Here is a 144,179-nt window from a genome sequence, read left to right as displayed (position 1 = left end):
TGAAAGCGTATAATTATATCGCTATTTTCGCCTCCTTCTCAGCAATGTGTGTTTCAAGGAAATAGCTTTAATATTGTTAGAGGGCAAAAGCTAACAAAGGACACCAGCCCAGGGATTCTTCCTGAATTTTCCTTTACAAATGCATTAACCAAATGTATCAGGAGGAGGAAAGAATTGCATCACTCCTCATGAACAATTTAGTACTGAAAGTTCTCTGCTGGAACCAACCTTCTATAAGCCAGCTCCCGGTCTGTTTATATCTGTGTCCCCCTCCCCCACCCCCAGAGATCCTAGGGTGTATGTTCTAACATGAAGGACTCAGGAAATGCTCCTAGAATAAAGCAGAAGGACTTTGAGAATGTCTCCTGCCTATCAGTTACTGCTCTTAAATAACAATGGATCATAGATATTTCGACATTTGTTTCCCAGCCTTTCCGATTATTTTTTCAATTCTTTCACTTCTTACATACAAGTACCTTTAGCCAATCTTTTCTTAAATACACACAATGCATAAAGATAACATTTGTTATATATCATTTTTTAATGCTAAAAATCTCTTCTGCTCTATATTTAATGTACAATCATTTGGCAGCTCTCATGTAAGACATAGGAGAGATAATCACCCTTAGTTTGGGGAGTTTTGATGTTACCTTAACCTCTATCTCTTCTATCTGGCCATCAAAACTAGAAGAGAGCAGGATTCAGAAGACTACCATCACCCACCTACTACCAATATCATCCCAGGTATTTTCCAACCTGACCTTTAGAAGCAGGGGTAAGTCTAGAGGGCCCCTGGAGGCAGCCAGAAATACCTTCACAGCTTTTCTAATATGAAAACCTTTTAAATTAAACATGGGGAGGCACTGATGCTGAATGATACAGGCTCTTAATATTTAATTCAAGAAATATATTTTAGTACAAGATCCACCCTTCTTGTACACAGGTGTCTTTCCAAAGCATCTTTTTAGCAAAATAATAATGATGAGGATGATGACAATAAGGAGGAGGAGGAGGAGGAGGAGGAGGAGGAGGAGGAGGAGGAGGAGAAGTCATCTATGCTGTTATACCTTTAGAGAAAAAAAAGAAAGAAAGAAAGAAAAAATGTCATGCCATGCAAGATGCCAGACCCCTTTGGAAGAATTCCAAAGGACAGAAAAAGGGTGAATTCCTTCCCCTAGACACCGACTGACAGTTTTAGAAATATTTTCTTTTCATTGGAGTCTAGAGATCTGTCTTTGGACACCAGCTTTTCACTTCTGCTTAGAGATCCATTGCCCAAAATGAGATTGCCAAGTTGGTTACATTTATTACAGAAACTCTGAAAAGGACCAGCACCAATGTCTTTTCCACTTGGGTCCAAAGGAGCCCCTGATATTTTCTTTTTACAGAATATGGATCCAGTGATCTTTTGCAAGTGGCTGGTACCATTTTTTTTTTAATTAATCCAAGGGCTGAGTTCCCCAACTAGTCTTTTTATTCCCACTTGGACTCCAGCAAACCTCAAAAGTTTCCTGGGAGATAAAGATTCAAGACCCTTCCTTTGACGTGTAGTTAACAGGCCCTTCTGTCCCTTGCAGCCCCATCTCTCTCACAGGAAAGACAACTGCCCTTATTTATCACTAGAAGCTTCCTCCAGGCACATGTAGCCTCAAGAGACAAGGGGAGACTCCAGGGCTGCAGGCAGAATAGAAAAACCAACATTGATCCGGAGAGAGTCTGGGGACTCCTGCTCTGCCCCAAACCACAGGTTTTCCCGCCTTCCCCGGGAATCACCCAAATCTTTCCACTCTTCCTTAGAGCTGGCCAGGGAGATTCCGGTATCCAGAGACAAGGAGTGATCCGAGGGGTCCCAGCACCTCCGCCGAGACTGCAAATCTGGAGTTCAAGGCCGCGCGCGCTGATCCTCGCCCCGCCCCGGTCCCAATCCAGGCTCATTCATTCCGGCTGGCCCCCACCTTCCAGCCCCCGTCGCGCTCTCCAGTGGCGTTCGTCCGCTGCCTGTCCAGCCAGTGTCTGCTCACACCGCGGCCGACCACTCATTGTTTTTAAATCTCAAAAGTAACCCCAAGAGAATTTTTTCTTCTTACTTTTTCACACCTCCATCATATCTTATCCCTTTTAATTAAAACCACCCTCTGTCCCCGGCTTCCTCAAAGCGTTAAACAGCAAGCTCCACGAAAGAAAATCAACCCCCTCCCCATCATCCCACCTACAGCCAAGCCACGGCTCAGCCACCATCTCAGAGGCCCGGCGCTGATATCTCTCGGTCCCCATCCCTGATAGGGGGGCACCACCCCGCGAGCGGCTCCCACTTCCCTTCCAGGATAGAGAAAGGCCCTCTCACCCTTCAGTGGATGCCATGGTCTGGGGAACGCCCCCTCCTCTTCAGCACAGTCCGGCAGCAGCTAGCGAGGGAGCGAGCCGGCGCTGGGGTGAGCGCGTGTGTGCGGGGGAGCGGTATTTAAGGGGGAGCCTCTCTCCGCCCTTCCACCCCCCTCCCGGGTAAGCCCTTTAGCGCCTCGACGCGCGCTGGAGGCTCCTGCGGGCGCTAATCCACGTCCTAGCTCTCCACTGCGCGCGTCCCGCGCTCCCCTACGCAGGTTGCAGTAGCGCTTGGCTGGGCGCTGGGGGGTTTGGAGGGTTCGGAGAATGGTTTCCCAAAGACAGCGCTGTCCCGGGGGCTACAGGAGAGCGCGCAACAACGCTGCGCCCCCGCCGCCGCCGCTACCACCTGTGCTTTGCTGCGGGGCAGGCTGGCGTGCCGAGTGGCGGGCACGGAGAGTGGTGGCAGGGGGGAGGACAGAGAATGTCTGTACGGGGGAGTGTGTGCGTGCGTGTGCGCGTGTGCCGGTGTGTGCGCGCCGGGGGAGGTGGTAGAGGCCTCGGCGCCCTGGCTCGGCGCCTGCCGGGGAGGGATTGCAAGGTTTAGCCCCGCCGGAGCTGAGGATTTACAGGCGATCCCTCTCTATTTTCGTCGAAAGCTGACATCACCGCGCCGCAGCCTGGAGCGACTCCTTTAACCGCCACCCCCAGCCCCCATCTCGAGACGCGGTCCCTCCTCTGCCATCCCGCCCCTTAGCCTCTCGCCATAAATTAGCCAAATAAGAAAAGAAGCCCGCCGGTCATCCGGAAGGCTTGGGCAGCCCGTGGCAGGAGCCCAGAATCTAAGGAGTAGCTATTGTTTCCCCTCAAGTCCTCGTGGCCCCAAGTCACCCCAAGCTGGGCGAAGCGCAGGCGGCAGCACAGAGACCCGGGATGCCCCTCCGTCCCCAATTCCTGGAGCAGCCTCGACGCTCACCCTCACTCGCTGATACATCTCTGTTCCAGCTCACACTCAACCCCAAATCACCCTCCACCGGCGAGCACACCCACCCTCATCCTCCCACGTCTGCGGTATGGAGCCTCACAGAACTCCAACTGCCCAAACACGCACGCTGCGCGACCGAAACACTGCCCCGCTTCGCGCCTTCCCCGGCTGGGGCCCGCATAAATCTCTGGGCTTTAATTATTCATCAAGATTAATATTAATGCAGCTCCCTGGGGGCGAAGGGCGGGGTGAAGGGAAAGCTATAGTTTTGTTGTTGTTGTTGTTTGTTTGTTTGTTTTAACCGAAAGAGGTCGGCCTGGGGCGGGGGGGGGGGGGGCGCAGGCTAGAAAGGCGCGGAGAGATTGTCGTGGCTAGCTGCTGGGGACGTGCCTCCACCCCCTCGACTCTGCACTCAGTCGGCTTCTGAGCCCGGGGGAGGCGCGCAGAGACAGATGGGCTCGCTCAAGGGAGGGTCCAAGCCTCCTGGCCGGCTTTGCATAATAATGAGGAGACCCGTGCAGCTTTTATTATCTCTGGGACAGGGACACAGCACATGTCTACAGCTCTGCCACCTGCGGACCCCGTGACCGGCGGGAAGGCAAAGGCTCAATTTCCTCAACTGGACAATGGGACTCAAAATAACCCCTTTTGCAGGGCCGCGGTGAGAATTAAACAGACTGTGAAAAGGAGATTTGCAACGTGTAAACGGGTTTGGAAGATGTGAGCGGAGTAAGCCTGTCGCTTGGGACCTGCCAGGCTCCTCCAGAAGAGACCTCAAAACTCTACCGCCCTGGTGGCGGTCCTCTGCACCCGTCGCTTTTAATCTTCTTGCCGAGAGGAGGAACTCCTTGGTGCCCCATTGTGCTGAACCGATTATAAAATGGACTGCCGAGGACCACGTGGAAACTTGCAGAGCGGGCCCTGGAGATGGTGTTTGGGAAGACAGGGTCCCCCGCACTACCGTTTGGTGGTTAACTGTCAGGCGCTGGTATCTGAGAGCTTGAGTTCTTCACCATCTCCCAGTAATCTTCATCTTCCCCCAGTAATCTGGGAAAAAATTCCTTGATCTCACTTCTGCCTTTCTGCAAAATAGGGAGATCATCCCCAGCCTAGCAGTGAGCAGGAGAACTAACTAAATGAAATGTAGGCGACACGAAAATCTCTTTAAACTAGAACCTGGCGCCCAGTAAACGTCAAAAAAAAAAAATGTTCAGTGAATTCTAAGGGTCCTTGGAGAATCATTTTCTTGGGCAAAACATCCAAGGATGAATAGAGAAGTGGGGGAAATAACAAGAAAAGGAGGGGGAGAAGCTTTACAGAAGTTAAAAATAAATATATCTCTCCATGTACCTCTTTTCTTCACCTCCCTTCCCATAATCTGGGTCCCAAAATCTTCCTCCATCTTTCCTCCCCTCTTCTCTTTTCTTTCTGCATCACATTCAGTCTCGGACTTTTCAGAATTCTTCGAACTCTGCATTGTCTTTCAAGGGGGAAAAGAGTGCTTTAACCACGTCTTTATCCTTGAGCATTTAATTTTGGGTACTTTCCTCTCCCAAAGAATTTAGGTATTGTTTAGTCAATGTGTTTCTTAAAAATAATTTGTAAATGAAAAGGGCTTCTTGCACCTTGGTTATTATGCTTGACAGTTGCCTTCCCATAAAGTCTATAGATGTGTGACTTTGTATCTGAAGTTGTCACGTGTACAACCTGTCATTCTCCCTTCACCATTTAGGGATTTTCCTTCCCTTTCTGCTGAGGTGGCAGCTGGAGAACAAAGCCATGAGGATCTCTCCCAGGAGGCCTAGATATTAATGACCCCAGCAGCACTACTCTGTTACCAGCACCCCCTTTAAATTGAGCCGTGTAATCCTTCAGTTTCTGCATCAGCAAAGGGCAGAGCGGTGCCATTCATTAGTACTCCCTGCCCACAGCAAGGCTCCTAAGGCCACGTAAACCCCAGGTAAGGAAAAGGACAGAAAAGGAAGATGTTGGAGCTGTTTTCAATTTTTAAAACATCCCGTTGAAACCCACTCAATTACATTTTCCATGTTTGAGGGAATTCAGATATAGATGGGAGTAGAAATATCAGTTTGCCACCTTCTCTATAAATGACAGTGTTTGGGAACCCTGACATCACCTCCTACATGGAAGAGACATTTGCATTCAGCTGCCCTGGGGGACCTGGTTTATTAAATCATATGGACTGCACGCCACAAACAACTCTGTCTAAGAAGAAATTCTTTCTTGGTCCCAGGGGGCTCCTGCCCTCGATGGTTCACACCAGCTCATTTTTAACGCAGAATGGAGCAATGATTTCCAAAACTGGCTGCCCATTAAAATATTCTGAGAGAGTTTTTTAGATATGTAACAAGGCTAAGGCCTTCTGCTAGAGATTTCTACACCATCGGAGGGATTCCGGCTTGGGTGTTTTTTTTTAAAATATCCCCAGGTGATTAATTCTATGATGCAGCTAAAGTCAGGAATGGTTAGACTAGAAGCACTTCAGTAAGTTGGAGAAGAGTCCAGAAATAGGACTCCAAAAAAAAAAATAGTTGGAGCAAGTTGGTATTTAGCCTTTGAAAAGAGAAAACTTAGAAAGATATGCTACCAAGCTGAACCTCTTGTCTTCATATACAAGCTGTTAAAAATCTTTTCAGTCCAACACTTGTGTGTTATTCTAGACAACTAATATGCAAAGCTATAAAAACACAGCCCTTTCTTCTTATGAGCCCACGGAACATGAAGTGTAAGCCGCTGGGTAAGACTCAGCTCTGGGTTAGACAGACCTGCCTTAAATCACCCCCTGCCATGGATTAGACTCTGTGTCACATTAGTCTGGACATTTCAGATTCTCAGCTTCCTCATTCTGAAACTGGAGAAGATAACAATTGTTGTCATGAGGATTTAACAGAATAACATGGGAAATGTTGAGCTAATATATTGCCTGGCATGACATGAGTGCTCAATGAAGGCCACCGTGGACACATGGGCACTGCAGCATGCACCCAACTTATCTACCACTTATCTAGCCACTAGCCTTCCTACCTGAAGTATGACCCCGCTGTCTCCTTCCAATCCTCACAATAAACTTTGAGTCTCCCAGGCAGCAGTAAGTGGATGTGACAACAGTAAGAGGCCACCTTTGTGCTTTTGAGCTTTCTAGCCTCTCTTAGTCTCCTCTAGGAACACTTATGGCAAAAGCGGAAGAGGTAAGGTATTCTGACATTTGCATGCAGATTTACCTAAATCTAGCTCACTGGTTCTCAAACATCAGCTTGAATTAGAACTACTCCACAGGACTGAATACCAAAAAGTCAATATACTATAATCTGATAGGATTTTTAAAATGAATTTGACCTTAGGGAACTTTTTTCTTTTTTGTCTTATTGATTGTCGACTTAACACCCAACCCAAGTTAAAAGTTCTAAGGAATGGTGCATGCCTATAATCCCAGCAGCTTGGGAGGCTGAGGCAGGAGGATCATAAGATCAAAGCCACCCTCAGCAAGTTAGTGAAGCCCCAAGCAACTTAGTGATGAGACCCTGTCTCAAAATAAACCATAAAAAGGGCTGAGGATGTGGCCCAGTGGTTATGCACCTCTGAATTCAATCTCTGAAGAAGGAGAAGGAGAAGAAGAAAGAGGTGGGGGTGTAGGAAGAGAGGAGGAGGAGGAAGTTCTATAGAGCCAAAGTAGTGTTTAAGCAACTTTGTGGATTTGTAGTATTACCATAACATTCACTGAATGCTCCCTATGTGTACAATGAACCTTATATACTTCACCCTGTTTGACTCTTAGAACAAACTTATTATTCCAGTTTACAGAGGAGAAAACTGAGGCTAAGGGAGATTAAGAAATTTGATCAAGGCCACACAAATAGTGGTTTATCAATCAGGTCTATTCAATTGTGATAAATGTAATAAAGTGACCATTTAGAAGAATATGAAAAAGATGTGGGGAAACCCTAAGGGATAGGGCAGACTTCCTGATTTGTTAACAGTGAGCCCCAGTACCCAGCCTGGACCTGAAGGGAAGTTATAGGAACCCAGAGGGGGTCCTGTATGCAGAATTCTTATAACATGAGCTGAGACCTTTATGGCCAAAGCAACCCAGTGGAAGGGAACCCGCAAGTACCATAATCCCAGTTCCCTCCTGCTCTTTGCCCTCCAGGGTTCCCTACTGGTCAAACCCAGCTGGAGGCTGAAGGACTGAAAACCCACTGAAACAATCCACAGGCGGCCCTTGCAACTCCCCTTACTGGAAATACACCAGGATGGGAAACAGTGGGGAAGGGGACTCCAGGGCCTATAGCAGAGACCAGGGTTCAAGTGCAGGCCACCTTCCTGCAGGACCTTGCTTTTAACCTTTCCACTGTGTAACCTACAGAGATACTAATGTCGTCAATATTGGAAGACGTTGGCCCCATAACATGCAGGAACCTCTCCACCATGGGGTGCTCTGGCAGAGAAACAGACTTGGTCAGGACACTTACCAGAGATCAGAAAAGGGTTTATTTAGACCACAGAAGAAGTGACTAGGTGGTGTCTGAAGTTCCAGTTCTAAATTCTGTAATTCTCAGTATTCTTCTCCAATTATTATGGGAACCTAGTTAAACCAAAGAGGAGACAAAATCTCTCTCTTCTTCCATTGTTTCAAATCCATGCCCTGCCTTGGTTCTCCCTCAGATGGCTTGAGATAGGGGAAGGAGTTGGGGGACTCCTAATATAGCAAGGGGGAAAAGCCCTACACTGCTTTCCCATAAAAGGCTGCTAAAAAAGACCATTTCCCTCCTTGTGATGACAACAGAGGAGAAATGTTTCAATGTTCAAAATTTATCAGAAGAAAATGACCTAGAGAGAGAAGTTAACGGCCAAGTGACCCCAGGGTTACCCGCTCAGAAGGGACTGTCATTTGTAATGTCTGAGAAATACAAATTTGACTTTTCCCTCTAGATGCAATTACTGTTTCATCTGCCTTGCTCTTCAAGATGACAGTCATTCTCCAGAACTCAGTAATGAGAAAATCATCCACCATCAGCTCATTAGTTAAGACATCCATGTTTGTGGTTCTTCTTTGCAAAGTCAGAACCATCCAGGGAGCAAATTAAGTCTTTTCCCAGTTTCCATCCCAGCAGGTGTCCTGGAAAGCAAGCCTGGGCTTTGGAGTCTAAGCAGTTCAATATTGAATCCCAACTCCTGCACAAGTGATATTGAATGGATCACCAAATTCCATTGATCCTAAACTCCCTCCTCTGTAAAATGGAAATAATTCTTATAGCTTTGAAACTTACATCTGTAAAGCAGACATCACGGAACCTAACATATAGTTTGGGCATACTAAAGATCTGTGCTCTGGCCTTCCCAAAGAATTGAGAATCTATAAGCTCTGTGTCTGGATCTGTCTTTAAAACTTTGACCCAGTCACCTGGTCACCTGGACTACAAGACTAGACACCTTCCCCCACCCCAACAGAGGGAACTGCAGGAGCCCTTTCATAAGACAATTGACGTAAGTGTGCTAATTTTAAAATATCTGAAATCATTTTGGGATGTATGAAATACATGAATGAAAATTATAGTACAGTGTTGCTGTTTTAGAGGAAAGATACTGAACTATTCTCAGATAGCATTAGCTCTGAAGCCAAGAGCATGCAAGAGAGAATCTGGATATGCCTGAAATTAAGCTGAAAGTGAAAAGAATTTAGAAAGAGAAAAGAGTTCAGAATGATAATGAGTAGGAGAATTTTAAGTGGTGACACCATCATCATCATATTCAGGATGCTCAGGTGGACACAGAAGTTATAATATGATTTTCAGAATTAGTCCACCCTGAGAACAACCAGCTTAACCATGTGTGGAACAATGAGATTCAAGCTGACTTCATCATTCTCTCTTTCCATTTTGCAGGACCTTGAATAAGTCATTTGATCCTCTGGGCATCCGTGAGTACAGTAATGACCCTGTCCACTGGGATCCTAAAAGAACTAAATAAGGCAATGTCACCCAAGGCATTTAGCATAGTTCCTGGTACATGTGATACTTACCACCACCTTCACTATGTCAGCTTTCTGGTTGCCACCACCCTCTCTCAGATGACTGGTGGCACTGCTTTGCTCACAACCACACAGTACAGCTAGGCATTAGCCAGCCTGTACCCATTTGTCTGCTTGTGGTCACTGAATAGGAATAAAGGAAATCATCCATGTCATGTGTGTTTGGAGCTTTAAGATATAAGGTGAGTTCATTCACTCTTGTTAAGATGCATTAGCAAAAGAAAAGTAAGGATGTTCTATTTTTACCCCACTCTCTAAGTGATGAAAAAAAAGAGATGTTACTTCATAGAAATCTCAATTCAGACTGAGAACTGGGTCTAAATATAATCTCTTCAGGCAGAAACCATCTCATTAAGCAGAGAGCTCCAGAACGTTGAAACATTCGATTGTTACGCTTAGTGGCTGATTAATTCTAATAGAGTGTGGATTCGTTTCATTTACTCGGTTTAGATGAGGGAGGAGAGGAGACAATGGGAAAAGATGAATTGTGAGTTCTCAGCCGATCATTCCATCCGTCAGCATTTCTAGTACAAGATGGCTTGAGGTTTGAAGTCAGGGTTAACGCAAATTCTTTAAGCCGGCCATAAAAAAACCACAGCATTTTGAATTAGAGTGTCTCTTTTACAGTAGCTTAATTCTTATATAATGTGGGATGAGAGTGGTTGCTGACATTTTAATAAGTACCCCTATTTCCTCCTCATCATAGCAACCATTATTAGCTAAGCATCCTTCCTTCCTCTTCCCTTTGTCCCATCGGAACATCACAATATTTGTTAGTGACATCCTCATGATGAACAAAAGGGTGGATGGTTTATCTTCGGGGTGGGGGGGGATTCCTTTGCTTGACATCAGCTCACTGTTAAATGCTAGGATATTTGGATAGAAGACTGAATCAAGGACCCAAACCAGGCTCTGGTGACCTCAGAAAAACCAATGACATGATCCTTGTTCTTTCTCTGTTCACTTCTTTATAAGATGACTTGGTGATATCCAGAGAGATTATGTATCCAATCCCAAAAGGATCATCCTTATATAGTTATTTTCTTTAATAAGAAACAGAGGGAGAAGCCAGTCAATTTAGTTCTGAATTGAGATTATAGAATCAGAGATTCTTTTTCAATCAAAGGCTGAAGAATTGAAGCTTGTATTTACATAACTACAGTAAATAGTTATGTAAATATGAATTTATCCCAGTAAGTAGGAACTTATCCCAATTCACTTCAAAGTATCATTTATTAGCCCCTGAACAGTAGTTTATTTGTAATGCTCTGACTCCCTTTCCACTAAAAATAAACAGCTTTTCCTGAACTGGGCATATTTAAAGATTAATAGCATTCTTTCTCTTTTGTTTGAAATCACCTGGTTCTAGAAGCCCTAAGTGCAGGAATATAACAGCAGTTTTTGTGTCCCCCACAATTCAGTCTTTCATTTTATTCTTCACCTGAGAAGCTGTTCCCTAATTTTATCTACTGATTCCTTTTTTTTTTTTTTAATTGACAAAGGTCTCCATCAAACCTAGCCCACGCAACTGGATAAACACTGATTGAATGGGGATACAAACGTGAAGTGAGCCCTAAAAACTTAGCCATTGAGACAGTCTTCTTAAAATGCTGGGCCTCCGCTGCACATCCGGGCAGAGCCCTGCCAGGGAAAGCAAGCCCTGCTGCCAAGAAAAGCAAAGAGAGACCACAAATTGCTACCAAACCACTCCAAAATGTTCTCATCTTTCCAACAGCCCTGAAAAGATAAACTTCCCCAAGCCCTAGGGATTCAAAGTATTTCACTCAAAATTTTCACAGGATCCTAAAGGAGAAAAAAAAATGCAGGCAGGAGTGAAGATAAGTGTCTTACTTTGCATCTGACATTGACCATTGGCTTTCATCCTGTCTCTCCTCTCTGCTTCATTTAAGATAATTCCCTGTTAGAACAACATGCATTTGGGTCGATGCAAGGAGTCTTGGTGGTCTTCATTCATGTTCCAGGTTAGACAACAGCAAAACCCAAGGTCAAAGCCAAGGGCTATCCTTGGTGACTTGATGGCCTCACTAATAATTCCTAGTGACATTCTAGGAATTCATAGGGTTTGATATGCACAGTGTAGTCCTAGTAGTGCCTTCTCATTTGGTTTTCCCAGCTTCTAACCTGGCTCTTCACCAGTGGCTCCATCTCCAACCTCAGTCCACTGAGGAGATCACATTTTACCCCACAGCCTTACTAGTTTTCTTTCTTTCTTTTTTTTAATATTTAGTTTTTAGTTGTAGTTGGACACAATACCTTTGTTTTATTTATTTATTTATTCATTTATTCATTTATTTATTTATTTATTTTTATGTGGTGCTGAGGATTGAACCCAGGGCTTCACACACGCTAGGCAAGTGCTCTACTGCTGAGCCACAACCCCAGCCCTGCCATACTGGTTTTCTAGATGATCCTCAGACATGCCAGGAGCCCTCCTTCTCAAGATCTTTGCACATGCTCTTCCCTCTGTCTGGAATGTTCTTCCTCACTTCACACCCTTGCTCTAGTAGTTAACTCCCCAACTCAGCCATCACCTCTTCAGGGAACAAACCATGTGCATTCCCTTCAGATTAAGTCAGTTCCCCTGGGATACATTCTTTAGGCATACTCTACTTTTCTCCCCAGTACTTACCATGCTTTCTAACTCCGAACTAAATCTGGAATTCTGTGACTGATTGCAAGCACCTGCTTATGTTGTTGGCCACCTTCAACGTCCCCAGTCCTTGGTGCACAGACAGCACTCAATTTTTGTTGATGAGTGAATGACAAGCAGGTGGAAAGTCAATGAAATCACAATTCTTGGTTAAATTCAGGATGGGAGAAATTTTTATCAACTAACTTTCTGATACACAAAGTCAATGTGGAAGGTCATTAAGTTTTGAGCAGATGATGAATTTGACAATATGGAAATCCTTAAATCCCAAAGGACTGGAAGATTCATATTCAAAACCTAAACTCACAACTCCATGGTATAATGGATACTGCACTATGAGGAAGGATTAAAGGCTGCAAATATCCTACTTGTGCAGCTGAGCCTGGTCCTTTTTGATAAGTTCAACCTGTACCACCCTTGCCCCATCCCACTCAAGTGCAGATAGGAAAAATATATTTTAAAAGTCACATAGGCCCTGTCTCTTTGTCTCAGAAATGTTTCCAGATGACTCTCACACAATCCCATTGCTCCTTGCTCTTAATGTTCTTGGTTTTTTTAACCCTTGGTCCCCATTTTTCTGTGCCCATCCTTTCCTATGGCTAACTGCACTCCAAACTTATTTCTATAGGCTTGGACCTGAACAACATTCTAGAACTCTCTTTTCTCTCCCTACTCCTCATAACATTTCTTATAACTGGCTCTTGATCTCTTGTCTTCCCCTCCTGGAGAACAACAGGAGAGCACCACACACAGCAGCCAGCAGAGTGTGTGGGCCAGGTACTGCTCACAGGCTTGGCTATCAGGTGCATGGTCCTGCTGGAGCGTCACATCATTGCACTCCATTTGCAGATGAGGACCAACTGTGGGATAGACACGGTGGGGTAGTGACAGAGCAGAGACTTGAGCTCAGGTTGGGTTTTCTGACTGCTGCCATATGTCCAATACAGTCCTCCTGAACTCCTTTTAGAATTCCATTTCCATTTTTTCATTGTCCTGACAACATGAGCTGAATGTTCACAAATGAGCACTAAGAAGCCACGTTATTAATCCTAGCTTGTGAGATCCACTACCAATGGCCTCCCACTTTGACGGGCCTTGCCTTGACTGACAGGCCTGACCTGTCGCTGTGATGAAGGTTTCATGGTGCAGAATGATTAGTCCCTTTCCAACACAGCCCCCTTTATGCTTAATTTCCCAAGTTCTATCCTTACTTACACTACCTTCCTGTCTGCCACTCCAGAGATTTGAAGTTTTAACTGTACTGTCTTCGGGAGACGCTGCAAATAAAAAGTGGACTAAAGATTCTGTCTTCTTAGTCCCTTCCTCTTGATTCTGTTGTCATTTATGAATACAGTGCGAGTTGGTTCCTCTACTACCCATTAAAGATAAAGACCACCTCAGTTATAAAACCTATCCGTTCCCAAGGAAAGTGAAGGTCTTGCTTAAATTGTAGTTTATCTAAATTTTAGGTGTTATTTAAATTGGATCATATGGTACACAAAATATAAGTAAAATCTACATGATTTAGGGAGGACATTTATGTACATATATATGTAAACAGCCTCCATCCAAAGACCACTAGAAACCCCTGTGGTTGAATGAGCTTCTCCGTCCGTACAGTGAGGGACAGTGTGCATCATAGAGAACTGAGAGGGAGCTCATCAAAAGTATCTTGGAAAGAACTTGCAGGATTTTGACTTCTAAATGATTTGGGTGAGGTTCGAAAGTAGGGATACTTCTAGAATTGGCCATCTTAATAGAAGACTGAGACCAAAGCTGTAATTGACAGAGAAGGAGCAGTGACTCATGTTAACTCCCTGGAAAGGGACAGAATTGGTATTCGTGAAGTTTGCATCGTGGTTACACAATATATGAAAGTGGTATTCTTTGTGTCTTGATCAATTCCAGTCACAGAATGACCCAGAGGGATATTGGCATGAATGAATGTTTGCAAATGAATACTAATATCTGTGAAAGTATTTACCTTCAAGAGGAGAACACCACAGCCTAACTAGGCCTACCATGGACACCTAAACACCAGAGCCTAGCTGATAGAATGTCACTTGTCAGGGGCCACAAGTGTACCTATGCAAACAAAACAACCACCAGAGGAATTATAAACAAACTCTTTTGATGAAGCAGGAGCAGCTAGACCCTGGTATTTTCCTGTTGTGTCACCTGATGGCACCTATTCAGAGTCTCTGAATCTCCCCAAAAGGCCTCCTCAGTGGACAGGCACATTCCCAGCACTTGCAATGATTTCTTCCATGTCAACTTAGAACCCAATATGGTTCTGGATTAGGGGGTGGGGAGACAAGAAAAAACTCTCGTGATATTTGGAATGGAAAGTGAAATAACAGCTCTTTTCACACTCTGGAAGTTGGTAGAGCTCATCCGACACCATGGCAGTTCATACACAACGTCACTCCATGTCACGCCCTCTGCTGGGATGGGACAGCAACAAAACCCACAGCTTTTCCAGCATCCTGTTCTGGCTTTTCTGAATTTGAATCAGGTGAGCATTCGGCCACATGCTAAGGGTACCAACTTCTCCTGCAGGTCACTCACACCAATGAGGTTGGGGGCAGCAAGAGACACACATGGGTTTCTGTTTGTCCTCACGGGTTCTAGTTTGTCCTTGCTCTGTCAAGTTCACATCCAGTTTTCATTCCCAACTGCTGGCCTGGTTGATTCAGGTCCAACCTGGAGCAAAGTCCTCTCCACAAGTGCCTAGTGTTATGTGGTGAGTATAATCCCTTACTCTCTGTGACTCTTAAGAGTTCTGGTTGTCTGACAGACCTCTGGCTGATGTACCCACCAGATTTCCAGCTGTGAGTCCAATCCTAGAATGCAGGGTGGATTTATAAAGAGAGATGGAGAACATTCCAACAGCATCCAGATACAGCCAAGGGACTGGCCCATTATCTGATTCTTTTGTTCTGACTTGTGTCTTATGAGATACAATACTCATGGCTGGGGTAGGAAGATCTAGGGGTGGTGGCAAATGGCTTTGGGGCTATTAACCTCATTCCCAGGATATGGGGCCAGATGAAGCATCTAAGAACATCCAAGTCATGGCAGAGATGACAGTCATGCGAACCAGAACTGAGTGGTAAGGCAAGAATGGAAAAATGATGCTATGCAAGTGAAGAAGGTGTCAAAAAAAAGTGGGGAGCATGATGGTTAGGTGGGGAGTCAGAACAGTCAGGCAGGAGAATGTGAGAATGGACCCCCATGTGTGCAGTTCCCATGGAGGCAGATGTGAAGGCTTTGGAGTGCTGTGCTCAGCTGGATAACCCAGGACCTTGCAGTATTGTGGGCACCCAACCACATGCCATGTGTGTTAATCAGTTTTCCATCATTCTGACAAAATACCTGAGATAGATGGCCCCTAAGGAGGAAAGATTTATTTTGGCTCCTGTTTCAGAGGTTTTAGTCATGATCAGTTGGCCCTGTATAATTTTATTATTATTATATGTATTATTATAATATATTATATTATATTAATAATAATAATTACTATTACCATGCTTTGGTCATGACAGCATGGCACATCATGGCATAAGCACATGGCAGAGAAAGCTGCTCACTTTATAGTGGTATGAAAGCTGGGGAAACAGAGAGAGGAGAGGAGGAGCCAGGATTCTAATATTGCCTTCAATGACCTAACGTCCTCCCACACCACCTCCCAACAGTGCCGTAGGCTGGTGGCCAAGCATTTAACATGTGAGCCAATGGACTCACCCATGTATGAGTCCATTGGTTTCTACAGTATCTCCTTATCTTGCAGCTACCAAGATAAAATCCCAGGACCTCATCATACCAATTTAACACCTGCTGAAGGGGAGGGAGTGAGGCTTAAGCAATTTGCCCAAGATCACTGAGAAAAAAAAAATGTTGAAAGACAGGAATTTGAATTCAGATCTCTTTGATTCAACTTCCATTACACCTTTTAAGGTCTAAGTCTTGGGCTGGGGATGTGGCTCAAGCAGTAGCGCGCCCGTCTGGCATGCGTGCGGCCCGGGTTCGATCCTCAGCACCACATACAAACAAAGATGTTGTGTCTGCCGAAAACTAAAAAAAAAAATTAAAAAATATTAAAATTCTCTCTCTCTCTCTCTCTCTCTCTCTCTCTCTCTCTCTCTCTCCTCACTCTCTCTTTAAAAAAAAAATAAGGTCCAAGTCTTCTAGGCTTAGAACAAAGTCTTTGGGTGACCTGATAAATATCCGTAGAATCAAATCTTCCGGCCTCAATCAAACCTCAGATCAAGCCTCTAATTCCACCAAAACTGTGAGAGAATAAATATGTATTGTTTTAAGCCATTAAGTATTGGGTAATTTGTACTCAACAATAGATAATGTATTGCTCTTACATAAAGCCGTCAGGATGGAGGTGGGGGTGGTGAAAGGAAGAGAGTGTGACTCAGAGAAAGCCCTAGGGACACCAACCAAAAGACAAAGTAGAAGTAACTCCCTTCTGACTGAAGGGGTTATGTAAAAACAAAGATAGGGAGGCAGTTTGGGAGGCAAATATGTCCTCTATTCCAACCTTGGGGCTAAAGTCCTTGAGGCTGAAGTTCTCTGAGACAAGTTGAAAGAACAGTAAAGTTCAGGCAGAGACCATCTCCTCAGATGCCCTGTAACAGGTCTGGGTTCCCCATTCTCATGTGGTACAGAAAAGACTGAGAAGTTCCCACAAGCCCCCCAAGGGAGGAAGAAAGGGTCACTAGGAGTCTAGCTGGGCAATCACCATAGAAATCATCACTGTGGCCATGAGGCCGAGTAATCCAAGCCAGGGTCAAATAGGAATCACCACCAGATCTCAGGAGTGCCAGTCCCCACAGAGCTGAGGAGGAGCCAATCATCAGAACCTCTGAGCCTCCGTGGAAGCAGGAGAACAGAGCACAAGTTAAGCTAGTTATAGATCCTAGCACTAAATATCAACAAAATACCCAGGATGGGAAACACATGCCACATGCATCCAGGAACCAGCAGGAACTCAGGAGTCCCCTCAATGGTCCCAATGCTCAAAGGCATTTGAGCTTCCAAGTCACCATCTTGTAGAAGAGAAAACTGGCAAGGAGGAGTGTGCTAGTTAGCTTTCTGTTGCTGTGACAAAAAATCCTGAGGAAATTAGCTTAAAGAGGAAAAATGTATTTGGTTCTGGTTTTCAGTCCATAGTCAGCTGACTCAATGGCTATGGGCCTGTGGTGAAGCAGAATATCATGGTGGAATGACATTGTGGAGTAAAATTGTGTACCTTATGGTAGCCAGAAGGAGATAGGGGAGGAAGGGGCCAGGAACAAAATAAACCCTTCAAAGTCATGACCCCAGTGACCTGTTTTCTCCAACTAGACCCCAAATCCAAACATTATTGCCTCCTTCCAGTCCATCACCCATGGGGGACCAAGCCTTTAACACATGAGCCTTTGAGGAGACATTTAAGATCCAAATCATAACAAGGAGAAAAGATAAAAGAGTAAGTCACCCCAAAAAGAAGGATGTTAATGGGAAGATCACATAAAGAATTTACAGGGTCACCCCAATTGGAGTAGGGGCAGAGCAGAGCCGCCGCTCACGCCCGCAAGGTAGGCAGACCTGCGACCGACCGGAAGAACAGGCCCAGCAGCCCGTCAGCGTGGTAGACAGATCACCCCAATTGGAGGAGGAGCACAGCCGCCGCCCACCCCTACAAGGGAGACTTTTCAACTATACAAGAGCAATATAAATATATAGGAGGAAAATTCCAAAAACACAATAGTTTCACCAAGCAGAAAGAAACGCGAGCAGTATGAAAAGACAAGGAAAGAAAGGGCCACAAGCAATGCAGGTCAACTCAACTTTAGAAGAGGTAATAGCTGCAGCAGATGGAATGTCAGATAAAGAATTCAGGATATACATGCTTCAGATGATCTGGAGTCTCAAGGAAGACATTAGACAGCAAAATCAAACAATGAAAGATCACTTCGACAATGAATTACATAAACAAATCCAAGAAGCAAAAGATCAACTATACAGGGAGATAGAGGTTATAAAAAACAAACAAACAGAAATCCTAGAAATGCAGGAAGCAATAAACCAACTTAAAAACTCAATTGAGAATACTACCAGAAGAGTAGAACACTTAGAAGATAGAACATCAGACAATGAAGACAAAGTATTTCAACTTGAAAAGAACATAGACAGCTCAGCAAGACTGTTAAGAAACCATGAGCAGAATATCCAAGAAATATGGGATAACATAAAGAGACCAAACTTAAGAGTCATTGGGATACAGGAAGGTATAGAGGTCCAAACCAAAGGAATGAGCAATCTATTCAATGAAATAATAGGAGAAAACTTCCCAGACTTGAAGAATGAGACAGAATCCCAAATTCTAGAAGCCTACAGGACGCCGAATGTGCAAAATCATAAGAGATCCACACCTAGACACATTATAATGAAGATGCCCAACATACAGAATAAGGAGAGAATTTTAAAAGCTACAAGAGAAAGGAAGCAGATTACATTTAGGGGTAAACCAATCAGGATAACAGCTGATCTTTCAACACAGACTCTGAAAGCTAGAAGATCCTGGAATAACATATTTCAAACACTGAAAGAAAATGGGTTCCAACCAAGAATTGTGTATCCAGCGAAATTAAGCTTCAGGATGGAAGATGAAATTAAAACCTTCCACGATAAACAAAAGTTCAAAGAATTTGCAGCTAGAAAACCATCTCTTCAAAACATCCTCGGCAAAACATTACAGGAAGAGGAAATGGAAAATAACAATGAAAACCAACAGTGGGAGGTAGGACAGTAAAGGGGGGAAAATAATCAAAGAGGAAAACAAACCATGTTTAGTAACATAAATAAACAAATATGGCTGGAAGAACAACCCATATCTCAATAATAACCCTAAATGTTAATGGCTTAAACTCACCAATTAAGAGACACAGGCTAGTAGAATGGATCACAAAACAAGACCCAACAATATGCTGCCTACAGGAGACACATTTGATAGGAAAAGACATACATAGACTGAAGGTGAAAGGTTGGGAAAAATCATATCACTCATATGGACTTCGGAAACAAGCAGGAGTGTCCATACTCATATCAAATAAAATAGATTTCAAGCCAAAGTTATCAAAAGGGATAAAGAGGGACACTACATACTGCTCAAGGGAACCATACACCAACAAGACATAACAATCATAAATATATATGCCCCAAACAATGGTGCAGCTATGTTCATCAAACAAACTCTTCTCAAGTTCAAGAGTCTAATAGAGCACCATATAATAATCATGGGAGACTTCAACACACCTCTCTCGCCACTGGACAGATCTTCCAAACAAAAGTTGAATAAGGAAACTATAGAACTCAATAACACAATTAATAACCTAGACTTAATTGACATATATAGAATATACCACCCAACATCAAGCAGTTACACTTTTTTCTCAGCAGCACATGGATCCTTCTCAAAAATAGATCATATATTATGTTACAGGGCAACTCTTAGACAATATAAAGGAGTAGAGATAATACCATGCATCTTATCTGATCATAATGGAATGAAACTGAAAATCAACGAAAAAAGAAGGAAGGAAAAATCATGCATCACTTGGAGAATGAACAATAGGTTACTGAATGATCAATGGGTTATAGAAGACATCAAGGAGGAAATTAAAAAATTCTTAGAGATAAATGAAAACACAGACACAACATATCGGAATCTATGGGACACATTGAAAGCAGTTCTAAGAGGAAAATTCATTGCTTGGAGTTCATTCCTTAAAAAAAGAAAAAACCAACAAATAAATGATCTCATACTTCATCTCAAAATCCTAGAAAAAGAAGAGCAAAACAACAGCAAAAGAAGTAGAAGGCAAGAAATAATTAAAATCAGAGCTGAAATTAATGAAATCGAAACAAAAGAAACAATTGAAAAAATTGACAAAACTAAAAGTTGGTTCTTTGAAAAAATAAATAAAATCGACAGACCCTTAGCCATGCTAGCGAAGAGAAGAAGAGAGAGAACTCAAATTACTAGCATACGAGATGAAAAAGGCAATATCACAACAGACACTTCAGAAATACAGAAGATAATCAGAAATTATTTTGAATCCTTATACTCCAATAAATTAGAAGATAGTGAAGGCATCGATAAATTTCTTAAGTCATATGATCTGCCCAGATTGAGTCAGGAGGATATAGACAACCTAAACAGACCAATATCATTTGAGGAAATAGAAGAAACCATCAAAAGACTACCAACTAAGAAAAGCCCAGGACCGGATGGGTATACAGCAGAGTTTTACAAAACCTTTAAAGAGGAACTAATACCAATACTTTTCAAGCTATTTCAGGAAATAGAAAAAGAGGGAGAACTTCCAAATTCATTCTACGAGGCCAACATCACCCTGATTCCTAAACCAGATAAAGACACTTCAAAGAAAGAAAACTACAGACCAATATCTATAATGAACCTAGATGCAAAAATCCTCAATAAAATTCTGGCGAATCGGATACAAAAACATATCAAAAAAATTGTGCACCATGATCAAGTAGGATTCATCCCTGGGATGCAAGGCTGGTTCAATATACGGAAATCAATAAATGTTATTCACCACATCAATAGACTTAAAAATAAGAACCATATGATCATCTCGATAGATGCGGAAAAAGCATTCGACAAAGTACAGCATCCCTTTATGTTCAAAACTCTAGAAAAACTAGGGATAACAGGAACATACCTCAATATTGTAAAAGCAATCTATGCTAAGCCTCAGGCTAGCATCATTCTGAATGGAGAAAAATTGAAGGCATTCCCTCTAAAATCTGGAACAAGACATGGATGCCCTCTCTCTCCACTTCTGTTCAACATAGTTCTCGAAACACTGGCCAGAGCAATTAGACAGACGAAAGAAATTAAAGGCATAAAAATCGGAAAAGAAGAACTTAAATTATCACTATTTGCAAATGACATGATTCTATACCTAGCAGACCCAAAAGGGTCTACAAAGAAACTATTAGAGCTAATAAATGAATTCAGCAAAGTGGCAGGATATAAAATCAACACGCATAAATCAAAGACATTCCTGTGTATCAGCGACAAATCCTCTGAAATGGAAATGAGGACAACCACTCCATTCACAATATCCTCAAAAAAAAAAAAAAATACTTGGGAATCAACCTAACAAAAGAGGTGAAAGACTTATACAATGAAAACTACAGAACCCTAAAGAGAGAAATAGAAGAAGATCTTAGAAGATGGAAAAATATATCCTGTTCATGGATAGGCAGAACTAACATCATCAAAATGGCGATATTACCAAAAGTTCTCTATAGGTTTAATGCAATGCCAATCAAAATCCCAAAGGCATTTCTTGCAGAAATAGAGAAAGCCATCATGAAATTCATATGGAAAAATTAAAGACCCAGAATAGCAAAAACAATGCTAAGCAGGAAGTGTGAATCAGGCAGTATAGCGATACCAGACTTCAAACTATACTACAGAGCAATAGTAACAAAAACAGCATGGTACTGGTACCAAAACAGGCGGGTGGACCAATGGTACAGAATAGAGGACACAGAAACCAATCCACAAAACTACAACTATCTTATATTTGATAAAGGGGCTAAAAGCATGCAATGGAGGAAGGATAGCATCTTCAACAAATGGTGCTGGGAAAACTGGAAATCCATATGCAACAAAATGAAACTGAATCCCTTTCTCTCGCCATGCACAAAAGTGAATTCAAAATGGATCAAGGAGCTTGATATCAAATCAGAGACACGCCGTCTGATAGAAGAAAAAGTTGGCTACGATCTACATACTGTGGGGTCGGGCTCCAAATTCCTCAATAGGACACCCATAGCACAAAAGTTAATAACTAGAATCAACAAATGGGACTTACTCAAACTAAAAAGTTTTTTCTCAGCAAAAGAAACAATAAGAGAGGTAAATAGGGAGCCTACATCCTGGGAACAAATCTTTACTCCTCACACTTCAGATAGAGCCCTAATATCCAGAGTATACAAAGAACTCAAAAAATTAGACAATAAGATAACAAATAACCCAATCAACAAATGGGCCAAGGACCTGAACAGACACTTCTCAGAGGAGGACATACAATCAATCAACAAGTACATGAAAAAATGCTCACCATCTCTAGCAGTCAGAGAAATGCAAATCAAAACCACCCTAAGATACCATCTCACTCCAGTAAGATTGGCAGCCATTATGAAGTCAAACAACAGCAAGTGCTGGCGAGGATGTGGGGAAAAGGGTACACTTGTACATTGCTGGTGGGACTGCAAATTGGTGCGGCCAATTTGGAAAGCAGTATGGAGATTTCTTGGAAAGCTGGGAATGGAACCACCATTTGACCCAGCTATTCCCCTTCTCGGTCTATTCCCTAAAGACCTAAAAAGAGCATGCTACAGGGACACTGCTACATTGATGTTCATAGCAGCACAATTCACAATAGCAAGACTGTGGAACCAACCTAGATGCCCTTCAATAGACGAATGGATAAAAAAAAAAATGTGGCATTTATACACAATGGAGTATTACTCTGCATTAAAAAATGACAAAATCATAGAATTTGCAGGGAAATGGATGGCATTAGAGCAGATTATGCTAAGTGAAGCTAGCCAATCCCTAAAAAACAAATGCCAAATGTCTTCTTTGATATAAGGAGAGTAACTAAGAACAGAGTAGGGACGAAGAGCATGAGAAGAAGATTAACATTAAACAGGGATGAGAGGTGGGAGGGAAAGGGAGAGAGAAGGGAAATTGCATGGAAATGGAAGGAGACCCTCAGGGTTATACAAAATTACATACAAGAGGAAGTGAGGGGAAAGGGAAAAATAATACAAGGGGAAGAAATGAATGCCAGTAGAGGGGGTAGAGAGAGAAGATGGGAGGGGAGTGGAGGGAAGGGGGGATAGTAGAGGATAGGAAAGGCAGCAGAATGCAACAGACACTAGTATGGCAATATGTAAATCAATGGATGTGTAACTGATGTGATTCTGCAATCTGTATACGGGGTAAAAATAGGAGTTCATAACCCACTTGAATCAAAGTGTGAAATATGATATATCAAGAACTATGTAATGTTTTGAACAACCAACAACAAAAATTTAAAAAAAAAGAATTATAATGCAAAAAAACAACAACAAAGTACATGTATAAAGGCATCAATTGGTGTGAATATCCTTTATATACAGAAATATGAAAAATTGTGCTCTGTATTTGTAATAAGAATTGTAATGCATTCCACTGCTGTCATGTATTTAAAAAAAAATAAAATCAATAAAAAATTTAAAAAAAGAATTTACAGGATTGAATTCATCTTTTTCCTTCCTTATCCAGTGGGAAGCAGGTCTGGGGCTTAGGAGGAAACACCCATGTATTATGGAAAACAAGGAGGCTACAGGTCCTTGGCATACCTAAATCTGATGTAAGCGAACATGTGGCTTCAATCCAACTGCTCTAAAACATACTACAAAGATTTATTTTATTTACAAAGAAGGGTTTTAGACTGGATCTAGAACATGAGAACCAAGGGCACATGTAAATCAGCTAGTCCCTGGTATTTTCCTGTTTGTGTCACCTGATGGCACCTCTGTCTTTTTTCTCCTAATCGATGACTCACCAAGCTCCAAGAGTTGGTCTTGAAAAGACAGCATGGTCTTTGGCACACACATTATTTAGTACCCTTAGTTCTATATTAAAGGACTACAGGGAGACATGGCTCTGATACATGTAGCCCAGAGACACAGTACGCAGGAATGAGAACAGAGCACACCTGTTTTGTAGGTCAGTAGCCAACCCTTGTTTTATTGAAATGTGTACAGGAGATTGGAAAAGAAAAGGACCAGACTGCACTGTGGCAAGGGACAAAGCATGTGCCACATCCTACCTCAACCGTGCCAGACGTCCTGCAGGCAGCTCTTTGGAACTTGGTTTGGCTGCAGCCTCCACAGAGGCTTTGTGAAGCCCAGAACTCCTGAGGTCAACCCTCAACCAGAGGTGACCATGACATCCACCTCACTGAAAGGTGGGGAAGGCCACCAGGCCAGTCAAACAGGAAGGTGTTCTTTGAAGAAACTCAGGTCTTGAAAGCTCTAGGATCTTCCCAGTGGTTTCCAAGCAGGCGGGAAGAAGGCAGTGGCTACCAGAAACTGAGTTCTACTCGCCCCCCACTGAGTTGTGTCCATGAAATCAGAAGCCCTGGCAGAGCCAAGTTCATGGGCAAAATCCACACTTCAGATCCACACTGCGTCCTGTAGCCCAGGTGCAGACAGGTGCATGGAAAAGCTCCCCGACAGGCCTGCAGCTGGCTCACTTCATGTTCCTCTCGATCCAGTCTTTGAAAGGCAGCACCTTGGTAAACGCTGTGGAGAGGCTATGACTACAAGATTTGTCATAGCTCCAGCTGACCAGCCCCACCAGATGCCATCGTGGCTCAGGTGATGCCCGGCCAGGGAAGGACATAGCTGCAATGCCCCCTGTCTCTGCCGTGCAGATGTCCGAAGGGGCACTGGAGTCCTGGCTGGCACAGAACATGTTGTCGGTGACACTCACGGGGATGCCACGGTCTTCATGCTGCTCCTCACACAGCAGTGAGTCCACCACCCTGACCACCCCAGAGCGCAGCGTGTCGTTCTTGAAGCCAGGGCTCCTCACATCTGCCAGGATGTTCCAGCCAGCCACAGTGAGGTGGGACTCCTGGAAGGAGATGCTGAGGTCCCTAGTGGCAGCGAGGCAGATGGGCTGGACACGGGTGCTGATGCGGGCCTTGTCCAGGAGCTTCAAGATGGCGATGTCAGCGTCCAGCAGTATGGGGTCGTAGTTGGGATGCAGAATGATGGCAGAAATCTACCAATACAAGGAATGGACAGCAATGGTGAGCATCCATGGCAGACAAGGACAGTCAAGTTTGGGGGCTAAATTATTGGGAGAAATTGTTCAAAAACCAGGTACCATTATTTGACATACTTTGCTCAAGAAATCTTAGAAAGGAATTGCTCTGTTTCCAGGACTGCAAATTGAAATGACTACTGGAGTCTGGTAGATGACCAGAACATAAATAAAATAAGTGGAGTATTCAGGTGAAGCTACAGAGAATTCAGGAGGCTGAGGCAGGAGGATTGCAAATTCAAGGTCAGCCTCAGCCACTTAGCAAGACCTGTCTCCAAATAAAAAATTGAAAGGACTTAGAATGTATTTGGGTGGTAAAATATCACTGGGTTCAATCCCCAATATAAATAAATAAATAAATAATAAAATAGGGCTGGGGTTATGGCTCAGCAGTAGAGCACTCGCCTAGTACATAAGAGGCCCTGGGTTCGATCCTCAGCACCATAAATTCAATAAAATAAAGGTATTGTGTTCACCTACAACTAAAAAAAAATTAAATAAATAAATAAAATAAGTGGGCAGAGGCCACTTCATTCCAGCTGATCACTGCCGTACAGAAATGGGCCAGCATTTTAAATTTGCCAGAGCATGGACTCCAGATCTTTAATTGAAACATCTTAATTTTTTAATGGTGGTAAGTAACTAATGAAGAAAACATACATCAGCATCATCAACACATAAAGCCCAAAAGCTACCTCTGTAACATTTCATGTGCCTACATGCCAGCAAGATAGAGCCATGTTTTGTAACAACATCCCATAATACTTTCCCCATAAGAACATTCTCAGAATATATCATAGACTTTTTCACACTCTTCCCTGATGTTCCCCAGTCTTGCTGATCACCCACTTTGACAGAGCCCTCTAAGAGCTCCCATCTGTGATACCTTATAATTTTTAATGTTTATGTTCTGTTACTGGAACTGTGTTTGAGCACATTTCCTTGAGGTTTCTTTTATGTCACACTCATCATGATATATGGGTCTCTCTCCCGCTAGCCTGGACTCTTCAGAGTGAAAACCACTCTTTGTTATTTTTTGTATCTAGTTTCAGTGAAAGGCACATTGTGGTATCCCCCAAATAGATGGATGGACAGATAGAAGGATAGGACGAGAGATGGATGGATTGATAGACAGATGGGTAGGTGGATAGATGGATGGATGGATGGATGGACAGAGAGATGGGTGAATTGAAGGCAGGGAGGGACGCAGGAAAGAGCAAAGCATTCTGTAAATTGATGAGGAATGTCTTGGATAGGATTTGTCTATCCTCAAAGCCTACCAGGATAGCGCCCAAATGTATTAGGTGAAACCCAGATTGTGATCACAAACTATTTGTTAATGTACTTTGAACCTGGCTCTGTGCTAGGCTGTGAGGGTCTGGTGACATAGAATGCTTATGGAGTAGATGGTTTTAGGCCAAGCCAGGTATTAAACAAATAATTTCACTAACTTTTAATTTGTTACGAGCTACTAGACAAATTATATGTGTATTTTACTTGGAGGTACTTAAATTCTTTTTTTTTTTTTTTTTTTAATTTTTTATTGTTGGCTGTTCAAAACATTACATAGTTCTTGATATATCATATTTCACAATTTGATTCAAGTGGGTTATGAGCTCCCATTTTTACCCCATATACAGATTGCAGAATCACATCAGTTACACATCCATTTTAAATTCTTTTTTAAATATTTATTTTTTTAGTTGTAGTTGGACACAATACCTTTATTTATTTATTTATTTTTATGTGGTGCTGAGGATTGAACTCAGGGCCTCACACGTGGTAGGTGAATGCTCTGCCAGTGAGCCATATCCCCAGCCCGGTAATTGACTTTTGATAACCATGATGATAGATGGAGCTTGTCTCTTACTTTTAAAAGAAGCAAATCGGGGAAGGACAGGATGGCCTTTCTAAATGCCCCTTTCCAGTACCTGTCGATATGTAACACCAAGCCCCTGGCATGTGCCAGGCCTGGGACTGGTACTGACATGCCAAGTTGACAGGGCTGACATGGTCCTGCTCTCCTGTGCTTAGAACTAGTTGAGCCAAAGCCCCGGTTTCCAAGTTGAGCCCTCCTCTCTCACCCGTAAGCTCTGGATGGTCTTCTCATCCCGGTCGTCATCCCGGTAAAACTTCCCCAAGACGATTTTGAGATCTGCTGTCTTGATGACGGTGACCTTCCCCAGGTCAGTAACACAGTGGGCGGCCACCACCACGGTGCGCTCGTTCACCAGGGCGCCGCTGCAGACCAGAAACCATGCGCCCTTGTGCAGGCCACCATCGTGCACCCCACTGGTCCTCCTGTAGATGGCTGCTTGCCATGGCCAGCGCGTCCCTTGGGTCTTCAGAGAAGTGACGTTCTCGATTTTCCCACAGACTATGGAGAAAGCACCAGTTCAGTAATACCAACTTAGATATTTCCATCCAAAGGGGAATGCGTCTCTCTACCAGGAGAGCACCAACAGGAAAGGTGGTCCCATGGGTCCAATGACCACTAAGCCATCTCACCTGGTTTTCTTCTTCCTTTAAATATTAATCTAGACGCAATTGGTTATAAAGTCGAAGGTTAAAATTGGAGATTTTATAGTAAAATGAAACCCAAATTGTGATCCCAGGCACTTACTATCAACAGGACTTTGGTCAAGTGACCTAATCTTTTAGAGCCTCAGTTTCCTCACCTGTAAAATGGATAGAGCAATAATAATGGTCTCATAGGGTTCCAGAAGACTGAATGAGATGATGTATACAGACCCTCAAAAATATCATGACCGTCATGATAAATGTGACCGCCATGAACTAAACCACGCTGTTCTGCTTTCACAAGGGGAGAATGGAGAAAGGAGCTGGGTCCTGTTCTAGACACTTCCATATATTATCTCAGTAATCACCATCTTAACAGAGGAGGTAATTAATATTTAATTAATTAATAACAATTACCTAATTAAAATCACTGCAGGGTGGCTGTGAAATGGAGCTTAGGGTAGCCAAGATGACGTAACTAGAGGGGGCCTAGCACCTCTAACCCCTCCCCACTTTCTGTTTAGTTCCTGCTCTCTTCCTCTTCTCCCAGTAAACATGATAGAGTTATCCACAGAAAGTATGCCCCTAGGAGTTCATGACTCCGCTTTTCCTGGGAAGTAAGTTCAAACCAAAGGAAGACACTTCTAACCAAGGAGTTCCGGGTATCACCAAACTAGGGAAAGCCATGCAAGACCATTCCTTTGGACAATGGGACTCTCCCCAGACATCTTCATCAAGGTGAATGGCTTTACACAGGGCGCTTTGGAAACTGGAAGATACTGCCACTCGAAGATGAGCCTTGACTCACTAGGGATGCAGGATGGGGCCCGCCCACTCCACTTCCCGGTCCTCAGACACGTCCTCCGGCTGCTGCCCAGGCGGCGGTAGAAGGGTGAGAAGCACTCATACTGGAGCTGGGTGTGTAGGTGCTGGTACCCAGGGGGCAGGTCTCCAAAGGGAAGGGCTGGCTTCTTGGTAGGGACACCCTGCATCTTCTCCTTGCTGAAGGCTGATGAATACAGCTGGTGTAATGGCGTCTCCCTGGGTCAGAGCACATGGGGCCAGAGAAAGGGAAGGGCAAGAGACGGTCACCGTGGTCCTTTTAGCACCCATGCCAGGTCCCATGTAGATATGTGGTTACAGAAGAAGAGGAAAATGTCCTGTCTCTGTCTCTATATCTCTGTTCTTTCGCTTCCTTTCTCTTCTCTCCCTCTCTCTCTCTCTCTCTCTCTCTCTCTCTCTCTCTCTCTCTCTCTCATACACACACACACACACACACACTGTACCCTTCACCTCTACCACTGAGCAAATTCTCTTGTACGCCTCAATCTTTTCATTCCTCCACTTCCATTTCTGGCATGCTTCCAACTGCCTCGGATTTTAACCAAAGAGAACTATATCTGACATAATAGCTGCTATGCAAAGACACTACACACGCACACACACAAATTTAACTGCGAAACTAAACAGAAAAGGGAGTTAATTTGAATGAGAGAATGCAGGCGTACTTTTTTTTCCCCCTCCAAACATTATCATAATGGGGCAATATTAGGAATTGACTTGAACTAAACTGTGTTGATACAGTAGCTTGATTTAGCAATTAGCAGATGTAATTAGTTCACCTCGGAGAATAGAAATTTCTCTCAGGGCACATTGATTGGGAGAAATATGAACTGTTGTGTGTAAATGTGGAAAGGGATATTAAATGATCCCTGAAGGTGAAGGCCCCAGAGACCACTCCGGGGTTCTTGGGGGAGATATACACACATTGTTCTGCTTTGTGTTTGTTCTATATTGGTGCCCACTGAGTGACAAGCTGAAATCCCCTTAGGAATCAATGTCTTCATTCCCATTTGATGAATGGAGAAGGGAAGCTCAGAGAGGTAAGTGAGAGTGCTCATGGGCACACAGGAAAGGAAGATGGTTCTTGAGACCACCGTGCTTAGCCGTCGTGACTTCCACGTGGTGTCGCTACCACATCAATTTGATATCACTGTAAGAAATTATTTCATGCATCTCTACAGAACTTGGATCAGAGCAAATATTCCATCTATATTGATTTCACTCAACAAATATTCCTATCATGGTTCTAACCAGGTCTGTAATTCTGGGAGCTTCTGCACTTGCAAACAAGCTTATCTCTAGGCCACTGAAGGTTCACACTGCCTTTAGGGGCTCCCCAGGTGAGCCTGGCTGTTGAAGATAGGCAGAACCCCCACCCCCCACCTCAGCAGCCTGCCTTCCAGAAAGATACTGAAAAACCAAATTTCAGGTTTGCTTCTCATTTACATGAGACAGCAGGCACTTTGCCACCTAACCTCCCATTAAAATTGTCTTAAAAACTGTGTTCTTTTTGAGAGGGTTTCCTCCTCAGGAGGTCTCTTTGGGAAGAACAGGTGGATTCCACTTATTGGAGAGTCCAGCCCAGGGAATCACAGAGACCTGAAGACAGGGCCGAGTTTGAATTCCATTGCCACCATTCCAAAGGAAATGTCTTCCCTAAAAGGAAAAGACTTGAGAGAGAAAGAGGAAGGGTCAGAGGCTGACGGGCATCCTCACCAAGGAACACTCCAGGGCGAGCCTGGTCACTGGAACTCATTATCACTAACCCTAACAATAGCTGCCTTTAACAGGTGCTTGTATGTGCAAGGTGCTTTGCTAAGAGTTAGTCTAGTGCATAAGGGAGCAGACCCTGGAGCCAGATGCTGAATTTATATCCTGGTTTTGCCACTTCTAGCAGTGTGACCTGGGACAAGTTACTGTACTTCTCTGAGCCTCAGTTTACCCATCTATAATAAAAACGGTAATAAAAAATCTGTAATAAAAAGAATAATGCCTTCCTCAGAGGCTATAGTGAGAATTCAATGAGCCAAGACATGTAAAGTACTCAAAAGAGCAGCTGTACATAGAAAACATGCAATAAGCGTTAGCTATTCGTGTTGGATTTAATCCTTACAACAATTCCCAGAGACTGCTATGATTATTCCTGCATTTCAAGAGAATGAAAAAAAATAAAAGGCTCAGCAAGTTTAGGAACTTTCCTAGGCATACCTAGAACTAAACAGGGGCAGAACCAGGTCAGGAACCCTTGACTGTCAGTCACTCCAATGTATTCATTCAGTAAATATTTATTGAGTGTCTTCCACATGGTAGGCACTGTCTCAGGCACTAGAACAAAGCAGATAATGCTCCTGTGCTTGTAACTTCTGTATTTGGAATGGGGAGACAGAAATTGAACACGTAAACCAAGACAACTGGTAGAGAGGGAGCTGAGATGAACAAGGCCAGAGAACACCAGGTAAAGGAGTCGGTGGGCAGTCGGGGGGAAGAAAGCTTGGCTAGTTTTAAAAGGACAGTCAAGGGAGGCCTCTCTGTCAGGTGAAAACTGAGCAGAGAACTGAAAGAAGGGAGGCAGTGAGCCTCGATGGGATCCTGTGGAAGAAGTTTCCAGACCAAAGGAGGCACAAGAATAAAGTCGTACAGCAGAACTGTGCTTGGGGAGAGAGAGAGGAAGCCTTCCTTATTGGAGCAGACACAGTGAAAAAGAGATGAATAGAACTGGGCCTACTGCCCCGCCCCCCAAGGTGGTCTTCACCTCTGTCTTCCAGAGCTCACATCCCTGATGGCGACTGGCCATGCATCTCTAGTTTCTGGACTCCACCATCCCCTCTCTCCATGACAAGAACCTCTGACTGCCAGCTGGGGTTTAGGAAGGTGTTCTTCCTGATGCTAGCACCTAGAAGCTGCCACAATGCATACACAGTAATTTAGGGAAGACTCACATATGACAACCCAGTTCCTCAAAGACCATCTGAGTGTCTTGCTTCTCACCAATCATCTACTTTCCCACGATCCAATAAAATTTGTCCATCTTCCAACCATTGCTACCTCTTGGCCAAAGGCAGCTGGCTAATGAGCTTCCAGGGAACAAGCCCTATTCTTTCATGACCATTTAGCACTAAATGTCCCTAAGAAACCCCAACACAAAGTAGAGAAAGGGAATGGGAGAGGAAATCTCCATTACCCTTCCTAACAGAGTGCAGGTATTTCAGTCTCACCTTGACTGGACCTGCATTGGAAGAACTCTCCTTCTCACCAGGTCTGAGACCTTTGGCTCTCGGCAGGCTGGAAAAAAAAAAAAAACAGACAGGGTCGCATCATCTGTTTTCAGACTCACTGTTCACATGGCTCAGTTCAGACCCATCCCTAACCCCCTTTCTGGATACCAAGTACTCATTCCCCAGACTCAGAAGCAAGACATGTCAGCCAAGCTTGAATAGTTCGTTTAGCAAAAAAGCATGCTGCCTTTCTCCTAAATTGACAGCTTTCTCTGAAGAACTCTGATGCCTCTGAAAAACTCCTCCACCTAGGTGATTTGGGGCCTTGACGATTAATAGATAGGACTATCTGCTTATGCATCTAGCATTAGCACACTTGATCAGAATGGAATAAAATTCAAATGGAGTCCTAATATACAGCCCATACTGGGAATTAGAAGGTTCTCATTTAAAACCAGGCAGCAATGTCAATCATAGATAAGTCTTGTGTAATTGATTTTTTTCCATGTCCTTTCTCGCTATTAAGGACCCCAAAAAATCTCTAGGAGACAACTCAAAACTCAGTTTAATTTTTCTGAAGTCTCCTTTTTTTTTTTTTTCCACAAGTGAAAAGGAGTCCTTCCCATCTCACTTTCCCAATCAAGAGCAGCCAACACTTGTCTAATTAGCGACTTAGAGTACTTTAGTTGTATTAATTTGTAAGAGAAGAGTTGACAAAAATCTCCAAGGACATATGTAACGCCGTTCCCATACTTAATGAAATAAAACATCAGAAATCTATGCTGGTGGGGATGAAAGTCGTTTCTGGCTAAAGTCTAAAGTGATTTATTCCTTTCACAAATCATTCCCTTTCATTCCTTTTCCCATGATTCAGGTTGTTGACAAACACCCAGAAGGGAAAGTAGAGGACTGAGGCAATTATCTGGATAATCTAGGACAAGAACACGCTTTTCTTCCCAGTAAACAGCCAGATCATTGTGACTGTCCCCCAAAACAGAGGTGCCGCTAACCAGAATCAGCTGGAAACTATGCACCCCTACTGCAACAGAAATGGTTCCAACCGCTCTCTATAACATTTCATTTCTCTGGCTCCAACTTACATTTTGCAGTTTACTGCCTGGGTTGCCTCCCTTTGCATTTACCAATGCCTGGTAAGTTACACCTCTGTAATTTCCCTCTGTCTTCCATCTGAAATGTCATCCCGACTCCTCTTCACATCTACAAATCCTCCCCAGCTTTCCAGACAGGCACCAATTCTACCTGCTTCATGCAATTATCTCTATTTCAAGAAATTCCCTCTCTCCTTTTCCTGAACTATCCATTTAGTTCCTACAGCTGTCTGTTGAATGTTCAAAGATCTACTATGTTTGTCTTGAAACATCTTAACTGGTCTCACGGATCCCAACATAGGCAGCCAGGGAAGATGAGTCCATTCAGTTTTGACCTTGAATCTGCATATATAAACCTCAGCCCTATTGTTTTTTCCTGAACTGTTCTGATAACTATATCACTCTCCTCCATCAACTCAAGATGCTGTGATTACAGTAAGCAGGTCTTCCCTAAGTCCAGAAAAATGAAGCAAATATTTTTAGGGATGGTTTCCAATCTAATAGATAATGTGGTTCCGGAGAAAACTTAAGAGAGAAAGGGACCCCCCACCCTCCAACACACACACACACACAGGGGCTTAAAATAATGCATTAAAGCTATCAAAAAGCACAGTAACTCCATCTACCCCTATAGGATCCTGAAACACCCATAAGTTACCTTTTATGCAGATGGGCTGTTTCCCTGACCACTCTCCATTCTGTTGGCAAGTTCTTTTCTCATTCCCACTAAGAACATAGGAGTTATTACAAAAGAATGACACCACAGTGCCGATTTTTACATATCGCCCATTGAGCAGTCCAGGACCTCCTGTTATTTTCTTGTACCCATTGACTGGTCCCCCAAGATCTGAGCAGTTTCTTTCTTCAAGGACTAAAAGTGAAAAACAAGAGAAAAGAAGAACTGTTAAAAGTCTGAGTCATTTAACTTTGGAATAGAATCTTTTCATTATTTCATTGAATTTAAAAATACAGTGATAACAAGCCTACTAACAGTGTGCGCAAAAGAATTACCAAGAGAAATCTCATAATAGCAAATGCATGTATTAGACACGTCTTTCCTTGTTTTAATGATTTATTCTTAGATGGAGAAATATTTCATTCTAAATGTAAACAACTTTGACACAAATCTGACTCTTATGATCTTCTTCTTTTTTTTTTTTTCAAATTATAGGAGCTGGGCAAGACTGGACAAGAAAAATATTTCACCTAGATTTTATGATCAGGATACAGGAATTATTAGTTTTCAGTGTTGTATTATCTCCCTCATTTCCTATTGCTTGAGCAATTAAATTAGACTGTTCAGTTTCCTATTTATGTTGTATACAAAAAAGTAGAACTGCTTAACAACAAAAATACATATATGAAATAAATTTAGATCTTGTATTTCATATCAAGAAAAAAGTGTTTCAAGTTTTAGTTAAAACTACTAGAGGACAATATCATTGCAAAAATATTACAAATTCCCCCTGATGCCCAAATGTAACTTTTTATCTGTATACTTAATATTCTTAATATTCTTAATGACTTAAAGTAAAAAGGCATCCCCAGCCATTCTGAGCACTGAACAGGATTTAGGTTTAATCTGCAAAAATTCTAACAGATAGGTAACATATTTTTCTCATACAGATAATGGCACAATACTGAATATGACCTGTCTAAGGAAAGAGAGTGAGTCCTCCAAAGAATTCAACTGAATTGGGGCACTAATCTATCATCTTCCCTGGTTTCTTTTTAATAATTTCTTCTAAGACACAGGCTCATTCCTATAAAACAGTTCTCGTGTAATGCAGTTATGCATTTGATGTACTTTCCTTCCCATAACTGTCCCAATTATCTTCCAAGCAACTTACTTGCTTGCCTCCAGGCAAGAAAAGAATCTTCTTTCAAATAGCGCTTTTAAAACATTCAAGAATTAAAAATAAACAACTTTACCAGGTGCAACTTGGCAAGATTGCTGCAATTAGCCAACTGACTGGTTTGTCTCCTCTAGGATTATCCATAGCCCATGTGGCAGATGATCAATAACACTCTGTGTGCTTTGGGGATTATGTAATATGAGTGATTTCCCTGGTGGGTGAATCCAAAACTCTTATTTTAAGTGTTTAAAAAAAAAGGGACCTCACTGAGTGAGACTGTTTAAAATACTAAAATGGTATAAAGAGGGCAATGTGGCTTTTTTATGCTTCAAGTGGTCTCAGAAAACCCTAGTGCTTGTATTTTCAGGAATCCCTCTCTGATGGGAGGGGGAGGGAGAGGAAGCAGTACATGTCACCTCCGTGATGGCGCCAGCTTCTTTTAGTAGATGCATTCAGTCTGAACATATATCCCAGAGGGTGACCACTGGGGCTCAGAGACCACAATAAAAAACGTAGTGTATCCTGCCTGTACGTTTAAAATAATGGAACTAGTTGCCAACATAAAACTTGGGAGAATTCACACAAAAATAGGTCTCACTGGGTTCTCACACAATTCAGATCTTCAGTCTCCCAGCCTGCCTCCCCCAGAGCGACAATCATCTGGAGCTGAGAAATGGCTCTCTGTTCACCTGGGAGCCGCGCTGCCTGGCTCTGGCAAGTGTTTGAATCTATGGCCAGTTGCCTATCGAGAGGCTATGATTTATGCAGTTCAAGTGTAGGTCCTTGTTTATTTGTTTTGAGCTTTACTACAGCTCGTGGTCAAAAAAGATTGGGTGATATTTAAGGCCATTGCTGGAATACTGGGAGAAAATGAATGAGACTGCAGCTACATCAGCTTCAGCAAAAGATGAATCTTTTCTACTGATGGTTTTGATAGGTGAGCCTGATAGTGGGGTTGTCTTCCCCTTGAAAGGAAGCTCTTCCATGGTTTGCTAGTCTCCCATGCCCTGGGCTGCCACAGCAGGGTTCTCATGGAACACACACACACACAGTATTTAATGTGGGCTTAAATACTAGGAACTTTGGAAAGTTCTTGAGCCCTTGGAGATAAAGATTTAGGACAATCCAGGTCCTTTGTTTCTCTCACTCAGGAGGCTATAAAAGAAGTCTTAAAGAGAAATTAACTTGGAATACACAAATACCTCTGTTCAAGGGTAAAGGATGTCACTAAACATCTGCAGTTCTTAAATGCATACAATTTTATAACTTGACATTTTTGAAATCAGGTCATAAGTGTAGTTTTCACACCGAGATTTCTGTACAACTTAAATTCAATATCTTAGAATGGAGAACTATGACAACTATTATTTGGTTTTAAGTTATTGCTTGTGGAATGTCATCATTAGGATAGAGCAAGTAATGCTTCTATGTTAGGATCCAATGGAGTGTTCAGGGGACTGAATGCTTGTTTCCCCCTCAAATTCATATGTCGAAATCCTAAGCCCCAATATCATGGTATTAGGGAGAGGGAGTCTTTGGAAAGTCATCAGATCATGAGGATGGAGCCCTGGTGTGTGAGATTTTTGCCCTTATTGAAGGCAACTCAGAGAGTTCTCTCTCCCTCCTCCTCCATGTGAGGATACAGCAAGAAGACAGCCATCTATGAACCAGAAAGCAGCCCTCACCAGACAGTGAATCTTCCAGCGCCTTGATCTTGGACTTCCCAGCCTCCAGAACTGTGAGAAATAAATGTTTGTTGTTTAAATCACTCAGTCTACGGTATTGTCTTGTAGCAGCCCCAACTGACAAAGACAGAAGGCAAGACTACAGCTGAAAATCAAGGGAAATATAGACAACAGAATCAGATTTATAAAGGGTCCAGCAAAGTGGTCATCTGACACTACTTAAGAATATACTTTGTATACAACCAGGAATATGAAAAATGGTGCTCTATATGTGTAATAAGAATGGTAACGCATTTCACTGTCATATATAAATGAAAAAATGAATTAAAAAATGCAAAAAATAAATAACTCCACTGAATACATTCCAGAAATAAAAGACAAGATTGAGAACTTCAGCAGAAAACCAGAAATGCTGGAAAAAAATAACCTAAGAAAAAAATCAAAAACTGAAAAATTTAGTAGCAGAACTCAGTGGATGGATTTAATAGCAAACTAAATAGAACTGAAAGACAGCTTATAAGAAAACTTTCAGAATGAAGTTGAAAGAGACAAGAAGGTGAAAATGTACTCGAAAATCTAAGAGGTTCATAGGACACAGTGAGAATCTAAAGAAATACATAATTACCATTCCAGGAAAGGAGACAGAGGGGAGAGGGAGGTGGGGGGGAGAGGGAGGTGGGGGGGAGAGGGAGGGAGGGAGAGCAGGAGGGAGGAAGAAGAAGAAGAAGAAGAAGAAGAAGAAGAAGAGGAGGAGGAGAAGGAGAAGAAGGGGAAGAGGAAGAAGAAGATGGAGGAGGAGGAAGAGAGATGACAATGGTCAGAAACAATGTGCTAGGAGATAATAGATGAAAACTTTCCTGTACTCATGGAAGAATTTGACCTACAGATTCATAAAGCCCCAAACCAGACAAAAATGAAAAAATAGATACATGGGAATGTTTTAAAGCAACCAAAGTGGAGACAGACCAAGGGATTTGAAAACCATACTTTCCAATACTTGCAGTCATTGCTGGGCATGATGGCACACACGAGTAATCCCAGAGACTCAGAAGGCTGAGGCAGGAGGATCATTGGCTCAGCAACTTAGTGAGGCCCAAACTAATTTAGCAAGATCCTGTCTCAAAATTTTTAAAAAGGGAAGGGCGGGGGGTGGCTAGCAATGTAGCTCAGTGGTAAAGCACCCCTAGGTTAAATCTCTAGTCCCCAAAAAAGTGAAAATTAAAATAAAATAACAATTGTAGTCATTATCTTTACTGATAACATTAAGAATGATTTTGCTTCTTTATACTTTTTTCAAGTTTTACAATCATAAAGTAAAATCATAAAAGTTTGTTTTTATTATTTTTGTTGTTGTTTCTGTTTTTATTATTTTTTAAATATTTTGTTTTTTAGTTATAGTTGGACAAAATACCTTTATTTTATTTATTTATTTATTTATTTGTTTGTTTTTATGTGGTGTGGAGGATCGAACCCAGGACCTCACACATACTAGGCAAGCGCTCTACCGCTGAGCCACAACCCAAGCCCCGGTTATTATTGTTTTAAAAAATCAAACAAAATATTTTTGAGTGCTGTCCATTAAACATCTAAATCTAGCATACAGTGTTTTATGCCTTGTTTTTTGGTCCAACTGTCTCTCTGTCCATGCAAATCTCTTTAATATTTTGTATAATCACATTATACAATTTTGCATGAAATCTCTTAAATAAGTCTTGTAACTAGACTGTGGTAGAAAAAATACTGGCCTCTAGGATCAGATAGATATGAGTTCAAATATTCATCTGGTTCCCCAGAGTCTACAACAGCAGGCACTTAATAAATATTTGTTAGGGGTAGAAGGAACAAAGAGTGAAAGTTTTTCAATCTTGTACTTAAGAAACTAAGAGCTGGGAACCATTAAACCTCCCCAACCATTGCTTTTCTTAACTATAAAACAAAATAATGACACTTACCTGGCTGGGCTGGTTTTGAGGAGTCACAGAAATAACACAAAGTTTCCTTTTCCCTCATTTGCCTTTGTTTACAAAGCACTCAATGCCTTTAAAAGCCAGTTCCCCAAATTTAATACACCTTAAAGAGCACTCCAGAGAGAAATCTTAATAGCTCATTATTAGACCTATTCAAGCACAACACAGCCTTCCGCTCTATTTCCTGGGCTTTTGGTAATGTTTACCCGTGATGAACTTCCAAAACTGTGTTGATTCAGACTTCTGGGTACCAACCAGGGTGTCTGTTCATTTATTTTGTTTAATCTTACACAATAAAGCCTTAAAATTATATTCCTATATCAAACAGCCCCTGAGTGTTATTCTTTCTCTTTCATTTTCTGTACTTTCCAAAGCTTGCATACTCCCTTGTGATGTTTTTTGAAGAGAATTCTAAAACTTTCTCCATCCTTCCTTCTCTCTCCCAGTTGACATCTACCTGGTGGGTACATAGACTATCTGCATCTCATCAGAGCTCCTCCCTGCGGTTAGGTTTCAAAATGATTTTTCCCCCCTATGTGTTCTCTTTTTAGAAACCTTTGTATCTCCCCATTGAACAGATTCATGATTCTTTCTGTTTGATTTTTCAAGGACTTTAGGTTTCATTTCTCCTCAGCGGGATGGATATTTTCAGGCAAAGCCAATTGAGAATTTAAAATATCTGCATCCCTGGCCTGAAGGAGCACCAAACTCCTGCTTTGTTAAATAAAAGATTGCATGATTAGTAATAAATAGCACATTGCCCTGTTACTTTTGGAACTCAGCCTGGGGACATTAACACACTAAGTTTAGCATGCCCCCACATGCCACTGCATGAACAACAGCAGTCATCAGAGGTACATTTCTCTGGGGTCTTGTTTCAAGTAAGCATTTCAAGAAAGCCTTCTCTCTCCCTGTTTTCTTTCCCAGGGCCACGGAATGAGGGAGTTCGCTGTGAGTTCACTTCCCATGTGATTTCACACCTGACTGCTCACGTGAAGGTTTTGTGATGGCTCTTGTCATGACCATCACTGGTGTCCCAGCCACGTCCCCTCATACTCACAAGTCACCCATCCCTCACCTTTGACATGTGACAGCTGGGGCCTGCAGCCTTCAGAGGGTGCCCTTGGGCATGGCCATCCGCTTATCCAGATGGAGGGCTAAAAACATACCTAGAGTTCTGTCTTCCTCCCATGCCCACCCCAGGCTCACCTGTAGCCAATATGTGGAAATAGAAGAACCCAATCCCTGTTCTTTGAGGTTTGATTTACATTCCCAGAACTCCCAAGGGGGATGGGCTGAGTAGAAGATTACTTGAAAATATTCTTGCTTGATGTCTTCCTCTTTCTTATCTTGATTCTTCAACTCCTTGCTGGTTAATCACAGGAGTAATCCCTTTAGTGAATCGCCTGGGCCCACAGGCTGGACTCAGGTTCTGTTTGGGGGAGAAACTAACCCAGCAAAGCTCTGTCGGTTTCTTAGCTGGACATCAGGGCCTCTCAGGTTTCTTCTCCATGGCACTGGTGTCTGTGATGAGGCCCCAGAGAGGCAGTGGGCTCAGCCCGGATGTGGTGCCTACATGCCTTTCAGCATTCCTGGGTGCTGACGAAGCCTTAAAAAGGCTGTTGGGCCAGGCAGCTAGAGGCTGGTCCTTAAGACTGCACTCAGCCTCCATGCTTGCTCCTGGGCTCCAGCCCAGCCCCACAGCAGCCAATTTGCTGTACCTGAAGGGAACAGGTGATCTGAGGCAATGAGATTCCTCAGAGCAAACAGTGCAGACCAGAATCTACCATCAGAGGAGTCTCCTTGAGGATTTGGCATGGTCCATGTACAAGACTCTTTTCACAACCCTGGGGTACCAAAGAGGACTCAACAATGATTGAAATTGAATTTCTCTTGATTCCCTGAATTATGGGGCTTAGAGTTGGAGTTAAGATGATTTAAAGCAAATAAAATGTTATCCTTTTCTCCGCTGAATGGAACAGTGACAGCAAGACCTGTTACAAAGGCACCAAGTGGAGATGGCTAGGTCCAGAGGTCTGCGAGCAGGGGACATGGCGATGGAGACCTCAGAAACCCTGTCAGATCAACACGCAGATGTCTTCAGGAAAAGTGGTTCTTCAGGGCACACTAATAATTTAGCTTCTCTGTTCCCTCTAGTCAGAAAAGTAATATTGAATGTGACAAAAGGAAGTCCACATTCTTCATCCCTAACCCAGGGAGTGGACCCACCTTCTGGCTGTGGAAAGACAATAGACGTCTTTTTCCATGATATCTCTGTTCACCAGTATATTCCCGTCCATAAAAGTGATACATTTTCCTAAATGAATCTAAAATCTTAATATGATACACTAGCCCCGCCCCATGCATATTTGTTTTCTCCTTTTACTTAGGTCTGCAAGCTGTAAGATCATATTTGGAGACAGGAGCTGTTTATAACCCCTTAGGAACTAAAGAATCCAGTTGCTGCTTTGCCTTTTGGAAGCCAGCATGTCCACCTTTCAGAGAAGGACTGGGGAGGTGCTGCTGCCTATTGATTTGACTGATCCCTTTGCCTTCACATGAAATGTTTAATGAATACCTCCTCTATTCCCAGCAGAACAGGACATGGGAAGAGGTTTTTCTTTATCTTGAACATAGGACTTTTTCATTTAAACCCAGAAATATAAGTGACATCAGTCCAGGATGATTACACTAAAGTACTTTAGATATCTCAAGGCTTTCCTTGGCCTCCTGTAGGCAGTTATAGACAAAAATGGTTGGATACTTTCCTTCCAGCAACTTATTCCTCAGATCAGAATCTTACCAGACAATCTTTCTCAATCAGCCAGATATGGTGGTGACACCTGTAATCCCAGCAGCTCAGGAGGCTGAGGCAGGAGGATCACAAATTCAAAGTCAGCTTCAGCAACTTAGTGAGGCCCTAAGCAACTTAGTGAGACCTTGTCTTAAAATAAAAAGATAAAACAGGCTGGGGATGTGGCTCAGTGGTTGAGCACCCTGGGTTCAATCCCTGGTCCAAAAAATAAATCTTAATCAAATAAATTCCTCATCGTTTAATTAGAATTTTAAGGAATGTTATTACAAGAAATCCAGTTTTATTTCCTCAGGCTGACTCAACTCACTCTGACACACCCAAAAAAAGAGAGAACCCACAGGGTGGGGGTGGGGAATGTACATAATGTTTTTCATTAGCATTAATTTATCCTAACTAGTGCCTTTCTTACCTGTGCTTCTAAAAGTACATCAGAAGATAGGACCCTAACCAAGGAATAAAATAAAGGTGATCACAGGGTCCTTAAATAAATTAAAATAGGGTAAGGGGGGGGGTCTCAGCAAATACTAGTCAAGTGTGAAATTTGACTGTGACCTTGGTTGCAATGAAGATGTCCCTGGGTGTGATTGATTGAACTGTCGGAGCCTGCTGTGTTGTGTGACAGAAAACCACTTATCTATAGATAGGAAGCCGGGTGAAGTGGAACCAGGTTCGAATCTTGACGCTTCTGCTGAGATCAACCACAGGGGCCTTGTTGGAATTGGAGTTCCCAGTTTTATCACATTTTTGTTCTCCCTCAGTCACTAGACAGAGATCACCACTCAACCAGGGCACATGGTGAAGCTATGGCAGTGTGGCCAGTACATCAGGGCATAAAGCCAAAGATGAGACAATTAGAAGAGAGATGCTTCTTCGTGATGAAAGCAGCCATGCTCCAATTGCTGTCTAAATGGGCTAAATGAGCATTCAAACAGATCTTTATTATTGGCTCTCTCCTAACATCACTGGTATCTCCACTCACTCCCTGACCCTCGAGAAGAGGTGTGTGTGTGGAGGGGGAGGGGTGTATACAGATTATAAATTCCAACATTTCCCCAGTATTCACCCTTAGACACAGGAGAGTAAAGGAGAGGTCAGAATAAAATTATATAAATTATATGAATTATATAAATTCCTGAGTCTAATACTGTTTTTTTTAATCAGCAATGCAGATGATTCATATTTTGAGAAACCTTCAGATAAGGCTAACCCCTAAAATTTATGTTATTCATCACTGATCAAAGATTTATCTAAAACTTTAGAGAAGCCACCAAATAGCGATTTAGCTGAATGTGATCGCTGATCTTCTGGGAGAACATGACTAGATTCTGGGCTCCCCAACACCTGCCTCAGCATTATATCTGGACATGTCTCCCAAGGTGTTTCCAGAAGAGACCAGTGTTTGAACTGGTATAATGAGTACAGGGCTTACCCTCTCCAATGTGGGTAGGCAGCATGCAATTCACTGAGGGCCTGAATAGAACAAAGGGATGAGATGGAGGAAGGGAACATTGTGTTCTCTGCTTGGCTGGCTGAGCAGGATATCCACACTCGGTCCTCAGGACTCCTGATTCCCAGGCCTTCATGCCTGAACTGGAATCTACACCACTGACGCTCTACATTAGAGCCTTCAAATTACTAGCTCTCCTGCGTCTCAGTTATGGGGGTTCTCAGCCTCCATAGTCAGGTGAGCCTATACATAGATGAATCTCCTATTGGTTCTACTTCTCTGGAGAACCAGGGCTAACATAGCTCTCTAGGCTCTACTAAGTTAGCTCTTCAAGAAATACACTTTCAGAGAGGTGTTTGAGGTTAAGTTCCCCCAGCAGTAGCACGTGAGACTAGGTTTTGAGTGGAAGCAGTTTATCTTGGTGGCAATCCCAGGAAGGGCCAACAGTGGACTAGGGAAAATAAAGACCGTGAATTTCTTAAGTTATCATGCAAGTTATCACTGGGGGGAAACTGAGAATCAGTGCCATTTAGCAACTCTGGGAAACAATGGGACATGCCTCATTGTTATCCCACTCAAGGAGCAAGATACCAGTTCTCACCTGTGGAGCACCATCAATCCTTTGTTGAAGGATGATGGGATAAGTACTAACTCTACATGCCTCCGGGATGCCCATAGGCCAGAGGGTCTTCACAGCTGGAGAAGGTCTCAGACAGGGTTGAAGGAACATGAGGGCAGGAGTCAGTTGAGTTGGCACACACTGGAATAGTGCAAGCGTAAACAAGACCAGTCACTTTTTTTTTTTTGTATGAGAAGGGGAAGGATCTAGTTTTTAGAAATATCTAGTAACAAAGCATATTAATATTTTTATAATTTACAAAAAAGAAATGTTCAACATTTCCCCAGTACTCACCCTTAGACACAGGAGAGCAAGGGAGAGTTCAGAATAAAATTAACAATCTTTGCAACTCTAAAGGGGCCTGTGTTTGCTTTCTTTCAATCTCTATTCCATCTGCTGGTCTTCTCTTTGGGATTGTCCTATTTCTGCTTCTAAATAATTTTAACCTAGTTATGATTGCTTATGTCCTCTTGGATTTTGGAGATGGTTTGCAGCGATTTACGAAACTGTGAGTAAAAAGCATACATTTCTGTTGGCAAATTGTATGTTAATGAAATATTCATGTCAGCCTGATAACCAGCTGAGCGGAAAAAGTAAGCCAGGATCCTATTCTGCCTTTTTAGAAAGAGCTGAGTTTCGGAGCTGTAAGATTATCTGAGAATTAGCAAGGGAAACAGGGCCAAAGTCAACAGAGCCCATCACCCCATGATGGAGCTGGTGGCAGGGGCCGGGGAAGGAGGGACATTCGTCTCTATTCTTAGCATACTCTTGGGATCTACTCATTCTCACTCATCACCACAATCAAGGGAACCACTTGTGACAGAATTTTGGTTCTGTTTGGAAAAGGCATTAACTTTCTCATTGGGGCTTTGTCCTCTCTGGAAACCTGATTGAACATGAGGCCAGTGCTCAGAGACAACCTTCAGATGGCCTTTTAACTCTTCCTCACTTTCTCCTGTTCAAACTATATTTGAGTTCAAATTGTATCTAGACAAAACCAAATACTTTTTTACTCACAAGAAGGTCTTCACCAACGAGGAATAATGACACCCACTGATGATGTCATCTGCACTGAAATCTCTTTTCATCCCTTTCCAGCCAATGGCATTCTGCCTCTGTGTTGCTTTCCAGCCCTCCGCGGGTGTGAATGAGACACTACCCATGTGAAATTATGCTTGGATTGCACACACTGCTATTTATTCATCCGGCAGCAATTTGGAGGCTGAGGCTTACAATTAGCTATTTGATCTTAATCAGTATTGTCTTGGGCCTCTGGTACACTGTGTCTTTCGACCACTACTTTTCCGGTGTTTGGATGGCCTATTTAATTGGATAGCTAACACTGCCTGTGCCTAAGAGATAGGTCAACTTTGACGACTTTTTAGAAAGCTCTAGTCATTTAATTCCTTGGTCCCAGTCAACCTGGCACATCCCTGTTTGATAGAGTGAATGGGTAGGATAGGTAACATACCTAAGTGGTTCTCTACCTACTATATCTGCTATGGTAATAATAGTGTTCCTGGGGTTTCTTCAAATCTCAGAAGGTTTCTGAGTCAGCTCCAGGGTAGAGGGCAACTCTGAAAGGTAGAGGGCAACTACCGGAAGAAATGTCCCCCTGTGGTAATCATAGTTAACTTTTTGAAATATAAGAAATGTTCGCTATGGAAATGGTTGTGGCTCAGTGATAGGGCGCTTGCCTGGCACAGGTAAGGCTCTGGGTTCAATCCTCAGCACCACATAAAAATAAATAAATAAATAAAGGCATTGTGTCCTACTACAACTAAAAAAAAAAGAAAAAAAAATGGCCTGAGCTACACAACTCTATTTCAATTTGAGGTTCCTCGGCTGCTGGGCACATCCAAGTCCTTTGAGGAGATTCTTCCCAATGTCTGGCATAAAAGATGCACTCAGTAATCCTCACCGCCCCAGTTGCCACCACCAAAGGCCTTCACTGCAGGAAGTTGTAGCCAGAAACTATGCAACATGTGACCCTTTCCTCTACTAAAAATGGGCTAAGATTAGGCTTGTTCTATGGCTTTGCCCAAAGGCAGAGAAAATATAGGCCATGCAGCTCTGCCATGTTTCCCCAGTGCCTGGTACACTTCATGGACACTCAGAAGTGTTTGGCTGGATGCATCTGTACAGTGGAGATGACAGAAGTACCTACCATGCAGGAAGTTGACAAACTAAGGGGGCAATGTCCCATGAAGCACGGACGGAGCCTGGTCTATATTAGGAATGGAGAGAAAAATGACTATTGCTGTTCTTCGTACATGGATACCAGCAAGAACGTCCTGTTCTTAAAGAAGAGGAAGCTTTCGCCTTCTGGAGCAAGAGAGAGAGAAGTAGTGACGGATCCAGGAGGCAGGAGCCTTTAAGGAAAACTGGGGGATCCCTAGCCTCTGTCAAAGGGCTGGGGTTCATCTCAGGGCCAGTGATGACTGGGATGTGTTATGGTTTGGGTGTGAGGTGTCCCCCAAAAGCTCATGTGTGAGAGGAATTAAAGAAGGTTCAAAGGAGAGATGATTGGGTCGTGAGAGTCATAACCCAATCCATGAATTAATCACCTGATGGGATTAACTGAGCAGTGACTGAAGGCAGGTGGGGTGTGGCTGGAGGAGGTGGGGTATTTGGGACTTGGCTTTGGGGTATATATTTGTATTGGCAAATGGCGATCTCTCTCTCTCTCTCTCTCTCTCTCTCCCCCTCCCCTTTCTGGTCATCATGTGAGCTGCTTCCTTCCACCACACTCTTCCACCGTGTTGTTCCACCTCACCTCAAGCCTGTAGAAATGGAGCTAGCTGTCTATGGACTGAGACTTCTGAAATTGTGAGCCCCCAAATAAACTTCTTCTCTTCTACAATTGAGCTGGCTGGGTCTTATAGTCCCAGTGGCAAAAAAATAACTAAAGCAGGATATTTGTTTCCATCAGAAATTAATTCTGCAATGCTCTCATCCTTCATCTATAACTTGTGCCCTCTTCCCAGCCTGCGGTGGGCACACAGCCCCTCCCAGCTCTAATGGATTACCTCTTAGCCTGGGACCCAAATAAAATCGGCCTCCTCCATTAAGCTCTGCCTCAGTGACCTCATCTGCTAAAGCAAAGCCAAGAGGGCCTTGACCAGGAACAGCTGATGAACACAAAAACTGAGTAGAATTATGGAGGCTCTGGCCCTTCCATGCTCCAGGGGGCTCCCTCCCATGCTCTGAGAGGCATGCAGGCTAGAGAACAGTTTACATGGCCTCTCCTGCCTTCTTGTTATTTGGGAGAAATGCTGCTATGCTACAGTGATAGCCAAATGCACCCTTGACAAGACAACCCCAAGCACCTTACCCTGCATTCAACAGCAATGCTTTGGTTAAGAGGCCACAGAGTCTCTGCAGCCCAGGAGAGTTCATAACTTAGATGTCACTTGGTCTGTGTAGACTTAGGAACAAGCATTGATCCAAAAAAAGGAAAACTTTCCCTCTGAGCTACACACACACACACACACACACACCTTGACAATTGTTAAAGGGCAGCTTCTACTGTGTTCAGTAACAGTTCTTATGTTTTGGATCTAAATCCAAATGGATGGTGTCCCTCTGAATATACCAAGAGGAGTTCAGAGGTTCATTGCCTTGTCAGGAAGAATGAGTGGGTGGGAGCCCCAGGTACTGTGTATGAAGTCAGCAGTCTATCAGCTAATAGTCTTCCTGGGGCTCCTCCAGTCTGAAGGCTTTGGATCATTAAGTGCTTGTGAATAATAACTATGGATCCCTGAGACTCTTCTCCATGGAATTACACTCATAACTCTTATACCCTCTTACATCAGGTTATTCATTTCCTTTTTCTTCCCCATCCCTCTAACGAGATACAAAACTGATGCTCTAAAACCCAGGTCTCCAAAATAACCACCAGGGACAGGCACACATCCCACCGTGTGTTAAATGAGTGACTACCAAAACCCCATGAGAGAACAGAGGCTGGTCAGATAACACAATGCTTTGGGTGACCTTGCCCGGAGTATCCAAATCCAGTTCCTTCATGACATTATTGCATTTATCATGTCTGAAAACCCCCTCTCCAGGCTGTCCTGGTGGCAAAGGCTCCCCAGTCATCACACTCAATGGGCATATCTTCCCCTGGGACCCAGGATTTCTTATGACAATAACACCAGCAACATCTACTTGTCCTTTTAAAACCAGGTCTTTCTTGCCTGTGGGCTGATGCAGTGGTAGCAATATTTAGGGTCCAGCAATGACCCGTGAATGTCAACTCAAGAGGAAACTCAGAAAGTCTTAAGGGAATTTTCTTAAACCATGGAACCCTGAAAAAGTCATAATCATCATCTTGTAGAAACTAGTGTTGTTGTCATAATGCCTTATCTGGAGAATCCTCTGCTTTCTGCCAGACTTTCAAACAACTTTAAGACAGGGCCAGAAGCAGTCATAAGATTCATAGCTCTTATTCCTCAACTCTGCCTTTTGTGGGTCCCACAAACACCCTAATAGGTATTTGGTATTATTTTGCTAAACTTTGTAAATGGGGGAAATTGAGGCTCATGGAAGTTAAATGACTTGTTTAAGACCATCTGGCTGGTCAATTTCAGATTCGGTGTCAATCCAAGATCTTTCTGACTACACATTCCAAGCACCATCTTGCAGAAGTCAGAGATGCACCTGTCTTCCAGATACTGAGGCTAAGAGAGGTCTTTGGACCTGAGATAAAGGCAGTTTTTCAATACCATATTGGAAAAATGTCAGAACCGTCTGCATTAATCCAGTGAGCACACAGTACCTTATTTACCTGTCAGTCGTGGGAGAGATGATTGCTACCCACTAGGGGTCTCCAAACAATCTCACTTGCATCAGCATTAATGTTTCCATGAAAATCTCAAAGTTCCTAAACACTTATTCCGATGAGAAATGCGGGGCACCTCTTTGAAGCACAAGGAGACAGTGTGCTTCTCATCCTGGGCTCCTTTCTTCTCAGTCCTTGGGACAGGCCAGTGGGAAACCTTCTGGGTCTCCAAAACCCAAATGAATCCAGATTCACCATTTTCCCTTAATTGGTGGAGCCCGGTTTGTTTTGTTCAAAGGCGCGTCAGAGCCTGCAGTGTGAGCATTGTGCCCCCAAGATTTAGCCCGTTTCATCGTCCTTCATTAGGATGCACAGGGGAAAGCCCGGCCTCGTCAACTGGGCCAGAGGAACAAAGACAACATGGAAACTGGAGCAGGCGATGAATCCCTTGCTCTCCACTTTTTCAAAACAAGACTCTGACCATTTTCTTGAGGACTTATTTTGTCGTTGTGTTCCATACAAAGAAACAGGAAACTTCAGAGGAAAGAAGGGGTCTCAGTTTCTTACATGGTGGCCCAGGGAGGCTGGAGGTCACTGAGGGTGTTGGCAGGGGATGAGTCTGGCCTCAAGGCTGAGGAAGGGCCACTCCCCTTGTCAGGGTTCTGAGGAGGTCACTCAAGAGCAGAGGAAAGTTTTACCTCCTTGGAAAACATTTTAGGCAAGCTGAAGTTGGGGGGTGGGGGTGTAGTAGCCCTTGATGAGTGTCCCAGGCCTTTCACACCCTCTTGACCACTGGGACGAGGCCAAACCTTGCTGATTGTTTCTCCTTTAATCCACCACTTCCCAAAGTCTGAACAAGAACTCTCTCTCCTCAGACCAGTGGAACCTCCTGAAAACACACCCATTTCCATTTTGACAAGAGCAGACCTTTGTTTCTGAAATGCAGATCCCAATTCTTATTTCTAGGTCTGGTGCTTATAATGAATGGCTCATCTCGTAGATTGGTAAAGCCTTTACATGACCTTCTTGGCAATCATTCTCAAATCTTTAAATACATGTACCCCCACTCATACATTGCTGATGGGACTGCAAATTGGTAAAACCACTCTGGAAAGCAGTATGGAGATTCTCAGAAAGCCTGGAATGGAACCACCATTCGACCCAGTTATACCACTCCTCGGCATATACCTAAAGGACTTAAAGGAAGCATACTATAATGATGCAGCCACAACAATGTTTATAGCAGCTCAATTCACAATAGCCAAGCTACGGAACCAACCTAGGTGCCCTTCACCAGATGAATGGATAAAGAAAGTGTGGTTTATGTACACAATGAAATATTATTCAACCATAAAGAAGAATGAAATTATGGCATTTGCGGTAAATGGATGGAACTGAAAACTATCATGCTAAGTGAAATAGGCCAAACCCCCAAAACCAAAGTCCAAAATGTTTACTCTGATAGGCAGATGCTAACACATAATAAGGCGGGTGGAAGGGGAGAATAGAAGTTTATAGGATTAGACAAAGGGGAATGGAGGAAGGAAGAGGAAATGAGAATTGGAAAGAAAGTAGAACGAATCAGACATAACTTTCCCATGTTCATATTCGAACACATGACCAGTGTAACTCCATATTATGTACAACCACAAGAATGGAAAATTGTACTTCATGTATGTATAATATGTCAAAATACATTCTATTGTCAAGTGTATCTAAAAAGAACAAATAATTAAATAAATACATGTACCCTTTGAACCAACAGTTCAACATCTAGAAATTTATCTTACAAAAATATGTCTACATATGAACAAAATAATATGATAGGATATCCATTGCAGTTCTCATCATAATAGCAAAAAATATTTTAAACAATATCAAATCCATCTTGAGGATGTGATGAATTTATGATAGCGCATTCATGCATACAATGAAATACTCAGGAATCATTTCATGGACCCATCTGGAAAAAATATCCATGACATGGGTATTGAAAATGAGTTGAATGATTGTATGTATACTTGAATCCACTTTGGTAAAACTCTTGACCTTGGCACCACTGGCTCTGGGCTAGATAACTGTGGTGGGGCTGTCCTGCCCCTTGTAGGATGTTTAGCAGCATCCTGGTCTCCATGTATTAGAGGCCAGAATTGCCCCATTCACCCACAGTTATAACCACCAGCATTGATTAAGGCATTGCCAAGTGCCACCCAGGGGTGGAGAGGAAAGGCAAAATTACCCCCAGCTCAAAGCCACTGGCTTAAAATAAGGATATATGAAATCATGACTTAGGTTGGAGCAACATAGAAAGAAGTCCACAGTTTTCTACCAGTGGTTCCCCTGGAAACCAGGACTGGTCAGGGAAAATAGTATTCTCTTTTTAATTTCACACACCTCTGTATTATTTGATTTTTGGTTTCTTCTGCAAGGAAGTAGAAAATCTATTTCTATTGGACCCTACTTAGGGACATGCGCATGTATAAAGTTAGCTTGTATCAAGGACTTTCCTGAGAATAGAGAGACTGATGAGCCATATCAGGAAGGAAAGACCTTTGAAAGGACTTGATCATGGGACACAGTGGTCACCAGAGCTCACCACTCAATCACCCGGAGTCCTACCAAGCCACGCTGCAAGAGCCACCGTGAGACATGGTGAGCTACATGGGAAATGTGCAGTTCTCACTTCTGGCTTTGGATCTGATGAGGAATGGCATTTTTCATCCTCTGCTTTGAATCTTTCATATGCAAAAAGGAGCATCTAATTTTCCACAAAGACTTGAGTGCAGCATCTAGAAGTGGTTTCCTTTTATAATCAAATTTGATATCACATAAATCAAAGACAGAAATCTTGTGCATCCTGAGCTCGGTGCTCTTAAAACTAATTTTTAAAAATAATTGCCCATTTCAATTTGGGCATTTGAGAGTTTGGGGGAAGCTGAGAGTGCTTGGGTTTCTTCTTCATTTTGAAAGAATTCCTTCTAGAGAAATTGTTCCAGTACGTTGATATCCTCATGAGGAAAACGGAATTAATATTTTTTTCTCTTTTCTGCTTTTCTAACTGACAGATTGCTCTGTAAAAAAAAATGACGAAGATCTGTTCAAAAATCATAAGGTAAACTGCCACAGCTAATTTTTGTGATATTTCCCCCACGGAGTGCATTAGAACTCATGCCAAACTTCCTAACAGGAAAAAAATAAACCTGCATCTTATAGAAAATAATAAACATTCAGACCCCCATAAGGATGCTAGCAAATGACATATCAGATTTCCACCGCGAATATCTTCACCCAGCTGTAACTGCACGGTACTGAGGAATTATGGTTTTTGAACTATATATATATAAACTGGCAGGGGAGAATTCTCTTGCCCATCTATGCTGGTGTTTTAAAGTGATTTCAGATACTGTATGAATCAAGTTACAAATCAGTACAAAAATGCCTTATTTTACATTCATTTTTCATGATGTTTATTTTTTCTTGGTGGAATAATCATGCTGAGAAATCCATATTTGATTCACACGCTATCCATGCACATTTTAGTCATAACTTTGGGAAGGATTATTTTCCTCTCCTGATTTAAAACAGCTTCTTAAAGGCATCTGGTCTTATTTGGTGATGTTTCACTTCTTTGCAATTTTACCTGTTTATCAAAGCCCTCATATTGTACAGTCAGTCCTTGAGTTCATTAAACATTCCCTTTAAGCTACTATAGCTGCCACCATGTCCCTTTGAATCTAAAGGGTCAAGGTCCAGAACTGCCGTGAGAAGAATCACACCACATACAATTTCTTGATGCAAAGAGAAAGCCATGGTTCCTTGATTTGCCTGTACACAACACTGCAGACTCAAATGAGGCGGGGACCACAGAGCATCATTTTCTAAGCCTCTCCCAGAGTCCCACTCAAACCAGCCGTGCCACTCCAGAGCAAGAGATGCTTTCAGCGGAACTCAGTGGCATAGTCAGGGACACCTCCCCATTCTGCAATATTGTCTGCACCTGCTACTTTCAGAGAACTGCCCACGGGGATGAGAACCACATTATCCACCTGCACAGAAAGCCAGCATGCCCAGTTCATGTCCCCTAGTTCCACGTGGAATTTAGCCAATGACTCACTGTCATATGGATAGGACAGCCCAGTCCCCTAGCCTGCACTTCCTTTATATTCCAGATCTCACTACCACTCAACACTGGGGCTGGGATTTCACCTGAAACCTCACACTTACTTAGCTTCATTCCCTTCCTGATTCCTTGTCCCCCTCCCTTATGAGCTTCTCTAGGGAGCTTGACCTTGAAGCCTCACTTGTACACTCATTCCCGTCTCAGGATCTGCTTGGAGGAACCCTGCCCAGGGTATAAACTGTACTCCTTCAGCTCTCCCCCAAATTTTGACTTTTCTTGTTCTGCACCTCTCATCCCAGGGTGATGGTTTCAGTGCATGACACCGATTTTGGGTCTCAAACTTCTATTAGCACACAGGACAGACACATGGTTTTAGTTATCAGATACCCCGACCAATTATTTCTGGTTACTGGGTTAAAATTCCTCTTTGCCAATGTCACAGTCCTTGGCACCACACAGAGGGGCTGGACGTTCATGGTGCCACCATGTGCAGCCGTCAGCATAACGCTTCCTAAGGACAAGGATTAGATCTGTCAGAGGCTTGTTCACATGCAGCACATTCAAGTCTCTCTTCTCTCTTCTTGGGTCTAATAGTGGAGGAAAATCACATGCTGCTTTCCTGTTTTTGGAGTGAATTATTTGCTTGAGTTGGTTTCTGCTATTTGGATGACTGAGGGTTATGATTGCACAGCTATAAGACTAGAGAACTTGAGTGGTTCAATGTTACAGTCATGACATGACTCAGGGGCTGGGAGTATAGCTCAGTGGTAAATTGCATCCTTAGCATGCAGGAGACCCCAGGTTTGATCCTAAAACAAAAGGGAAGGGAGGGGAAGGGGAAGGAGAAGGGGAAGGAATGAGTTTGGCTCAGGCAGAAGGTTAGGCCAGGGCTTGAATGGTTGAGAACAAGGAGAGCTGTCCTGGAGATGACCAGCTGGATCCTCCTCTCTTATGTCCCACCCCCTGCACCCCGTTTCATTCCAGGCCTGCCCAAGAACTACTAAAGGAGGATGAAATGGGTCTCACCAACTCTGGGGAAGCTGCTTCAGAGAAAGACAAGGCGTCCTCTTTCCCTGCATCTCCACACTCCCAATGCACAGCAGTCCTTCAGAAAACGTTAGCTTGTGCCTCAACAAACCTCATCTCATCCTTATAGGATACCCATGTTATTTGCCACCCAATTCAGGAAGCTTTGAGTGTGAGTGAGGATGTTATTATATTTAGACAAAATGCAAACACTGAGACTGTCCCCAGAAAACTGGGGCTTGTGGTCACCTTACATATTGACCATGCTCCATGTAGGGTTTCAGACTATCCCACACCACATCGGTGCCCTGGAGGACAACTCCAAACTTCAGACCTTAGGATGGACAGGGAGCTCAAACTCTGAACCACAGGAGAGCTGACAACGGTGGCTTTCTACAGCTGACTGTTTCCTCGGTGTTCTTGAGCTCTGAATATTATGTGAGACTGCTGTGTCTTTTTTGAGGGGTATTTGAAATAGTTTTGGGCTAGAAATGTCAAGGGGCAAACATTGGTAGTTCCAGCAGCCCTGCCCTTCTGAAACCACTCAGTTGTATCCACACCCTGCGCCATCTTGGACAGAGAGTCCTAGACACCAAGAAACAGCAACCCCGAGAGCCCCAAAGCCCTCCCAGGCCCACGCGCGAGGCTCCTCAGCTCCACCCAGGAGGCATACTCACGGTTTTCACAGCGCTGCCCGGTATAGCCTGCCAGGCAGGCACACTTATAAGATCCAGCTTTGTCAGGGAGGCAGGTGCCGTCATGGAAACAAGGGGACGAGGAGCAGGCTGGAAGAGAAAAGGCATCCCTAAGTGCCACTGTGCCTCCCTAAGTGCCTCCTCTCCAGGCCTGGAGGCTTCTTGACTTCTTGGTGGTTTTCTATTCCTTTTACGGAATTCATGTTACCCTAAAACAGGCAGGTACTTGTTACATGTCGGAGGTTGCTGATATTATTCGATCTTTCTGAGGCCCCCAGAAGGCAATGCTAGTCTGAGGTACATAAGCCAAAAAATAAACAGGAACACTGGGTTCTGTGGTGCAAGCCCAGTGACTAAGGAGGCTGAGACAGGAGGATCCCCAAGTTCAAAGCCAGCCTCAGCAACTTAACAAGACCCTGTCTCAAGATAAAATACAAAAGGGGCTGCGGATGGGGCTCAGTGGTTAAGCACTCTTGGGTTCAATACCTGGTACCAAAAAAATAAACTGGAGCATTAAATAGATGAAACCAGAATCATGCTTGCATCTCTTGGATGGGTAAGCATCCTTGGGTAGCTTTAGATCACCCTTAAAAAAAAAAAAAGAGAGACAGTCACTGGAAGATAATCTTTATGACACCACTAAAGGTGTACTTGAGAATCTCCAAACATATGTTCTGTAGCCATTAGTCCTTGTGATGTTGATATAAGTTCAACTCAATAATGGTTCTGGCCTCAGATGTACTGGGGAACTGCTCCTGGCATTAATGGTAATTAACCAAACTGCTTTGCTGTAGAACCTCTCAGTTTAACGCCCTATGCATTATGAAGTTCTGAGAATGCATATAACATTCAGTCTTCCCCAAGCTTCTCTGACCTCATAACCTGCTCTTTACAGAGCATCTTAAGGACCATATTTTCTACAAACAGACATCACCATTCCTACGTTCATGGAAGAAATGCATCCCTCGATTCAGTGGAACAAATCTGTACTGAGAACTTGCTCTGTGAAAGGTACCAGAGAGACACAAAGAGAAATAGGAGATTCTATTTACCAGGTCAAGGTGATGTAGAGAAAAATATACAACTGTAACCCAAAGCACGGTGCAGTTAGTGTATTATCAAAAAAGAAGAGAAAGTGCTACAGAGCGGTCACAAAAGGGCAAAGTCACAGCTCACTGGAGCAAGAGAAAGGGTTTAGCCAAGGATGGACAAGGTGATAGGGATTCTGAAGCATGGGTTGTGATATGCAGGTTTGAGACAGGTGACCCTAGCCAGAGGCAATAATGGATAGAAACTGACGAATGGGGTGTGTGAGGAGCAGAAATGGTGCTGGCTCTTTGCCAGGGCAGGCTAGTGTTTCCTAGATTCTCAGGGGAGCGGGGAGTCGAGGAGCCCATTTCATAAGAGGGAGACCCTCCCTCCATCACAGGCACACAGGTCGGTGAGCCACCACTGTCCCCAACCAGCCTCCCTGACAGCTGGTTCTGCCTGACAGACCACCCCACAGGGGACCAGCAGGGTGTCATCAGGGACAAGGACTGACCACCCACGGCAGCAAAGCATCTGGAACTCCCAGGCCCTGCACAGCCCCATGGGGCCCAGCGTGGACTGGAGACAGGGACAACTGCTGAGAGCTACTGTGGGCATCCTGCTAAGGGACAAGCAGAGGAATGGAGGGGACTGCAGAAACCCTGACTCTACCACCACTACCACTACCCCCCACCCCCCCACCCCACCCCACCCCACCCCCCTCCACCCCCCACTACCCCACCCCACCCCACCCCCTTCCACCCCCCCCACTACCCCACCCCACCCCACCCCCCTCCACCCCCCACCCCCCCACCCTACCCCACCCCCCCCACCCTACCCCACCCCCCCCCACCCCCCACTACCCCACCCCACCCCACCCCCTTCCACCCCCCCACTACCCCACCCCACCCCACCCCCTTCCACCCCCCCCACTACCCTACCCCACCCCACCCCACCTCCGCTTTCCTAAGACTCACATCAGACCTTCCTCCTAAGGGAGCCATGATGAGGAGAAGGCCATTGCTAGTTTGTTTTTATTATTATTCAGTATTTTTAAAAACTTGACCTTTGAACCTGAGCTTATTTTGTGAAACCTGCTGCAATCCGACCTCAGAACAATGAGAACCAGGCTGATTCCTTAGGACTGAGTACTGCATCTTGGCCAAATCCTACTTCCAAATACTCCAAAGAGAGCAGGATTTAAAGTCAGGCTTGAGTTCCTCATCAAGTGCATGACATTTGCCAATGTAGTTTAAGGCTTTCGAGACCTATTTTACAGATGGCTAATGGAGGCCAAGGGTACACTTGGGTTGGCAGCTACTGAGTGCTTACTGTGCATTACCCTGTGCAAACCACTTCCTCTATTCTAGAGTCTTCTTAAGGACCAGCATCTATTATCATCTCCTTAACAATAATTAGGAAACAGAGGCCCAGAAAGAGAGAGAAGAATTTTCCCAAAGTCACACGACTGGATCTGCCAAGGATCCAGGGACAATACTCTTTACCATAGTGGCCCCCCCTGTAAGCTCTAGTGTACGCAAACTGCTTGCGTACAAATTGCTGATTGCACCATTATAGCTGTGTGACCTGGAAATATTATACAGCCTCTCTGTGCTCTACCCATCTTATTTATATGAAGAAGATAAAAATTTCTAGGTCTGGTTCTGAAATACGCCTTGCCATTTCTCTCTCTCCCTTTTTTTTCTCAGTGTGTAGGTTGCTTCCAAGAATGCAACATGCTAGGTTTTAATAAGTCTGTGCAGGGAGAAAGGACTTACCCAGAGCAGATTTTACTGGAGCAAACCATAAAACGCTACAGTTGTCTCTGTGGTCTTTACCTGTGATCTCCTCGAAGATGGCATGGAAGCCATCGAAATTCTTGGAGCCATCTGAATGGAAGAGGATATGGAGCGAGGAGCCCATGCTCCTGATGGGAGCCGGCCGCTCGTTGCCACAGAAACGCTTGATGATGGGGCTGTCGCGGCTGTCTCCATCACGGACCTCGACATAGTCGTACTGGCACATGTAGTCAAACTCCAGGCTCAACATGACAAACCTGTGGGTGGAGAGGGTGACAGAAGAAACAGGTGGGCCCTGGGCAGTGCTAAGATCCTGGGGCCTCTTCAAGACCTGCCTTTATGGAGATGGATCTCTGCTTTGGAAGACAGACAATAAGCAATGAGAGAGGAGAAAAAACAAACAAACAAAAAAGGCAAATCCAGTGAATGCTAAGAGCCATGAATACAATGAACCAGATAAGAGCATGAAGTGAGAGTCTCGTCTCTGACACTGTGGTCAAGGAAAACCTTTCCAAGGAACTTAGTAGACCCTAGTAGAGATGAAGAAATGCGATGAAGCTAGACCTGTAAATGTCCTGCCTAAGAGTGGTCCAGCAGGGGAATCTGTGAGTGCACTTGGCATGAGGGACTGAAGGAGAATCCAGGATACCGCCAGGGGACAGACATCCTTGAGTGAAGGGGACAGTAGCGTGCTGGCTGGTGAGGGGTTCAGATTTGATTCCAAGCTCAACAGGAAGCCGCTAGAAGGTTTCAACATGAAGGTGCTGTTGGGATGTAGGACCTTAAATGACCACTCTAGCCACTCTGAGAGGAGGAGAAGGTAGAGCAGGCATAAGCAGAAGCAGGAACCCCAGTCAGGAGCCTGGACAGAATCCCAGTGAGACACATGGTCTGAGTAGAAGGGGGGCTCTGGGGACAGAGGGACATGGGTGGCCTTGAGATCATTTTACAGGCAAGAAAATAGATTTTGTGGTAGCCTGGCAGGTGACAGAAAGGGAATGACTGATGAGCTTTTAAGTTAAATATTGTGTATATGCTTCCAAGTGTTTTCATGACTATCATTACTTGGGACCAGAAGGCCCAACTTTAAATATGGAAAGAAATCAGGCCTCTTTCCTGGGCTGGTAATGTGCTTCTTAATCCTTCACCATTTTATTTTGGGGGCTATTTCTTTTTGGATCTTCTCCTGGATCTTAGAGAAGCTTTTTGGAGTCTCTGAGAGAACATCTATCTTGGTCCCTCAGCTGCTGAAATGTTAATATGCAGCATTTAACACCTGCCTTAGCATCCTGGAGACCCAGTCCTGAGTGCATTAAGCAGAAGACTGTGACCCTCTAAGTTTCTCCTAGAACCAGCCCTCCCCTGAGAAAGCCCAATTAATCAGCCTCACTTCCAACCCCAGGTCCTCACGGTGTGGGACACCAGCTACCAAGGCCTGCTTTGATAAGGATGGAGAAGGTTTTACTGGATCCTTCCAATTCAGGGTACCATGTTGCTCCTCCTGGAGGGCAGAGCTGGCCTCTGGGAACCTCAGGGTATATTCATCCCCCCAGAAAATGTTTGTTGAAAGTTGTACCCTACAGAATCAGGAATCTCAATCACCTCTGGCCTCACCACAGCTAGAAAAGGGAAAAACTCAGTGGAAATCTTAGGGGTGATGCAGCCACTCTGCTACCCTGGAAGAAAAGAGGGAGGTATTTTTCAGGGGTGAAGAGTAAAGTGTTAATGGTGAACTTGGTCCATGCCACTGTGGTCTCCTTGATGCTCCTCAATTCTGACCCCAACCCTTACCTCAGTTGGATGATAAACCCGGGTTTGGCATGAATGGTCCACTCGCAGTGAGCATTTAAGGGGTAACTCTCCAACAAAATCTGACCCTTTGGGACTCGAAGAACCTGGCCACATCCTGAGAAGAGAAAAAGGATTGGGGTGGGGAGATTGGGGTCAACACAAAAGAGATGGGAGAAGGAGTCTTCAAACTCATCCCACACCCCTTAGAACAGAACGAAGAGGGAGAAGGGAGAAGGAAACCAATATTTTTTTATGCATCTATCCATGTATGAGGCCGTTAGCATAAATCAATTCATTTAATCCACCCAACAGCTTGGGAAGGGAAGTGCTATCATCATTATTACTCAGCAATAAAAGAGAATAAAATCATGGCATTTGCAGGTAAATGAATGGAGTTGGAGAAGATCATCAGAGAGTTAAATCAATCACTAATCTAGTCTGTAGGTGACAGAGTAGAAACTCAACTCTAATTGAATATAAAGTCCAAGTCACTATATGGTCCCACCTCTCCAAGACTAGCCCGACCTACCGCCTAGCTGCCTCCGCTTCAAAAAGTAGACTCTCCCTCTACTCCTCTCCCTTGCCCCCTGCCATCCAGTTAGAAAATCTCTGTGAACCTCTCCTATGACCATTTATGTAACAAGTGCCTCTGTAATGGATGTGTGGAGGGAGAGATGATCTGCAACCACTTGGACAGGATTGATGGTTTTCAGGCTGGTTTTTCTCGCTCCCAAGTACTTTTGCTCAAACTCTTCTGAAGAACACCAATTTTAAAAATGAACATTGAAAACATGGATCAAAGAAGGGCTCCTGGCTTAAGAAGAAGCGGGGTCCCTAGGCCCTCCACCCTCACCTCCTCTAGTCTTCTGAATTACCTCCAAAGGAATCCTTAAGATTTGAAAAATATTGATTTTCAAACATTATTTTCTGTATTCAGATAAGCACAAATATGGATGATGCACTCTATTTTTACAAAAGAGTGGGGGAAATGTCTTCAAGTGATTTTATAGGAAAAAATTATTTGGGTCATGCACGTAAATTGTATTCCTTACCTGAGGTTGGCAAACTGTGAGGGGTCAAATCTGGCCTACTGCCTGTTTTTGTAATAATGTTTTATAAATAAAGTTTTATTGGAATACAGAATATCCATTCATTCATGTATTGCTTATGGCGGCTTTTGCTTTACAGCAGCAGAGCTGAGTACTTGTGTCAAAAGGAAGGAGGCCCACAAAAATACTCTTTTTTTTATCTAGACAATTACCAAAAACAGTTTATCTACCCCGGGTCTATATAGAAATCCAGACCGATATCATAAAATAGAGATGTGCAGTTATATCCCCACCCTTCCTCAAAAAGGTATAAAATCTCATAGTTAAAAAGAAGACTGTTAATATCAGTGGACATTGCTCCATGACAAGATGACAGAAGAAACATGCCCACAGTGTCAGGCAGAGAGCACACTCCACTTTTGGTAAGTTGAAGCCCTGAGGCTTGGGACTTCTGCGAAAACTTCCACTAGGTTGCATAATATAATAGCTAAACTGTGGAACCAACCTAGATGCCCTTCAATAGATGAATGGATTTAAAAAATGTGGCATATATCCACGATGGAATTTTACTCAGCAATAAAAGAGAATAAAATCATGGCATTTTCAGGTAAATGAATGGAGTTGGAGAAGATAATGCTAAGTGAAGTTAGCCAATCCCCCCAAACCAAATGTTGAATGTTTTCTCTGATATAAGGAGGCTAATTCATGGTGGGGTAGGGAGGGGGAGCATGGGAGCAATAGACAAACTCCTAGATAGGACAGAGGGGTGGGAGGGAAGGGAAGGGGTATGGGGTTAGAAATGATGATGGAATGTGATGGACATTATTATCCAAAGTACATGTATGAAGACAGGAATTGGTGTGAACATACTTGGTATACAACCAGAGATAGGAAAAAATGTGCTCTATATGTGTAATAAGAATTGTAATGCATTCTGCCTGTCATATATAAATAAAAAAAATTAATTAAAATTAAAAAAATAATTTAAAAAAATCTGAAACCAAAGTGTGCATTTAGACAAGTGTGGTTTCACTACTCTCTTCTGGCTCTAGCCTGCCCATCTATCCCTATAATCCTGATCTCCTGGCATCAATCCTTGCCCCCCAATTCTATTCCCTACATAGCTGCAAAAGCTGCATGTAAGATAATTAAATGAATCAGGTGGCATCATGCTCTCTTGATCCAAGTTCTCCAAACGACTTCCCACACTATCCACTGCCCTGCCCCACGGGCTACCCAGACCCACGCTGGGCTCAGTCCTGTCTACTACCCACTTACTTGCTCTGCTCCCATCACGCCAGCCTTCTTTCTGGTCCCAGTCTCAGGCCTTGAACTTGCTCTTCCCTTAAACTAGAAGACTCATGCTCTTCCACCTCCCCTCCCTCTGGGAATTAAACTCACTGCCACTTCTTCAATGAGACCTTCCTTGCACTTCCAGCTGAGGTAGGTCCTCCAGGTTCTACAGTCGCCCTCCTGACCCCTTGTGTTTTCTTTTCAACACACATCACTAGCCGAAATTATTTGAGACTATTTTCTTACATCCTTTGGTAGAGCTGAGACATGTTCTAGCTTGTATACCTAGCCTGGTACCTGGCATATAACAGGTGTTCAATAAATATTTATTGAATGAATGAGTGATGATCTCATTATAAGCCATTCACTGGCTAAAATCTTTACCAACGTCATTTCATTTAATCCTCCTTAGAAACCTGGGAAAACAACATTCGTCTCCCCATTTCCCAGGTGCAGAACACTAAGGACAGAGAAGTTAGGGGACTTCCCCAAATTCAGATGGCCAAGAAGTCAGAAGATTCTATAAATTGCTGCTACTCGTTGTAAAGTGAAGAACAGAATCTTTGGAGTCTATCTGTTATGGTTTACATATAAGGTGTCTGTCCCCCGAAAGCTCACGTGTGAGACAATGCAAGAAAGTTTAGTGGTGAAATGTTGGATTCTGAGAGCCTTAACCTAATCAATGAATTAATCCCCTGATAGAGATTAACTGCATTGTGACTATAGGTGGTAGGGTGTAGTTGGAGGAGGTGGTCATGGGGGACATGCCTTTGGGATATATATTTTGTGAGCTTAGACTTTCTCTCTCTGCTTCATGATGGCCACGTCCTAAGCCACTTTCCTCCACCTCCCAATATCTTCCGCCATGATATTCAGCTTCATCTCAAGTCCCGAGGAATCAAGTCAGCCATTTTTGGACTGTGACCTCTGAAATCATGAGTTCCCCAATAAACCTTTCCTCCTCTAATTGTTCTTGTCAGTTCCTTTTGGTCCCAGCAGCAACAAAGCTTATTAAAACACCACCCTCGGTGTGAAGCCCAGCTTTCTCTCCACTAGCTGTGCAGCCTTAGGCAAATTATTCTACCTCTCAGAATCTCACCTGAGTCACATGTGAATTGAAGTGGCACCTACTTTCACATGATTTGCAAGGCTTGAATCAGAATATGCATGAAAAACCCATTATAGAAAAATCAGTAAATGTTAGCTTTTGCTACAGGGTGCAGAGCAGGGGGCTGAGCCTTGCTCTGCCTGGTCCTGATGCTGGGTCTTGGCTGGTACAATGAGCTGTCTCAGGGACTTGCTGACCAGCCCTGTCCCTCTCCACTGGGAAGCAGGAAGATTTTTCCTCCTCTTTCTAAAAGAGACACATGAAATCTTCACCCTCCCGGCTTCTGCTTCTTCCTGCACACCTCACGCGTTTCGTCGCCCACATCTGCCCATCTGCTGCAGGGCTACGGAAGTGCTACGCTGGGTGTGAGAGACGAAAAAAGAAGTCCTCCCGCACAGCCCCCGCCCCTCCAGGACTGGCAGCTTCCCTGGCGGCAAGGTGTTAAATTCCAGCCCCCACCCCAAGCAAACCTCCTGCTGAGAACCCCAAGTTAGAACCAGCAGCCAGTGCTGCCAGTCTGCTTCCGGTTTCTTCCCTCCATATGGGAGCTGGAATCAGTTAGCCATGTCCCTGGGTCCCTCCCCAAATCTAAGAGAAGCCGGTGGCCATCCCATTCAGGTCTCCTTGGCAAGTCCATTGGGCTCGGTTCCAGGGTTCTGTGCCGTCTCTGGAGGGCTCAGAGCCCCCAGCCCCACCTGGGAGCCGGCCAAGTGAAAGGCTGGACCACTTGTCCTTGCAAGCACAGAGGTTGTCCTTCAGAAGCAGCCGGGATTCTAGAACACAGGCTGCACCTCGGTGCTTCATCATATCGTTTCTTCTCAGTCTGAAGAGGAGGGCCGAGTTGGCCCTGAGATGGGGAACGGCTTCCAACCAACCGGGGACAAAGAGGCCACTTCTTGGAAATGGGCTTGGAGGAAGGGGTATTGGGCCCAAAGACAGAGGAGGAGGCAGCCCCCTGTTCCCCACATCAAGGAACTCCTTAAGACTCCCCTCCCCTCCACTCCTGCCTCTACTGGGGGAATTGGCGGGCCTGGGTGCAGAGAAGGCTCACTGCACCTCTCTGTCCAGGGCAGAACAGTGAACACAGCCCAATGTCCCTGCCAAGGAAATGCTGCTGGCCAACCAAGCAGGTGGTCCTGAGCAGGCAAAGGGCCCAGAAGACGTGCTTGGATTCCCCAAAACAGTCTTGCTACAGGGAAAGGGGTGTGTGTGTGTGTGTGTGTGTCCACGCGCACACACGTGCATGCACAAGGGGATCTCTGTCCATCAACCCAGACCATCCCCTGGGGTCCTCAAGTCCAGGACTCATCTCCTATTCTTTTGCTACAGGACCAAACAGGAGGGCTAGCTAGATGAAGCCTGCTTCTACAGAGTTGAAAGGAAATCTTCATAATCTTCATTAATTTCTAAACTAATAAGAGAGCTGGAAGGTTCCCAAGAAAAATGAAGCCACCCCCTCCTCCGCCTTCACACACAAATCCTGTTATCTCCAGCATCAGGGGTTGGGAGGGGATGGCAGGAGAGAGGCACCCCATGCTTCTGAGAAGTGGTTTGGGTTTGTTTTTCTTTAATCTCTCTTAGAAAGAAAAGAAGGACTTTAAAAAGCCATTCAAAGGGAGAGCCATTTGCATTTTCTTTCCTCTTTCAAAGATGACTCAGGAAGCACATTCAGTCTATGAAGCCAGACAGGGGCTGAACCTCAGGCCGTTGTTTCCTAGCTGTGTGACCCTAAATGAGTTCACTGGGATCTTTTTTTTTTTTTTTTTTTTGAGCCAAGGTGTTTCATTTGGAAATGAGAATAACAGTAGGTCTCTGCCACGTGGCCTTATTTGCTTGTCTTAAGGATTAAAGAAGATGCTCTATTTAAAGCACCTCCCACTGAATGCTCAATAAAGGACAACAAATATTGTTATTTTTCTTGAGTCTTGATCGGAGACTCGAACGATTTTGGCACAGGAATCAAAGGGGATGGTCACTGCCCAGGCCTCTTCAGAGCTGCACCTCATCTCTGGCTGGAGGCCTAAACCCATCTGGCCCCACCGCCCAGACAGTGCTGGTGAAGCCAAGGCCCGGACGATGACGTGGGATTGTCCCCTGCACAGGGCCAGGAGCAGGATGGAAGCCTGCCCTTCCACATGGTTTGGCTCGTCCTCCCATGACCTGCCAGCCCTGAGACAGGCACTCCAAGTGACCTAGGGGTGGTCCCACTGGCAGGGCAGAGAGGAGCCAGGGCTCAGCCTCTAAATGAACACCTCAGCCCTGATGCTTACAAGCTGTGTGACAGCAGGAATGTCACTCAGCCCCAGTGTCACAGTGTCACCATTGTTAACAGGCTCTGATGGGGGCTGCAGGGAGGGTTAACTGAGTCAGTAGGGAAGGTACGTGAACCATGCTCAGTTCCCAGCGAGTGCCAAGTGACAGCTCTTACCAGTTCCTTGCAGGGAACTAGCAGAGGTCCCGGAGTGACACAGTAAAAGGCTCACTCAAGGCTTGGCCTGAACCTCAATCAGTTGATTCTTTATAGTGACTGATTATTAAATTGTTTACCTCCCCCATGACACAGTTCTTGTGAGATCAGGGACATTGTCTTGTTCAAATATATGTATGCATTAAGCTATTGTTTCAATTGTTGATTGAATGAATAACTGTACCAAATAAAGATCTCCCTGCAATCAAACCTTTTTTTTTTAACTGAACCCAGAAGCACTTTACCACTGAGCTACACCCCAGCCCTTATTATTATTTTTTTTTTATTTTACTTTGAGACAGGGTCTCACCAAGTGGCAGAGGCTGGCCTTAAATTTGCAGTCCTCCTGCCTCAGCCTCTCAGGTCGCTACCAAGTGAACCATTTTTAAAGCCCCTCTTCCCTATGTCAAATGATCCATCCATTCAATTGAAACAAATGTCCACCAAGAATAGTGTCTACCACTCTGCTGCAGAAAGTATTTACTCCCCTAAGTGTCTTCGCACATACACACACACACACACACACACACACACACACACACACACACATGCACACTAAGACAGCTCTGCTAATCCAGCTCAAAAGACAGGGTCTAGGCAAAGGTGGTACAAAATGTCTAGTCTGCTGACTACTTGCAGTCTCTTTGCTAGGCTTTAACTTGGCTGATTTCTATTACCCTGTCTTTAGTTTTCTGATCCTTTCTTCTTTGGTAACCAATAGGTTCTTAATCCTTTCCTTTTTTTTTTATAATCTCAGATCATATATTTATCAGTTCTAGGATTTCCATTTGGTTCTTTATAATACTTTCCAAATCTCTCCTGAAATTCATTGTGCCTTCATTCATTATATTCCTCTTTTCCTAGAGATTCTTTCGTATATTTAGTTATCTAAAAGCTTTGGTCTGAAAATTCCAACATTTGGTCACAGAGGGTCTATTTCTTTGGACTGTTTTCTGGGCTGTGGATTATATTGTCTTGCTTCTTCACAGTAAAAAAATGCATCTCTGACTTTCAACTTCTCCTCTCTGCAACTTCCTGCACTCCAGGACTACAGGACTTGGAAATGGCGAGCTTTTGCAACTACAGAACTGTGGGGCCACAAGTTCTTGAAGCTGCAAGATAGTCTTTATGCCAAACCCAAGACTTTCTTTCTAGTCTTGCCCCCACCTCTGCTTGCTCAGAAAGATCCCATTTCAGAAAGTACTTGGTAGAAAGGATGGCTTTGCTGTGGGTTTCCTCTAGATTTCAGTTTAACAGACCAGGCCAGAGGGGCAGCAAAAGTCCACTGGCTTCTCTGCCGGGAGGTGCCCTCCTTCCCCTGTCCTGCTGCTGCTGAACCGCAGCAACTAAGCAGGGAGGAACCATCTTGCTCCCTCACTCACCTAGGAAGGACACACACCCCTGGATTTTAGATTCTTTCTGATTCCATATTCACAGATTTTTGATGGTTTTAAAGAAAATTGTGGTTTTCTTTGGTTTATGTAGTGATTTCTTACTATTGGAGCAGGAGGGGTCTGTCATGCCTCTATACCCTCCCCAGAAACTGGGTTTTGACCCAGGAATTCTTTGATAACATAAAATCTACAAAGGTCCAAACATTAAGTCCCTGGAGTCAAAGAGTTTCTCAGACAGAAAACAAGGTATCACTTACCATATAATACTTGTCCTGGGAAGACTACCTCATCATGTTCATATTTATTTTTTCTCCCTTAGGTAGTTGTCTTTTCCTATCTTTCCTGTCCAGCCCTATATTAATTTTTCCACCCCCCCCCCCCTTGAGATAAAACTCACACCAGCAACAACAAAAGAGCAGCTCTGTTTTGGTAATAAGAACAGAATTCACCATTTGTTCAGCCTATTTAATAGGTAGTCTCACTCCACACCACACCCCCTACTGGGAGACTTACAGACAGCACTTCTTCTAGACCTCACAGAAACCCTCTGTGGGGGCCACTATGATCATCCCCATCCTTCAAAGGAGGAAATTGAGACTGACAAAGACTTAGTAAGTTCGTCCAAAGTCACAGAAGGCATAGAGATTCAAATGCAGGCCCTATGATTCCACGCCCAGGCAGCCAATGACCACATATTATCATCCTCAATTTGGACCCAACTCTGTATTATTCTTTTCCTAGAAATCGGGTCACAAAAGGCTGGAGTGACATGAACCGGTCTGCCTGACTTCACCCAAGTGGTTCCTCAGTCTCCCTGGAGGACAGCCCCTTAGGTCTGGGACACACCACTCCCTGAGCCTTTAGCCCTCCCTCCCCTTCTCAAATTGGCTCTTCATCCTTCCCCAGGTGGCAGCTGGCACAAATCATCTTCTCTGATATTCTAACGACACAAACATTTGGGGGTTTGGCTTACAGCCAATTCCTCTTGCTCCTCTGCCTCTGTCCAAAATATGACTAAGAAGATAAACGTATTAAGGGCCCTGTAATCTCTCCCCCTAAATCCCTTCTCATCTGGGTTGCTTTCCTAACCTTCTTAGGTCCCCAACATCCTTCAGGGACTGAACGATTGGGACCACAGGATGCAAGCTGTGAGTGCAGCATCCTGGGTGGCCCTGGGCCCTCACCCTGCCCATCTCTTCTGTGGCTAAGGAACTCAGCCTGAAGGCCAAGTTAAATAAACACCCCTCCAGGGGTCAGCAGTGGAGGTCAGCAGAGGGGTTCACTTAAGAACTCAACTTTCCAGCTTAGGAAGCACTAAGAAGAAGCCTTGGTTTTGACTTCAGAGACTGGTATCTCTAACGGCCACATCTGGATCACAGACTCAGGAGCCCAGATTTCATGGGGAAATGGCTGGGAACTTTCCCAGAAGCTGGGAAACAGGGGCAAAGATGAACTTGCATTTCCAGGGAACAAGAAAACAGGGATGTGCTCAAAGAATGATGTGGTTGAGCCGACTTGGAGGGTCTTCACTGGCCAAATCTGGGACAATTTGAACATCAAGACAAAATCATGATAACATGACGAAACGTAGAAAAATGTGGTATAATAAAAAAGAAAACCATACCTTGAAAACATGATAATCATACATGAATCCAGATAGAGTATATGGATGTATACCTTCCTGGAATCTCTTTGTAGATAGGAAATTTTTCAAATGAAAAAATTTGGAAAGGAAAGAAAAAACAGTTCTTTCTTGTAATAATAAAATATCTCCAGCTCCTGGGTGTTTTGAGATCACTCAACCCACCTTTGCTGGGTGAGAAGATGTGAATGGTCTTCTGCTGGGCTCTGGCCTCAGGAACTCTGCCCATTTCCTTGAATAATACAAGCTCCCCGGGGTTTACCAGAACATGAGTTAAGACTGTCGGGGAGGTAGGCTAATACTGTCATAAACATCGTCAAGACAGTGAGCAAACTACCACATCTGTTCCATGCCACAGGCTCTGAAACTCCAGTATAACCTGTGATCCTATCTGGCTCTTGTCTGTCGCTCCTCCTTCCTAGTAAGTGAGGCTCTAAATGGTACTCAGGGGACAAAATGTCAGAGCCCTACAGGTAGACCTCAGCAAGGAGCCCACCTCCTTGTTACCGGGAAATAGAATTGACCAAATTATGTTGTGTGCCTTTATGATTATGTCACAACATATCCCACTGCTATGTATAATTAAAATGCACCAATTAAAAAATATTTTTAAAAATTAAACAAAAATAAATCTTCCTCCTTCAGGTTAAAGAGAGGCTTGAAAGGATTGCTTGGGCGCCATCTACTGGTCAAATGCTTGTATTGCCATGTGATCCTCACTGTGACTGAGCCATGAGTCACCCACGTGCTCAGTTGTCTTTAACACAGAAGGCACCACAATGACCAGCCCCAGGCAGACATTCAACAAATAGTGAAATGAATAACATCTTCCTATGAATTCTCATACTTATGCAGTGCCCGTAAGAACCTCATAACCTTATCACACTGATGTCTTCTTGGGGTCGACCTTCTTAGGTTTCCATGGATGGATTATACATTCCTTAAGAGCTCATCATATTACTTGGTGACCATCCCAGTGCTTCATGGAAATGTTCCATAAGCACTGTGACTGTGGCTTTTTATCTCCCATCTCTACCTTATTATTTTTAAAGTTGCTTTTTAATTTTTTTTTAAGATATGGATCTTTATTTTATTCATTTATTTATATGTGATGCTGAGAATTGAACCCAGCGCCTCGCACATGCTAGGCAAGCGCTCTACCACTGAGCCACGACCCCAGCCCCTTATTTTAAAAGTTTTAAAAAACGATTGTAAAACTTATTTAAAACCTCTGGCCTACATTTCCTCCCCTTCCCAAGTCGCTCCTGGTAAGGTCCCCAGTCACCTGCCAGCTGTCAAATACAAAAACCTCTTTCCTATCCATGTCCTGCTCTCCTTCTGTCTTATTTGGAAACTCTTCTCCCAGCTTCCAAAACACGGCTCCCTCTTGCTTCTCCCACCTTTCTGGCTGTTCACCTCTTCTTATTTCCCTGCTGTTCATCTCTCTTTCCTCTGTCAATGGCTCTCTGCTGTCTGAGGCTCCAGGCTCCCTGGGGGATCTCAGCTAACTCCCATGAGTGTGTCCTCACCCTCCACAGTTCTCTTAAGCTCCAGAAACCTGTTTCCAAGTGCCTGTGGGGTCTCTTACAGATGCTCAGATTCCCACTGATCTCAAGTGGGACTCCCCTTCTCTCCCCCACACACCTCTTCTCCTCTATTACCCACTCAACAGCAACCACTTCTACAGAGTTGCTCAGACTAGGAAACTCATGTCCCATCGAGGTGCCCCACTCCTCTCTCAGTGTGTCAGTGAGTCCTGTTACTTCTTCCTTTAAGCTTCTCTCACATCTTGCCCCCCCCAACACCCCATGTCCAGAACTACTGAAATAGCACTGCTAACCACCACCTTTGACATGCTCTTGACTCCACCCCATGAACCCACCATGTGCTCCAATGTCACTTCCAGGTCAAACCATTCAATGCACACCACCCGCCATCCTCACAATGAGCTCCGAGGTCTGCATCCAGCATCCTATGCCCTTTGCATCTGGTCTCACCTACCTTGCCAGTCTCACTTCCCACCACTCCCTCATACTGCCACACAGATCTAGGCACACCTGACGTCACACACTTCCCTGAAGACTCATTTCCACACCCTGACCATGCAGCTCCCTCTGTCTGCAGTGTTGTCCCTTCTGCCAGCCCCTGGGCAAAGGCATAGCCCAGAGCTTTCCCCGCCCCTCACTGCCTGTGGTTAATTGTTCTCTTATTTTTTCAGAGCCCGTAATTCAAGCCTCCTTCACACCTCTTCCTAGGCTTCCAACTGCATCTGAACAACATTTAAATTCTTTACCTAACTTTTGTCCCTACAAGGCCATGTATGATTGGACCCCTGCTGATCACCTCAGCTCCTTCCCATCCTCCTACCCCATTCATGCACAAAGACAAAGAGCAGTCTTCTATGGGATCCAAAGCAAGGAAAGTCCTGAAGTTCTTATAGACTCCAAAGATCAACAGAAAATCAAAAGCCATGCACTATAACTCTTTCTTAAACTCCTTTTGAAAGTATTTTTATTTTAGACCTCCTATTAACTCAATAACTAAGGAGCATATGGAAAATAATGATAAGTACATTGTATTCATGGAGTTTTTCCTATTGCTAGGAAGACAACTAATGTTTCACATGCATCTGTCTCATTGAATCCTTCAACCAGCCCTATTAATTCCCATTTTTAGAGAGGACATTGCTATTAGCAAGGTTAAATGACTTGCCAAGGCCACTTAGTATAGGCAAGGCTACTACTTAAGCCCAGGTCTGTGTCATTCAGATCTTGGGCTCTGATGGATGTTCTACGTACACACCCAGAGCAGCTGGCAGAGGAAGACCAGGGTTAAATCTCACAGCTAACCTACCTGGAAGATAGTCTACCAACTCCAAAATCAAGTTTCCTAAAACCACCTAAAATGGCTTCTAAGTTTTAAACCTGCACCTGAGATTAAATAGCACTTTGGTTTGGGGTTTTGTTTTGTTTTGTTTTTGTTTTTTTTCAGAATTTCACTTTTTTAAATTAATTTTTTTATGTTTTTATTTGTGCACTATAATTATGCAAAATAGTGGGGTTCATTGTGACATTCACATATGCTGGTCCTTAGCTTCCCTTGGAAGTCTCAATTCTGTTGTATGGACTGAGAGACCAGCACTTCAAAAGTTACCCATATTCTGGAATTCCCAAATTCACCCTGACATTCTGACCAAGCCCTTTTCTTCTGACTGTGATTGAATTTTTCAGCCACAGACGGCATACTTCAACCTTTGCCCTAGACACTTGAAACACATAGTATCCTACTATAGGTGGGATCGGGCAAAGAATATCAATCCCACTCCAACCAGCATTTCTATAAACAGGGAATATAAGTCCTAGAAGTAAAACTACTCAAAAGGTAAGACCATCCTAACTGCTTCTGATTCAAATAGGTAGCACAAAAAACAGGCTCAATGGAAGTAATGTGCACATTGTTCCAGATACAGACTCTTAGAGGGACGTTCAGCTAAGAGCACCACAGAGGGAATTTTAGACAGAGAGAGAGGCTAGATTTCCAATCTATTTTCAAAGAATTATTGAAACTCAGAGGGAACTCTAATAAATATTAAGTAATTCTTTGAGATCAAGTCGCTTCCAGAAAGAATCCCTTTCTTAGGACAAATATTATACTGGCAATTTGTTGGTATATTTCAGGAATTTAGCTTGGGATTCAAAAAATTTACTAACGGAGAGACATATAGCCATCCCTCTTCTCAGTCTATACTCAAAGGACTTAAAAACATCGTACTACAGGGACACAGCCACATCAATGTTTATAGCAGCACAATTCACAATAGCTAAAGTGAGGAACCAACCTAGATGCCCTTCAGTAGATGAATGGATTTTTTAAAAATATGGCATATATACACAATGGAATATTACTCAGTGATAAAAGAGAATAAAATCATGGCATTTGCAAGTAAATGGATGGCATTGGAGAAAATAATGCTAACTGAAGTTAGCCAATCCCAAAAAAACCAAATGCCAAATGTTCTCTCTGATATAAGGAGGCTGATTCATGATGGGGTAGGGAGGGGGAGTGTGGGAGCAACAGACGAACTCTAGATAGGACAGAGGAATGGGAGGGGAAGGGAGGGGGCAGGGGGTTAGCAAGGATGGTAGAATGTGATGGACATCATTATCCAAAGTACACGTATGAAGACACAAATTAGTGTGAACATACTTTATATACAATCAGAGAAATGAAAAATTGTGTTGTATGTGTGTAATAAAAATTGTAATGCATTCAGCTGCCATTTATTTTTAAAAAATCAACTTAATAAAATAAAATAAAACGCATTACAGTCAGACAAAATGGTGCATGCCTGTAATCCCAGCAGCTTGGGAGGCTGAAGCAGGAGGATCACAAATTCAAAGCCAGCCTCAGCAAAAGCCAGGTTCTAAGCAACTCCGTAAGCTCTTGACTCTAAATAAAATACAAAATAGGGCTGGATGTGGCTCAGAGGTTGAGAGCCCATGAGTTCGATCCCCCCCCCAAAAAAATAAAATGCATTACAGATAACATTTTTTTTTTTTTTTTTTGGTACCAGGGATTGAACGCAAGGGCACTGAGCCACATCTCCAGCCCTTTGAGACAGGGTCTCGCTAGTTGCTGAGGGCCTTGCATAGTTGCTGAGGCTGGCTTTGAACTCACAATCCTCCTGCCTCAGCCTCCCAAGCCATTGGGATTACAGGCGTGCACCACCGCACCCAGCAAACACAACATTTTTGAAGGCTTATTCACATTTGCTGGCCATTGCCACCACCACTGCCTCTGGAAGGGACATGGGTCACGCTGTGTGTGGATGACCTGGGCTTCATCCAGGAGAGAGGCGAGCTCAAAGGGCGGATAGAAACCTCCCGGGGCCAACAATCCGGAATGAACAGATGTCCACAACCCAGCAGATGGAAACATAGCTTTGCTTTATAGTCTTGCCTAGAAAGCCCGCTGGCCCCACACCTTCCAAAACTCAGATTCCAACAAGATGAACTTTAGTCCCTTGTACAGTGAAACTGTAAAACCGTGTGCATTAGTGACAGAACTGGTTCCGGGTCTACTTACGCATGCAGTCTCCTCCATACCAGCCGGCTCTGCATTCTGCACAGTAGAAGCCCTTCACGTAGAAGTCGTCCAGGGTGCCCCCCCACGAGCCATTCCGGCAGCTCTTGCAGTTTTCAAAAATGGTACAACCTGAAACATTTCCAAGAAGATTCTCAGTCTCCATGCTTGCAGGTTCTGATGGTCCGCATGAGAGATACACCTGCACCTGGCTCTAGTGGGGCATCAGGACAGAGAAAAGTAGCACAGTCCTTAGGAAAAACTGGAAAATGCCAGGTTTATCAGGATTTAACTAGAGAGTTTAGGAGTGATCCGAACCATCTTCCCAGTTAGTGGCTGATGTTTAAAGTAACATGAAATCGCTTAGAGTAAAAGAGAATCAATCAATATAGTGTTATTTTTTGTCCTTATATAAATATTTCACGTTTACTGTGAAATATTTAGAAAATTATGATAAGCAAAAAGAATTCAATACTAATAATAAAAAAAAAAACCTTAAAATCCTAACATCTAGCCAGGTGCAATGGCACATGTCTATAATCCCAACAACTCAGGAGGCTGAGGCAGGAGGATCACAAGTTCAAGGCTAACCTCAGCAATTTAGTGTGACTCAGGGAGCCAGGCATGGTGGCAGCATATGCTTATAATCCCAGCTGCTCCAGAGGCTGAGGCAGGAAGATGGCGAGTTCAAAACCTCTAAATAAAAGTCTCTAAATAAAATATTTTTTAAAAGAACTGGGGATGTTGCTCAGGGGTTAAACACACCTGGGTTCAATCCCCAGTCCAAAAAAATAAAAATAAAAATTACTAAGAGAGCTGATGGATATAGCTTAGTGGCAAAGTGCCTCTTGGTTTAATCCCAACAAAACACCCACATCCACACACACACACACACACACACACACACACACACACACACAAATATCCTGTGACTTAGAGAATTCTACCGCTAATACTTTCTCTGCATGCATACACATACATCATTTTAAAAGCTAGACTTGTAACTACATACTGTCCATTCTCTTTTTATAACTCCCTTTTAATTGAATAACAGATAGTAAATGTCTTCTTGTGCCATTAGACACTCTTTCTTCTATCTTTCTATACCCAGAGTTTGCCCCTGGAAACACCCCAAGGCCTGACATAATTCTTACCCTCAAAAGTGCCAGGCAGCCCCACCAGCAAGCCGCAGCTCAGGGGCTGAGCAATTCCCAGGCATAAATCTTTCAAAATTATGGCCTCTTGAGTGGCTAGGGATAATGAGGAAAGGTATAAATAATTCCTACCCATTTATCAAAAACAGAGCTAATTTCTGAGTCTGCCATTGTCCAGTTTGGGGTTCTGGAGCCAATTCTTTAAGGTCCTCAGGCCTTAGAGCCCTCATCTGTCAAACTGGGATTAAAAACTGTATCTGCCTCTTAGAATTGTTTAAAAGTAAATGAGCACAGGTAAAGTGCCTGGCATACAGTAAGAACTCTCGAGGTGAGACTGTTACTATTCTGCTTCCCAGTGACCCCACCTGGCTTATCCCTGTTATGGCCCATGTCAGGCTTAATTTTCTCTTCCTGTGACCCGTCTTCCTATAACAGACTCAAGTCAAGATCATATCTTGCTCAAAATCATATCCTCAGCACCTAATACAGTGCTGGCACCTAGCAAGTGCTCAATAAATATTACTTGAGTGGCTGAGTGAACAAATGAATGTCTCATGAACTGCTCCTGATAGCCAGCAAGTCTTTCAGCATCCGTGAGCTTCTTTGCTGTCAACTGAAATTAGGTTTTTATTGACCTTAATGTGTGTGTGTGTGTGCGTGTGTTCCACAGAAGAGACTTGTAGCCCTCTTTCTACACTATGCTGAGTTTCCTTTCCCTCCTTCTGGAGAAGACGAATTGCTAATATGATTCATCAAATTCCAGTAAGTCATATGGCACATGACGGAGTCCCATGGGTATCACTGTGCCTTCCAAAAGCCAACCCCCATCACGTGCCAAGCTCCTCTTTAAATCCCTATTCACCATGCTACAGAGGAGGTAAATGGACTCAGAACCTCCCTCCCTCAGTGGCCCTGCCAAGTCTATTTCTTGGCACAGCAAGTCAAGGTCCTTAAGATACAAGCCCCAAAAACCAATCTAGTGATTAACATGAACAAGGCCATGATCAAAGACAGGAGGTAGCACACAGATTGCCACAGGACCCGCTGCAGGGCTGCCCAGCCTAGAACTACATCGGCCCACTGAGGACCATGGTGCTGCTAGATGCTGCTGGATGTCACACTGCCATCCCTGTCATTGGTGTCCCTTGACCTTTATGGTCCTGAACCACCACCAGCAGCAGAGAGATGCTCACTGTCTACCATAACGGTAGAAATGCCAACTAAAGCCACACTGGATTCCGTGTTCCACCTATGAGACTGGCAAAAGTCCAAAATGACACATTTTGTTGTAAGGCTTTGGAAAAAAAAAAAAAAAAAACAGCACCCTCATACACTGCTGGAGTGAAGGCCAAATGTACAGAAAACTATTGGGCAAAGGCCAGAAAATGACATATGCACTCCCAAGGGACCCACTGACCCCTCTGCTAGCATCATACCTCCAAGATACACTTACAAAATACTAACTGATGTGTGCGAAGTGTATTCACTGCCCATACAGTGACCATCCCTAATCTGAAACTGAGGTCCAAGCTGCACTAAAATCCAAAATGTTTATGCTTTGACATGACACCACAAGCAGAAAATTCCACATCTGACCTCCTGTGACAGGCAGCAGCCAAAATGTGGGCATACTGAAAATATTTTGTAACATTACCTTCAGGCTGGGTAAAGGGTGTATACAAAACATAAATGAATTTCATGTTCAAATTTATTTTTTTTATTATTATTAGTTGTTCAAAACATTACAAAGCTCTTGACATATCATATTTCATACATTTGATTCAAGCAGATTATGAACTCCCATTTTTACCCCGTATACATATTGCAGATTCACATCGGTTCCACATCCACTTTTTTACATACTGCCATACTAGTGTCTGTTGTATTCTGCTGCCTCATGTTCAAATTTAAATCATGTTCAAGATATCTCATCATGTAGACCCAAGCATTACAAAATCAAAACAAATCGAAAATACTTCTGGTCCCAAGGGTTTTGGAGAAGGGATATACAACTTATAATAACAAAAGGTTAGGAACAACCCAAAAGTTCATAAATGATGGTCACCCATACAACGCAGTTATAGCAACTGTGAAAAAAAAAGAAAAAGAAAGAAAGAAAAGAAAAGTGAAGATGGCTTTATATTGATATGGAGTAATCTCTAGCTTTTCATGAGAAAAGGAAGATAGCATTGTTTATGGTAAAATATCTTTTGTGTGAAATGGGGAAAGATATAGATAGATAGATAGATAGATAGATAGATAGATAGATAGATAGATATAGATACACACACACACACACTATATATATATATATATATTCACACAATTGCTTGTTTTTTCAAACATGGAAAACAGTAAGCCACTCTATACATCAAATAGGTGGTGGTACTAGGGATTGAACCCAGGACAGCTTCAGGCATGCTAGGCTAAGGCTCTACCACTGAGCTACACCCTGAGCCCCTTTTTTATTTTATGGGACAGGGTCTTGCTAAGTTGCCCAGGCTGGCTTCAAACTTGTGATTGTCTTTTCTCTGCCTCCCAAGTAGCTGGGAATACAGGCACGCCCCACCACGCCTAGCCACATCAATTGATTTTGATTGGGAGGGCATCTAGAGATTGAACCCAGGGCCTCGGACATGCTAGGCAAGCACCACCAAGCTACAATCCCAAACCCAACATAGATTTTTAAATGTAGTATTTTCACAGCACATACCTCATGGGACATAGTCTAAGGTCAATAGTAACCATAAAGAAATCATAATTTCATTCGGCGGTCCTATTGTTAGTATTAATAGTGCTATTGTTAACTTTGCACAATTCTATTATCATAAGATAAAGCCAATAAGTAATTAGGTTAGTATCAATAAGAAATAAGTCTTAAGATGAGAAAAAAAATTAAAGACATAAATAATCTTGAATATCACAGATTCATTTATTTATTTATTTTTTAGTTTTAGGTGGACACAATATTTTTATGTGGCGCTGAGGATCAAACTCAGTGCTTCACATGTGCTGGATAAACACTCTACCACTGAACCACAGCCCTAGCCCCTCACATAGATCGATTTTTTAAAAAACATATTTGTCAGGGCTGGGGTTGTGGCTCACTGGTAACACGCTTGCCTAGTATGCATGACACACTGGGTTCGATTCTCAGCACCACATACAAATAAATAAATAAATAAATAAAAAGGTCCATCAACAACTAAAAAATATTAAAAAAAAAAAAAAAGCAGATTTGTTAGCTCCATCCACTGGGGGAAAAAAAACCCACCTATTAACAATGACAATCCAATTATCAGAAACACTCCTGAGGTCCCAGACTGTGGTCTCGGGTCAGAGTTCCTTGAAGAAATGACTAATTCCAGACCTGGGCAGAAAATGTACAAGTCTGAAATGCCTTGTCTTGGGAGAATCAAAGAAGCCTACAACAAGTGTGGTCATGTCAGAAGCACACAGAAGGACATGAGGGAGCGCCCAGTATCCTAAGACTGGAGGTGCATGGGTTAAAATGGATACTGACTGACAATGATTCAATTGCACATATAAATAAAAATGGAGACTTTCTTAATGACCCACAGAGAATCCCCTTTCATCAATGGTGACTGCTGAGGGCATCCACACTCACTCTTCTATAATTTAGTTTTAAAAGACGGCCTTTCTTCTTTATCTTGCCTTTCCTTTCAGGGTAACCAAATAGTTAATTTGGATAGTCTTTCATTGGTTAGAACCAGTGATCAGTCCCAGCGTCATGGTTGCAGATTTGGGTGCCTCCTACATGATGGGTCAGGAGCCCCCCTGCACCATCTATGCGGTTCTCTTGCCTATCAGACGGCTGACCTCAGGTCATCTTGTAACAGCAGAGTCTGTGCTAGTGGTTAGCCAATAGTAACCACAAGGATTTTGAAAATACTGAAAATTGTTCAAAGACTCCCATATCACTGCCAAGGACACCTAGTAGAAAGACCCAGGCTTTACTCTCAAATTTTCCAAGAAAATTGGAAGGCATTACTCAACCATTTCCCTGCAAACCACACTCACCCATCAGGAAATTGGGGCAGTGGATTTCTTTTCTGGAAACAAATATACAAAAGTTATGCTGAAGTCACTCCTAATTTAAAGCCCAGCATGACTCTCTTCCAAGGAGAAAGGACTTAGAAGGATCATTTGCAGACTTGAGCCCCATTTTCTTTCCTCTTTCATAGCTTTGCATAAAACAAAGTCCCTGGCAGAAATGGGCATCATTCTCTGTTTTTGAAAGAAGTGGAAAAGAGAGAAATGAGAGAAATTCCCAAAGCCCATTTTTTTTTTTTATCCTTGCATTCATCAGCCTTTGGAAAGCTCATTTGAAAATCTCAATGTCCAAGTTGGGGTGTGGCTCAGTGGTAGAGCGCTTGCCCAGCATGTGTGAGGCACTGGGTTCCATCCCCAGCACCACATAAAAATAAAAACAAATAAAGGTATTGTGTCCATCTACAACTAAAATTAAAAAAAAATAGAAAAGAAAAATCTCAATGTCCTTCTTCTGACCTGGCCTAAACAGGGAAAGGTGAGACTCTGGGAGGTGTCAGAAGCATAAGGCAGCAATACTTCCTTGCTTTTCAAGCATCGGGAAAATGCTCAATGAGTTGCCAATCACATCAGAAACATTATGCACTATGACTTTCAGTCCACCTTGGCCCCTACCCAGCTGAGAACTTCAATGCAGTTATCAAATCTACAACCGTTAAAAAGAACATCACACAGCCATAAAGAAAACTAAAATTATGGCATTTGCCAGTAAATGGATGGAACTGGAGACGATCATGCTAAGTAAAATAAGCCAATCCCGCCCCCCCCCCAAAAAAAAAAAACAAAGACCAAAGACCAAATGTTCTCTCTGATACTACGGATGCTAACACCCAATAAGAGAAGCGGGAAATAGAAGCTCATTGGAATAAAAATTCAAGGGGAATGAAGAGAAGGGAGGGGAAAGGAATAGGAAAGACAGCAGAATGAATCTGACATAACTTTTCTATGTTCACATATGAATACACGACCAGTGAAACTCCATCATGTACTGCCACAAGATTGGGAAGTCATACTCCATGTACGGATATGTCAAAGTACACTCTACTGTCGGGTACATCTAAATAGAACAAACAAAAAAAAGAGCATTAAGTCCCCTCTATGGTGGGGGCAGGAGAGTGGTGGTACAAAAGTCAGGTTCAGCTTTATATAAAGGCAAAAAATGGGGGGGTGGTACAGAAGGGCCTGGGAAGGTCCCATCCCACCCAAAGACACTCTCCTGTGACTGGACCACTTCCAAGCTGTCCCACTCAGAGCTAAGAGCATCCTCCTTGACTTCTGCTCTTTCCTTCCCCTCTCTCCTTCTCTACCCAGCCAACCCAGGATGACCCAAATCCCTCCACCTCTCTCTACCCATCCGACTTTTACCTTTGTTAAGGTCCTCTTATTTCTCTCCTGCCTCAAGTCATATCCCACCTCTTCTTTAAAAGATCTCCAAGGCTGGTCAGGAGCAGTGGTGCAAGCCTATAATCCCAGAGACTTAGGGAGCTGAGTCAGGAGGATCATGAGTTTGAGGCCAACCTCAGCAACTTAGTGAAGACCCATCTCAAAATTTTTAAAATGTTCTCTTTTCTTATTATTAATATTATTTGTGGCTGTAGCTTAGTGGTAAAGCACCCCAGGTTCAATCCCTGGCATCCCCCAACACACACACACACACACACACACACACACACACACACACTTAGCAAAATATCTTCAGGATTTAGCCTAAAATTCATAGCATGGCTTGCAAAACCCTTCTGGATTTGGCCCCCCATTTCTTCCTTCAGATTGCTTTCTCCTCTTGTTGTCTGTCTCTCTCCCTCTCTCCACATCTCTCATCACACATGGTTTCTCCTGGCTGTCGGAGCTAATTGCAATTCCTAAAACCTCATGCTTGCTCTTGCCCCAGGGCCTTGGCACATGCTCTACCCAATCCCCTAGGCCCTTTGCATTTTGTCACTTCCATCCTCAGCGTACTCATCATTTCCTCTAATAAGTCTTCCCTGATCTTCCCTCTAGAAAGGGACATGCTGCCACAGTCCCCTGGGCATCTCTATCATGGCACTTGTGTGGCACTTACACAGCACAGTAATGTAGCTGCCTGTCCTCCATCTCCCCCATCTGAGTTCTGGAAATGCTAGAACACATCTTTTCTGTTTTTAATCTCTATTTCCGGTAACTGACCTGGTAGATAGAGTGGAGGATGCGTTCACAGATGCACAACGCTAACACTGAGAAGAGTACACACCCCTCTACTCCCTTGCCCGTAGTGAGAACGGGCTGACTTGTGTCCCTTTTAATAATCCTGGCACCACCGAGGGCCACCTGCAGGACCCCGAAGGCCACCTGAGCTCTGGCCGGGCGCTCACCTGGGTGGATGAGGCAGGAGTCACACTCGTTCTCCTCGTTCCTGCAGCAGGGGATGGTGTAGCCCACGACCTCCTTCTTCCCGGGGCAGACGCACTCGATCTGGTCGTATTCGCAGCACTCGCGACACATGATGTTCCACTCGGCTCCAGGGCAGGCTTCGTTGATGACCGTGTATTCTGAAATGGAAAACCAACGGGCGACCGTGGGTCCTGGCAGGAAGGGACAGACCTGGGAACACTCGGCTGTCAGGAGGCCACCGTGTCCTGTGTGCGAGAAGACCGTGGGATTCTTCCGGGCCAGAGTCTTGGAAGTGAGACCACCTGCCCCAGGGGTGTTCAGAGCCATGCACTCAACACAGAGGAAACTTGCTATAACTGCTAATCAACTGTTCTGATAGAATGGGGGCGGGGAACAGGGTACTGGGGATTGAACTCAGGGAGACTCAAACACTGAGCCGCATCCCCAGCCCTTTTTTTTATTTTATTCAAAGACAGGGTCTCACTGAGTTGCTAAGGCTGGCTTTGAACTTGTGATCCTCCTGCCTCAGCCTCCCCATCTGCGGGGATTATAGGTGTGGACCACTGTGCCTGGTTATTTTTCTAGAATTTTTGTTTCAAGAAATCATGTTCAGCAATATATAATCTAAATATATTGACAGTAGGACATGCATGCAATTTACAAAAACATACACATTTCTTAGGTGTCTGTGTTCATTTTATTTATTTATTTATTTTGTCAGTGCTGGGGATGGAACCCCGGGGCCTCATGCATGCTGGGCAAGCTCTCTACCCACTGAGCTACACCTCGTTTCTATTTTTGTTGGAGTATTTTTATGGTTGCATAGATTGTGCACTGAACAACTCCAGGGGAAATCATTCAACTGCAGAACTATAGGATGCAGCGCAGTCATGGTGCCATCAAAAAAAGTTCAGGGACTACTTTGTAGATGAGGCCGTTCAAGTGCAAGGCTGATGGCCAAGTACAGACTATGTTATTGCTTCCAAACTTGGCTCTTCCATTTTGCAGCATGCCAAGTTTGTAGTATCTTCAAAGCTAAAACCAACAGAAAAGACAAAAGTACCTTAATTAGTATGTTTGGGAGAATTTCAATGTTTTACAAGGGTGAACTCATTAACCCAACTTCATTCAATTCCCCGAGTACAACTGAGCATTCTTTCCCGTGAGAAAGCAATGTTCTCTTTTGGGGTAGGATTTTTTTTTTCCTTTTTTGTTTTTTATTTTCTTTTTTGATATTTATATACCTTAAGTAAAAAAGAAAACCATCTGGAAAAATCTTTCAGAGGAATCGGTTGGACGTTGTGCAGAGGAAGTCAGACAAAAACTTCTAGCTTTGATTTGCTTTGTTCCCCACTCTCCATTTCTAAAAAAAAAAAAAAAAATCCTCGCACAAAGATGATGATTAAAGCAGAAATGGATCAGATATTTGGGGAAGATAGTGAATATGGGCAAGGTTCTGTGAAGCCTTCCACAGAAGGATCAGGCAGAGATCCCCGAGATGCTTCACAGGCCCATAAAAACAAACCCTAGTGTCTGTGGGGACCTCTAAACCCTTGACTCCATAGTTTAGTTTTCTATTTTCCTCCCCTAAACTTGGAATTCTGACACAAGGTTGATCACTCCTAAGTCTGCCAAGTGCAACTGCTTAAAGAAACTATCACCATCTATCCTCAGTCTCGGGTCATAAGAAGTTTCTAATAGCATGAAAAGGAACCACCCAGATGATGGACAGTTTCTTAAATTGGATAAATCTAGTTTTATGAAAAATTTACTTTCTTTCATCATTTTGGACAAATATCATTGAACCAGCAATGACCCTCACCCTGGCTTTAGATTGGCACAGGTCACCATAGCCTGGTCACTGTTGAGGTTTTACTTCCTTCTCCATTCCATGAGCAACTTCAGAGAGTCCCCTGTGACTTACTAGCTAGCTTACAGGCTTTGTTACCTGCCAAAGTGGCTGACCTCTAAAATCTAGACAAGAACTGAATGTTTAAAAAAGAGAAAACAGAATAAAAGCATAGATGTGAGTACCCATGAGTCGAGATTTGTCAATGGGTTTTTGGAAATGACACAGAAAGCATGAACAACAACAAAAAAAAATAGATAAATTCAACTTCATCAAAATTAAAACCCCTTTAGCATCAAAGACATTACCGAGAAAGTGAAAAGACTGACCACAGAACGAGAGAAAATATTTGCAGATCATTTATACGATAAGTTTAGCATTCAGAACATTGCAAAAACAATTTTTACAACTCAGCCACAAAGAGGCCAATTTAAAAATGGACAAGTGGCTTGAACAGAGATACAAGGGGTAAACCAGCCCAGAAGAAGATGTTCAAACTTAACAGGTCATTTAGGAAATGCAAATCAATGCCACAATGAGATAGTACTTACTGTGATGGCCATAATCCAAAAAAAATTTTTTAAAGTGTTGGCAAAGACATAGAGATACTGAAACTCTCCTATATTGCTGATAGAAATGTCAATGATCCGATTGCTGCGGAAAACAATGTAGTGGTTCCGTTAAAAGTTAAATCACTACATGACCCAGCAATTCTACTGCAAGGTATTTATCTAAAACAGTGAAAACAGGGACTCAAATATACTAGCATGCTGATATTTATTCACAACAGTCAAAAGGTAAAAACAACCCAAGGGTTCACCAAGAAATGAATGGAGAAACAAAATGAGGTACATGTAGCCAATGGACTATTATTCAGCCACAAAAAAGGAATGCAGTATGTACACACTGCAACATAGAAGAACTTGAAAACATTCAGCCAAGTGAAAGAAGCCACACACAAAAGGCCAAATATTGTCTGATTCTATTTATATGAAATATTTATAATAAGCAAATTCAAAGAGACAAAGTATATTAGAGGGGGATTAGATTGGGGGGGGCAGGGGGGAAAGGGAGAATTATTGTTTAATAGAGAGTTTCTACTTGGGGTGATGGAAACATTTTGGAAATAGGTGTGATGTTTGTACAATAGCATGAATATAATTAATGCAACTGAATCACACACTTAAAATGGATAAGGTGGCACCATGTGTGTGTGTGTGTGTGTGTGTGTGTGTGTTTGCAGAGCCTGCTCCCTCCCCTCTGCTCCATCTTTCTCTTGGCCACTGTTTCCCACTTTCTATCAGCTTCTCAACCCACCAAGCTTTTGCCTGCCCGAGGCAAAAGCATTTGCTTAGCCACAGCCTCTGTCCCAGCTGTTGGGCCCTCAGCATAAATAATACCTGTTCAGAGAGGGCCTCCCTGGCCTTCTCTTCTGAAATGCACACCGCACACCCCCGACCCGTGGTCTCTGTTATAACATCCTATTCACAGTCTTGTCACCTTATCATAACGGACCATCATTTTCTGTGTTCCTTGACTATCATCCTCCACACCCACAAGGCCCTGCATCCTCCATCAACTTCAGATTAAAAATAGTTTTTATACTGTGCTTGTCCTGTTTCTCATGATTTCCTAAACAGCACGGCAACCATTTACATTGTATTAGGTATTGTAAGTTATTTAGAGATCAATTAGATGCGTGGGGGTTGTTTGCAAATATTATACCACTTTACATCAGGGGTTTGAACCTAGGCAGATTGTCATATCTGCAGAAGGTCCCGGGACCCCTCGACTTCTGATACTGAGGGGCTGACGTACTTGCTCATTGTCTGTCTCTCTTGTGTGACCACAAATCAGTAGGAACCACCACTAAACCACAGAGGCAGGTACAGGGCCAGGCACATAAGAGATGCTGAAGAAAATTCCTTGTTGGATGAATCTGGTCTTAACTCTAGAGCTACCCTCCCTTTGAGAGTCAAATATTCCATCCCTTGGACCCAGTAGGGAGCTAGGAGGCGGGAGAGCTGGCTTTGCCCTTGATTTGCTGATGTCAGAAGGAGGGCACTTTCTTCCCTTTGTGAAGTGCTTGGAACTGTTGGGGGTCCAGGCTGCCTGCAGGGAACCCATATTCCTCCCCTCCAGCCCCTGCCTTGCCCCACAGTATGCTTCCTCCACTCTCCAAATAGCAAATACACCCAGGGGGTGTGGCTCAGGCCTTCCCTTCTCCCTTTATTCATTTGGAGGCAAACACTATATCCTTCTAGGTTTTCTAGGAATTTATAAATATTAATAACTTCTTGAAGGGGCTCACTACAGAATAAAACTCATTTGCAACTTTTATTAAACATTTAACCTCAGCATGGAAGGCCAAGTAAGTGTGCTCTGCTGGAGCAACTGAAGTCTAGTCCCCACCCCCGCCCTCCCCCAGAAGCAGATTTGTTCACCCCCAGCCCGTCTGCACAATACCCACAGCCTGTCTTTTACCCAAGAATCAACCTCCCTAAAATACTTTTATTGATAGGTCTCTTTACTTCAATGAGCAAGACCACCTCTGCCCTCTTGAGACTATGCTATTAACTTTCTAGTTAGGATCCATCTCAGCCTAAGGAAATGAGCCCAAGAACGCCTGTCAGAAGGGACTTTGCACACGGGACTGATTGAAGACTCTTGAGACGGGAGGAATTACACTGTATTACCCAGGATGGGAAGACCAACCTTCATGACGAAGACCCTTATAAGAGAGGGCTGGAGTTAGGGAAGGAGATGTCAAGACAGAAGCAGAGTTTGGAGTGATGTGCTTTGAAGACAGAGGCAGGGATCATGACCCAGGGTATGTGCGCAGTCTCCAGAAGCTTGAAAAGACCAGGAAACATGCTCCCCTCGGTCCCAGGAAGGAATGCAGCCCTGCCAACCCCTTGATTCTGGCCTAGTAGAACTCATATCCGACTTCTGACCTCTAGAACTAGAAGAACTAGAAGGGAATCAATGTATGCTCTTAAGTCACTACATTTGTGGTCAACTTGTTACAGCATCAATAAGATACTAACACTAACTGTGTTCTCAAAAGAAAGACTGACCCACAGAAGCCATCTAGCCATTCTGTTCCTCATTTCCTCCACTGAACACAGCTCCAAAAGTGTGGGTGAACCGAGTATTTACTATCCACTGTGTCCCAGGTAGGAGGCTGGACGCTGGAATACAATGGAGAGGCAAACACCAATCCTGACCTCCTGGAGTTCACAGCTTAGTAGAGGAACAGACATTTGTTAAATGGCCCCACAAATACAAAATCACAAACTGAAGTAGGGAAAGTGTAGGATGCTGTGAGAATGATGAATAGTCATAAAGGATATTAGCATCGAATCTTCTGACATCACAGGGTTGGAGAGGTTTAAATAAAAATTGCAGGAAGAAATTGATCCATTGGCAAAAATAAGACCACTTCCAGGAATGTGGTGATGATGGGGAAGGATGATGGTTTTGATGATTTTTTGACTTGGCCTTTTCCCCTCTGGTCTGACAAGCCCATCACCCTTCCTACTCCCCCAGCTTGAACTTGACAGGAAAGTGTCCCCAAAACGGACGTGTAAGAAATAAATAGACACATAAAATACCCCATGAGAAATGTTTCAAATTGACAAGCTAAAGAGATTTTAAAATGCAATAAGCAGACAAGAGCAACATTCTGGACTTTTTTCCCCCACCATTTATTAGAATTACATTTGTGGAAAGGGCACGTTGGCCATTTGGCTTCAGCTGTACAAATTTCAGGGAATTTCAATATAGTGCTAAGGGCCAGTTCCAGAAACTAAGACCGAGAGAAACAACAACAGCTGTAAAAGTTATGGAATGTTTTCTGAAACTTATGCTAAAGCACTTTAATGTTTCAGTAGAGAAAGTACTTTGTATTCTTTGTGCAATTTCATTTTCAAAATGATCCAATGAGGTTGGTAATACATTTTCTTCCCCATTAAAAGCATTTACTCCGACCCCTTCACTTTACCAGTGAGGAAAAGAGCTAAGTAGGAAAGAGCTGGACTTTTTTTTTTTTTTTTTTTTTTTTTTTAGTGGAGGCAAAGAGAAATGCCAATCTTTTTGAGGGAATTAATTCTGAGGGAAAAAAAAAAAGTGGTCCCCAGAATTCCAGGGATGTGGGGAGGTGAACAAGCTTGCTCCTGGCAGAGAAGAGGCTAGACCAGCCTCCAGTTCTGCCAGCCACAGGAGCCAAGCAAACTTGCTTTGCTTTCCACATTTAAAAACAGCCTTACAGACTGAAACACAGCATACTACAGGGACACAGCCACATCAATGTTTATAGCAGCACAATTCACAATAGCTAAACTGTGGAACCAACCCAGATGCCCTTCAGTAGAATAATGGATAAAGAAAATGTGGCATATATACACAATGGAATATTACTCAGCAATAAAAGAGAATAAAATCATGGCATTTTCAGGTAAATGGATGGAGTTGGAGAAGATAATGTTAAGTGAAGTTAACCAATCCCAAAAAAACAAATGCTGAATGTTCTCTCTGATGTAAGGAGGCTGATTCATAGTGGGGTAGGGATGGGGAGTATGGGAGGAATAGACAAACTCTAGATAGGAAAGAGGGGTGGGAGAAGAAGAGAAGGGGTATGGGGTGAAATGATGGTGGAATGTGATGGATATCATTATCCAAAGTACATGTATGAAGACACGAATTGGTGTGAACATACTATATATACAAGCAGATATGAAAAATTGTGCTGTATATGTGTAATAAGAATTGTAATGCATTCTGATGTCATGTATTTAAAAAATAGAATCAATTAAAAAATAAAAATAAAACAGCCTTACAAAAGCTGCTGGTGAGCCTTCTACTGTCAGTGCTTCCAGTAAAACGAGCATAAATGAAACACAAAAGCCCATGAACCTCACCCTAGGATAAACTGAGGCACTGGGCGATGGAGCACAGGCTGTGATCATGTAGCAAAATCAAGCTTACGGAGGGAGTGCTGGGTGCCGCACAGTCGACTCCTTGCCGACTTCTCCATTGGATAAAATATGTATTTCTTCTTTATCAAACACTCTAAGACCTCACTAGCAGAGCCATTTTAGGTTTGTAACAAAATTAAGTGGAAGGCAGAGAGACTTCCAATACACGCTCTGTCCCCATCCATGGGCAACCTCCTCCGTTACCAACAGCCCCCTCCACAGTGGTGTGATTGTTACCATTGATGAACCTGGAGCCACACAGAGTTTTCACCCCAAGGTCACAGCTATTAGGCTTCAACCCCAGAGGTGCACATTCTGTGGGATTGGACACGGGTATGTGGCACGTGTCCACCATTACAGTATCACACAGAGTACATTCACTGCCTCAGAAATGCTCTGCGTTCTGCCTGTGCCTCTTACCCAACCAAAGCAATGCACTTTTTGAGGAGGAGGAGGAGGAAAAGCGAGAGATAAAGGAGGAGGAGGAGGAGGTGAATAAAGAATTTTAAAAAAAGAGTTCTTTGTGAAAGCTTTGGAAAATGAAGAAAAGCATAAATAAGGGAATAAAAAGTATTCACAAAAATAGCATTTTGGCATCTAACCTCAAGTGGACATAATATTTATCTGTGAGTATCAATGGATGTGTCAACCCAGAGTCTTCCAGCCTCTCAAAATTGGTAACATGTTTTGTTTTAGAAATTGTGCTTTTCTTCCCCCTTCACTTGCATCATAGGTTATTTTCTCTTGAATTGGAAAGGTTTTCAAAAGTCTTTTTTTTTTTTTTTTTTTTTTTGCAGAGAGGAGTGGGTACCAGGGATTGAACTCAGGGGCACTCAGCCACTGAGCCACATCCCCAGCCCTATTTTGTATTTTATTTAGAAACAGGGTCTCACAGAGTTGCTTAGCACCTCACTTTTGCTGAGGCTGGCTTTGAACTCGAGATCCTCCTGTCTCCGCCTCCCGAGCCACTGGGATTACAGGTGTGCACTATTGTGCCCGGCAAAAGTCAGTCATTCTAAATTGCTATATAATTACCCTGTACATGCGAGGGCTCCCCTAAACTCCCCTCTCCCACTTATTTTATTTTTTAAATCAGGGTAAGCAAATAATCAAGAGCATTTGGGGCACCATAAGCTTCACCCAAGCCCTGACTTCCATGCTCAGGAGCAGCCATCCTGGTATCTCTCTATCCAGAACTGGGAATCCAGTTACATCAGTCCAGTCCTGGTTCTTCCAGAATTCACTTTGAAAAAAAATGTAAATCACTTAACCTCTTAGCCCAGTCTTATCAATGAGAATACCAAGTCAAGGAGACATGCCAATGAATGGGCACGGGTTTCATGTACTTGAAGAATGAATGAACGAGGGAGAGAAAGAAGGTTGACTGTCGTATTTGCTGTCACTGTCATTATTTTGCACATAGTTTAACCACCCAGGGACATGCAGGCAGTTCACTTCAAGGCTCTCTGGCCCTGGTCTGTTTCAATTGTTCAGAGGATGGAGGGACAGTGCCTCCAACAGGGGGCTCACTGAGGCAGGGGCAGGAGGTGCCTCTGTGCCCCTTAGCATGGTCTCCAAGCCCAAGGTCTTCAATATTATATATTAAGAAACATACTGCCGTGATGGCCAGTAGTGTCCAGCTGGAAGACTCGGGATTCTCTATGAGAACAAGGGGCAGCCTGTTCCATACCTGATCGACACATCACTTGCCAGAGCAAAGGCCCAAGTCAAGACCACCCCAGAAGGTAGCAAAGAAGGGCCCTTGTATCATGTACCAGATCCTCTTCCTTGATGTTAGACTCTGCTTTTGAATCCACCCAAAATCCCACAGCCCTCCCACTTAACCTCATTTAATTAGAATTTCTACTGAGGGATTTTTTTTCTTTTTTAAACTATCTTGCATTTTATAAGTCTTCTGAGACCAGAGGGAGAGAAAAAAAAAAGAGGCAAGAATCAGAGGGATATATAATTAGGCAGCTTGAGCTCCTCACTCATCCCTGCTCCCCCCGCCCCTCCTCCTGAGCCATCTGAACTCACTGTATTGATGTCCAACAGCACACAGCGGTCCTCACTGCTGGAGGGTCTGACCACCAGCTCGAAGGACTGATGAACACACAAAGCCGAGGACACACAAAAAAAGACTTGAGTCAGAGGTGATGGCATGCTTACTGGGGGCCCATCCTCCATCCTCCCCACTGAGCCTTTGAGAGCCATCCTGTCACCAAGAGACCCTCAGCCCTAGCCTGGCTGTTCTCACCCCTGGGTGATCTCAGTCCTGCCAATTATTATTTTAGCAAAATAATGACAACTAGAAAGCAAAGACCTTGTCACCCCACTTTAGACACCAGGACTGTCATTGGATTCCTTAAATATCTGGTGTTAAACATCCTGTACAAAGAGGATGGCGAGGGGAACAAAAATAGATTTGTGACTTCCTTTCTCCTTCCTCCTTTACCAAGCACACTGCGCGGGGTGACTCTGCGTCACGCGCCTCTGCTCCCTGATCCCACCTCCGTCTCCGAGGGCCGTCTCTGAGTCCTAACCGTATTGGTGTCCAGCTCATTGGATCCTCACAACCAGTTGGAAGTGGGTTATTATTTTCTTCATTTAATTAATGAGGAAACAGAGTAAAACAAATGAATCCAGGTCACACAGCTTTCGGGTAAAAGAAGAAAGATCAGAACCCAGCTCTTACTGGGGCAAAAGCCTTGTTCTTACCAATGCAAGGAAGGGCACTTGTATCATGTACCAGAGTTCACACTTCCGACTTGTAAGAAGAAAGTGGCACCCACGAAATAAAAATATTTGAGCATCAGATTCCCTGAATTTGAACCCTGGCTCCAGCAGTGACCATGTGACTTTGGATGAGCCACCGAATTTCTTTGTCTCAGGTTCCTCATTTGGGAAATGTGGGCACTGATGGTACTTCTCTAGAGTTGTACTTCTCCATGGAACCCAAGAGCTTACAATGATCTGATAGTATAGGGACAATTCCTGCCTCTATTTTATAGATGAGGAAACTGAGGTACAGAGAGGGTAAGGAATATGCCCAAGACTGCACAGGTAGTAAATTGTAGAGACAGGAATCAAATTGAGGCCATCTGTTTCCACAATCAGAGCATTAACCATCATCCTGGCCTTGTTCTCAGGAATATCATTGGTAATTCTAATTGGCAACAACATCCATAAACACCCTGGGAGCTTGCTCTGAGTGGCACCACGCCGAGTGTTTCCCATCCGTTCCAACGTGGTGGTGGTGGTGGTGGTGTTTTAATTCACAATGGCATTAGGAATGTGCATTCTGTAACTGAGGCACAGAAAGGTCAATATCTTGATCAATTTGCACAGTAAGTGGTCGAGCTGAAACTGTGTACATCAGAAGCCCATGTTCTCCTCTAGATCACCACCTGCATGGAAACCACCTGAGATGCTTGTTAATGAGCCTATTCCCTTAGAATCCCTGCTGCTGGAGGCTAAGTCTCTGCCTTCTGAGCAAGCATCCTCCTTTGAGGAGCACAGTCCTGTCCTGCAGCTTAAGTCAGCCGCCCTCCCGGCCCTGGGAAGCTGGGCTTTGCTTGGTTCTCCCTTCCCACTTAATAACTCACTGCCCTCTTAGCGGCTCTGAAAGGTACTCTGACCTTCTGGGCTATACTCTGGACCCACATGGGAATCCATCCCTCTCTGATGCTTCCAGAGAACCATAGACAAGACACCTTGACACGGTATTTCCCCAAAACCTCAAGAGGAAGGAGACACAGTGATGAGATCATTGCTGCTGCTGCATTTGAAGATGACAATAACCATAAAGGTCTTTGGAAGAAAGACTCCCTGTTTGTCAGGCATTATTTTCAGCAGAGACCATTATTCTCATCAGATTTTTTTTTCTTTTAAATCACATCTTTGGCTAAGATGCAGATGGCTAAAAAAAAAGGGGGTGGGGGGGATGAGCAATAATGTGTCCTCAGTGGCCCATATATCCAGAGAATTTTCAGGTAGGCTGTTTGTGTTGCTATGGTGAAATTCTGGGTTCTTCCCATTTGTTCTTCGGGGTTCTAATTTCTTTTCTTTAATCCATCCTATCTTAGTCTGTTTACTGTTGCTATAACAAAATACCTGAGACCAGGTAATTTATAAAGAATGGATACTTATTGAGCTCCTGGTTCTAGAGGCTGCGAAGTTCAAGAGCAAGCTTTTGGTGCTCAGTATCTGAGCCTTCTTGCTGCATGATGTGGTGGAGGGCATCACGAGGTAGGACAGAATAAGTGTGCCAAAGAGAACTCACCTTTAAAACAAAGTTGCTCTCTCCATACCCCATCAATCAATTAATCCATGAATAGATCAATACATTCATGAGGGCAGAGCCAATCACCTTCCAAAGTCCCACTGCCACCTGACTATGCATTTGGGGATTAAATTTCCAACCCTTAAAATTGGGGGAAGGGGGGCTCAAACCATAGCACTTCCTCTTCTGACACCATTTAGTAGGACATACCTCACCTCCTGCTGCTTCTCTTCAGAAATAGACACACCACATCAGTAGCCAAGGGGAACAAAACTCAAACTCTAGTGTCATGGAGGAGCCCCCAGTTGCTATTTTCTTTGACAGCTGTGGCACTGAAAATCCTTGAAGAACAGCTGTTTGTGAGTTATTTCAAATACGAGAACATGAACTTAATAGATCTTATTTTTACCAGCACTAGCTGCTGAGAAAATAATTGAATAATGCATCTCCACGTACGTGACAAGAGAACCCAGCAAACATTGCACCAAACAAAGAATGGTTACACTTAAAATAAGACCACTCTTAACATTAAACACCCAACCTAGATGTTCTCAGGCCCAGGCAGTCTGCAGATCATCCCACATGTTCCCAGTCTTCCACACTCGAATGTCCTCTGAGTCAGAGTACATAAGGCTTCACTGGGGCCTGAGTCTACCAGAGACGACTTCTGCCAAGAGCTTCCAGAGTCAGCACCACTTTCACATCCAGATCCACTGATGCCAAGCAGAAACCAGATTCTCCTTCTCCTGAAGGCAGCTGGCCACAACAGATGTCAAGTGTGAAGGAATGCTCAGCAAGGGCTATGCACTTGCAATGGTATGTCCGTTGGGTCCCTAATCCCTGGACTGGTGGCATCTTAGGGCAGGCGAGTCTTCCCCACTATTACCTCCCCCAGCTCTGCAGGCTAGGTCAGGATGAAGGGGAACTTCCTTTCACAAAGATTTCTGCTGGCTCCACCCTTGAAGCACAAGGGCACCATCATTAACAACATTCTCCTCTGCAGGCTTTTAAGGGGGCCTCAGTGTTCAGGCTGCAACTTCACTGTCCCAGATCACCTCCACTGTCCCACGGGAGCCTGCAAAAGCCTGCCACCGGCCCTATCTCAAACACAGAAGGTGGAAAGCATTTCCTCTAAGGCTGGAAGGCGGATGAATGACGTAACCAAGGGAAGGGAGTGAGCCTTGAGGGATAAGCACAAGGTGAATCTTGAGGGTTGTCGATAGGATGGGACCCTGGACTGATGAAGTAAGCCTCAAGGTCAAGTCCATTCTCCTGTGGATGAAACTCACAGTAATGCTGCTGCTCAAATTCCTCGTGAAACGAGCTCGTAGGAAAAAACAGAAGAAGGAAGGAGAGTAGGAGACTTTAATTTCCTGAATACTCCCTTTCCATCAAACTAAGTATTCTAAATGAATTGCCTCATTTAGTGCCTTCAATAAACCTGTGATGTAAACATGAATCGACTCAGCCTGCAGATTGGAATGTGATAAGGCTACATTAGAGAGGTCAATCAATTTGCCAGAGAAAACTCTCCATAAAAGACAGGTAGGATTCAAACCCTGGCCTGTCCCAGTCCTCTATACCCCATGCACACACACATTCATACATATGCCCAATATGTACACGTTCGAATGTGCACCTGTATTCTCCTGCACATGTAAACACGATTACATCCATACCAAGAGATCACATCCAAGACAGATCCCACACATAGGGAAAGTAGGGCTGAATCTTTGCAGAGAAGATCTTGGGTTCCCATATTCTACATAGTCAGAACGTCCTTCATAGAAACTGCTGGTTTTATTCTTCACTCACGGTCACTGTACTCATTCTATCTGAAATAAGACTGGACAGAGACACAAGGCAGGCCAAATGCGATGGCCAAGAGAGAAACTGTGATGTGTGACAATGGAATGATATTAGTAAAGGCAGGAAGAAAGTGGGTCCCAGAGAGAGCAAACAAGGGCTCACTGAACAACTCTTTTTTTTCAGCACTAGGAATTGAACCCAGGGCCTCATGCATGCTAGACAAGCAGTTTGCCACCAAGCTGCATCCCCAGCCCTCGACTTAAACTCATGCACACCTCTATGCGATACAGACCATTTCTAGGTTGTGCAAATCAGGGTCGTGGTGACTGAGCTACACCAGAACTGACAGAATAAATAACATGAGATTAGAGACAAGCCTGTGTGTGTAGGGGGAGGGGGTTAGTTGGTGATAAAGGACCTTGGACTCAGTGTCCCCAGGGATTAGAAGGATGATCAAATATTGTTCTCATTTTCGAAGAGAGGATATATCTAATTGGGAAGTCAAGGCACAGCTCTTGCCTTAGAATGGCCATGTCACCATGAGCACACTTTATTGGTCACAATTTCATCTGCCCAATGGTCCCAGGACAATCATGTTACTATAAGCAACTTGAAAACAGGAAATGAGTCTTCTCAATGACACACGCAGGTCAGTGCTGTTGAGGGCTTGCACGTGCACAGCAACAGGGATGAGCCATCGTCTCTAGGGTCTTTCCAATATCTTAGCGAGTACTGAATGACAAGGACAGCAGACTTCCTGCCCATCTCTCAGCAAATGTCTGAAGAGAAGCTCATGTTTTGCAGATTCCCAAATGCCCTTCTTATCCAATCCTGTGTCTTTGAGGTATTCTTCAATGCTTTATTCAGAGCAAGAGACAAGAGTTTGTAAAACCTTGTTCCATGGAGCACTAATTCCACTAGAAAGTACAAAGTCTTATGTAAAAAAAGAAGGAAAGAAAAGGAAAAAGAAAGACTCCGTGATCAAATATCTTTGTAAAATGCTAATTACAGCTTTCTTTATTGCAGGACTTTGCAGATCTATATATGCTTTGTGTATAGTCAATCTCCACATCTCCCAGACTTATTTCATCATTACATCCTGTTTTCTGTTTGTTTTTGATTAAAATCTCCCAGGATTAGCAATCCTCAAGGCCCACTTTGGGAGGGAGATGCCAGGCTGGGCCTTAAGTTCTCTCAATTGATTGCAAGGGCTTAAGGAAAAGGACTTTGTCTTCTTTTCACCAAGGCAGTGCAGTCCCTGGAAACAAGAGGAGCACCTGACAGGTGCTTGATAAATACTGCTGCGTAGATACCTGGACATGGACTTGGGAGGCATGTGAAGCCAAGGTGAAGGCTACCTGTGACGAAGACTGAGACGTGTGAGCATCCTCTCTTGCTGTGGCTTTTCAGTCTCAAGTGTGCAGTGTGGGCAGACCTTGAGGTCCATTATTGCTGGATATTTTTGTTTACTGCAGTTTGTAGCTCATTTCCACAAGGACTCAGGACCTACCCACTCTGTTCTACCACTGGATTCCCCAGGAGCCAGGCTTGCCCTAAAGGAGGCTGAACACCATTTGGAAGCAAGCAGTTCACCCCCTAGTGGCAGAAAACCAGACCAGATCAGATACTCTTGATCACCAGCAGTATCTTCCCTTCTGGGGCATCCAGGTGAGCCAGGAGCATCCAGGTGAGCCATGAGCATGTTGGGAAACACGGGAGCAGATGTTTCCAACTAAAAGTTCAGCTCAGAAAACTTGTCCTAGGACACTTTAGGTGTTCTCCACCATCATTGTCAACTCCTGAGGAGCGACCCCATGATGCTGGGGCTTATTGATAACTTGCAATGGAATCCTTTCAAGTACATGCAAGGGGAACTGGGTTTGAAAAACACTGACAGTTTAGTTTGTCAGAGTCCCCAAACAATTAATTTGATCTGAAGTAAATGCAGCCAACATCCCCCCCAACACACACACACACATGCATCCCACCATTCAGAGTTTTGGTGCTAAAATGGCTGTGATTTTTTTTTTAACCAAATGTGATTTCAGCTTATGAGGAAAATTGCAATCTCCCCATGAGCTCAACTTGGCAGTATGTGTTCCTCACTGTGTTCTGACAGCAGCCGTCCTGGTTTTCCAATCACCAAACCAACTGACCAGACTGCTACTTACCCAGATGCAGGCTGCCAAACCACTAACTCAACACTGAGACAGCCAGAACCTCAGAGAGGCGGTGATCAAAACTCCAAGCCTGCAGGAACTGAGGCATTGAGCCAACTCCAGAGGCCAAAGGGTGGCAAAAAGAGGCATCTTCACTCACCACTCAGCCAAGGGTGGCACTGATCTTACCTACTTGATATAAGACCCAGGTCATTGGTATCTGCAGATACTAGGTCCTCATTCAAGGTTGAAATGAATTGGTTAAAACCCATCCTAGTACTAATGAAGGGAGACCAAGTCGGTTCTCTGCAATATCCATCAATATGCCAAAAAAAGAAGGAAGGGGAGAGTTTTCTCTTATTCATTCCAGACCTGTTCCCCGCAATCCCATGGCTTAAAAGTGCACACATTGATGAACTTGACAGAACAAATCCATAAAGGAGCAGTGACACGTAGTGTCATGGCCAGACTTCAAATATGTCTCATCCTTAATTCTGTTCCTATGCAAACGGACACATGACTTGGATTATAAAAGTTGACCATAGGACAAAGAACTTTCTTTGTCCAGAGTTTAATCAAAGTGAGATGTATGATACTGGACAGTTATCCCAGAGACTGGTTGGATTTGGGGTCTGCTTAGCACCTTGGTTTTCTCAAGCGAATGTCTCCTGTTAAGCTCCACATGGCCCCACTAGGGCTACTGTTTCTGTTCCTTCTGGGCACCAACCAGCACCCGCCCCCCCATAATGGCAAACATAACCTTACATAGGCCAATCTGAGCACCTGGAATGTCAAAGAGATAATCAAACTTTTCTACTTATACTGAGGTCATATTTAGCCAAAATACAGCCAGCATATCTGCCACAATTGGTCCAGCCACTTACTGTGGCAGTATTGTACAGAGTATCAGGACATGTCTTATGGAGTCAGGCTGCCTGGACTTAAAACACAAACATCTGGCATGTGACCTGATAAGTACTGAATCTTTGCCTAAGTGCTTTTGTGTGTGACCTGGAGCTCATGATAACAGTACTTACCTCCTAGATCTGTAAGTAATTGCATGTAAGGCATATAGAAGAATGCTTGGCACTTATCACAATTCCATCAACTAACTATCTTTGTAACCAGTCTTGGGATTAGATCATTAAGGTGTGCTTCTACCTTTGGAATTTCTATCATGGATGTGAAGAATTTGATGTGCGACCCCTACCTACGTCCCTCTCAACCCACATGGGCACTGAGTCTGTGCCACACAGGTAATTGTAACATAAAAAAAATATAAGAAATAAACCTGGGGAGAAGGCAGAAAGTCTCAGTTCCTCAGAGAGTGGACCATCTCCAGCCAACTCTTAATCCCCTGCCTTCTTTGAGTCATTTTGTTCACAGTTACGAAACCTGATCTGTCCTGCATTTTTTTACTTCTTTCTCTCCGTTCTAAACATATGGTTTTGGCCTACATCTTGTGAAGGCTGACAAACAGATTTCCTTAAACATAGACCAGGCTTGGAATCTGGTAGACGTTCTGCCACTGATCTGGTAGCATTCAATGTTCCAGCTGGCTTCTGGGTCCTCTGCCCTGGAATTCAGGAACTGGAAAGTATAAACACAGTATTTCTCTCCTCTTTAAATTAAAATAAAGAGGGAGGGGCTTGTGACTTTCAAATATCCATATGGTGAGGTTGACAGTTCCCTTGCTTGCCCCTCTCCCTTGGAGGACAAGGGAGGTGCACACCTTCCCTCATTTATCATGGAAATGACAGTTTCCCCAATGTGCACATGCCTCAAAGCAACTGCCATTTCTAGAGTTGGTATCAGGGGAGAAGTTTTCTACTGTATCAGGATTGTTCACCCTCACTGAGGCAGATGGAAATCATTTTCTGACTCAAGGCCAGTCATTAGGTCTCCCAGACATTATTATCTCGGCCAGTTCTAACTCCTCAGTGCAACCCAGATGTAGGGAAGATTAGATCAAACCCACATTCTGTGCCAGTGACATTCCAAAGACCTCCCCAGGACTTCTGGGTATTTTCAAAGGACTTACGTACTCTAAGACACCTTTGCTTCTGGGCTTCCATGTCCAAAAGTGCTTGACTCACAGTTTATGAAGCCCAGTTATAGCACCCAGCTTTGTCCTCAGTTTCCACCAAAAGGTCACACTGATAGTCATTCATGAGAATAAAGCATTGAATAGGAGGTCACAGAGAGAGCTGAGATTACATTTCACGAAACACATAAGTTCAAATATATTCCAGTCTTATAAAAATCTCCTGTAGAAGGTGCTTTAAAAAGTCCTGTTGGTCAATTATTCCTAAGCAGTTTTATTCACTTGCACGATGTCCCCATTTAGCATGCGGCCTTCCACCCCGTTCCTCTCAGGAATGGAGGTCATAAACTTAAGTGCCAGTGGAGACTAGCAGATGAGTGTTAGGCCATAGAGAGGATCCAACCTCCCTCAAGGCATTCAGGTTCACACATTTCTTTTTTTTTTTTAATTTTTATTGTTGGTTGTTCAAAACATTACATAGTTCTTGATATATCATATTTCACACTTTGATTCAAGTGGGTTATGAACTCCCATTTTTACCCCGTATACAGATTGCAGAATCACATCAGTTACACATCCATTGATTTACATATTGCCATACTAGTGTCTGTTGTATTCTGCTGCCTTTCCTATCCTCTACTATCCCCCCTCCCCTCCCCTCCCCTCCCCTCCCCTCTTCTCTCTCTACCCCCTCTACTGTCATTCATTTCTCCCCCTTGTATTATTTTTCCCTTTCCCCTCACTTCCTCTTGTATGTAATTTTGTATAACCCTGAGGGTCTCCTTCCATTTCCATGCAATTTCCCTTCTCTCTCCCTCTCCCTCCCACCTCTCATCCCTGTTTAATGTTAATCTTCTTCTCATGCTCTTCGTCCCTACTCTGTTCTTAGTTACTCTCCTTATATCAAGGGTTCACACATTTCGAAGCACGGTGTCCTGCTAAACACTTCTGCAGGCCATGTGACCTGAAGCTTGCCAGTTCGCAGTTCTCAGCTCTGAAACATTCCTCTTTGCCACAGTAAGCCAAGACAGAGCAACGGGAGCTAGCAAGGGCTTTTCCCCTGCTTCCTGTGTGTCCTGGAACTTTGTCAAGGTTAGATGTGCATAAGCACCATCTACCCACATGCTAAATGTGTGAGTGTAAGTCAATCAGCTAACAGGCAAACTTGGGCTCAGACATTGGACAGTGGGGTTCACGATAGGCTCTCCTAATCTGCTTACGTAGACTTTAATTTTTTTGTGTGTGGCAACATGTATATAACATAAAACCATCTTTCCAACTATATTTATATATATAGTTTATATACATAGTTTAGTAGCCTTAAATACATTCACACAGGGGCTGAGGTTGAGGTCAGTGGGTAGAGTGCTTGCCAAGCCTATGTGAGGCCCTGGGTTCCGTCCTCAGCTCTACATAAAAATAAATAAATGAAACGAAGGTATTACACCCAACTAAAATAAATTTTTAAAAAATACATTTACACAGTTGTACAACAGTCACCCATATCTATCTCTAGAATTTTTACATCTGAAATTCTGCACAATAACATCTGTTCCTTCTTCTCCACTGCCCCTGACAACTCCCATCCCACTGTCTCTATGAATTTGACTATTCTAGGTGCCTCACATAAATGGAATCACGTGATGTTTGTCTTTTTTGTGTCTGGTTTCTTTCATATAGTATATTATTCTCAAGGTTCAGCCATGTTATACTATGTATCAAAGTTTCCTTCATTTTTAAACATGAATGATATCTTATTTTATGCCTATAGCACATTTTATTTATCCACTGACCAACATTGGGTTGTTTCCATCTTTTGACTTTGGGGAGTAATATACTAGGACCATCAGTTTGCAAATATCTGTTCAAGTCTCTGCTTTCAATTCTTTTGTGTATATGCCCAGAAGTGGAATCACTAGATCAAATGGCAATTCTAGGTTTAATTTTTTGAAGAATCATGCTTGTGTATCCTTGAACCAATCACAGAGCCTCTTTGAACTTCATCTGTAAAGCAGGGATGGCAATAATACCTTACTTTATCAAGTGGGGGAATCTCATAATTAATGCACTAAAGCCTTTGGATCATAAATGTCACTAGATGTCAGCTAGATGTCCAGTCTCCTTGTCTTTGGAAACAAAGGACCCAAACTAAACTGACCACTAAAGTCACTCTCAGCTCCAAAAATCTATGATCCCACCACAAAATTATTTTCCTTTTGGGATGCCAGAAACTTTCAGAGTATATTGGGGTGAACACCCTCTTCCTGGTCCCTACAAAAATCCATCCCTGCCAAGAAGGCCCAGTTTTCCTAGCTCTGACCCTGGAATGTGCTAACACATCCCATTATAGACTAACATCTCATTTTTTCTTACCACTCCTTCTCCCTAGCTTCCTCTCCACATTCCCCTTCTCGGCTGACTGTTCCTACCCACTGAATATCTGCGCTTCAAATTATCTCCCCCACTGATGTTTGTGTTCATTCCCCACAAGCTAACGTCTGTTGGAAGTAACACTTGTGAAGTTATCCATATTAAGGTTTCATTTCCCAAGAGACCCATATTTTAAATGAGGTTTTCCTCTTAGGCAGAGTCACTCTGGCAGAGCTACTGCTGTTGGTGAAGTCACTGGAGTTGGGTTTCCCTTCTCACATGCTGTTTATGTTAGGTTTATCACTTGGCCCAGTGTCTGGATTCTCATCCTCCAACATGTATCACATGCTCATGAGCAACAACAATCACCCATCCCATCCCAGTGGATGTTTACGTTTTATCCGACACTCTTTTTAGCAAAGGAATTAGAACAAATACGTTTCCAAGCTTTTCTTGTCAGGGGCCAGATTCAAAATTCCAGCAGGGAGTGGACTCGTTCACTACATGAAGAAATATTTTCCTTCTCCACTCTATTCCTCTGCCTTCCCTCCAAATGTGAACATTCGACAACTGAAATACCCTTGTTAAACACATGGAACAGTTCTCCGGTTCCATCAACAGCTTGGCTGACAACAAATCACACACCCTCCCCAATGCTTCTTCATAGCAAAAGGTAAAAGAGATTCTCAGGTCAGTAAGAAATGGGTTTTTCAGATCGTGGGCAGCTGAGCTTTGTTTTGTTTTGTTTGTTTGTTTGTTTGTTTGTTTAATGAGCAATCTCATCCACCAAGCCCTGGCACTCAGACAAGAACCAGGGTCCTCTGGAGTTGGTCTAACTACTTCCAGGCTACCACAGCCTGGAAGTTTGGAGATGGAGGAGGGAGGAGTCCTCAACTTACCCCTGGTCAAGTGTTTAGGCTTATGGGTTATCAGCTACTGTTGAAGGTCTCCTCCTTCCTTCATTAGTCTTTGGGCTGCTCCAGATAGTTTGGAGGTAAAATCCAAATGAAACATTCTCACCATTTTGATGATACATCACTAAGGAAGATTTACCTGGGGGCAGGCTGGCTCAAAGTAAATGAAAAGGATCAGCCCAAGTGGGGGAGAGGCTTTTTGTTGATAATGAGGGATGTTTCTTAGGCTGTGTCCCCCTCCCTACAGCAGACCATAGCACTCAGCATCCTCACCACCCCACTTATCCTGTTTGTGACTCCGGGCCACCTGCAGAGATGGAGCACAGGGAACAGGCAGCCAGGTTCACAATACCTGCTCCTGCACAAAGCTGCCCTATTTTGTCACATCTGTACATCTCAAGCCTTGACCTCATGAGTTAAGTCACACCTGATGTGACACCTCATCCCTGGAGCCATATAAGGACAGAGGCTCCTAAGAAGCCCCTGCTTCCCTGCCTGGCAGCAAGCCATTAGAAGACCCTCCACTCCCTGGCTTTTGTCCTTTGCTAGGTCAACAGGCTTCCAGGAGCTCTGAGTCATGTCCCAATCTCACTTGTCCTGGAAGCCCATTTGACCTGGGAATTGTGGCTCACAAAAATGGCATGTGAAAAACAAAGAAACCAAAATTCCTTCAAAACAAACATCCCCAGAAACAGCTTGCACTTTTAACCCCAGCTTTCTTTCTCTCCTTTCTCTTTCTTATCAGAAAGTGTGTCTATGCTGGATGAAGAAATCTCTTGTGTTGGAATTCTGTTCAGATACATTGTTGTCAGACAGCATTAAGCAAGATTCACCAAGAGGAACACCCAGGCAAGCCCTGCTCTTTATTCCCCTCTCTTTCCAGCTCACCTCTGCGGGAGCTCTTTCCAGGGGAAACTTTGCTTTTACAAATCAAAGCTTGCAACTCACTCTGAATTGATTCCCCAAGGTAATTTCATGCTTTAAAGCAGATAAACTAAAAATGAGCAAATCATACTGGAGCTAGTCCCCCTTCCTGAGGCAGTCCAGTCCCACAATTACGGATGACAAAACTGTATCCCCTTCTAAGCGAAGGCAACAGACGCTCCAGGGACACCAATAAAGCCCCGAGATTATCACCAAAGAAAAAGTCCCCGCCCAGACTCCCGGTCCTGCTCCGGGTCAGCCCCCTGGAGGGAAATGCCCCCTTCTCGAGGTATCCAGGACCCTATGGGTGACAGTACCTCTTGGCAAAGACGAGATGAGAAGGAGCTGCAGGAACGTGAGTCCCAGCTGCGTCCACCGGTCCAGCTCCATCTTTCCCGCGGTGGTGCCGAGCCCAGCGACTGCGGGGGAGCAAGAGGAGGGACGCGGGAGGCCGGCGGGCTGGCGGCTCTTCCAGGGACCTCCCCAAGCCCCAGCTGAGCGGCAGCTCGGGTTTCAGCTCGCCGCCGGGCTCTCCCATCCTCATCCCAGGGAAACCACCTTCAGCCAGAGCGACGTCAGCCCAAACCTCGGCTCTCCGCTGCCTTAACCCTTGCGGAGCCCGGGAAGGTGTGGCGGTGCCCCGAGGCCGGGGACAGGGGCGGGCGGGGACGCTGCGGGTCCTCTGGGCTCCAGATATCCCGCACCTGGGTGGAGGGTGCGGGCCCGCAGCACCTGGACCGGTATCCTGGTAGGCGGGGCCACGGGGCCACTCAGGTGAGGCAGGGGTGGTTTCTCACCCCACTGCCCCGCTGCCGTGGACGCCTGGCACGCGGGTTGGCTGCGGCTGCCCTCACGGCACACTTGGAACCCGATGGCCTCGGGAGAGGGAATCCGTGATGGGAGAAGAGGCGCCCACCCCCCCTTCCCTCCCAACACTCTTACCTCTAAGTTCTTTCCCCTCCCTCTGCTCTAAGGATCCTAGTTTGGAAACAGTTTTCTCTGGATCTGTAGGCTGCAGGGGGCAGTTGCTCATCTTCTTAAGATGGTGAGTGAGTTCAGCGGTATAAATGACTCCTGAGCACATGTCAGGCGGGTCATGGAGCTTGGGGACACTGTACTGTGAGGGAGCTCAGTTTAGGTACCTGCACTGCAAACCACATCTTGAAGTGAGTAAAAAGAATGGCTTACAAGATGTCTGATTTTTATCAGCTTCTCTGTGCCAGGTGCCTTACCTCCTGTCTTTTCACAGTAAACCTGTCTTCTCCTTTCCTACAAAAATAGGAAAATTGAGCCACTGAGTTCAATAACACATGCGAGGTCACACAGTAAGGGGTAGAGCTAGGATAGGAACACGCAGGGCAACCAGATCCAGAGGCTATTGTCCAAGCCACTAGGCTATACAGACTCTTACAATGTTGCCCTTATAAAATTGTATTTAAATGTTTTAGGTACACTTCTGTCTATACAGAATTGTATTTAATCATTATAGACATGATGTACAGTAGGTAGTATACTATATATTATGGATGCAAAAATGGAGACTCAGAGGATTAACTGACCTGCTCAATATCACTCAGCTGGACATGGCAAAGCAAGATATGCCCAGGTCTAATGTGGAATTGGCCTTGGACCATAGCTCGTCCCAGTTTGTACCACCAGATTTAAAAGCCCAAATCAGGAGAAGCAGGTGACCATTTCAAGCCAGGACTAGTAAGAAAGCTTCCTAGAGCAGAGAGGCTTGGCCTGAAGTCTAAGAAAGACCTATCACAAGCCAGAGAGGGGAGTAAAAAAGGACTATCTAGGAACTTGGCTGATGCCATAGGAAATGGTGGGTGTTTATATGTGTAGGTCATAATTTGCATTTGTACTTTCCCCCAAAAGATCCATGGCAAGACATACCACTAAAATGCCTTTTAAGCAATTTTGATAAATAGAGGAGACAGATAGATGATAGAAGACAGTTATATAGAGGCATACAGAACAAAACCAACCATAGACAAAGGCCAACTGAAGATTAGAGACAAATGGATGTAGAGGCTGAAGATTCTGAGTGCCACCAGAGTGTTTCAATTTTATTCTTTAAGCTGTTGGAGGGTGCTGATGATTTAGGATTAGAGGGTGCTGAGCCCAAGGCAAGCCCCCCAAGAAGGTAAGTGATCCTCAACTACTGTTGAAGGCCAGAAGTAGAGAGTAAGCGTTTGAAGTGGAAGGGAAAAGAAAGTGAGAAAAACCTGAGGGAGCGTGAAAGCCCAGAGCTCTGGGCAGGTTCGGAAAGGTGGGAACCCTGATGCAAATGCTTCATTAAGGAGGAGTTGCTAAACTCCCAGTCCTGCTAGGAGCACCCTGCAATGAAGTGACCAGAAGCGAGCATTCAGCACTCAGAGCCCTGGGTTCGAATCCTTAAGTCCCCACTTTCTGACTGCATGACTTCAAGCAAGCTCACTAACTCTGAATCTGTGTTCTTCTCTACAAAATGGAAATAATAATCAAACCCACTTTCTTGGCCACTGGAAGGGTTAAATGAGTTCATGCATGGAAGGCCTGTAGCACAGTGCCTAGTACATTCTAGCTGCACAATTTTTTTTTTTCCATGACTGGGAACTAAACCCAGGGCTGCTCTACCACAGAGCTAGACCCCCAGCCATTTTTATTTTTTATTTTCAAACAGAATCTTGATACATTACCAAGACTCAGCTCAAACTTGCAATCCTCCTACCTCAGTCTCTTGAGTCCCTAGGATTGTGGCATGTGCCATCACAATAAATATTAACTGTCATCTGTATTATCTGTCCTAAGGATGCCCAGAGAAAACCCTCACTGTTTTAGTCAGCTATTTCGCTGCCGTGACTAATGGACCCAACCAGAGTAATTTTAGGGGAAGAAAAGTTTAGGGACTCACAGTTTCAATACATAAACAACAGGCTCCGTTCCTCGGGGCTGGAGGTGAGGCAGGACATCATGGTGGAAGAGAGTGGCAGAGGGAAGCAGCTCACATCAGGATCAGTAAGCAGAGAGAAACTCCACTCACCAGTTACAAATATATACTCCAAAGCCACACCCCAATTCCCACGTCCTCCAGCCACACCCTACCCACTTCAGTTACCAATGAATCCCTGTCAGGGAATTAATTCACTAATTGGGTTAAGACTCTTACAACCCAATCATTTCTCCTCTGAACCTTCTTGCATTGTCTCACATGTGAGCTTTGGGGGACACCTCACATCCATACCATAACACTCACCTTCAAATTACTTGTCCAGAGGAAATTTGTATAAAATAAGCACAAAGAGTAGCCTTCAAAAAAAGGAAAATAGCAAAGACAAGGCATCTAAGGGGTGCAGCTGAGATAAAGGGTCATTTATTTCTGGCCAACGTTTCTGGGTTTGGTGATGGCGGTGATGTGGAGGTGACTTTGTTTCCAAACACTGTGGGACTTATAGTCTCTCAGGACTCTACCACAATCTGAGAGCATTGCTTCCTTCTCCCACCTCCTCCACACACCGCCTCTTGGCATCAGTGCCCAGCAGCCTCATCCCTGGGGCAATCGTTCCCCTGACAGGGTGGCTTCTGCCGAAGGGCAGCAGAACATGTCACTCAAAACATGCCACTTTGGCTTTAGAATTCTTTTGAGCAGAAGCCAATTAAGAAGAAGCCCTTGTATTTTCCCTGTTTGCTTAAAATTAGAGCATCATTTATAAAGGTGTCCTGCACCTTCTGTCTCCGCTAGGAAGAAACAAAGTTAATCACCAGAGACAACTCTGGACCTTTTATCAGCCCACGAAGAATCTACACAGCAAACCTTATTGACTAGCACTTATTTTCCAAGAGTTCTCCATATATTTGTCAGGAAGTTCAAAATCCTTTTCCTTTCTCTTACCACGTCTCTACAAATGTTGTTCTTTTGTTAAGATGCTATTGTTAAGCTAAGGTGCTACCCCAAATCCTCACCACCCTTTTAAGTTATTCATCAGTACTTGTTCCCATGCATAAAAGTCTTGTTTCTCTCTAAATTAATGTCTTTCGTTTTTTTCTCTTGTTAATCTGTCTTTTGCTAGTCTAATTTACAGGATTCCAATAAACCACAGATGTTTAAAGATTCTTTTTTTCCTCCCCTATAAAGCTGATTGGCTAAGAAAGTCCCAGGTTCAGAGACCTAAAAACAGGCCCTTCCTGTGTTCCTGGAATCTCCACAGGAGTCTGCTTGCTATTTGTGTCACAATTTGAGTTTGCAAATTTTCTAGGGTTAGGCAACCTGGAAACTGTCAGAAAGATACTCTACAAAGGGGTGGACTCATCTCTTCAAAGAACTCAAAGCAGTGATCTACTATTACTTTGTAGAAATCCACAATAAACCCTGAGCTGGGAGAAGGTCAGGGAAGCTATGACTCTGAAACAAGAAAGTCCACCTGAGGCCATATAATCCTACACAAATTTCTATTTTCCTACCTGAGTTTAGCTTCCTCTGTTGCTATTATATCAAATCAGTTTCTCATATTGATCAAATTTAATATTGCTCCAAGTCACAGTTTCTTAATCTGGGAGTTCCATGGGGTCCCTTAGAAGAAGTACTTTAGAGGGACTTTGAACTTCTTAAAATTATATGCAACATTTTTGCCTGCAGTTTGTGGAGTCAGAGGCATCCCCTAGCCTTGTTGGAAGTCTCACTTGCAAACTCCCAACTCTTGTAGATTCACTCATTTTCATAAGATAAAATTGAAAAATTGACCAAGTATTTCTTAGATTTGGGGAAATGATTTTGTACATATGCACAGTTGTTGACTCTAAGCTATAACCTGCACCATGCACACTTACAGACTCTCCTGAATGCTGAGTTAGCACATGCTAGCTAGTTCTGAATCCAGACAGACCCCTTACCACTTACGAACACCTGGGCATGTTATTTCACCTATGATGGCCTTAGTTTTTTCATTTGCTAAGTGGGAAAAATAAGGGTACCTGCCTGTATAAGGTTGGAGTAAAGAGCTCAGAACAGTACCTAAAATAGAATAGATATTCAGTAAATGTTAGCTGTTTCCCTGATGCTGATCTCCTCCTCCTCCCTTTACCTCCTACAAACACTCCAGGGAAGAGTAAATCACATGAAAGCCTATGGGTGGGAAAGGCCAAGAACCATGCTGGGAAGTAGAGACTGATACCTGGAATTAAGAATTATCCCTTACAATCAGCATCTAGAAACCAACAATTTCTGCAGTCGATGGAGTCAGGGCACCCATTTAATTCAAGTTATAATACGCACTAATTTTCACTTGAAAGGATGAGACTCTTTGACAAAAATCTGTCCTTTTTTCCATTGCCACCAGGGAGGCTGGTAGCATGTGGCTTTACAGGGAGAACAGCAGAGAAGGCGGTCTTTGTGGATGCCAACCGTTCCCAAGCTGTAACTTCTGCAGATCAGCAGCTAGTAGCAACCGCACACTGGGAGAGCCAGAGGCAAGAGTCTGGGTAGAGGGGTCTGTGAACTGAGAGGCGTCCCAGACGTCTGGTAATTAAGTTCGGTTTTCACCAGCAACACAAAACACAAAGCTCAAGTCAAGCAGGGCCAGGGACAGAGAAGGGTGGCACTGTGAAAAAGACAGAAGGGCTGTGGCCCTTCCACCACAGCCTGCCCTAGCTGGCCCCACGGAGGTAGTCTCCAGCCCTAATGAATCCCGGCTGTTCACCTACACAACAGGCAACCATGTTCTGCCTCCAGGTCTGGCTCAGCTCCACTCTCTTTCCACTGGGGAACCATGCAAAGGGGTAAGGACGTCTGTGGTTCTTTCTCTGGCCACATTCTTCTGACTGTGTGTCATTCTTCATGCAAATTGCTAAAAGTCTGGGAGCTTCTATGCTTCACAGTCAATGTGCTCCTGAATCGCCAGGGGAAACCTGGTCTTGGCTTCCATATGGATATTTATGAACTTCATTTTTTTAAAAAAAAACTATCTGTTATGCAACTGAACTGCACAGTTTTATAAATAACACTGGCAAAAAGTTTGTTCGTGATCCAAGTGGCAAGCCCAAGAGTTAAAACCAGGTGATCCATCAGGGGGAGGGAAGGAAATAAAAAACAAAATAACTCCCAGAGAAGGCAATGCTGTGGGGGTGGGGGTGGTGATACAATAAAGGACCCTGTAGTCCCAGACGCAGTATGGATCAGGGCTCTACTCCCTACTGGACATGTGAACTGAGGCAAATTCACTGGCACTCTGGGTCCCAGCTCCATCATCCATAAAAAGGATAGTAGCCATCTTATCATTTTGGTGAAAAGATTAAAATGAGGCTGGTATATACAGGAGGAGCTCCATCAATGTTGACTATTACTGTTATCTATGAACATCTTATCTTGGGGTTTTCAAAAATACCCTCCCTTCAAGTAGTTGGCCAAAATTAAACTAGATATTGCAAATTAAGTTAGGTTATGTTTCTATATTGATTTGAGGCAAATGCACATCTAAAACATATATTGCCTTAGACATTTATGCTTCCAGCTGGATGTCCAGAGGCAGAGGGGGGAATTTACTTGAGGACAAAACTGAGAGGCCTGTTCCAATTGGAAGCTGCCCAGGATCCAGAAAATCCCCTGAGGGGATCTCACATTGAATGTCTGGTTCAATGGAGTAAGAAGGGTTTGCATATAAAGCAACTTTTCTCTATCTATGGAAGGAAGTAAAGGACACTGAGAAAAACATTAATCAGGTAAACATCATTCATCTTCACTTAGTATAATTTACTGCATGCCTACTGTGTGCATCATTTCAGGTCCTGGGGATAGGGCTCTGAATACAATCTACATGATCCCTTACCTTGTAGACTAGATAGGAATAACACATCAAGCAAATGTGACAAGTAACACAAGAGAGGAAAGAACATTCTGGAAGGTGGTAACAGGGTGTGAGGGTCAGAAAAGCTTCCCTGAAAAAGGGACACTGAACTTCAGACCTAAAGAAAAACAAAGGGAAGAGAGTAGAGAATAAAGAATTAGAATAGAACATGTTCTGGAGATGGGCTCATGATATATGCAAACCTTGAAAACAGTAACTTTATTCTAAGGGCCATGAGAAGCAATCTGAGGGGCAGACAGTGGTGGGTATAGATTGTACTGGGGGCTGAGCCCCCTCTGCATCCTCCATCCAATAGGGTGGGCAGAAGTGACTTGATCTGAGGGGCACTGTGGAACATGACAGTGAGAGTCATTTTAGACACCTCCCAGTGTGATGGTCACATTGGTGTGGGCGGGTGCACAGTGACATGCTCTGGGGAAAGCCAGCTTCCACGTTGTGTGAGCTGCCCTATAGGAAGGAACTGAACTCTCCTGAAAGCTGTCACATGAATGACCATGTGCCATGGCTCTAGCCAGCAACATACTTCATGAGAGATTGCTTAGCCAGAACCATGCAGCTACGATGCTCCTAGATTCCTGATCCTCAGAAACTGGGTGAGATCATCCACTTTATTTTATGCCACTAAAATTTGTTACAGTGTCTTAGTCCATTAGGTTGCAAGAACAAAATACCATAAATAGGTTGACTTATAAACAACAGAAATTTGTTTCTTACAGTCCCAAAGGCTAGGAAGGCCAACATCAAGATTTAATGTTTGATGAGTGCTTACATCTGGTTCATGGCTGGTCCCCTCTAGGTATTTCCTCACGCAGCAGAAGGGAAGAAGTCTGATCTCTTCAACCCCTGTTATGGTCTGAGTGTTTGTTTCCTCCTAAATTAGGTTTCTTAGGTTGAAACCTGATTTCCAATGCGGTGGTGGTATAAAGAGCTGGGGCCTTTGCGCATGATGAGGTCTTGAAAGCAGAGCCTTCCTGAATGGATCGATGCCCTCTCAAAAGAGCCTGAGGGGGCTTGTTCACTGTCTCAGCAGAGAGTGGGCCCCACCAGGCCATGAGCCTATTGCCACTTTGATCTTCAACTTCCCAGCCTTCAGCCCTTTGGATAACAAATTTTTTCTATTGTTTAAAAACTACCCAGGCTAAGGTGTGTTTGTTTTATCAGTCCAAATGGAACAAAACAATCCTTATAAGGGCACTAATCCCACTCATGAGGGCTCCACCTTCATGACCTAATCACTTCCCCAAATCTCTACCTCCTCCTACCATCTCATTAAAACCACTTCAATATGTAAAGGGGCACAAACTGTCAGATCATAGCACACAGCAACAAATTACAAATACAAAAGCTTCTGAACTGGGAAATGTGGAAGAAGAGAAAAGAAAATTGTCTATACCTGGGTAGACCTACGGTCAAATCAAAACTGCTAGCCTGGCCACAGCTAAGGACTCAACACTGGGAAATGTTAGTAGAGTGAGACTATCACAGTTAGGAGGCTTCCAACTATACATAACAGCAAATCCAATTCCGTGGTTGAAATAACAAGTAACTTTATTATGTCCTATAACTGTAAGTAGGTAGGTTGCTCCCAGCATTGTTTAATTCTATGATTCAGCAACACTGTTCAATACCCAAGACCAAATTACCAAAAGGACATAAACTGCATGCAAGATTTTATCCAAAATCTAGGAACAAAGAAAAATCACATTTATGGTTTTTGAAAACAACATGTCGTTTAACTATTAAAACATATTTTAAAATGGCATTCTTCACCTTCAAGATAGCAGCTACCACTGAAAGGAAAGGACAGAGCTAAACACAGAGTATGAAATTTTAGTTAAAATATAAAAGAAACAAAGGATAAATCTGAAGTTACTGAAGCAAAATTTTAACCTCTGTTTCATCTTGGAGGCATGTACATAGATCATTGTCTGAACATTTTTGTATGTTTGGATTGTCTACATTTTATAAGGCTATAAAGAAGACGTAAGAGGGATATGTAAGGGAAAATATTTTGCAATGGGTAGAGAAGACAAGCACTTATTCATGTATTAAAGTAAATATTTTGAGTATTTACCATGTGCCAGGCCCTCTTCTAGGCAGTGGGAATAGCATGGTGAAAAAGGCAGAATGGTTCTTGTTTTCATGGTGCTTACACACTACTGGACAAAGATACATAGCAAAGACAGATGGGATGGTCAAAGTGCCATGTTAGAAATGAAACAGGGTGTATTAGTCAGCTTTCTGTTACTGTAACAAATGCCTGAGGTAAATCAACTTACAAGGAGGTAAAGTTTATTTTGGCTCACAGTGTCAGAGGTTTCAGTTCATGGTCACTTGGACAAGTATGTCTTGTTGCTTTGAGCCTGTGATAGTGCAGTATAACATGGCAGGAACATGTGAAAGAGGAGAACTATTCACCTTATGGTGGCTAGGAAACAGAGAAAAGAAAGGGATGGGGTCCCACCATCTCCTTCAAGGGAACACTCACAATGACCTAATTTCCTCCCCCTAGGCTCCACCTCTTAAAGGCTCCACCACCTCCCATTAACACCATGCTGCGTGAAGATCAAGCCTTCAACACGTGGACCTCTGGGGGACAGTGCAGGTGAAAACTGGAAGGTGATGGAATCCTATAACTTGTGGAATCAGGGCAGGCCTCTCTGAGAAGGTGACAAATAAACTGAAACCTGAGGTTAAAAAAAAAAAAAGACAGCCACTGGGGCTTCTAAGAAGGATGCATTCCAGGCCTAGGGGACAGACATGCAAAGACCCTGAGCCTGAATGGCTTTGGTGTGCTTGAGGATCACAAAGGAGGCCAGAGTAGCTGGCACACAAGTGCATCATCGACAACCCTTTAAGCAAGAGAGAATGCCAAGCAGAGAAACGCTGGAAGATCAGTGAAGCTGCATATCAAGTGCAACATCACCTTCGGGGCATCAGAGAACCACCTGAGAATTTAGTGAGCAGCTATGGATTCTAGAGAAATACTCCACACTAATTTTTGCTTACAATTCCAAGGTGTGTGTGAACCCTCTGAAGCCAACGCCAAAGAGACCTAACTCCTGCCTTTAAGCTGAGGCCACATTCTTCCCAGGCAGCCCCCACCCCACCCCTCACCCCCCAACCCCAGCCCCGTCAGTGAGGGTACAGTGTAAAAACCTATGAAACTGTCATTCCCTCCCCAAAATAGTGAATCAAAACCAATATCACCCCAGATGGAACACACCTGTAATCCCAGCAATTCAGGAGACTGAGGCAAAAGAATCACAATTTTGAGGCCAGCCTCAGCAACTTAGCAAGATCCTGTCTCAAAATAAAATAAAAAGGGATAGGGATGTATTTCAGTGTTAGAGTTCCCTGGGTTCAATCCCCAGTAATAGAAACAAACAGACAAACAAAAACAGGATCATATTCCAGAAGGATGGTGGTGAGAGAGGTGGCTGACACACTGGAGTAAAACAATTCACTTCAGATGGTGGAGACAAATCCTATGAGGATGAAGGAGCACAGCACACTGACACAATTACACAATTATTAGGGATTGAGTGATTGGGAGCATGATGTGAAATCCTGTTCAAAGTAAAAGATAAATTGCTGTAACTTGCATCTTCCATCACAAAGAACAAAGTACAAAGTCTCAGACCTCTTTGAACTGGGTTCTGGAAGAAACACTTTTTTATGCCTAACAATGTTACTCTGACCCTTATTTGAGGAAAAGGTTGCAACTTTGTGTGGGACCTAGAGCAAGAAAGGTTTCAACTTTGTGTGGAACTTGGACCTGATCTGTCCAGGCTGAAGTACAAGATAGCCTGCTACTTGGAACATGTGCTTGGGAAAACTATTTGGCACTGAAAGTGTCAATGATAGGGAGAGATGCAGTATGGATCTTATGGAAAGTTCCAGTGGGAGAATCAACATGAGCACCTGAAGTTCGGGACCAAGGTCATGCCCTCTGCCGTGCAGAATTATATGCCTTTTGAGGAACAAATCTTGGAATGTTACTGGACCCTGGTGTATATCAAGGTGTCCAACACCCCAACAAAGCAGGTTCCTGCCCAGGAGGTGAGTTGCTTGGGAAAACTAAAAAGTGTGTAATAATCAGTAAAAAATAAAGACAGAGCTAGAAATTAGATATAAAAAGAGGAGCATCTGGTAGTTCTTCAAGTCCTGATATGAGCTTCAACTGAACAACTGAACAATGGCTCTGATTCTTTATTTAAGGGGGAGTATATCAAAGGCAGAGATAATGGTTCAGCCGGAGGAGTCTCGGTTCCGTGCTTGCTTCTCGGTGTAGCAGAAGTCTAGCAGCAAACAGGTGGATTAGCATTTTGGTAAGACACACCCGTCTCCGGGAGGCTGTATTAGAACTTGAGCAGTGAGCTAGGCAGGGCACCACATGAATCGGGCATCTTCGAACTAGGGGGTTCCTGGAGTTCCTGATACCAGGCTTCCCTGACTAATGGCTCCAACATCGCTCAGTTTACCCAGAGCTCACAGATGGCTCGTGGCACTGGTGTAACCTTGACACTGGATATCAAGTGACCATAAGTATGGAACTTCCTATCATGAACTGAGTTCCAGAAGATTCTCCATGTCATAAAATTAACACAGACCCACAGTAAGTAGTCCATCCTTAGATAGAAATGGTCCATCCAGAATTGAGCCTAAGCAGGACCAGATGGCACAGTCAAATTTCATAAGCAGAAACCCTTGGCCCAGGCCATCCTCCATGTTTTCCAGAGCCCTGATCTCAGCTGGGACCTATGATGATACGACTGGGGAGTTCCCAATACAACCAGCTGAAGGAGGCAAACCCCAAGCTTGGCTTAAGGGTTAGGCGTGAGTTTGTGAGTGCCAGCTGCGATGGATGGCAGGTGCATTACAGTCACGTTCAGAATGGGCTGGAAGACAGTGCTGAGGGCAAGTCCAATGGGTGTGGCTTTAAGAGGTGCCCCTCATTACTCACTTTGAGTAGAAGAAGTGGCCTAAGGCAAGATAGGCATAAAGGCATTTGGGCAGTGGTGAGGGGCCTTGCTGGCTGATCAGGAGCCTGCAATGAACTGAATGGTTGGAGGCAAGAAGATTTGAGAAGAGGAATGTGGATGGGAGTAGAAGCAGATGGGAGTGGGCACCAAGTGAGACCAAAGAATGCTTCGATAGTGGTAGAAAGAAAGCAGCCTTCCTGAAGGAGGCACTGAACAGCCAAGGACAGATGGCCCCTGAACTAGGATGTTTCGACTCACAACATTTTGACTTTATGATGATGTGAAAGTGATGTGAATTCAGTAGACACCAAACTTCAAATTTTGAATTTGGATCTTCTCCTGTGCTGGCGATATGCAGTAAGATACTCTCTTGTGACGCTGGGCGGTGGCAGCTAGCCACAGCTCCCAGTCAGCCACGTAGTCATGAGAGGATGAGGACCACAGAATCTGTCCTGCTAACAAGCTTCCAAATGGTGCCAATGATGTTGGTCTGTGGACTCCCTTTTGAACAGTAAGGACTGAGTGGAACAGATGTCACTTTCTGTAAAGTCACAGGCTGAAATATTAATAGAAAGGAAAAGTCTTTCAATGGGCTCTAAAGGAGAATTCTGAAGAGTTTTAGCAGGGAACAGTGTTTCCTTCAAGCAGCAACAAGAGACCCTTGGGAGGTGACATCCGTAGTCGGACCTGGTTACTCAGGAAGATTTCAAGGCCTGCTCCTTGGGAAGGAAAGGGTTACCCTCTGCTAGACAGCTTAGCAGGAGCAGCAGGAGCAGTGTTGCCTCTTGAGGGCTTTAGGATTTGTAGCCCTCTTCTCTTCTCCCTCTGCCTGCTGGCTGGATCATGGACCTGAAACTTTCAATCTTGAGTCTCCATGACCTGCAACAGGACTGTCACCAGGGAAGTGTGCCATTCTCCAAAGGAGTTAGAGGTCAGGAGGGATCCGGCAGGGGTTCCCATAAATCCAACTCTGTACGTGCCTCCCTTGGGTTTTTCAAACCTCCTTTGCCCCTCCTCCTTCACAGTGGGCTCCCCAGAACCTCAGGAGGCCCATAAGTCAGACGGGACCAGGGCAGTGTTGACATCGGGCTCCTCGTGAATGTCCCCCAGTGGACCGGATCCATTTACCTGTGATTTGCCTCTGGACTCTTTTTTTCCCCCTTATCATATTTCATTGGAAAATCTGATCTCATTTAAGGTTTGTGTTTCCAATCCCGTTTCTGGGCAGGTAACCAGTGGAATGCAGCCAGGGAAATGTAAACAGTCAATGAAATTTAACAAGGTCTACACTTTCCATGATATTTCATGCCTCCAAGTCCGTCTCTCCCATTTCCTCCGCGGGCCCTTCCTCCTGAGTACCGCCTGAGTCTGTTCTCCATCATCCCGGCAAGTGCTTCAGGGAAATGCAGGTGCCTGTGGTCATTAGAAATTCAGATCCACCTGCTGGGCCATGTGCACAAAGGAGGGCAACTTGGGGTCAGCCTGTATGCGGTGGTTGCAGGGTGGCCGTCTGGCCAGGCGCCCAGGGGGGCTGATAAATCATGCTGGTTTCCAGAGGCAAGGAGCTCTCCTGGGAGTTAGGTAAGAGGCCCACCTGCAGCCAGAAGGCTGGAGGCTGTTAAACAGTGGCCCCAGAAGGTCTTTAAAGTGGGTGTATTTGGTTCCTTACGCCCTGGAAGCAATTTACTGCCCTCGCCCGCTCTTTCTCTTTGCAGGTCTGTGCTTCCCTCTGTGTGTGCGTGTGTTTGTTTCTCAATTTCTTTCACATATTTGTCTCTCTTCCCTCCTCTCCTCTCCTCTTCTCCCCTTTCTCATTCTCTCTTCCCCTTTTCTTTTCCTTTGGTCACCCCTACCCCACTTCTTCCCCTTCTCCTCTTCCCCTCTACTTTCTACAGGGAACCAAGGTCTAGAATCTAAACATGAGGTCAGACAAGAATGTCACTAAACAGGAAAAGGGGATTTTTGAGCACATAACTGATGCCCATAAGACCATCTGAAACCAGGGTCCCCGGCCTGAAGGAAGCATGGGACATATGCTGGGACCTCCAGGTAAAACTGGGAAGTGGCCCATGTTTTCACTGCCTTCCACTTTCTCTCCGTCCTCACTTCAGCATTTGCTCACCTTTCTTGCCATCCCAGGGGCCTCCCCTCTAGTCCTCTCCCACTCAGAGATGACGCCATCTCTGAGAGTGCTGTAAACTCCAGCCCCATCTCCAACCTTCCTCCCAGGCTCTCACGAGGAACCCAGTTCCCTGGGAGTGCTCCTTCTTTGCTAAGGATAATCGCTAAGTACACAGCTTCAGACCAAAAGATACCTTTGGTGGAAAGCATGCCTGAGCCCAGGGTGAGCCCTCAGGGGAGCGTCTCAGGTGGGCTGACTTCCTTCTGTCCTCTGGTCACACCACATGCAGTCAGCCAAGCCAACCTGGTACCCTGTTTTTTGTTTGTTTTTGTTGTTTAGCATCAATCTGCCCTCGGTCACAGTGGGTTGAAGAAATGTCAGTGATACATGTAAGTTCCCCCAGACTCTCCTAGGTACCAGGAGTAGCAAGCATAGAGCTCAGATCTTCATCTGAGAGATCTCCATCTGTCTCCCTTGGGAAAATCAGCCCTTCTGTCTGGGCTCCTGCTTCGTCCTTCCTGTAAAGTAAAGGAAAGGAGTGGAGTGAACCATTGATCTCAGGTACTGCCTGAGTCTGTTCACCATGTGTGTGTGTGTGTATATGTGTGTGTACACCTGAGTTTCTCCGGTTTCTCTGATCTGGTAGATAGAAACCTAGAAACCAGTGGCCCATCACAGCCATTCCCACATGCCATTGGCTCTTTCTCCTATAGGATCCCAGAGAACACCAACACGCCATGAGATCTATGTCTGATCCCCCAGGGATCATCAACCACCAGTCACCATAGACACAAGACAGTCACTGGCTTTTATCTTCTCCCACCCCACTCACCCATGTCGCCTACAGCTAAAGTTCACAATGTGTGCTCCCAGCTGCTGCTGGCCCCAGTCCATCTCTATTGTGCCAGAGTCCACAGTCAGGGTGCTGCCTGCCCTACTCCCACAGCTGCTGGGCCACCAGATGCCATGAGGTTTCTCTGGTCCATTCAGAAGGGGGAAATTGTCCCTCTTCCCCACATGGGATTGTCCAGACTTGTGCCTTCAAGGATCCCAGTCTTTGGTACAAAGACTTTCTCATTTTCTCCCCCACAAGCCTCCTTTTCACAGGACTCAGGTGCATTGCGAGGCTGACTTCATTGTTGGTCCAGGCCCTCTCGTTTCTCTCAGCTAGGGGGGTGGGAGAGCCTTCCTGCAAATCACCTCCTGATGGTCCCCCTGCCACTTCTACAGATGGGAATTCCATTTTAGGCTCAAGCTAAGACTTTTCCACAGCCCCCCAACATATATACAAGCTCACATATATCTATGAACTGTAATTCACACCACTGCAGCCAATGCATCAAAATAATGTGTGTGAGTATGAGAGAGAGAGAGAGAGAGAGAGAGGTGGGTGGCAAATATGCATTGAGTGGGGGAGAAGAGGAGAGGACTGAATAAGAGCTGAACTCCGAGCAGCTCCTTTGGTATGCCAACCACAGCTCCAGGTAAAAATAAGAATGTCTCTCCCCAATTCTTTCCCCTAATGAATTCTAGAAGCAGATCTCAATTGTCAAAGAAAACCTGTGACAAATAGTGTTGCTGGTGACTTTTAAACTTCTGTGCTTACTATTAAAAAAAAAGAAAGAAAGAAAGAGAAAAAGAAAAAAAAAGAAAGAAATCAAACTGATGAGGGAAAAAGTAATAAAGAGGGCTTTCTGGTAATCAATGTAGGGTGCCTGGAAGCAAAATTATAGGCTAGATGCTCAGTCTGGAAAATGTGTCTGATCCTATTTTTAGAACTAATCAAAAGCGCCTTGTATAAGCACAAGGCACAATAACAGCTATTTTTCTCCCTCTAGGAATGAAGAGTAAAAGGTGGTTATTCAGAGTCTGGACCCTAGCCAGGCACTGTGGTGCACCCCTATAATCCCAGTGAATCGGGAAGCTGAGGCAGGAGGATTGCAAGTTCAAGGCCAGCCCAGACAAATTAGCATGACCCTGTCTCAAAATAAAAAAATTAAAAGGGCTGGGGATGTAATTCAGTGGTAAAGGGCCTGTTAATGGTTTGAATATGAGATGTCCCTCAAAAGCTCCTGTGTTAACTCAGGAATGTCCAGGGATGAAGTGATTGGATTATGAGAGCTGTAAGCTAGTCAGTGGACTTATCCATTTGATGGATTAATTCAGATGGACTAACCGTAGGCAGGTGAGGCATGACTGGAGAAAGTGGGTCACAGGGCGTGTGCCCTTGGGTTTCTCTGTTGGGTCTTCCATGAGCAGAGCAGTGGTCCTTCACGATGGCCTTCCACAATGACGTTCTGACTTACTTGGGCCCAGAGTGACGGAGTTGGCTGACCATGAACTGAGACCTCTGAAACCATGAGCCAAAGTTTTTTGTTTTTGTTTTTTCAATTTTAAGTTGTTCTTTTCAAGTATTTTGGTCACAGCAATAAAAAAGTGACTAAGACAGTGCCCCCTGGGTTCCATCCTCAGTTAAAAAAAAAAAGATGAGAAGGAGGAGGGGGTGGTGACAATGAAGAAGAGTCTGGATCCAGAATTCTGAGTGAAGAAACTTGAAATCTGAGGCTAACTTTATGGTCTCTGCTCCCTGCTGGCAACCCCAAGAGAGGGCGTCAGAACATGCACTCCTCTAAGGGAGGCATCTGCTTAATAGCAGATGTGTCAGATGTCACCAACACAGCCCATGTGATCAGAAGTCTGGACCCATTTTAGGGAACCAGGAAGTCTTCCTGGATGAAGTGTTGGCAGAGCTGAGCTTTATACAAACAAGAAGAATCCATGAGATAATACAGTGGGTGACGAGACTCATTGAATGAGACATGAGTGTCTAGGTACAGAGAGCAATGGTTGAAAGGCATGCTGGGAAGGAACAAGGTACAGAGGATGAAATGAAGACAAAACCAGTGTCAACTGAAGCTGGAGGTCAGCGGGGAGTATCTTATGCAACGTTGAGGCTGAGGAAGTAAGCAGGCCTCTTAGGCATGTTAAGGACCTGGTATAACTTGAGAGGGTGTGTGATCGCTAGCTTGCCAGGTGGTGTCCCATGATCTCCATCTCCTGCCAGTCACAGAGTTGCACAGAGATGCACAGGACTTCTGAAATTACATTATGAAAGACACTGCCACCTCCATCGGTGCTCTCAGATCACATGCACACTGGGGTCTTCATGTCCCAAACAGCCGTGTGGAAAGACTCACCATGACTCACCAGGAACTAGAGCCGTCTGAAAGCCGCCAGGCAAGTAAATTGGAGGGGATAAAAAAGCTGTCCTCCCTCTACCATCTTGTGTCCATTGGCATTTTGTGTTTGTCACTGCTGTGACCAAAATACAATAACAACTTAGAGGGAGGAGAGTTCGTTTTGGCTTACCGTTTCAGAGGCTCAGTCCCTGGTCAGCCAACTCCATTCCTCTGGGCCCAAGTGAGGTAGTACATCATGGCACAAGGACTCAGGGAAGGAAGGCTGCTGTGCTCATGGCAGCCAAGAAACAGAGAGAGAAAGGGGAAAGAGCCCCTGGGAAGATGCACGCTTCCAGGGTATACCTCCAGTGACCCAACTCCTCCTAACCACACTCCACCTGCCTACAGTTAGCACTCAGTTAGCCCATTCCAACTAGGATGAACTGATTAGGTTACAGTCCTCATAAAGTAATATTTGTACCTCTGAATATACATTCATTAACACAGGAGCCTTGGGGGGGCCACCTCATATCTGGAGCATAACATATTTGTAGAGAAGTGGCAAGACAAAGGAAAAGAACTTTTGAGTTTCCAGTGGTAGAAAATTGTAGAAAGACAAATATAGAGGAGAAGCTAATGAGAGCTAAGAGCTAATAAGTTTTGCTATGTAGATTCCTCTGCTTGCCATCCAGACCGATAAAAGTCTGGAGTTGTCTCTGGTGATTAATTTATGTCTCTTTAGTAGAGAGGAGCTGGAGGACAACTTTGCAAATTTGTGTCCTGCTTTTAGGCAAATAGGGGAGGGCACAGAGTTCTGTTTCTCAATTGCCTTCAGCTCAAAATGATTCATATGCCAAAGTGGCAGGTTCAGAGTGGCATATTCTGCTGCCATTGAGAAGCATCTTGGAAATGGACCTTCCAGCCCTGGTTCAAGTCTTCAGAAGCCATAGCCCCAGGCAACACCTTCCGCTGCAACCTCATGAGAAAGCCTGTAAAAGAACTATAGAGCTAAGCCACTTTCAGATCTCTGACTCTCAGAACCCATGTGTGGCAATACACCTTTATTGTTTTGAGGTACTATGTTTTAGGGTAATTTCTAATGCAGCAATAGATACTTAATACATAAGAGTAGCAACAGAATTGAATTTCCTACTAGGTAATAGAATGGTAGTGCAGGAAAGAATTTAGAAATAATACCAATAGGGCATTAGTCCCTGAAGGCAGACCAGTGTGCAGAGATGGTGGCATCTGGGAATAAGGTGAAAATATTGACCACTTAACCCTAAGCCAGGCACTTTGCATGCATGTAATCTCATGTAATTCTCCTTCTAACCTGAGGGAGGCACTAGGTTGCCCCATTTTACAGAACAGAATAAGAGTTAATGACAATTGCACTCTTCTATGCTTCTAAACACTGTTAAAAAAAAAAAAAAGTTTCAGTCTATAAATAATGTCTACAAAGGACCAGGCAGTAACCACATAACTCTTCTGCCATCTCCTTGATTGTACATCACACCGCCCCCATCAGCGTCCTCTAGACAACCATCCTGGCCAGATAATCTCTCAAATGGCCCTGTCCACCTCCTGGGTCCAAACTTCCAATTTCCAACTCTGCTTGACCAAGGGGTTTGGAGGTGGGAACCAAAAATACCAGTGGGATTTGATGGGGAGGGTGGAGGCCAAACAGCAGCCACAGAAGTGACTTCCAATCATTCATTTCCTGACAAAGACCTATAAATATGGTGACCGAAAGTTCCTCCAGACTTCTTGGAATCTGGGGTCTTTGTCCCCATGTCTGGAAACATATCAGCTGCTTATTTTGGTAACAGGGTCTGGGACAACACTCATGGCTCTCATCATTATTTTTGGCATGAGTACTACTAAATGTTTCTTATTTTTTTGGTTTTGAAGTCTCACTTTTCAGAGAAGATAAATCAGCTGTAGAAGTATGTTATGAAAACCCGCTTGGCAGGCAAGGTCTCCCGGAGCAGAGCAGGAGTAGCCTTATTTTCCATTATCTCAGTGTAAAACAAATAGATTTATCCTCTTAAGATGTTCTTGTAAGGTCATTGGGAGCACAGTGATTGAAACCATGGCCCTTGGCCGACTCAAGTCCAGAGCATGACCTAATCAGGCCTGGAATTCTCAAAGAAGAAAGAGAGAAAGAAGAAGAAGCAAAAAAAAAAAAAAAAATGCTGGCCTAGATACGAGGTTTTCAAAGTCATCTCAGTACAAGGAAGTTTTCCCTCTCTGCAGAAGCCTCCTGGGAATCTTCCAAGGGAAGCCGGATTCGCCGCATCTTTTAAAGTTTCTTTTCTTCTACAAAGTGAGTGAGGTTAAGACTGAGCAGACCAGGCCCTTTTCTTCGTCCTCTCCTCTCCTGCCAGGCTCAGACCTTTCTGGGCTTGATGGCTTCAAGGGGCATGTTAGTAGCCGAGTGAACCTGCCCAAAGAACCTAACTCACCTGAGCGGGTTTCCTCATTTGCACGGATGCAATCGGATCTCATACCAAAACTTAGTTGTTTTTGTGAAAAGTAAACAAGATGACCGGTGTAAGGTGACTAGCACCTGGCCAGACATGTTGCATCGCATCATTTAATAGAGAAGCAGTTGTGTGATTGAGAACGTAAGGACCACCGTTGGAGATGCTATATTTGAGTTTGGGCTTCATCTTTTACCAGCTACAGGTAAGTTACTTGATCTTCCTAAGCTTCAGTTTTCTCATCTGCAAAAGGGGGAGATAAACTGGGTGCAGTGGCGCATGTTTGTAATCCCAAGGCTCGGGAGGCTGAAGCAGGAGGATTGGGAGTTCAAAGTCAGCCTCAGCAACTTAGCAAGGCGCTAGCAACTCAGTGAGACCCTGTCTCTTAAAAAAAAAAAACAATACACAAAAGGGCTGGGGATGTGGCTCCGTGGTTAAGTTTCCCTGAGTTCAATCCCTAGTACCAAAAAAAAAAAAAAAAACGTGGAGGGGGGTCATGATGTGTGTCTGTCTGGTACCTCACAGGGTTTTTAGGAGGATGCAGTAAGATATGCTTAGAATATGCCCATCTCATGATAAATACTAAAGTTAGTACTTCTGTGGCTTTGAAAATGAGAACGATGACAATTATAGCTACTCTGACTAATGTCACCTCCCAAGTACTACTTAGGGTTCTTTGACTACTAAGCAAAGCAGATCACCTCCGGTAACTTAGGAAAAAAGAAAATTTATTGAGTGACTCAGATAGCTGATAGAATCAAAAAGTGAGTTGAATGGCCCCAGCTATACATCTCAGGAACTAATGATGTTATCTTCACAATGTGATTCTTAGGAAACATCAGCTCCATCAGGGAGATGTGTTAGTCATTCACCAGAGGAAGATGTACACTTCCACATGCCTACCAAGACCAGATCCAGTGAGGGGAACAATTATCCAAAAGAAAATCTAGCTGTTACCAAAAGCAGGGGGCTGGGACCTTGGGCAAGCTGGAACAACTCATGCCAACTCTAATTACAGTCAGTCCTATCACTATTCCTACCAGTACTCATATTTCTTTTTTTTTTATTTCTTTTTTTTTCCTTTAATTTTTATTGTTGGTTGTTCAAAACATTACATAGTTCTTGACATATCATATTTCACACTTTGATTCAAGTGGGTTATGAACTCCCATTTTTACCCCGTATACAAATTGCAGCATCACATCGGTTACACATCCACTGTTTTACATATTGCTATACTAGTGTCTGTTGTATTCTGCTGCCTTTCCTATCCTCTACTATCCCCCAACCCCTCCCCTCCCATCTTCTCTCTCTACCCCACCTACTGTCATTCATTTCTCCCCCTTGTTTTTTTCCCTTTCCCCTCACTTCCTCTTATATGTACTTTTGTATAACCCTGAGGGTCTCCTTCCATTTCCATGCAATTTCCCTTCTCTCTCCCTTTCCCTCCCACCTCTCACCCCTGTTTAATGTTAATCTTCTTCTCATGCTCTTCCTCCTTACTCTGTTCTTAGTTACTCTCCTTATATCAAAGAAAACATTTGGCATTTGTTTTTTAGGGATTGGCTAGCTTCACTTAGCATAATCTGTTCTAATGCCATCCATTTCCCTGCAAATTCTATGATTTTGTCATTTTTTAATGCAGAGTAATACTCCATTGTGTATAAATGCCACATTTTTTTTATCCATTCGTCTATTGAAGGGCATCTAAGTTGGTTCCACAGTCTTGCTATTGTGAATTGTGCTGCTATGAATATTGATGTAGCAGTGTCACTGTAGCATGCTCTTTTTAGGTCTTTAGGGAATAGATCGAGAAGGGGAATAGCTGGGTCAAATGGTGGTTCCATTCCCAGCTTTCCAAGAAATCTCCATACTGCTTTCCAAATTGGCTGCACCAATTTGCAGTCCCACCAGCAATGTACAAGTGTACCCTTTTCCCCACATCCTCGCCAGCACTTGTTGTTGTTTGACTTCATAATGGCTGCCAATCTTACTGGAGTGAGATGGTATCTTAGGGTGGTTTTGATTTGCATTTCTCTGACTGCTAGAGATGGTGAGCATTTTTTCATGTACTTGTTGATTGATTGTATGTCCTCCTCTAAGAAGTGTCTGTTCAGGTCCTTGGCCCATTTGTTGATTGGGTTATTTGTTATCTTATTGTCTAATTTTTTGAGTTCTTTGTATACTCTGGATATTAGAGCTCTATCTGAAGTGTGAGGAGTAAAGATTTGTTCCCAGGATGTAGGCTCCCTATTTACCTCTCTTATTGTTTCTTTTGCTGAGAAAAAACGTTTTAGTTTGAGTAAGTCCCATTTGTTGATTCTAGTTATTAACTCTTGTGCTATGGGTGTCCTATTGAGGAATTTGGAGTCCGACCCCACAGTATGTAGATCGTAGCCAACTTTTTCTTCTATCAGACGGCGTGTCTCTGATTTGATATCAAGCTCCTTGATCCATTTTGAATTCACTTTTGTGCATGGCGAGAGAAAGGGATTCAGTTTCATTTTGTTGCATATGGATTTCCAGTTTTCCCAGCACCATTTGTTGAAGATGCTATCCTTCCTCCATTGCATGCTTTTAGCCCCTTTATCAAATATAAGATAGTTGTAATATTGTGGATGGGTTTCTGTGTCCTCTATTCTGTACCATTGGTCCACCCGCCTGTTTTGGTACCAGTACCATGCTGTTTTTGTTACTATTGCTCTGTAGTATAGTTTGAGGTCTGGTATCGCTATACCGCCTGATTCACACTTCCTGCTTAGAGTTGTTTTTGCTATTCTGGGTCTTTTATTTTTCCATATGAATTTCATAATTGCTTTATCTATTTCTACAAGAAATGCCGTTGGGATTTTGATTGGCATTGCATTAAACCTATAGAGAACTTTTGGTAATATCGCCATTTTGATGATGTTAGTTCTGCCTATCCATGAACAGGGTATATTTTTCCATCTTCTAAGATCTTCTTCTATTTCTCTCTTTAGGGTTCTGTAGTTTTCATTGTATAAGTCTTTCACCTCTTTTGTTAGGTTGATTCCCAAGTATTTTATTTTTTTTGAGGATATTGTGAATGGAGTGGTTGTCCTCATTTCCATTTCAGAGGATTTGTCGCTGATATACAGGAATGCCTTTGATTTATGCGTGTTGATTTTATATCCTGCCACTTTGCTGAATTCATTTATTAGCTCTAATAGTTTCTTTGTAGACCCTTTTGGGTCTGCTAGGTATAGAATCATGTCATCTAAAAATAGTGATAATTTAAGTTCTTCTTTTCCGATTTTTATGCCTTTAATTTCTTTCGTCTGTCTAATTGCTCTGGCCAGTGTTTTGAGAACTATGTTGAACAGAAGTGGTGAGAGAGGGCATCCCTGTCTTGTTCCAGATTTTAGAGGGAATGCCTTCAATTTTTCTCCATTCAGAATGATGCTAGCCTGAGGCTTAGCATAGATTGCTTTTACAATATTGAGGTATGTTCCTGTTATCCCTAGTTTTTCTAGAGTTTTGAACATAAAGGGATGCTGTACTTTGTCGAATGCTTTTTCCGCATCTATCGAGATGATCATATGGTTCTTATTTTTAAGTCTATTGATGTGGTGAATAACATTTATTGATTTCCGTATATTGAACCAGCCTTGCATCCCAGGGATGAATCCTACTTGATCATGGTGCACAATTTTTTTGATATGTTTTTGTATCCGATTCGCCAGAATTTTATTGAGGATTTTTGCATCTAGGTTCATTAGAGATATTGGTCTGTAGTTTTCTTTCTTTGAAGTGTCTTTGTCTGGTTTAGGAATCAGGGTGATGTTGGCCTCGTAGAATGAATTTGGAAGTTCTCCCTCTTTTTCTATTTCCTGAAGTAGCTTGAAAAGTATTGGTATTAGTTCCTCTTTAAAGGTTTTGTAAAACTCTGCTGTATACCCATCTGGTCCTGGGCTTTTCTTAGTTGGTAATCTTTTGATGGTTTCTTCTATTTCCTCAATTGATATTGGCCTGTTTAGGTTGTCTGTATCCTCCTGACTCAATCTGGGCAGATCATATGACTTAAGAAATTTATCGATGCCTTCACTATCTTCTAATTTATTGGAGTATAAGGATTCAAAATAATTTCTGATTATCTTCTGTATTTCTGAAGTGTCTGTTGTGATATTGCCTTTTTCATCCCGTATGCTAGTAATTTGAGTTCTCTCTCTTCTTCTCTTCGTTAGCATGGCTAAGGGTCTGTCGATTTTGTTTATTTTTTCAAAGAACCAACTTTTAGTTTTGTCAATTTTTTCAATTGTTTCTTTTGTTTCCATTTCATTAATTTCAGCTCTGATTTTAATTACTTCTTGCCTTCTACTTCTTTTGCTGTTGTTTTGCTCTTCTTTTTCTAGGATTTTGAGATGAAGTATGAGATCATTTATTTGTTGGTTTTTTCTTTTTTTAAGGAATGAACTCCAAGCAATGAATTTTCCTCTTAGAACTGCTTTCAACGTGTCCCATAGATTCCGATATGTTGTGTCTGTGTTTTCATTTATCTCTAAGAATTTTTTAATTTCCTCCTTGATGTCTTCTATAACCCACTGATCATTCAGTAACCTATTGTTCATTCTCCAAGTGATGTATGCTTTTTCCTTCCTTCTTTTATCGTTGATTTTCAGTTTCATTCCATTATGATCAGATAAGATGCATGGTATTATCTCTCCTCCTTTATATTGTCTAAGAGTTGCCCTGTGACATAATATATGATCTATTTTTGAGAAGGATCCATGTGCTGCTGATAAAAAAGTGTAACTGCTTGATGTTGGGTGGTATATTCTATGTATGTCAATTAAGTCTAGGTTATTAATTGTGTTATTGAGTTCTATAGTTTCCTTATTCAACTTTTGTTTGGAAGATCTGTCCAGTGGTGAGAGAGGTGTGTTGAAGTCTCCCATGATTATTGTATGGTGGTCTATTAGACTCTTGAACTTGAGAAGAGTTTGTTTGATGAACATAGCTACACCATTGTTTGGGGCATATATATTTATGATTGTTATGTCTTGTTGGTGTATGGTTCCCTTGAGCAGTATGTAGTGTCCCTCTTTATCCCTTTTGATTAACTTTGGCTTGAAATCTATTTTATTTGATATGAGTATGGACACTCCTGCTTGTTTCCGAAGTCCATATGAGTGATATGATTTTTCCCAACCTTTCACCTTCAGCCTATGTATGTCTTTTCCTATCAAATGCGTCTCCTGTAGGCAGCATATTGTTGGGTCTTGTTTTGTGATCCATTCTACTAGCCTGTGTCTCTTAGTTGGTGAGTTTAAGCCATTAACATTTAGGGTTATTATTGAGATATGGGTTGTTCTTCCAGCCATATTTGTTTATTTATGTTACTAAACATGGTCTGTTTTCCTCTTTGATTATTTCCCCCCCCTTTACTGTACTACCTCCCACTGTTGGTTTTCATTGTTATTTTCCATTTCCTCTTCCTGGAATGTTTTGCCAATGATGTTTTGAAGAGATGGTTTTCTAACTGCAAATTCTTTTAACTTTTGTTTATCGTGGAAGGTTTTAATTTCATCTTCCATCCTGAAGTTTAATTTCACTGGATACACAATTCTTGGTTGGAACCCATTTTTTTTCAGTGTTTGAAATATGTTATTCCAGGATCTTCTAGCTTTCAGAGTCTGTGTTGAAAGATCAGCTGTTATCCTGATTGGTTTACCCCTAAATGTAATCTGCTTCCTTTCTCTTGTAGCTTTTAAAATTCTCTCCTTATTCTGTATGTTGGGCATCTTCATTATAATGTGTCTAGGTGTGGATCTCTTATGATTTTGCACATTCGGCGTCCTGTAGGCTTCTAGGACTTGGGATTCTGTCTCATTCTTCAAGTCTGGGAAGTTTTCTCCTATTATTTCATTGAATAGATTGCTCATTCCTTTGGTTTGGACCTCTATACCTTCCTGTATCCCAATGACTCTTAAGTTTGGTCTCTTTATGTTATTCCATATTTCTTGGATGTTCTGCTCATGGTTTCTTAACAGTCTTGCTGAGCTGTCTATGTTCTTTTCAAGTTGAAATACTTTGTCTTCATTGTCTGATGTTCTATCTTCTAAGTGTTCTACTCTGCTGGTAGTATTCTCAATTGAGTTTTTAAGTCGGTTTATTGCTTACTTCATTTCTAGGATTTCTGTTTGTTTGTTTTTTATAACCTCTATCTCCCTGTATAGTTGATCTTTTGCTTCTTGGATTTGTTTATGTAATTCATTGTCGAAGTGATCTTTCATTGTCTGATTTTGCTCTCTAATGTCTTCCTTGAGACTCCAGATCATCTGAAGCATGTATATCCTGAATTCTTTATCTGACATTCCATCTGCTGCAGATATTACCTCTTCTAACGTTGAGTTGACCTGCATTGCTTGTGGTCCTTTCTCTCCTTGTCTTTTCATACTGTTCGTGTTTCTTTCTGCTTGGTGAAACTGTTGTGTTATTGAATTTTCCCCCTATATATTTATATTGCTCTTGTATAGTTGCAAAGTCTCCCTCACAGGCACGGGTGGCGGCTCTGCCCCTCCTCCAATTGGGGCAATGTGCCTACCACGCAGGCAGGCCGCTGGGCCTGTTCTGCCGGTTGGTAGCAGGTCCGCCTCCCTTGCAGGTGCGGGCGGTGGCTCTGCCCCTCTGCGGGCCACTGGGCCTGTTCTGTCTGTCGGTTGCAGGTCTGTCTACCTTGCAGGCGCGGGTGGCGGCTCTGCCCCTCCCCCAACCGGGGCGATGTGTCTACCACGCTGGCAGGTCGTTGGGTCTGTTCTGCCGGTGGTTCCCAGGTCCGCCTACCTTGCAGGCGCGGGGGGCAGCTCTGCTCCTCCGCAGGCCGCTGGGCCTGTTCTGCCGGTGGTCGCAGGTCCGCCTACCTTGCAGGCGTGGGGGCGTCTCTCAGTACTCATATTTCTAATAATAGTTTCAACAGTGGCTGCTGATATCATTCATTCAGGGAGGAACAAAACCAATCAGAGACAACAGTGCCAATAATTATCTAAACCTGGACTTCATGGATACTGTCATTACTGTCCTCCCCAGATAATCACAACAAACCATAACGCTAACTCCATCTTTATTCCTCTTTGGGAAAAATTAAGTTTTTTCAAATGCTTTTGTCTTTTGGGAAAACCATAGTTTCCCCGTGATAAAATGAAGACCATCATTTCTTGTCTGCTTTCTAAACATTTCACATTGTGCTTAACACTTGACATCTTTTATCTCATTCACTGTGTTGCCAGATTGGGTCAGGAAAGATGATTAACCACATTGTTAAATAAAGTTTAATGGAAACAATAAAAATTAATGTTAAAGTTGGAATAATTTTTATAATTGTTAATAATTAATATGAAGCTATGATAGCTTTTAATTTTGCAATAAATCTTCTTTGTAGAGTGAACAGTTCATTCAACTCACCAGGACACCCAGTTAAATCCCTGAGGCTACCTGCCCTGGATCATGCTACATAAAGTCTCCTACATAAAGTGAGGAGTGATTTAATCATCAATCAATGCTGTAATGCGTGAGGTCTGCCGTTGATTAGTGGTGAAACGTGATAAATAGATGCTATTTTACTCAGCTTTGTTGCTGCCACAACCTAAGGACCCAACCAGCACAATTGTAGAGGAGAAAGATTTATTCAGGGGCTCATGGTTTCAGAGGTCTCCACCCATAGGCAGCAGAAGGAAGCAGCTCACATGATGATCAGGAAGCAGCAGAGCAGAGACACAGCACTCAACAGATTCAGATTCATACCCATTGTAACGCCCCCAATGAATGTCTCCCTCCAGCCAAAACCAGCTTCCTCCAGCCACCACTCAATTAATCCTATCAGGGATTAGACTAGCTGATTAGATTAAAGCAAAAGCCCAATCATTTCTCCTCCAAGCCTTCTTGCCTTGTCTCTCACGTGAGCTTTTGGGGGACACCTCATATTCCAACCATAACAGATGCTGATTCGGACGGCTGTCATTTGTTGAATTAAATGATTCAATGTGTAGAATTTCCAGGTGTTGTCACAGCATTTAAAATTTGGGATAATTGTATTGCTTCTTAAAACAGTGTTAACTTTCAGAAGTTGAATTGCTGCTAGATTCTTTGACTTATCCCTTTAGGGCTCATCTTTGAAACCCTTGTTTATTTTCTGTCTTGATGGAGAGCCCATCTTCACAAAAAGGCACCTCAAGATTCTCTGGGTTAGAATTCTATTGCAGCTGCTGTGAGGGTTTGGGCTTCCCCCATCCACCATCACTTGGTTCTCTGAGCCTCTCTCTGGACTCTATTTAAGCAGTCCTAAAGCACTGCATCCTGTCTCATCGAGACCCCCATTTTTTTTTCAAATACTAAGGATTGAACCTGGGGTCTCACAAACGCTAGGCGAGCACTCTACCACCCAGTTACATCCTCTGCCCTTTTTTCTTTCTTTCTTTCTTTTTTTTTTTTTTTTTTTTGAGGCAAGGTCTCATTAAATTGCCAAAGCTGGTGATCCTCCTTCCCCAGCCTCCCAAGTAGCTGGGATTGCAGGCATGTGCCACCACACCCAGCTGAGTCCCAGATCTTTAGAGAGAGAGAGAGACATGCCGTTCTTTTCACCACGAAAGTGTGTCGCAAGCTATTTTTCCTGGAGTGGTGGTGAGTGTGCACTGGCTTTTCCATTCTCTGCTGACATTTCCACTGTGCCCAGCAAAACACATCTGCAAGACTGGGAATATGGGGCTGGAGTTCTTAGCAGAGCTGTGAGGGGGAGGAACCACTCATCTCCTGGCATGGTGGATATCATTAACCTCCTTAATCACACCCAGAGGAAGCAAGAAGAAAAGCAGCAGTGACCCAGCGTACTCCTAGAAGAAGACCACACAGGGCTCCAGGACCATGCAAGCGCCTGGAGCCCAGTGGAACCCACTCCAACAGGAAAGCTGCAGAAAGTCTGACTTCACAATGGGGTTGAAGGCACTTATTAAAGGAAAATTTTTTCCAGAAGAATTCTCTCTCCATTTTCCCTAGGGCTGCCTGCTTGGTACTGAAGTACTTCCATTGGCCTCAAATCCTGTCTATAAACCTTAGCGCATAGGAAGAGGAAATATCCTGGAGACAAATTTACTCTGTTTTATCACTTTGTAAAAGTTTTAACCCTGTACCTTCCCCCTTATTTAGAGCATGTCCTCTCACAGACCATTGTAAGAAATCTGATCATGTACCTCAGACCAAAGCAGCTGGGTGTGAAAAGAGCACTGGAAGGACAGAGCAAGGCTTGAATTGAAAACATAAGAAGAAAAATAACCACTCAGTGCACATGGCCAGGCTCGGTGTCAGTCAGCTTTCCGATACTGTAACAAACACCAGGAAATAATCAACTTATAAAGAAAAAAGGTTTATTTAGGTTCCCAGTTTCAGATCATGGCTGATTACTTAGCCCCATTACTTTGGGGCCTGTGGTGAAGCAGAACATCATGGTGGGAAAATGTGGTTGAGGAAGACTGTTCACCTCATGGCTATGAGAGAAAAAGAGAAGAAGGACAGGGAGGAGATGGGGTCCCACTAATCACCTTCAATAGCACACCCCCAATGGCCTCAAACCTCTCACTAGTCCCCGCCTCTTTACATTTCACCACCTCCCCCTACTTTTTTTGCGTGGGGTTACCAGGGATTGAACTGAGGGACTGAGTTGCTTAGTGCCTCGATGTTCCTAAGGCTGGCTCTGAACTCACAATCCTCCCGCCTCAGCCTCCTGAGCTGCTAGGATTACAGGCGAGGGTCACCATGCCCAGCTCATCACCTCCCCTTGTTTAAAACACAGCTGAAGATCAAGCCTTTAAGACCTGGACTTCTGAGGACACTCCAGGCTTCTGAGGACACTCCAAACTCTAGCAGGCACTAGGTACCAGGTGACACAAGTGCGTGCTTGACACTGACCCTCCTAAGAGGTAGGTGCTGTTAACCCTTGAATTTTACAAGGGAATAAACAGATGAGACTCAAAGAAGCTACGATCTGTCCACAGTCAACCCAGCAAGACAGCCATAGCTGACGTAGCTGAGACTCCTGCTCGGACACCCTGTCACACGGCGGCATATCTCCGAATCCTGGTGCTAACAAAGCTGTGGGTCTCCATCCTGTCTACACATTACAACCACCAGGGCAGCTTTGAGAACTAAATAAAGGAGCTCTGGATTCTTCCTCTAGCCATTAAATCAGGATCTCTAGGAGTAGGAAGCAAGCACTTAAAACAAACAAGCAAAGCCCTGAGGTGATTGAGGGTTGAGAACCAAGGAGACATCAGACAGCAGACAGCTGACAGCTGACAGATAAGACAGAACTCGTCCCTTTCCTGCTTCAAGTCTACAAGACCTTCCAACAAACTGATCTCCTCACTGCTGCCCTACCCTGTCCCTGGCCAGGATGAAGCTGCTGTCTCTGCCCTGCTGAGCTCAGGGAGAATATCAGGTCAGAGCCAGAAAGAAGACCCAGCTTCCTAGCACCCCAGCCAGAAAGCCCACAGATTTATGTCTACAATTGCCACTGGGATGTCGAGAGATCAGAAGGGAGTCAGGAGGGAAATGAGGGGGCACGGATGAAGTACATGGTGATCAGTCTGGAGGCCTCTGGGGTGTTGGAAGGGGGATGAACTGGAGGAGGGAAGGATGGCAGAGGTCCTCCCTGTCCACAGTTCTGCATCCTTCCATTCAATCAGCCCCAGATGGGAAATATTTGGAAAAAAATATATTTTTAATCTTTTTTAGTTGTAGATAAACACAATACCTTTATTTTATTTACTGGTTTTTATGTGGTGCTGAGGATCAAACCCAGGGCCTCACAAGGCAAGTGCTCTACCACAGAGCTACAATCCCAGCCCCAATATCTGGAAAAAAAATTTTGCATCTGTACCAAACATATATAGACTTTTCTTCTCCATCATGATGCCCCAAATAATGCAGTATAAAAACTATTTGCAAAGCATTTACATTATATTAGGTATTTCGAGTAATCTACGGTTGATTTAAAGTATTGGGGAGGATGCTCATAGATTATGTGCAAATATTATATATGCATCCAGCATCTTGGTATCCTGGGGTCCGGGTGGGAGTCCTGAAACCAGTCCTCTGCAGACACCAAGAGAAAGGGACAGGGGACCTCAGGACCGGAGCCAGGGGAATGGAGTTCTTTTCTATGGCAGGAACTGACTCCAGAGGTAGATAAGCCCAGGCCAGCTACCAAGGGTGGAGGGAGAGAGGTTTCTCCCTCAGTAGGCACTATTAGACTTTGATTTTAGGTTCATTGAAATAATCTCACATCTGACTCCTACAACTGGTCTCCCAGCCGGCTGCCTCAGCCCCACCCCCATTCCTTCTCCGAAGGACCAGATCTTTTCTTCTCAACTGTGGAGCAGTTAATCCTCAATCCTCCCAATCTAAATCCTTCCAGGCCTCCTATTGTCCCCAGGATTGTGGCCCAAATGCATTAACATAGCTAAAATCCCCTGTGGCCTCGGCCTTTTGTCTCCCAGCCTTTCTGTTTCTCAAAAAAGCTGACTTTGACTTTTCCTGGGCCTCTGCACCAGCTGCCTGCTTCTTCCTCCTGAAATTCTCTTCCTGCTCCACTTTCTCACTAATCCTTCAGGGCTCAGGTTAGGCACCATTTGCTCTGGGAGCCTTCTCTGATTCCCCCAAGTGTGTGAGCGCCTATTTTAGCTGGGGCCTTCCAGGAAACTGAGGCAGCAAGAAGACCCGCCTTTCATACCCCAATTCTTGCTATCAGGTCAGAAAGATTTCAGACCTGTCACTCAGAGTAACAGGCAGTGAGTGTATTGAAGGGACAGGAAAAGGCAAAGGGGACACTCTTAAGTCCCATTCTCAAGTAGGCCTTCTCAGGCAGGAGAGGGTCAGCGTGCCCCTCCTGCACTCCAACTTTACTGAGGATCCCAGAGAAGTTTCCAGAGAGTCCTGCCCCTATCCACCTCTTGACCTTTTTTCTCCCCTTTTCCCATTTCCCCCATATTTTTAAATTGGTGCATTATAGATGTAGATAATGTTACATATGTGTACGTGCACGCAGCTAACATGACTCCCCAGTACTTCTCCGCTCTCTTCCCCTCTCTTTCCCTCTTGGTCTCTTGCCTCTATTGATCTTTCTTTGATTTCCATGAGATCCACCCCAACTTTACTTTCCTTTTTCTTCTCTAGCTTCTGTATTTGAGAGAAAACACATAACCCTTAACCTTATGAGTTTGACTTATTTTGCTTAACATGATGGTCCCTGGTTCCACCCGTTTTCCTGCAAATGCCATAATTTCATTTTTCTTTATGGCTGAATAAAACTCCATTGTATATATATCCATTCATCCATTGATGGACACCAAAGCTGGTTCCATAGTTTGGCTATTGTGAATGGTGCTGCTATAAACACGGGTGTGCATGTATCGCAGTAGTTTGAGGACTTTAATTCTTCCAGATAAATACCGAGGAGTGGTATAGCTGGGTCATGTGGTGGTTCCATGCCTAGTCTTTTGAGGAACCTCCATATTCATTATTTCCATAATGGTTGTACAAATTTACAGTCCCACCAACAGTGTCAAAGTGTTCTTTTTTCTCCACATTCTCTCCAGCACATATTATTATTTGCATTCTTGATGACTGCCATTCTGACTGGTGTAAGATGAAATCTCAATGTAGTTTTGATTTGCATTTCCCTAATGACAGATGTTGAATATCTTGTTGTGCATTTGTTGACCATTTGTATTTCTTCTTTTGAGAAGTGTCTTTTTCCAACTTACTAATTGGGTTATTTGATTATTTTTGGTGTAAAGTTTTGTGAGCTCTTTATATATTCTAGATTGACTTTTGACTGACAGCAGGATGACATCACACTTTCAAGTTCCCATTGCCATGACAACTTTAGGTCACTTTGTCCCATGCTGAGACCAGTTCTTACTGGATTCTTAACCATAAATTCTTAAAGATTTTATGCTTAGGAGAGATTATCCTTATCTCCCTGAGTTTCAGGATCTGGTCTATGAAAAGGGTTTTGAAAGTCTCCCCCTTCAGGGTAACTTGGGTTCCTCTTACTGGCATTATTTCAGGCCTGCATTTCTCCTGCAAATAACAGGTCGTTTGCTGAGGAATGTGACACATCCTGTCCACTTAGGCCAGGCAGGGCTGCAGGTTAATGGCTTCTTGGAAAGAAAACATGTGGGGTCAACACAGTGGGCCCACTTTGTAGAATTATTCTCTTAACCTTGTGTTCCCACCATTCACATCTGTCTGACCCCTCTCATTATATTGGATAAGAAATTCTTGTTTCTTAGTTCTCTTTCCCTTTAGATGGAAACTCCCTCAAGAAGGAAATATTACCTTGCTATTTCTAACACATAGTACAGTCTTTGAGCAAAAAAGTGTTCCTAGCAAGTACCTACAACCAGTCGATAGAAAAATCCCCCGAGCTTTATATAACATTCTAAAACCAGAAGTCCAGATTTGACTTCAGGACTTTTTTTCTTTTAATATATCTTTATATCTGTGTTTATTTATTTTTTATTATGCATTCTTTTTTATTCTAATCTGTTACATATGACAGCAGAATGCATTGCGATTCATGTTACACATATAGAGCACAATTCTTCGTATCTCTGGTTGTATACAAAGTATATTCACACCATTCACTGACTTCAGGACTTTTTAAGGAAATCATAAACTCGATTTTCCAAAGGGCTAGAAAAGTCATAGAAACATAAGGAAAGAGGTGAGAAAACAGGCATTAAGAGGTTTGCTGGTCATGGCCAAGTCAGGTGGTAACTCCAGCCTGACTTTCTGTGGAGCCCAGCATCTGAACCACAGCTCTGAACAGTCTGTCCCCACTCAGCCACTTGCATGATCTTCTGCCTCTGGGGCAAGCATGGGCCCCTGTAAATGAAGCGTGTCTTCAGGACCCTGCATAGAAGCAGCACGGTGTGTGCTCTAAACCTGAAACCCTGCTTTGCCAGGAGCTCAGAACATCCTCCAAACACCCACATTCCCCAGCCCCCATGTTGCTGTCTAGGGGTGCTGGGTTTGTTCACTCTGTTCAGCAAAGAATTGAAGAACAGGACACAGAGATAGCAAGCAAGCAGCAGGTTTATTGCAAAAGCGACAGACTTCTCCAAAGAGAGGGGGCCCCAGAGCTGGAAATCCAGTGGGGGAGTTCTGGCTTGTTCTTTTTTTTAATCTCTGGGACTTCCTCCTTTCCATATCTCCTCCCCTGTCCACACTCTCCTCTCTCTTATTGATTGGTGCCTTCTCTGTCCACGTATCTGTTTTAGTTTTTCTATCGGATCCCCTGCTTAGGAACACAAGAGCAGAATTGTCTGTCTGATTGGGTCCCCCACAACACCGTGTCCAGGAGCCCTTTTATCAACCAGGAAGTTGATCTCATTAGAAGACCCTCTCCGTGCTCCTTTGTTCTGGCCCTGGCCCTGACCTCCTCACTGCCATCTTGCCCTGGCTCAGCAATGAGCTCTGCCTGCCTAGAATGTTGTCTCTTCTAGAATACAGAGGAACAACCACATCCCTCCCTCACCAGAGAGGCCACATCCAAACAAGAGGGTCAGGAGAAGAGTAGTTGTCAAACTTAGCAGATTCTATGCAGTGATTTGTGAATTCTAGGCCAATCTTCCCTCCAGTGAGACCCCACTAAAATCATTCTGCTTTATGTTTATCAGTCTCTGAATTTGAAGTCAAAAGAGTCCAATTTGAACCTTGAAACTTGGGAAGCCTTGGAATTGTTGTAACTCTGAACCTCAGTCTTTTCTTCTGTGAAATAGGATTGTACACAGCCCACAGGACTGTGGAAACATACTCCAAACAAATTCCCAAGACACTTAAATCGCCTGGGCTGTCTGTGTATTGAGTACAGGTGCCCAGATGAGGGGACAAGTGGAAGATGGACTCCCATTTAGCTTGTGCTGCCCGAGCTGTGTATACACGACTGTGCCACCCAAAAAGGGCTTGCACAAATATAACCTAAAAATAGTTCTGGCAGAGCTTGAATGTTAGGATTCAGTAAACATTAATCAAATCTTGAATTTTTTTATTATCTACACAGAGAGAAAATGAAAATTATTTTTGCTGAAGTATCAATAATCTGAGCACACTTCTCCTAGGTGATATTACAGCAGAATAGCTAAAAGTGAATGCCTGGAGTCACTCTGGAGTTTGAGCCCCAATTCTGCCACCAACTATACTGAATGATCATAAGCAAGATGCATAACCTCTCTGAGTTTCAGTTTCATCATCTGTAAAAGGGGAATAATTTGGAAAGATTAATGGTGACTGTTGCAATTACTATCTCCCGAATACTTCGTGTTTCAAGTGGTCTGGGACCTAACATTATGGAGAAGTAGACCCCAGATCACCAGAGGTAATCAAACATTCATTACTGTAATTGGTATTTATTAAAATCCTAATGTATTCTAGGCTCTGGAGAGCTTATACCATCTATTGAGAATTGCCAGTTTGCCAGATAATGTGCTAAGCACTTCATATACATGATCTCATTTATACCCACTACCACCCTGTGAGGTAGATTCTATTATTATCTGCTTAAGAGAAAACTAAAAACTAGTTAAGAAGGCAGTGAATTAATACTTAAAACCATTTTAGTAAACACTAAACAAGTAAAAAAAAAATGCACTTTTGAAAACAAGTACAAGAACATACTTTAAGTGAAGTGATAGCTAGCAACCGGAGTTAGTTACCGGAAACAATCAGTTTTACCTCTAGTGAGTTTGGTATAAATAGTGAAATATTATAGAGCAGTCAGAAATAAATTTATACCTAGGATTGGGAATAGATCTCAAAAATCATGTCAAATGAAAAAAGAATCAAGGTTAAGTTGATTCCCAAGTATTTTTTGTTTTTTTGAGGTTATTGTAAATGGGGTAGTTTTCCTCATTTCCTTCTCAGAGGATTTGTCACTGATATACAAAAATGCCTTTGATTTATGGGTGTTGATTCTATATCATGCTACTTTGCTGAATTCATTTACTAGTTCTGGTGGAGCTTTTGGGTCTTTTAGGTATAGAATCATATCGTCAGCAAATAGTGCTAATTTAAGTTTTTCTTTTCCCTTTAATTTCTTTCGTATGTCTAATTGCTCTGGCCAGTGTTTCAAGAATCAATAAATGGGATGGACTCAAACTAAAAAGTTTCTTCTCAGCAAAAGAACAATCTGTGAGATGAATAGAGAGCCTATATCTTGGGAGCAAATGATTACCCCTCACACATCAGATAGAACACTAATCTCTAGGTATATAAAGAACTCAAAAAGCTAAACACCAAAAAAAAATAATAATAATAATAACCCAATCAGTAAATGGACCAGGGACCTGAACAGACACTTCTCAGAAGAGGATAAACAATCAATCAACAAATATATGAAAAAATGTTCATCATCTGTAGCAATTAGAGAAATGCAAATCAAAATTACTTTAAGATATCATCTCACTCCAATCAGAATGGCAGCTATTATGAAGATAAACAATAATAAGAGTTGACGAGGATGTGGGGGAAAAAGGTACACTCATACATTGCTGGTAGGACTGCAAATTGGTGCATCTATTATGGAAAGCTGTATGGAGATTCCTTGGATCCGGGAATGGAACCACCATTTGACCCAGCTATACCTCTCCTCAGTCTATACCCAAAGGACTTAAAGTCACACATAGCTAAAAACCATAATAACTAAACTGTGGAGCCAACCTAGATGCCCTTCAGTAGATGAATGGATTAAAAAATGTGTTGAGCTGGGGATGTGGCTCAAGCGGGAGCACGCTCGCCTGGCATGCCAGGGCGTGGGGTTTGATCCTCAGCACCACACAAAAATAAAATAAAGGTGTTGTGTCCACTGAAAACTAAAAATAAATATTTAAAAAATTCTCTCTCTCTCTCTCTCTCTTTAAAAAAGTAAATTAAAAATTTAAAAATAAATGTGGCATATATACACAATGGAATATTACTCAATAAAAGAGAATAAAATCAGGGCATTTGCAGGTAAATGGATGGAGTTGGAGAAGATAATGCTAGGTGAATTTAGCCTATCCCAAAAAAAACAAATGCTGAATGTTTTCTCTGATAAAAGGAGGCTAATTCATAGTGGAGTAGGGAGGGGGAGCATGGGAGGAATAGACGAACTCTAAATAGGGCAGAGGGGTTGAAGGGGAAGGGAGGGGAAAGGGGGTTAGCAATGATGGTGGAATGTGATAGATATCATCATCCAAAGTACATGTATGAGGACCCGAATTGGTGTCAACATACTTTATATACAACCAGAGATAGGAAAAATTATGCTATATATGTGTAACAAGAATTGTAATGCATTTTGCTGTCATTTTTTTTTTTAATCAACTAAAAAAATGAAACAAGGTATTTTTTAGTTAGTTTTGTTTTGTTGGGTTTTTTTTTTTTGTTTTAGTTTTTTTTTTTTTTTTTTTTTTTTTTTTGTAGTTGCGACTAAAATACTCCACAAGCACAACTTAGACGAGGGGAAGTTTATTGGGTGCTCACAGTTTCAGAGATCTCAGTCCATAGACAGCTGACCCCATGGCTGGGTCTAAGATGAGAGAGCACATTCTGGGGGAAGGCCTCACAGAGGAAACTTGCCCAGCTCACAAGGAGGTCAGGAAGCAGAGAGGGGGGTGGGGCATAGGAAGAACATGCTCGTAGTGACCCACTTTTTCCAATCATGCCCCACTTACCTACAGTTAGCACCCAATCAGTCCATTCAAACTAGGATGCATTGGTGGTTAGGTTACCGCTCTCACAACCTGATCATCTTACCTCTGAATATTTCTGCATTCACAAGAGATTTTGGAGGGACACCTCATATCCAAAACTTAGCACAAGGTAAGATTTAGAACACAACAAAATAAAATAGCATATGCCAAATGGTGGAGTGGTCCCTGAGGACTTCACTCACCCAGAGCATCCTCAGTGCCTACCAGTGGGCAGCCCCAGCTCCACCCACTCATTCCAGATGCTGTTGCTCAGTATGAACTAAAAACAGTGATGAATAAAACATGGACCCTTCCCTGAAGGTGCGCAGCCCAGGTAGTTTCCCTGGAATGAAAACGTTCTGCTAGAAGACGATGTCTGGCATAGGTGAGCTTCTCTCCCACAGGTGTCTCTCTGGGTTGCTAAGTTCATTTTTCTCTCCCAGATGTCCCCTTATAGCGTGGAAGAAACTAAGACCAGGTCAGAGTGGAGAGGATATCAGCTGAGAATGTGACACACAGATAATATAATGCTTCATTTGTCTGGAAACCCACATGCCACTTCTGGGGGGCAATTCTGGTTACTATCGCCAGTCTGAGCCTTTACCTCTCTCTCTGCCTCCCATGTTGGACGGGGTCAGAAACTCTTGCTGTATCTACCATTGTCTTTCTCCTCCCTATGTCTTAATCTGTCTTTTATCAATGTCGTCCTTCTAGGAGTCACATTCCCAAAACTCACCCAAGCCACACTCAAGCCACAGACACCTGTTGACTTCAACTCCACCCCAGCTCTAGCTTGGTTGTGGGCTCTCAGCCAATGGCCTCCCCACCTCTATGACCTTTAGCCCCCCAAACCTCACAAGGGCTGCCTGTTCCCAGCTCTTCTACCTAATCATCCCACTTTCCCTCTGTCTCAAAACTTCTGAGAAGGGCAGAGAAACTTCTAGAAGGTTTCGTTTTGTTTGTTTGTTTGTTTTAGAGTTGAGAGACTGTCATTTACTCCTATAGAATAGTGTGAGGGAAGCCATGTCTCTTTGAAGTCTTTAAATATTATGCTACAAGGAACGGACATAGGCAGGACTTCAGACTAATGGACTCATGATTCTTGGCATTTAAATGAGCTTCTGTGCTTCCAGGATTCTTTCTCAGGGACCATCCTATGTGTTCTTCCCAAGAGCCTCTAGGCTTCCTCAGAAACATAATGAGGCCTGGAGAAGTCGTCAGCCTGTTCCACTGAGTGTAGCAGGGGTTGCTGTGTGTTCCTCTCTTGGTGGCTCCTCAGTAGACTTCATTTCCAGTCCCCCTTGACATAGGATCATGCTCTGGCCAAAAGAAATGGGGAAGACGTGGGAAGTGACGTATTCTTCTTCCAAGCCTGGCCCATGAAACACCCCATAAAATCCTCTGCCAGCTCTCTTTCTCTTCTCTCTCCCCCACCTCTCTCTCATCTACTAATTGATGGAAAAGACTTTTAAGAATCTAGAGCCACAAGCTAAAAGGATCCTGGGTCCATGAGTCACAACTTGGAAAAGAGCTAGCCATGAACACCCATGTCAAATGTTTCAAGAGTGAAAAATAAACTTCCTGATTAAAGCTATAGAAATGTTGGGTAATTTGTTACAGCAGCTAATCTACTTTGACTCATGCAATTCATTACTTTGTTTTCCAAAGACAATAACCTAAAGTCGATTCAAGACAGAATAGTCCTTTGACTCAGGAATCTATTTATCATGAAAGCATCTTGAGATTAACAGATGGTGAGAAGATATTTTCAATATATCTTATAGTCAAGCACTTATTATAGCTAAAGAACACAAGTTTTAATTATAAAACAAGAAAAATTATCAAAGGATACAAGCATAATTCACAAAATTATAAATGACTAGTAAATGTAGGAAAAGATGTTCAACCTCACTAATGATCTGGGAAATGCAAATTAAAATAGCAATGACTTAATTTTTCATCAATTAGACTAGAACAGATATGGGTAGCTTAGTTTGACAATATTAACTGTGAGTAAGTGTTTGGGGGAAACAACACCCCTGGATACTTTTAGTATAAGTATAAATTGCTACAATTTTTGGAACAGTAATTTGGTTCCACCTATCAAAACACAAAATGTGCTTCTTTTCAAAATATGAAATATATGTACCCTTTGGCTTAGCAATGAAACTTCCAGGAATATTTACATACTGGCTCAAGGATATATGTTAAAGGTTATTTGTTGAAGTAATAGCTATAAATATGAGAAAGATCAATGTACATGCTCATGTACCACAGGAAATATATGCAGCTGTTGGACTTTACCAAGTGCCCTCCAAATGAAAAAGGCAAATTTGGTACTAAAGTCTAGTGCTATGTGGATGTGTAACAGATTACTAACAGGCACTTTTCCTATTGTCTTTGAATTCTGTTAAAGCCCAAAGCTAAAAACTAGAAGTGCCATTTGAAAGACAGGTCCTAGATTCCCCACCCGCAAAGGCCCTTCACTATTAGGTCTCCTGCCCACCTCCAGGTAATAATGGAAAAGATTCAGATCATGCAGCAGATTTTTTTGGAGGACATTCAGGAATGCAGAGCACAGTCATGGCCCTCCACCCCCATGCCCCTCAGGCTATGGGAGATGCTATCCAAGAAAGCCACTCAAGCTTTGGAAGATAGTCTGCTAGAAGAGCTTACTCTTCAGCTTGATGTATTCTGAAGATGATTCATAAGACCAACACCTGGTGCGGCTACTGAACAGAGCATGGAAGAGTTCTGGGAGAATCTCCACTATAGCGTCAATAGTTGGAGAGGTGTGGACAGGAGAGAGAAATGCCCACCTCCAGATTGAAGAAGTGAAAAGTGGAGAGGCTGGCAGAGGCTACCTGTGAAGCTGGAGAGAGCAGCCAGGGCAGTGGCAGAACCCACCAGTACTGGCAAGGCTGGGCTGGTGGAAGAGGCTTAAGTTCTCCTTTGGGTGAGTCCTGTCTACCACTAACATTCCCAGGGCCCACATCAGGATTGCTAATGGAAACCCATGTCTACATAGTGTCAAAGTATAAATCAAGCTAAATAAAACATGCTCTATCATCCTACCCTGAGAAAGAAACCTTCATAATGACCTGGAGAGCTGGGTTCAAGTAGAGGATCCTCATAACCCTTGGGTGCATGCTTGAATGCAGAAACATAGCGACAGTTGGCCCTTCCAATCTTCCTCTCCTGTCCCAGTCCTGAGTCCCTGCTCCAGCACACACACACACACACACACACACACACACGTGTTCCTTCCACATCTCCAGCAAGCAGCACCCTTTGGTCCTGGAGGTGTATATCTCTGCAATGAGGCTCTTGTAAACATCAGGGAGAACCCCACAAAGGCCTTGGAAGCTGGGGCCATTTAGGCAAAGAATTTTGGAGTCCTGTCATCCAAAATGAGGTCTAGCAGAGCAAATTGAGTTCCAGGTGGGAATGTCCTTATGGATGGCTGAATGCTCATCCAGAGGGCCACAGAGAAAAGAAGACAAGAAGATCAGGGTCCTCATGGGTAGGTTCAAGGATGGTGCCCTTCTTTCCCAAGTCAAGGGAATACTGGACCAATGAGCTTTCTGGAAGGTGAATAAGACCAAGAGACCCCATGGTAGATCCTTAGTGGTAGGATACAGATTTGGGAAGCAACATATTTATTAGGGAATTTAGAGGAGATTTTTCCCAAAGAACCACCATTTGGTCACCTGACACACAGGTTACAACAGTGCAAGCTGGATAAGACATCCCTCTTTTTATATATATATATAATTCCCTCTTCCTTAGCCAGATTGAACCAAAAGCCAAAAGGACATCAGGGTACAAGAAGCTTGAAAGAAAAAAGCATATTACCAACAACAGGTTTTAGGACCTTTCTGGGGGTTAGAAGTTTGGGTGGGGGCAGTGGAGAAAGAAACTTTGAATTAGATGAGAGATTGAAGACTTAATTATACCAGAGTAGATTTTTAATACCCAACCATGAACAGAGAGTTATGAGGCTATCCAAGAGGCCTTTTGAATATAAAACCATTGTTGCATATATAAAGTAAGCATTGGGGAAAAAATTGTACCCTATTAAGCCTCACCTACTCAACAACAACAAAAAAAACAAAACTCAAAACCATTTATTAATTCATTCAAATGTATATAGAAATTCTATGATGGTTCCTTTAGTAGTGGTTATGCCAGAAATGTAAATGTGAGAACAGGGGGGTGATTTTCGACTTTTCAAGTCACACATTCTAAGTTACTTTTGTTTTGTTTTTTAGTTATCAATGGACCTTTATTTTATTTATTTATCTTGATGCCAAGAATCGAACCCAGTGCCTCAGCCATGCTAGGCAAGCGCTCTACCACTGAGCCACAACCCCAGCCCCTAAGTTACTTTTGTTTTAAAAATTCTCTAGAAATACATGAGTTTTCGAATGATATGTAATTGATTCCATTTGCCCAATAAGGCACTTAGCAAATCTCTTCAGCCCAGGATGGGTGGGGAAAGAAAAAAAAAAAAGAAATCAAGCCAGACACGAGATCTAACTGTTGTGTTACATGTTTCCCTTCCAAATGCTGCCCCAAGTCCAAACACTAGGATTTTTGCTAGGGAAGAAGACCGTGTCTATTATTGCACCTGTTGCCATAGCAGTCAGTGTTTCCATGTTATCATGCTTTTCTCCCTGGATGTTTCTCCACTAACACATGTTCCAGACCAGCCATCCCACACACTCTAACCAGAAGAGACTATCCTCTGGCTCTATAAAATCAACTGAGATGGTGTCCCTGCTTTGGATTCCAAGTCCCAGCATTTTCGATCACTTACAGAAAGGAGGAAGGAACAGTGGAGCTGTCTCTGGACCCGGCACCCCTAGGATCCTAAAGAATTTCATCCAATCCCAGGGTCTCTCCTCCTCCTCCTCTACCCTAGTGGCCGTAGTGGCACTTGTGGACCCAGCTGTCAGAGTTGAGATGGTCTCCATAATAGCAAGAGACAAATAGAAAACTAGAGACGAGCTGGGAGCTCAACCTTGCTTGTATTCACATTAGCATAATGAAATGAAGAAGCAGGACCGACCGTTCTTCAATTCTCATCCGGGTAACTTCTGTCTAGAGATGGCCAGTTCTCCCAGCTTCAGTGGGATGGGACTGGCCGTTTCATTTATCAATCAGATAAAGAGCAACCTGAGCCCAATAACTCAGAGAATTCTTACGTGTCTTCCGGTCTCCTCTTACACTGATTTTGCATTTCCATTGAATTATTTCTTTTGGTTCCGTGATCCACTTCCTTTGATTCTGGTCTTTCCATTTAACACACACAAACAACACCCCCCACTCGCTCCACTCCTCCAACTACCCTAAAGTTGGGTATAGCAGACTTTCACTGAAGGTTTAATCAGCATTACAGTTTAGCAGAATGTAAGGACTGGCTTCAATTTTCATGTCATATGTTTGTAGTAGCATTGAATACACCTGGCCACATCAGCTACTCGGAACATGGAATCAGGCATGGTAGGGAGACTCTCATCGCATCCGCTCTGCGCATGTTGATGGAGTACCTCAGGTGTGTTGCAAAAGTTTCTAGGCACTTGGGATGCACTAGTGAACA

The 144,179-nt window shown here is 43.6% G+C and overlaps 1 protein-coding gene across 2 annotated transcripts; it reads right to left on the bottom strand.

Annotated features, from left to right (window-relative positions):
- Positions 1-23,898: 23,898 nt before the first annotated feature.
- Positions 23,899-101,623, bottom strand: Pamr1 (peptidase domain containing associated with muscle regeneration 1). Of its 2 annotated transcripts, XM_027936660.2 has the most exons (12): positions 101,537-101,623; positions 79,874-80,050; positions 72,301-72,429; positions 58,263-58,377; positions 56,511-56,728; positions 53,626-53,733; positions 36,172-36,222; positions 33,289-33,501; positions 31,522-31,588; positions 28,272-28,504; positions 27,028-27,320; positions 23,899-24,901 (listed from the first exon to the last, which is right to left on the bottom strand). In XM_027936660.2, the coding sequence occupies exons 1-12, from the start codon at positions 101,607-101,609 to the stop codon at positions 24,365-24,367; spliced, it is 2,214 nt and encodes a 737-aa protein (XP_027792461.2). In that variant the 5' UTR covers positions 101,610-101,623; the 3' UTR covers positions 23,899-24,364. The 2 variants fall into 2 exon arrangements, with proteins under 2 accessions (XP_027792461.2, XP_027792459.2); XM_027936658.2 differs by lacking the exon at positions 36,172-36,222.
- Positions 101,624-144,179: the final 42,556 nt, after the last annotated feature.

The sequence above is a fragment of the Marmota flaviventris genome, chromosome 9, assembly GCF_047511675.1.
Source record: "Marmota flaviventris isolate mMarFla1 chromosome 9, mMarFla1.hap1, whole genome shotgun sequence".
Lineage (NCBI taxonomy): Eukaryota > Metazoa > Chordata > Mammalia > Rodentia > Sciuridae > Marmota > Marmota flaviventris.
The sequence above is the reverse complement of the archived record's forward strand: the minus strand, read 5'-3'. Positions and strand labels throughout refer to the sequence as shown.

Bases quoted from the DNA above. Each gene is read 5' to 3' on its own strand.
- Pamr1 (XM_027936660.2), bottom strand. From the start codon at position 101,609: ATGGAGCTGGACCGGTGGACGCAGCTGGGACTCACGTTCCTGCAGCTC. The intron at 53,734-56,510 runs GTAAAGACCACA...TTTCTCTTCCAG, and splicing joins CATCTTCGAGGAGATCACAG to CCTGCTCCTCGTCCCCTTGT. The intron at 36,223-53,625 runs GTGAGTATGCCT...TATTTCTCACAG, and splicing joins CGGGCAGCGCTGTGAAAACC to TTCTGGAGGCTGGGAAGTCC.